A 141,206-nucleotide genomic window follows, 5' to 3' on the forward strand; every position below is an offset into this window, starting at 1 on the left:
GCTGATAATAACTGAGATGGCATCTCTCCCACCAGTTGGAGAGAGTGACCATGTGGTTTTGACTTGGAAGATGAATAGACATGCAATAGTATCAAAGAAAAGGGAATGTATATGGAATTATAAGGCAGATGATTATAACAGTCTTAGATATCAACTTGGGGCAGTTCCGTGGAGGGTGGAATTGGAAGGCCAGGAGATCATTAGTGCATGGGAAATTGTGAAGGAATATTTGTTAGCAGGAATAGTAAGCAGTATTCCACAAGTGAAGAAGAGGACACAATTTGGTGTAAAGTGAATGACAAACAATATCAAACAGGAACTACAGGTGAAAAAGAGGTTATGGAAGAGATATAAGGAGAGGGGTGGAAATCAGATGCATGAAGAATATAAGATTCAGGCCAGGAGAGTGACTAGTATGGTAAGGAAGGCAAAACTGGAATATGAGAAGAGATTGGCATTAAGATCCAAAGGAAATCATAGGGAATCTTTTTAGCCATGTGGCCAGTAGGAGGAGAAATGATTGTTGAAGAATGACATTGTGGGATAAAAACAGGAATAGAGTGACCGATGCAGAGGGCATAGTGGAGTTGTTCAATGAACACTTTATTGGAGTATGTCATCTTGGAGAAATAGGTTTTAATACTAAAGGGATAGGACAGGTTTGAGGTTTAGAGGTGCAAGCGGAGTGTGTGTTCCAAATACTGAGTATTCTGAATGTCAGTAAAGCTGTGGGACTGAATGGTATTTCATCATGGGTATGTCAGTTCTTTAGCACAGAACTGACATACCAGGTCAGTTCTGTGCTAAAGAACTGACCTGGCTTTTCAATGAAAGTCTGGCTACAGAAAAGGTACCCAAGGAATGGAAGGAAGGGGTAAGATAGTGCCATTGCATAAGGGCAATAGCAGACTGGATGAAGGAATATTATAGGCCAGTTTGTGTTTCATCAGTAGTTTTTCAGATCTTGGAGAAATTAGTGAGGGACCATATACAGTGTTGGGCAGATGAGGATAATGTTATCTGTGAGAGTCAACGTGGATATGTTAAGGGATGCTCTTGCTTTAGTAATATGATTGCCTTTTATAATAAAGTGACAAGGCAGTTGATGAGGGAAAGTCATATACTGCCATTTTTTTTTTGGATTTTGCAGAGGCATTTGACAGGGTGCCACATGCTAAGTTGATATTTAAGTTGCAGCACATAGGTTTAGATGTTGGGTTAGTCAACTGGATTCAGGATTGGCTGTCTGATAGGTATCAGAGAGTTGTGTATGGTGGGGGCAATATCAAGGAGGCACAAGGTTACAAGTGGGGTTCCATATCCCCCTGCAATTCAATGACATTGTCAATGAATTGCAGGGGGATATTCAGTTGTTTGCAGATGATGTGAAGCCTGGGAAGGGTTATTAGTAATGGTGCAGATGTGGCAGCCCTGCAAGAGGATTTGAATAAACTAGACAGATGGACAAATGAATGGGGGGGGGGGTTTAATGTAGCAAAATGTAAAGTTTGGGATACATCGATGGGAGGCTGCATACTCAATTAGAGGAGCTGTACTGGAGGAGGTAGGGGAGACAAGAGATCTGTGGGTGATGATTAATAGAAAACTGAAATTCAGGGAGCATGTTGCAAAGGTGGTGAAGGTAACCCACAGGATTGCTGCAATACTGAGAAGGATGCTGACCTGCAGAGATAAAAGAATTTTCATTCCATTGTATAAGACCCTGATCAGACCACACTTAGACTATTGTTCCTAAATTTGGTCCTCAGGATTTGAAGGGGATAAATTAACTGTGGAAAGGGGCAGAGGCAGATTACATTGTACAGTCCTGGTTTCAGGACTGTACAATGTAAGTTATGAGGATTGGCGGAGGGAATGTGGACTGCAGAGTTTGGTGGATAGAAGAAGGAGAGGTGATATGATTGAGACTTTGAAACTGTTGAGAGGTAGTTACAGGGTTGACACCGGGGAGTTCTTTTGCTTGGTGGAACATCTCTGGAAGTTGTGAGCAAGAGGGTGATGAGTGGTTTCTTTGCATGGAGGGTGGTTGAACCGTTGGTCAATGAGTGGTATGATAGACTTTGTGTTTCCCAGGAAAGACCTTCCATGATGAGTCTCTTGACTCCATGGAAGCCTGAATAATAATAATAATGATAATGATATCCTCATGACTGCTATAACAATTCAGTATAAAAGGAACTAATAGTTCAGCATAAAATTCTTGTCAAGCATTTATATATCTATATCAGCTCCACACATGAGGTCCAAAGACCTATGACATGACAGTGCCCATTTGTGTGTGCATGCACACACAGAAAATTTTTATGCACATTTTATTGTTATAGTTATTGTTTTAAATGCTATATAAAACTGGTAATTCTAGTGATTGACAAAACACAAAATATATTTGGAAACTTAATCAAATCTGCAAGTAAGTGTTTATTAATCTTAATTAAGAATATAAAAATTGATTGAATATAAATTATATGGTACACAACTTTCATTATGCCTGAGAAATATTAATGTACAGTACATATTGCTATTAAACACCACAGATGAATATGAGCTGATATTATAAATATATACTACAAAAATGATAACAATAATTCTTCTTATAAGGAACAAAATGTTTATATTTCTCTGTAGATGGTAAACCAACTGCAATAAACTTGATAATGTGACAACACATGGGAGATAAAAATTATGTCATGATACCTGAGGCCAGAGGAATAACAGCAATTATGTGAACTAGGGATGGTAGAAGTAATTTAACACTGGTAAAACAAAATAATTCAAACTAGGGACAATATGGGATTTCAAGTGCATGTATGAAATATTTCTTAAATTCATATTAACTTTGAAAAATCAAAAATATGAACAGAAAATTACATTTTTAATTCTTATATTTTTAAATAACAAAGTGCTAGTAGCTACATTTCACTTAATGATACTTTATAGCAAAATTAACTACAAATTACATTATAGGCAAGACTATTGCACTACTTTAATTTCAGTTTTCAAGACTATGGTGCATGCAATGACCAGTATTCAGTGAAAAAAAAAAAAAGTAATTTGTTTATAGAATTTAAGCTTGATGTATTTGTATTTCTGTATATATGTATTTGTATTTCTAATACAAATTAGAATCTTGATACACACATTATTTCAATATGCAAATTAGAATCTACCAGTAATGGTATAGTATTATGTTAAGAATAGATTTTTTTTTTTTACTGTCATCTGATAACAATAGAACACCTCTGATTTTATCAACTGATGCCTCAGTCGATTTTTAATTAATTTAAGTTCAAGTACTTTCACACTTCCAGTAAAATCTTTCAAAAACAAACATATTATAAAGTTCAAAAGCTACAAAGATTCATGGCTGCACTATCAGCAGTTTTCTCATGATAAATTAATACATAAGCAATGAGCTCTACAAAGGAGCTGAGTGCAGTGCTTTTACCCAGAACGCAGTGCAATAATCATATGTCCTTCATTATGAGCAACTGTGTTATAGAAATTAAATGTGTGCTAAAATGAAAACTGGAAAGAAATAAAGATAATGAAGAGAGAGAGGTACAATGAGAACAAGGAAAACTTGTGCACCTATTCAATTATCAGTATCACCACAAAGTACTTTCAAAAACTTGTATTTTTTTTTTAAATAGATTTAATGACTTAAAAACCGAGATTACTTATAAAGATTTAATAAGATTAATACAACTAGTTCGGCTTATAATAGCCTTCATCAGGTATTCTTAAAGGAATTGTTAGAATTCATTGTTAGAATGGCACGTCTGTTAGAACAACTTGAAAAAATACGTTTTTTATGTATCAATTATGTGTGGTGATATTTTACCTGTATTTTCAAGTTTTAGATACTTCAATGTTTATTACTATTCTCTTCCTTTAAGAATACCTGATGAAGGCTATTATAAGCCGAAACTAGTTGTATTAATCTTATTAAATCTTTATAAGTAATCTCGGTTTTTAGGTCATTAAATCTATTTTTAAAAATGTATCACAACAACCGAGTTGAAGCATATAATTACACACACATATATATATACAGGGTGTTCGGGATAAATTTGACATATTTATAATTAATTATATTTTTCCGTAAGTTACATGTATTAACACACACTTCTCTTCATTTAAAAGTTTGGACCCTTCTTCATTCATATACAAGATGTCAGAAAGGATGGATAGCTGGAACCCACCTGAATCATGGAAGAGAATAACTTGTATCATGATGATTCGTGCCCGCCATCAAAATAAGGATATTACGACTGCTGCCCAATGCTCCCTGAATACAGTAAAAACAATCAGGCATGAACTAGAGACTTGCAATGGTGACTACGAGGATGTAGCAAGAAGAAAGATCCCTAGCAGACGATCTGATTGCGTTCGTACAGCAGAATTCCTCGCAAATCTGCAGGAACAGGTGTTGAAGAACCCTGGCATTGGAATTCGGGCTTTGTTCGTGGAGTTGCTAACTGTAGTCAAGCCCTGGATAACAAGGGTAGCCAATGGTAGGCCGTATGTATGGCAGCAGGATTCGGCCCCTTGCCACACCTCTGGGAAAAGTCAAAAATGGTTGTCTGAAAATTTCTACGACTTCACCAGTCCAAATGTTTGGCCTCCAAACTCCCCAGACCTTAACCCCATGGATTATTTTGTATGGGGCGCAGTTGAAAAAGACACCAATCGCACTTCCAGTAATACAAAAGCCCAGTTAATGGATAAAATTAAAACAGTTTTTGCGGCCCTTCCCAGGGAGACTGTAGCATCAGCTTGTTCGAGGTTCCGAAGCAGAATTGAAGCTGTGATCAATGCTAATGGTGGTTATTTTGAGTAAATCTTGTTGATAGTATTGTAATTAACTCTGCCTGTAATGTTTTTTTGTCAATTCATTAAATTTAATAGATACAAAGAAGATTTTCTTTTTCCTTACGAAACTGTCAAATTTATCCCGAACACCCTGTATATATATATGTGTGTGTGTGTGTGTGTGTGTGTGTGATAAAAACAAATGCAAATTGCAATAAAATACTTAAAAATTACTTTTACTTGAAAGTAAATCCCATAGAGGTCTTTCACAATACAGTGAGTAAAAGGAAGAATGATTATGAACAATAACTAATAAATGCATATTGTGGTAGGGACAATCACATTACAAGTGATCACTTTATTAGGGTGTATATCATGCAGGTGGAGATAATGCTGTGACTGATGTAACAGGGATTGATATGAGAATAGAGGTAGATGAGCTGAAGGTGTTTAGGATATTTCAATGTTAATGTGAGCACCGCCATGGGATTGATTAATGCATGGAACTTGAATATTATGAGAAAAGTACAAGAAAAATGGCAGTGATCCTAATTAGGCTTTCGGTTTTTATTAATCCACAGCACTCCAGAGAGTGCTGGGGATTGCAGCACAGTGTAATGACAAAATTTCAAAACCTTCAAAATTTGCATATGCACACATGCACAAAAAAATAAAAGGCCTGCTGATAGGAATACAAGACTTACTCAAAGATTGGACAGCAGTGATAAGGCAAAATGGTGATCTATAAATGAAATCTGCTAAATAAATGTTTGGTTTAACAACAGGCATGCAGAATGAAAGAAGGCAAAATAGTTCCCTTATATAAAGGAAGCTCCAAGACACAGATGATAAATTATAGACCAATCAATATCTAAGGAGTGGCAGTTAAGGTATTTAGAAACTTGGTTAAAATTAGAATTCATTAATGGATGGAGAGGAAGAAATCATGATAATGCCAAAATTTGCAAAAGCATTTGACAGAATATTGCATGGAACCCTATTATGTAAATTGGAACAAATCGGAATGGGGATGGATATGAAGCTGATAACACTGACAAGAGGGTGGCTAATGGACAGACATCAACGAGTAGTATATGATGTAGCTGGTCAGTGGTATGCCACAGAACTCTGTAGCTGGAGTGCTGCTGTTTAATTTGTGCATTAATGATATTGGGAATGATTTGAGGGGGGGGGGGGAGAACATCCTGCTATTTGTTGATGATGCTATATTGAGGAAGGTAATATTTAAGAAAGGTGGCACAGAAATCCTGCAGGATGAACACAAGCTCTGTATTACACAATTCTTGAAAGATATTGATGGAGTCAAGTATTTCGGATTGATAACGGACACAGATTTGAAGTTCAGAGGACATGTTGCAAAAGATGGTAAAAACAGTTCAAAGGATCACTTGATTGTTAAAAAAAAAGTACACTGACAACCCCATCCATAGTACTGTTCACCATTATTGTTATTTTTTTTTAAAGACATGAAAGTGATGGAGCAGATCCAAAGGCAAATGACACAAAATGGTGTCTAGTCTGTAGAATGCACCTCCTTGAGGACAGAATGAAGATTTGAGTTACAAACTTAGGTTCACAGGTTGAAAAGAGGGGATACGTCAAACATATCCCCTCTTTTCAACTTTTACCATGCATACAAGGTAAAAGTTCTACCTTGTATGCATGGCCAACGGGATGACGTAACAGTCTCCACACTCATGTCAATTATAATCAAGATCTGGGTAAAAATGCTGCATGCTTATTTTACATTTCTAGTGTTCTTTTTTCTGCAAAATAAGGCTTCTGAATCAGAAGCCTTATTTTGCAGAAAACCACGTTTGCTGACAGGAATACAAGACAAGACTTATACATATTTTACAATTAACTACAAGTAGATTTGCTTGAATAACTACCAAGTTTTAACTTGTATTTTTATATTTATGCTAGACGTATTTCCTCTACATGTTTTGCTGTCTGTATCACTAACAGCATCAATCAGGAGATTGCTTAACATAAATAAGCAATATAGACAGTGAAACATGAAGAGGAAATACATCTAGCATAAATAACAAATAAATTTTAAAAAAACACAGAAATATTTAAAGTGCAAGATATGAAACAAGCATGAAAATGAAACTCAATGAAAAATTATCATGTAAAAACAAAGTAATATAGTTTATGCATCACAATATGCATATCTCCCTGCTTAATGTGACTTTTGTAATTGTTTTCCCTTAGCCAAATTATCTATATCCACTTTATAACCTGAGGTGCAAATTCAAATCGAAGTATGCAAATGTTCATCAGTCAGTCAAGAAGGAAATTTATTTTTTCTAAAACTAATGGCAGAAAATGCTTATTCGACAAAGGGGCTTATCCCCATTTTCGATAAAGAAGTACTTGCTGTTCCATTCATCATTAAACCTTCTTCCTTCATCTGCAATTTTAAGTTTTCTTGAACCCATTTTTGAAATTATTTTTAACAAATATATATCCTCTGAAAATAATAGTTGATGTTATTGAATTATATTAAAAGACGGACCAGGGAACACAATTGCAAAAGTAAGCCAAAATCTCGGTTGTCATCAGATTAAGTCGCCTTTGTTATCCCCACTCATGATGACTCACATGGTTGACTTGCACCAATTGCATGGTGATATCATGACGTATAAAATTATTTTTAATTTATTATTCATATCATAAAATGTATTATTTAAATAATTCAACATACAGGCCACATGCAGTGTAAGTATAGCTAACCTTTTATGGGCCACCAAAAATGCATGTTTGGGTTGCACGCGGCCTGCCAACCCCTGGCTTAGATAAGCAGTTAAATTTAAAATGTTTTGCCAATATCAATATGCAATAATGCTACATAGAATCTTAAAAAGGTTAAATTTCATTAATTCTTTCATTAACAAGAAATAAGGATTTATTAAATAAATTCAATCTGTATATCCATTTATAACGATAACCAGAGAAAAATCACCATTATTTGCATCTCTATATAAAAATATGTTAATGTATGGTGGCTAAAATAAGCAAGTAACTAACTTTTCACACTATATGTAGTAACAGTCTAAACTGATTTCAATGGAAGAAAAGTATTACTGGTTTTATTAATACACTGAGTACAAGAAATATATTATCTGAAAGTGAAATTTCCACACAACAGGAGATATTTATTTTATTGCAAGAGCTTCCACTGATATGTGTAATGGGATACAAGTGATTATAAGGATGGGATGATCGTGGGCAACTGCTTAGGGCTTCCTGCCAAAGATGTAAGCTATTTGTAATAAAAGGTAGGAATGTCATTGTGAGAGGATAAAAGGAATAAATGAATCACTAACTGCAGAATGGGGGACATGTCCACCCCAAATGACTTCATTGAGATCTCTTACTGATGATTAAATTTTAACAAATACCACAGAGATTTTGAGAGTGATGAATTATAAAGATATTAGGCTCTAGAAAATTATTGAAATAAGTCAAAAATGAAAAATTTTGCAACAATTCGTTTTATGTACAGTTTTTGGTTGTCCCTGTAAAGTTGGCAAAAATGGACATGTCCCCTTTTTGCAGTTAGTAATTCAAATATAATGACTGTGAGACGAGAACGATCAAAACCATTTTTAAAGGATGGGTATCAACATAAAATTAATTATTTTATTTTCTTTCTTAAGTTGGCACCTTTATATGAGAAAGAGAGAGTTCAGAGTTTCCACAGCTAATCAACATCACTGCTTATAATTTGCATTCATTCATGTCAACATCATCATCAAAATAATTTATAGAAACATGAGTACTAAAATATTACCACATTATCCTTTTTCCAATGCCAAGTAGAAATTGCTATGAAGGTAGTATGAATTATGATCTTTCAAAGGAACTTTCATGATAATACATTACAAACATTGTTGTTTTAGTGATACTTGTGCCATAAAGTTTCATTTAAATTAACAGTAAGTTTTATGGAAAGATCACCCAAGTTTTGAATTTCATGTAATCTTATTTTATTTAAAAGCCATATATTTCAACATGAAAATTATAGGTCATTATTAAGTGGTATCAGGAAGCTGAATACAAAGTTTTAAATAATCTGTTGTTTGTGTTCTACTTTGTATTCAACTGCCTGATGCTACTGATTGACCTGTAATTTTCAGGTTGATATATATGGCTTTTAAATAAAATATATTATTCAATCTTTATCTGGCGTATCAGGTTAATTTAAATGAAACATTACAGACACATTAATACTTTTTACATAGGATCATAAATTTTATGAACTTGACTATGGATATCTCAATATGAATAATTTAAGAAAAAGATTACACTTCAAATCTAGAACAAAACTGGCGGGCTAATTTTGTTATAACTTTGAAGGAAAATAAATACAATTTAAACACAAGTTCCTCTACCCCACCCTATTTTCAAGATATATGAAATAATAAAAATCTATTATAATCTTTGTTGTTGTTGTTATTATTCCATAGCAGACATGGAAGAAGGAGAATGTTGATATAGCTGTTGTTGTTGTCATGCAGGGTTCCCCCCCATTTTTTCTCCACTGTCCCTTAGGACTGGTTGAGCCTTCTTAATGAGGAATTTTAAGTAGGTATTTTATGACTATTTTATGACCTATCCTAGTGCAGATATTCCTTCTGATGACAGAGTTAAAACTTAGATTAAAAGCTATACTTAAGAAACATCGACAAAAAAGGTTTGATCTAGGAAAGTTAAAAAACCCAGAGATAAGAAAAAAACTGAATCAAGGTCTGAATCAAGAGATAGCACTTATCAAGAATGATGATATCATGGGATAAATTAAAACCTGTCTGCATAGAGCAATGTACCAATACTTTGTATCCTGATAGAGAAGTAAAAAAGGAAGATTGGATAACTGATGAAATTCTTTCTCTCATGGATCAACACAGATCATATAAAAATCATAGTCCAACAAAATACAAAGAGGTTTAGAAAATTATTAAAGACAAGATCAAAGAAGCAAAAGAAATCTGGATGAATGAAAAATGTAAAGAAACAGAAATCTACAGGAAAAGCATGACAGTTTTAATCTATACAAAAAGCTGAACGAGACCTCAGGTATATTTAAGAAAAAAAACAACTATGTATCCTTCAAAACAAAAAGGAAGAAATAATATCTGAAAAGGATGACAAAATACAAGAATGGGTTAAATATATAGAAGAACTCTTTACTGATAAACAGACAAAAATTCAGAAAATACTTATGAACAGATGGAAGGTCTATGCATTCTAAGATCAGAGGTAGAATGTGCACTGAATTCAGCTAAAAATGGTAAAGCCTTAGGATCTGATAGAATACCAGCAGAAATAGTAAAGTTATTAGAAGGCGACAACATTACTATATTAGTAAAGCTATTTAATAAGATCTACGATACAGGCATAATCCCTGAAGACTGGTTACAGTCGACCTTCATCATGCTACCTAAAAAAGCAAATGCGAAAACTTGTAATGACTATAGAGTGATCAGTCTAATGAGTCATGTTCTCGAAATGTTTCTGAAAATAATTCAAAAAAGAATATACAGAAAATGTGAAGACATCATCAGTGATACCAATTCGACTTTAGAAATGGTTTAGGAACAAGAGAGGCTCTTTTCTGTTCTCAAATCTTATTCCAAAAATGTAGTGACCAAAACAAGGAAGTATTCATTTGCTTCATCGACTTCGAGAAAGCATTCAACAAAGTCCAACATACTGTATTTTTTGGACCATAAGACGCACCTTTTTACATAGAGAAATTGACTTTGAATTTGAGTGCATCTTATGGTTCGAAGCTAGGTGATACCAAGTAAGTCTTGAGTTCCCACGTTTTCGATGCGAGCCAAACACGTGTCTTGCGGCATATGTGGGAATTCCCGATTTACATATGAAAACTTTACCGGTGTCAACAATAGTTAGTTGGAGAGCATATGCAGTTTTGAATGGACAAGTGTTTAGTGTTTAATGAATTAAGTATTTTAAAAAATGTGGAATAAGTAACGTGATGGATGGTACTGAAGAAGGCTTACTTTTTGAAGAAAGTGATAACAATAGTTCAGACAATAATATGAAAAGTGACAGTAATTTAGTGAAGACGAACTGAATGCTGCTGGTACAAGTTATGGTAATAATAAATGAAATTTAAGGTTTGTGAATATTTTTATATAATAATATATTTTTTCTAAAAATTGTCTCATAAATTTGGGGTGTGTCTTATAGTCCAAAAAATACTAACAAAAAGTTTATGGTACTAAAATGATTGAATTATTAAAAAGAATTGGATTAGATGGTAAAGACATCAGGATCATTGAAAACTTATATTGGAACCAAAAGGCATCTGTTCAAATTGATGACATTCTTACAGACTCCATTAACATTAAACGAGGAGTAAGGCAAGGAGGTGAACTGTCACCTTTTATTTTTAACATATACTCAGAAGCCATATTTCAAAAAATATTAAAAGGAAGAGAGAAAGGGATTAATGCAAATGGTGAAATCATTAGTAACATCCGATATGCTGATGACACAGTTCTCCTGGCTGACAATATTCAGTCTTCAAAATCTCTGGAACTAGTGAACAAAGAGAGTGAAAAAATGGGATTAAGAATAAACATCACCAAAACTAAATTCATGGTCATAAGCAAGAAACGAATTCTTAATTCAGCACTTTCTTTAAACAGGAAACAAACAGAAAGAATGACAAAGCTTAAATATCTTGGATGCTAGTTAAATGAAGTTTTTTTTTTCCCCCCCTCTTGGGACATTTGTAAACAGATTTGTTACATCCACGGCTTGTTTGAAGGGTCTGGAGGTTCATTTTTTAATTTTTTTTTTACTTAAGTGATAATTTCATACATGTATAGTATGTTAGCACCATGGATGGTACTAACATACTGTACATGGCAATGCCATGGACAAGCAAGAAGGAACTTGTTCATATTCAGTTTGAAGAGCTATGTACTGTATGTACAATAAAAGGATATGCCTCCATAGTGCAATTGGAATGATGGTGCTAACTTTGATTGAAAAAGGCCTGAGGTTAGGCCTTTTTCTCGCATAAAGGCAAATTGGCCATCAGAATACATGCAATTTACAGACAAAAAAATACTGTTAGTGGTGGAGATGGGTGGTAGGTGGTGGTTGTGTGTAGTGGGAGAAGTAGGGGAGATGATGTGTAGTGGAGTGCCCTCCCGCGATGAGTCCTTGGAGGTTTCAGGTAATAACAATGATAATATAATATATATACACATAACATGGGACAGTGTTCCAGAGTCTAGCAGTAGAAGGGATAAATGAGGAGGAGGAGGAATTTGTTCTGTGGGTTTGGAGTTTAACCATCAGGGAGAATTGAGTAGTTTCAATGGACTTAACAGAAGGAAGAAAAAATTGATGACAGAAGAGAAAAGAAGCTTGGTCAGACTGGAGGTAGGAAAATCCCTAGTATCCACAAAAGGTCTTAAAGGCACTCCCATTTTATGTATCTTCAGCTCCAGAGGTTCTTGGAACAAGTGGGCATTTAGGAGCGAGTTTTTTTTATTTTATTTTTTGGTTTCTTCCAGCCAGTTGTTGATGTTTTGCAAAAGAATGATCATCTTATTACACATCTGAGCAGTGAAGGTCTGATTCTAGTGAACTGTAGTGCTGCTACTATCATCTAGTAGGTTATTTATTTTTGAGATGTATTCTTTAGCATTCATGGCATTCTTTTTGTAGCTTCAATAACAATGATGTCATTGTTTTTGTGATATAATTTCCAGAGAACTAGAATTTGTGTTAGTTCTATACTGGAGATATTTCTGTATAGCTTTTCTGCCTGAAGTAATAAGAAATACAGATAAGGTCTGCAGAGTCTTTCAGCAATCTATCCAATCCTTTTTCTACATTGGATTATGTTAATTTTGGGGATACTGTTGGGGATAAAAGTAAAATTAAATACCTTGGCATGAAAAATCTCAGTTCTTTAATTTACAGATGATGTTATACCATCATTTTATAATGTGTTAGCAGAGATAATCTCAGGTGGTATGGTCACTTAAACAGAATGGAATAGCAAAGATTAGCAAAACAAGTGTTCTCTGCCAGGTTGGCAGGAAAAAGACCCAGAGGAAGACCAAGATATAGGTGGATTGATACAATAAAAAGTGCCTTAGAAGATAATACAAGATCTGATAATGTTGGAGTCTTGACAGGTAACAGATTTATTTGGAGAAAAATTGTAGTAGGAAGTTAGTAATGATATAAGTTTTTCATGTAGTACTATCATATCCTGTACACCCTTTAGGGGACATGTCAGGAATTTGATGATGATGTTATACTCTTAAATAAATCTAGTCCAATCTGGAGGATTCCCTAACTAAAATGAATTACTGCTATAACAAATTTGGTATGAAAATCAGCAATAAAAGGACACAGACTATGAAATTAGTAACACTGAAAACATCAGATGAATTCTGAATTTTGAACCTATAGAACAAATAAAACATTTCAGCTATTTATACACAATTTTTATTGAAGATGGCAAATTACATATGAAAATAGACAACAGAATAAGCAAAGCTGCTACTGTAGGAAGTAAATTGAATCAATTTATATGGAATAAGAGAAATTAGTCAAAATGCTAAACTAGCTGTATACAAGGAAATCACAGTGGTATTCAAAACAATTTTAATTTTATGAATCTGATAAATGCGTTAGAAATTAAACACCTGATCAAAGTCTAGAGATACAGATATTGAGAGTTCTGATAAAAATTAGGAATCGTACAGATGAAATCATTGACAAAATCATATTAAAAATAAAATTATTAGGAAGAACTTGACATTGTAAGCATTTAGGAATGCATAAGAACTAATTTTAGGTGGTATGGCTAATCTCACTTAAACAGGATGGGAGAGGAAAACTTAGAAAAAAAAAAATCAGGTATCTGATGCCAAAACAGCTGGTAAAAGAACCCACAGGAAGATGATCTAGATGAACTGATTCAGATAGAAGTGCCTGAGAAGACCAAAATACAAGATCTGACAATACTAAAGCCCTGACAAATAAGAATATAGAGCAAAATTGGAAAGGAAATTAGTAATGCACAGGGCCGTCACCAGATTTGATTGCACCCTGAGGCAAACAATTAAATATCGCCAATGATGGATTATAAGACAAAAATATAAGAAAATCTCCAATTGCTATTTTGTTTTTATTACAAGAGAAACATTAATGCAAAACGATTACGTAATAATGATATAAATTAAATGTTTGCTCTACAGGGATATCACATAATAAAACTGTTTATAAGCTCTTCTAAATTTAAATTATAATCTATATCCGCCTCTATCGATATAGTTGCTAGACCAGCTATATAACTAATCAGTGGCATAGCTGAGGGGGGGGGGGGGGCACTTTTTTGGCATTTAAGAAATCTTGCTATACTGTGTATAAAACTGACTGAGTGATGAAATCGACGATTTTGCTAATAGAAAAGCAAGAAAAATAACATTTTAGAATGTTGGAATTAAAGTTTTACTTCAAAAATAAACATAGTGTTTTTAATTTATTTCCCTATACGTCCTTTTGACTTTTTGTAGTATTTTGGTGTGTATTGAAAGAGGTGGCAAAAGTTCTAGCTACAACACTGCAGCTAATCTTTCTTGAATCATTGCTGTTCGCAAATAATTTTTAATCAGTTTAATCTTGGAAAAACTTCTTTCTGCACTTGCTACGCTAACAACGCCGCTGCATACCACAATATGACTGAACGAGCACCATATTAAGCCGCGCCGTGAGGCTGGCTGCCTCTATGCTACACCCTGTTGAAGGTACTGGTAATGCAAATGTACTTTTGAGGATACATGGGAATTTGATGATGATGATGAAAAGATTGAATGTATCCTTCATTTTTTTTCTATATAAACGTAGCTGGCTGGATGGAAAATCTTATCTCTTATTTATTATTGTTCACCATGCAGCAAGGTGGTTAATCACTGTAAAGTGACCCATGCATACAAGGAGGAAAGGAAATTAACAAACAATATAATTTTTTTGATTTACTTTAGATCTTAAGAATATCTTCTAGAAACTAAAAAATCTAGTAAAAATTTCAGAAACAGATGTAATACAGATGGAGAAATAATGTTTATGGTTTATAATTGAAGACACAAAATTAAAGGAAACGAGTTTAAAAACAAAAAGAAACCATGAAATGATTAGATGGCAAAAGTTTAAATGCAGATGTCAGTTTACATAAAATTCTTTCAGGACTTCTTTTCAAAAGAGGCATTCTGCTGAAAATTGCATCCTAAGAATTATTTTGTAAAAGATCTTGGGGATGCTTATTAATGTTATAATGAAAGCATTTAATCATTTCTCAATAAACAGTTCATTAAAAAAAAAAAACATAGCACTAACTTTAAAAATAGCACTCTTTTCTTCATATTACTCTGGATAGCTAAATTCATATTTATAAGTTGTGCAAATGTACACATGTACAAGGCAATATATTTTACAAACTAATTATTCTAAATTACAAATAAGTGAAATGGCAGTGGCCACAAAGTTTCATACTATTTACAAGGAAGACCTTCTGGCACAATATATTGGTAATACATACAAATATATTAGAACATATTTAATATTTTTTGAGTTAATAAGGTGCCAAGCTTTTCTTTTCTTTTAAAATTTATTTCTTCTTTAAAAAAGAGTGATAATATTGCATTTATAACAAATTTATTTGGACTTTTAAGAAATACCAACACTGGAACTTGGAATACTATCAGCATTTCATTTTAACATTTCTTCTACTTTTTATGGACGCATTCGTTGAATAGGAACAAGCTTTGTACTATAATTATTCAGAGCTGAAAAAGAATAAAGCAAGAAATTAACAGTTGGTATTGCAAATATTTGGTATTGTCACAATATAATATATTAATATACAATCAATTATGCACTAATATCAACATTTTATGAACTATTCAAAAATAAAAAAAGTGAAAGGCCGTTGAAAGTTGCTGATTTTAAATGATGATGGCGTAAGGACAGCAAAGGTCATACTGAGCCATAATCAATGATTATAGCAGTACACAAGGTAAAACAATCATAAACATCCATGCTTGCAGCAAAATTTGAACCTGCAACCTGTTTGGGTGGAGAGTGGGTACACTAACCACTCAGCCCACTAGGCTGGTGATGCTGTTGAAAAGCTAAGGATTTTTTTGTTTGTTTTAAGATTTGTGTACTATTTTTGAAGCTTGCAGTAAACAATGACAAAATGGTGGTATGAACTAGAGTAGTGAATCATGCAGTGTGAAAATCGAACATAATTAACTGTGTGGACTTTTTTTGAGAATGATACATTGCCATGTATGCAACATGTATATGTGGCAAAATGTGAAGAGTATGTTTGTGGGGAGATTGAAAGGAGACACGAGAGGATATGTCAAAAGTGTGATATTCTGTTGGACTACGAGATATCAATAAATGTGAAATCGGCAGATGGAATGAAAAAGTGCATAATTTCAGAAGAAAATGACCATGTGAATCATAGAATGGAAGCAGTTGCAGGAGCAAATGACTGTATAATTTATGGAAAATAGAAGCAAGCAGGACTATAGAAGTGAAACAAATTATAGCTGAAGAAATGAAAGTGAGTGCCACTGTGGAAGTGAACGAAAGTCGGAATGAGGAAACGAAAGAAATGAATACTAGACTGACAGACAGCATAATTTCCAGGATGCAAGACTTGGAAAAATAAGTTGATCAGAATGGGAAGTGAAATGAAAAATATGCATAGTGAGATGAGAAATTTGGTGGATAAGAATGGATGAGTACAAAAGGTTAGGATGAAGCAAAGCAGAGAAAAAGAGGTGACGAATGATTCAAGAATAGTGATGTATGGAGATTCCATTATTAGAGGTGTAGTAAATGAGAGATTCCATAAGGTGTGTTTTCCAGGAGGGAGAATTATCCTGCAGCAGTAACCATTCTACCATTCTACATAACTAATGTGTTAAATGAGAGAAGCAGATGGGCAAGTGAGGTGGTGATTGTTGGAACAAATGACTTAGTTGGACATAAAGCACATGTAAGAATGGATAACAGGAGGTTGTTGAGGAGAATGAAAGATAACAGTGTTGTTGGAAGGGTGGTCGGTGTGCTGCCTAGGAATCCTAATGAGTTGAAATGGAAAGCAGGGTTCATAAATGGTATGTTGACAAAGCTGTGTGCAGAGAGAGTGGAGTTTGTGAATGTGTGGGATGCATTTGAGGGAAGAGTAGAAATGTAGAAAAGCGATGGGTTGCATTTGAATGGATTTGGTGTGAGTTAGAGAGACTATTGCTGCAAGGAGGAACAAGTGATGTAAGAAGGCAGAGGAAATAAAAGGTGAAGCAAAAGATCAAGAGAGAGAGAGGAACTAGTGAGACTGAAGTGATTGTAAATGAGAATAGCAGTACTGTAAGTGATGGTGATAAAATGAGAATGCAAGATGGACAAGGAAAGGAAAACAGGGAGTTGAGGTGGACAGGGAGACACAGTATAAGGAGAATGGATGTTGGAAGTAGATGAATGTGTGTATGAGGATGGTCAGTATGGGAATGGGATGGCCTGGGATGTAGTTGAGTCTGAAGAGATAGATAGGGTAAGTGGTGATAAAGGCAATTAGGAATGGTTAGATGAGGTGCAATCACAACCTACAAGTGGAATGGGCAGGGCTGGTTATAGACCTATAAACAAGTTGCTGTGTTTATTTACGAATGCCAAGAGCATCAGAAATAAGACAGATAAAAATATTGATTGAGTTTATAACCCCAAAATTGCTGAAATAAGTGAAACATTGTTGGATAAGGATGATATCCTAACAGAAATGGAAGGTATGATGTTTTCTGTGAGGATAGACAGGACAAGAAGGGGGTGAGTGGGTGTGCTGTTAATGATAGCAAGCAAATTATGTTCACACAAAGTGGAGATACAAGATGTAAATAGTGGGAATGGTTTTGAGTCAATATGGTGTGAGGTGGAGGCTGACAGGAAGAGATATTTAGTCATATGCTACTAGTGACCAAGGAATGTGGAGGGTAGTGATGAAGAAATATATCAGCAACTTCAGTTAGTGAACAAGGGAAGAGTGATTATTATAGGTGATTTGAATTATGGCAGTATGGATTGCAATGAAGAGATAGCAATTGGGAATAAGGAAAACAAATTTCTCGATTCTCATGTGTCCTACTTTACTTACTACCTAAAATGGGAGAGCACATGAAAATCAAGTTTTAGATCTGATAATTTCATCAGAGGATGTGATTGTAAGTGGGGTTCTGCACTTTCCTCCAGTTGATGAGAGTGATCACCTAGCCATATGAAGACTTCTGTGAGGAAAGGATATATGTGGAATTACAAGGCTGGTGGTTATGAAAAGCTTAGGAGACGGCTTAGAATGAGGTGTTAAGCAAGAAAAGGATTAAGCATGAAATTTGGAAATTTGGGAGAAGAGGATATTGTGGAGGCAGCACAAGATGAATAATGGTAGCAATAATTGCATGAGAAGTATAAAGAGAAGGTCAGGAAGATGATTCGGTTGGTAAGAATAGTAAAACTAGTAAAATAGAAAAAAGAATAGAACAGTATGGGCAAAAATTTGCAAATCATGCCAAGAAAGCCCTAGAGAGTTTTTCAGATATGTGGCAAGTAGAAGGAAGAATAATTATGATATGATGATGTTAATGGATGAAAATGTTAGAATAGTAACTGCTCCAGAAGACATTGTTAAAGTATTCAATTTGTTACACTCTGAGCTCTCAACAATTTTCAACACAGAACTGTATACTATTCTTTTTAATATTTCAGATGCATCAGTTCAAAGAGAATTCCTGCAGCAGTATCATTCTACAAAGAGATACAGTCTCCCTGTAGAATGGTGACCCCTTCCCCCCTCCAGACATATGGTTTGCCTAAGATTCATAAACCCAATTCCCTCTTACGACCCATAGTAGATACCACTGCTGCTCCCTGGTATAAATTATCCAAACAGTTAGTGAAATCTCTTGCCCCACCCCCTTTACTGGTCATACCACATACGCTCCATTGAAAATATAATAGTGATATCCTAGTGAGTTTTGACATCATCTCATTTTTCACTGACATGCCCTTAAATGACACCTTATTGCTTTTTAAAAAAAGGTTTTCCCCCTTGATATCATTAAAACTTATTTTCCTTTGCTATCCATTCATTATTTCTCTTTGAAGGACAAAATTTATAAACAGATAAATTTTGGGGGATTTCCTCTGTCATCCCCCTCTTGCCAATTTTTTATGGTATACATTTCAGTATATATGAAACCCACCTACACAGGCAGATACATTCACAAACTTTTCCATCGCCCTCCTCTCAACAATATGGTTTCATAAAAACACTAACCCATACAGCTTATAACCTTTGTTACAATGAGACATCTCTTACAACAGAAACACAATCATATACACCACACATTTCTGTTAATGGTTACCATTCTGACAATATCAAAAAAATTATCTATCCTTCTCTGCCAATCCATGACCTTCTCTTCAGAAAGATTTTAGTAATGCTATCAACGTCTCCTATATCCAAGCCACATCAGAAAAAATATCCAGAATTGTAAAGAAATACAATCTTTGTACCACTTTCAAGCCATTTTCAATACTATTCCATAACAGCTTCAGCTTTGTAGCATGGGGCATTGTCATATGGATTCATTCCATATAAACTCTGAAGTGTAGACAGCTTATCCAGAATATCAAAGTACTGAGCTGTCTTCATGGAATCATGAACAACGACCAGTGGTTCCACTCCAAACCAGCTGAATGCACCCACACTATCACTCCTCGACCACCAAACTTTACTGTGGGTACAACACACTGTGGTAACAAGCATTCACTACCATCAGACTGGAAACAGGTGAACTTTGATTCATTGCTCCAGAGTACTGTTTTCCAGTCAATTGTCCAGTTCACATGTTCTTTGCACCAGGCCTTGTCATTGTCGTGATGTTCAGCTTGTGTGCCGCTGCTCTTCTGTGGAAACCCAGTAAATGGAGTTCTTCTCATAGAGTATTAGTGCTCACCACGGCGTTACTGGTGCTATGAAACTCACCACGGATGGTCTGTGCCAACTGTAGCCAGTTTTTGCATGCCACCTGTTTTAACACTCTCCTGTCCTTCCTTCAACATTTTCGGCAGCCACCCTGGGTGTTTTCCTGCACTAGTGATGCCAGAACATATCCATTTGTTGATCACATTGCCAACTGCTGATTTTGGATGCTCCAGTTGAGCAGCAATTGCACGTATGGACATGCCACCAATGAGACAGCCCACAATTACACCTCTTTCAAAGTCACTAAGTTTACATCGTGTTGCCATATCATCTGTATTCAACTGCTATGATGAAATACTGCTTCCTACTATCTGTACACCGGTTTTTATGTTACTAACAAACCTGAAATGTTCCATAACTTCAAATAACAGAGGTGTCCAGACAATTATTGGTAGACAGTGTGTATATATATATATAAGTCTATCCATAAATACTGTTACAACTTGAAGAGCACATAAACCTGTACTTTATCAGTAAATCATTTACAGTTTTCAGCATATACATACCACATGTATAACGTGCATATAGAAGCACTCAATATGAATACTTTCCTACCTAGTATTCTTATAATATTGGACAAGTCTTGAGGAGTGGCTGTGTGATTGTTGCTCTGTGGGAAAAGAGATCAGTATTAGGCTGTAGTGTGCATTACCTAACATAACATTCACAGTGTAATTGGAAGGATCACTAGTGGGGAAGAAATCTAGGGTGTTTGAGGAATGGTTGGGACTATCTTGTAGGCATATTGAACAATTTGGATAAGATTAGTGGTGATAAGAAATGTGTCAACATCTCTACCTGATGAAAGCTAGTTGGTGTTGTGAACATTAAAATCTTCAAGGAGGATAACTGCACTGTTAGGCAAGTTAGACTGAAGCAAATCACCATTCTGGAGAGGAAGTAAAAAAAGTTCAGAATGGATGGGAGACAGCAAATCGATTTGCTATCTCAAGTGCAGCAGAGGGATTTTCAGCCAAATGCCAAAAAAACAGAAGATTCTAAGCTGGATCCTCTTGGGCATGGTATATCAGAGCCAGCATGTGCACAATCTTCACCTCTGAGACAAAAAGGAGGCAAGGAGCATGTAATTATCAAAAAAAAGTACGTGGGATTTTGATGGAAATAAACACTGACATTGGAAATGAGACCATATATATACAGTCTCATTTCTGACCACATGGATCATGCACGTTCCCTAAGGAATTTGTATTCCTATCAGAAGCACTTGATTTCTGCATTAGCATTCCCTTTTTTATAGTCAGTGTTCCATATTTCATCACCACTTAATTAACTATTTTGCTCAGTGTAAAATTAAAGTAATTATTCTTAACATGGCTATAGTCTCCATAATTTATCGAAATGAAAAAAAAAATATCAGTTGCATTCAAAGCTTTTTTAAACAATTGTTTATACTTAAAATGACTACATGATCCTTTCAAAATATCAGAAATTATAAATTTTTAAAGCATTATTTGCAGTGATTTATTCATATTTATAATTCATCCCCTATTAGTTATGGTATATTTCCTCTGAACTACAGTCTCTTGTGCCTTTCATTCTTTAATGTAACTGCCCTTTTTTTCCACTCTGATGATGCTTAAGATACCTAGAACAAGCATTACATTGTTTTCATAAACTTGATTTACAAAGAACCTGTGTTATTCATGTTTAATACTTTCAACTCTCTCTCTCTCTCTAACACATGAAATTAAAAGTCCAAATTCAATGGCTATTCACTAGAATAGCCTCTGAAATAAATTCTGTCACTCCCTAAATCTCTAAAAATGTGGGCAGCAATTAATTGCAACCATTTGCAGCATCTTTCTTCACTATAGTCAACTCCTCTTCATTTATTCCAACTTAATCTGTTACATGGAAGAAGCATCTTCCTTTAATATTTCCAAAATCTGCATTTATTTAAGACAAACACATTGACAATTTCCTCTCTATCAACCTATCATCCACTCCAAATACTAATATACTAGAGAGTTTTTATCTTCTGTGTGAAGAATTGTTATATATTTAAAAAAAAAAAACTTACCATACCAGCCACTTCAGGATCAGCATGAAGTGCTTCTAATTGGTATGCATGTACCCTCCGATGACCAGAACGTAGTGAATGAAGAGACTTTCCTGACCAGGCAGATTCTGATGATCGTGCAGACCACTGACTAGCTGTACATTTGATGCTTGGAGTGGTGGATCGAACAGATATGGGCTTCTTAAGTGAAGGTGCTTCCTGTAGCCATAAATGTTGCAAAGCTTGTGCAGCTGTCAGCCTTTGCTGAGGTTCTCGTTGCAGAAGTGCACAAACAAAAGTTCTTGCATTCTTAGAAATTTCTTGCCATAACTGTAAGAAGTAAAGAAACAAGCATGAAAATCTTTGACTGAAACTTACATCTATGTTGATCAGTATTATACAAATAAATTTCCAATAGTTATTAATGAACACTTTTTAATGATTCAACATTCCTATTACCAATAGGAATGGTGAATTTCAAGAATGTAATATTCAAGAATGTTATATTTAAAGAGTACACAGATATTTCATTATAGATTGTGCACAATCAGTATGCAGCTTACTAAGATGCTGTATTATATGAATTCAGTTTAAACCTAAGAACCTGTTGTTGTTAGGTTTAAACTGCAGGTAACAATTTCTTAGCATCTTAACACAGGAGAGTACAATATTTTGAAGTATTGTACTCTCCTGTGTTAAAATGCTAACACAGTCACTTTTTTTTTAAAAATGTTTCATTGATTAGGAGGCTTCAGATGATGTTATGAAAATATATTGAAATTTATATTTTTGAATATATTTCCATTGAATAATAGAATAGTGCATTTTGAAAAATTATTTCCCACCCTAAACCATAAATTTCTACTGAACATTGTATATTTGTGTAAGTCCCATTTATTAAATGAGATTATATAAATTTAATATAATATAAATTTATTAACTGTGGTGCATTAGTATTAATACTATGGATGAGTTAAGGGCTAGGATAATCAGAAATCTTGCTCTAGGACCAAACATGGAACCCCCCCCCTCCCCCCCAAGCTACTTCATGCCTACAATAAGCAGGATAGTGGTCTGACCTTCAGAGATTCACAAGACTTAGGAAATTCACAAAGATCTGTGCTTGTGTGTGTGTGGGGGGGGATCTGAACTCACAACTTGTTAGTTGGAGAGCAGCAAATATACTATCACTCGACCCGACCAAACAGGACATCATATACCAATTTAATCTCATTCTCAGTTTTAACTACTTCTAAGGGCAAAATAAATTTTACCTAAAAAAATTAAGGCACATAAACAATCCCAAATGCTGTTTAGCCATTTCTCTAGGAAATTTCTGTATGCTGACATTTCCCTGATACTGCTTGGCCATATCTACATAAAAAGTTTGTCTAAAAATATGATATCATCAGAATCATAGCAGGCAGAGCAGTAACACTTGCTTTAATGACAAACTGCAGAGGATTTATTTTGCTACAATTGCTATATGTACAGAGTCATTAAACTGAATAAGAATTCAGCAATAGGGACTGATGGGATATCAGCACAGATGCTAAAAGAGTTTGAGCTGAACTGGCTTTTTCTTTATCAAGCTATATAATTTTAGTCTCCGAACACGAATGATTCCACAGGACTGGAAAGAATGTAAGGTAAACAAGGGTGATGCAAAGACTCATGTATCTATATCACTATCCATCTATTAGTATTAGTATTTCTAGAGCAAACCCTAACCAATTTTGGAAAAGTTGGTTAGGGTTTGCATTCAGAAATGGGTTGACAGAGAACTTTGAAATGAACAGCAGGGCTTTACTAAGGGAAGGTCATGTTTTGGCAACTTCTTACATTTCATATTAATAATGTTACCAGTGAGTTAGACAAGGGATACTTTTGGATTTTGCTAAGGCTTTTGAAAGAATACAGCATGGTAGACTGTCGAATAAATTTGAGAATATGGGTTTGGGTTATAGAATATTAGCATGATAGGTGGTTTTTTCGCTTGGTTGAACAGCGGGAAGAAGTGATGACAAGAGGCCATCCCTGGAAGTTATAAAAGGAAACTGTTTGCAAGAGGGTGTGGAGTGGTCTCTTTGCATGGAGGGTAGTTGAACCATGGAATGCATTGCCTGATGGAGTGGTGAGAGTGAGAACGGTCAATGAGTTTAAGGAGTGGTATGATAGACTTTGTGTTTCTTAGGAAGGATCTCCCACGATGAGTCTTTTGACTCCATGGAGGCCTGAATAATAATAATAATAATAAGAGGATGGCTGACTGATAGATATCAAAAAGTGGTATATGGGAGGATGTTAGTCTGCAAGATTTAAGGTAACCAGTGGTGTATCATAAGGATCAATCCTTGGTCCACTGTTATTCAATCTGTGCATTAATGACATTGTGAAGGATTTGAATAAGCTGGAATTGTGGGCATGGGAAATGGCTGTCAGTTAAATGTTAGTAAATATAAAGTCATGCCTTTCAGTTATATTAGATATCCAATGTCATAATATATTAATGGAATTATGCTGGAAGAAAGTCAAGGTAGGGATCTGGAAGTTTTAGTAGATAGGAGGTTGAAGGGCAATATACAAAGACTGCAAATAAACTCAAAGGATAATCGCAATGCTAAAATGAACTTTGGCATAAAGATAAGGATGTCATTTTGCTGCTTTACAGGGCCTTGATAAGACCTCAATTGGACTACTGTGCACAGATATTATGAAGACAAAGTGAGAATCTGTAGACTGCAGACACTAAAAACAGGAGAAGGGGGGGGGGGGGGAGACAATACGATTGAAATTTATAAACTTCTGAAAAGATCATACAGTATTGTTATACAAGTTAATCAACAGTGGTCCAAGTACAAACTCCTATAGTACTCCACTGTTTACCCTTCTTTTCTTAAATCAGCATTTAAATACATAACTCCTTGATACCTGTTAATGAGCCACTCACCTATCCATATCACAAGCTTATTTTGCATGAATATCCCCTTAAGTTTGTATAATAACAACCTATGTGGAATTCAATCCAATTTTTGAGGTCCAGTACACAGTATTGTGGCATATCTATTCCCCTTATCCAACTCTATTCTTCTCACTCTACTGTAAAACGTGAGTAGACTGCTAAAGAAAGACTTAATTTAATAAACTCATGATGTCCTCTGTATGAATCCAAGAGCTATCTACTCAGTTCTGAATGGAAATCCTAATCAATATAGATATTAATATAGATATGAATGTCTTTGACTATTCCAAAGAGTTTATTGCAATTGTTCCCTTAACCTCTAATAGTGTAATATCATATACTTCAGCTGCAACTGAGACACAAGCAAATATATGCATGATTTATGACTCATTATTTTGATTCATCTTTTGAATGTAAATGTAGTTAACAATATCTCCCTGACGATGTCCACATAATGTTGCATGAAATATATTGGGGTTTTTGAATAAAAACCCCAATATATTTCATGTAAATTCCAGCACTTTCTTTTAAAGCACATTCAAATAATTTGTAGGTACTTCTATGTAGAAGCTTAGTATTATTCAAAAGGAACCTGTGGTTAGTGTTATCAATTCCATATTATGAAGGTCAGATTTATTATGTATATTTAGCTCAATATAGGAGTATTATTCAGAAATATTTTTTGTGACAGAATGGCCAGTTTCTCTAAAAGAGGATAAGTTGTAATTACAAAAAATTTGATAGACTCCAGATAGCAACAGTAGTTGTACTTTATCTTTTGGAGAAAGTAAAAAGAACTTAATTTGGATCTGAAGGTGACTAAAAGATGGAATTTAATTTCTTTAGGATATAAACAAAACATGTTCAGAGGTTTCCTGAATATAAAGAACAAGCACAGTGGTGAGCTATAAGACAAACTCATACGGTAACCTAACAACAAATTAGTCTATTTGGCAGTGTATAGATTATTTGGAATTATTGTGTCAACTCCTCTATAACGGATGCGCCCAAGTTTGAAAATAAAATAAGCCCATGCGCTATCTTTACCCTTCTACCTTCTGGTAGCCAATCAAATGTTTTATAAAAGATTATAAAATATTTCATTCTTATTATATTTTGAGAGCAAAAAAATGTTTTTCTTATGTAAGATAAATTAACACAGTTGATTGTGTGCAAATATTTCATGTTTAGATCATGAAATATTTGTTTAAAAATGATAGCCTTTAGAGACTGATTGTCCTCTCATAATTTTTGATTGGAAGTTGTATACAAGCTGTATTAATAAAAGTTTTTTAACGCAAGCTGTATTAATAAAAAACTTTATTAATAGCTTGTGTATTAATAAAAAAGTGTGAAATACCACTTTTTTTTGCTCGACAATGCGAGCCCTTTGTTATAATTTCCACAGCTCACCACTGGATATGCTATCACAGTCATCTCTTCTTGTATATTGAAAAAAAAAAAAAAAAAACACAGTTGTAAGCACACGAAACACGGTATGACAGGTACTGCGTGGATAGGCTGGGCCTCTCAATGTAAGTCTTTGGATTCCAAGGAGATTCGCACGTAATAATAATAATAAGATGATGATGAAGAAGAAGAATACTATTATGAAAGGCCCGGCTAATTTTAACATATTAATCTGAGACTTTAGTCAAAAATGAAACAGGTGTTCAAAGATTAGAGACAAAGATATGGGAGGTCTTAGGAAAGTCTGAGCAGTGAACAAGTGAAAAAAAAACAGAAGTAAAATAACCAAAAATAAAGATGTTTGAAAGGAATGTTATTGGTGTCCAATAATGTGCAAGTAAAACTAATCTAATGCACAATTGCAACTAACATTATGAAAACAGATGTTAAAAGGAAAAATGATATGAAGATCCAAAATTTGATTACCTGTATGGCAGCATTTCTGTTGTTACCACATACTGTTCAAAATCTTACTATTACATGGATAATTTTGAAAGTGTCTAGTTACCAGGATTTTCACTGTTTCAGAATAACACTACTACTCTTGCTTGTTGAAAAACAAAATGGCAATGTTTAGTCTGTAGATTAAGGTTCACAGTCTATAAGACCTCTTAACCCATGCAAATTATTAGTACACTACAAGTTACTAAGTTTTTGTAGATTTCATTGTTAAAATAATAACAATAATAAACAAGGAAGATCAAAATCTAGACAGGGGTGATATTAAGGATACTCTAGAAACAAATGTAAGCACTCCACACACACACACACACACACATATATATATATATATATATATATATTAAGGATACCAAGTAATTTTATAAACTTGGTTTTTTTTACTCTTTCTCCCAAGTAAGCAAAACAGTTAGGTTTGCACCGTAACATAGTTCAAGTCTAAAAGGTAGTGCAACACCAGGGCAACTCGTTGTAAAGGTGGGTAAAGCTCTGATCACTATTCTTAGTATTTCCCATAGTGTAAAACACATCTCACTAGAAGATGTATACTGTTATACATTATGGGTGTGTGTGTGGGGGGGGGGATGGTCACTACCCAGACCAGTTTCAACCTTTTTTGAGGTCTCCTCAGTGAGTAGCTAGACTCTGAAATACCAAGGTTTTTAGTAATACAGAGCCTTATCAACTTTACCTATACAAGTTGCTACAAGGTGCTTTTACTTTGAATAAGAAACTCTGGATGAGATAAAAATGTAAAAATTTTTTTTACCTTGGGGATAATATATATTAAGGATACCAAGTAATTTTATAAACTTGGTTTTTTTTTTACTCCTTCTCCCAAGTAAGCAAAACAGTTAAGTTTGCACCTGAACGTAGTTCAACTCTAAAAGGTAGTGCAACACCAGGGCAACTCGTTGTGAAGGTGGATAAAGCTCTACTTTTTTAGACTTGAACTACATTCAGGTGCAAACTTAACTGTTTTGCTTACTTGGGAGAAGGAGTAAAAAAAAAAAAACAAGTTTATAAAATTACTTGGTATCCTTAATATATATTATCCCCAAGGTAAAAAAAAAAAATTTCACATCTTTATCTCATCCAGAGTTTCTTATTCAAAGTAAAAGCAACTTGTATAGGTAAAGTTGATAAGGCTCTGTATTACTAAAAACCTTGGTATTTCAGGGTCTAGCTACTCCCTGATAAAGCCTCAATAAAGGCTGAAACTGGTGGGGGGCTCCGTGAGGCTCTGCTTGGGGATAGGTTTTTGCCTGTCTCTGAGTGGAGCCACCATTGAGATTATGGCTCTGCTTGGTGGTGGGGTGAGCCTGCCACTGGGTAGAGCCAATACTGAGAAGTTCTTCTCGCTGACGGGGTGAGCCTGTCATTGAGTGGAACAATGCAGAGTTGGGCGATCTTTCGGGATTGTCTTATTTTTAGAGCCCGTTTCACTTTTACATTCAAAAAAGGTTGAAACCAGTCTGGGTAGTGACCCCCCCCCACACACACACACCCATAATGTATAACAGTATACATCTTCTAGTGAGATGTGTTTTACATTATGGGAAATACTAAGAATAGTGATCAGAGCTTTACAATGAGTTGCCCTGGTGTTGCACTACCTTTTAGACTAGAACTACATTCAGGTGCAAACTTAACTGTTTTGCTTACTTGGGAGAAGGAGTAAAAAAAACCAAGTTTATAAAATTACTTGGTATCCTTAATATATATTATCCCCAAGGTAAAAAAAAATTTCACATATATATATGGACGTGATCAGACAAAAGACCAATTCAAATAAAAATTATTTATGAGAAAAGATAATCTTAATTGTGTTGGATTTTCCTTTCTTAGTATGCTGTGCATCCCTTCAGAGCATCAAAAATTAATTTTGTCATTGGTAAACATAAGGAGAATAAATATATGCAACTATATCTTGTTATTTTAATTACTTAAAATTAGTCATTTTTTGGAAGAAGATAAAAATACTGATGCAAATCTCAACATCCACAATACAATAATACCAACTTGTAATATAGATAGTATTTTGGAAAAAGAAAAATAAATGTGTGTGGGGGGGGATTTATTGCAAGAGTACAATCATCCTTTTGTACTGCAATCAAACAACTATTACATTAAAATACAATACATAAATCTTGATTTATTAACATGAAAATTATAGAAATTTATTTTTCAATTACTTATTAAACTTGAAGGCTTACTTGTCCTGTTTATCCCCCACCCCCAGTCCCAACCAAACACACATTTACCACCATATGATCATATATCACATACAATGTTTATTTAGAAAGGTCCAGGTCATAGATCCACTCTCTGCTGTCAGCTTTCAGAGGGTGGAGCTAAGAAGGAGTTGACCTAATGACATTTAGTATATCAATTTCTTAACTCCTTGGACTTTGTCACAATGGGAAAATAAACTATCAATTCATTAGATCACATGGGGTATCTGAAAAAATTACTGCTTGGCTATCATCTAATAATAACAATAATAATAATAACTACACAGTCTTATAGTGATAAAAAAGTCTCATAATGACTGAGAAAATGAACCACTAAAAGATAACCAAAAACATTTTATATTGCATTAAATGTTACAAAAGTATCAAATCAACAGTAGAAAAATTACATATATTTTATTCCTTCATTTAAAATGTAAGCTACATTTTTTTATAATAATCAAGTAGACAGTAACACTGCTTCCCACGTGTTAAACCAAACATATAAGCTGTCACTGTGGTATTATAACTTAAAAGATGCAGAGGGCTTACCTTTCAAAATCTCCCTCTACACATTTTTAATACCACATCAAGAATCAGAATAATAAAATAGCTTTGTGTGTGTGTGTGAAGATTTTTATAATTTTAAGATTTATTCTCTCTGTATAAAAAAATAGTGTTGTTTATTTATTGGGTAAGAGAGAGAGACAGAGGGATGTGTTATCAGGAATTAATGGCAAAATGGATTCTGCTTATGTAAATGGATGCCTGTTTTTGTAGTTGTCCTTAAAGATATGTCCATAATTTTTTTTTTTTTTAGTTGTATGCAACAGGAAGTTTGCCAACTAGTAACAAGCAGATAAAGTAATTATGTGTGCTCTTTGTTTCCACAAAATATATAAATAAATTATGCCATGAAAAATAATGGACTCATTCCATTTCAGGTCTATAAAGTAAATATATATTAAAATGATTATATTTTTGAAATATAAAGGCAAGCGCAACATTTACACAAAAATGCTATATGTAAGTAACAATGTTTCTTTTCTTTTTTTGAAAGGATAAGATTTTTAGGTTTCTGTAATTATGGTTTATATATTACCCCTGTTTACCAGGCTCTGGAAAGTACACGAGAAAACACATTCCATCAACATATTCTCACAGCCAACATTCCACAGACCTAATACCTTCTATTACCCTACTTATGAACCTCTTCTAAGATTTGCTCATCTGTGTACGCCTTGAAAGAATGTAGGCAACCAAATCTATATTTATCAACATTAATAAATTTAGTTTAATCCTTTATCCAAGTGTGAGCAAACAAAGTTTGCCCCTGAAAGTATCTTCAGGACTGGGGTAAGGTGGTACAACACCGGGCAACTCATTGCAAAGATGGAGCAAGCTAACCCTACCCCAGTCCTGAAGATACTTTCAGACGCAAACTTTGTTTGCTCACACTTGGATAAAGGATTAAACTAAATTTATTATAGTCTAACCAAGTGAAAAATAAACTTTCAACATCTTTCTCTAAATCCAGAGCAATTTAATAAAAGGGTGGCACACCGTTTGGCAACTCCTATAGGTAGAGATGACCTTGCTAATGCTTCTGCCTTGTATCTCCACTTGGGCCTGGCTTCCACTGAAGAGACCTCAATAAAGATTGAAACTAGTCTGGGTAGTGGCCCTTCTCTTAATGCATAACATTATACATATCCACAAGGAGATGTGTTTTGCATTATGGGAGATACTGAGATAGGAGTGATGTTAGCTTGCTCCACCTTTGCAATGAGTTGCCTGGTGTTGTACCACCTTACCCCAGTCCTGAAGATACTTTCAGGCACAAAGTTTGTTTGCTCACACTTGGATAAAGGATTAATCTAAATTTATTATAGTCTAACCAAGTGAAAAATAAACTTTCAAAAACTTTCAATATATTTATCAACATGTTCAAATACATTTATAATTTATAAGTCAACTTAAAAAAAATCAAAAACTTTTAAGATCAATAAAACTAGACAGATAATTACTCAATTTAAGGCAAGACAACATACTGTGCCTGTTAAGATTGCTTCCTTCTCTAGTTACCATCTTTCATTAGTTCTGGACTCTATGAAGTATTTGTTATAATAATACATAGAAATTTGACATGGCAGAACTTCCAAGAAATGTTTCTTTCCTTTTTTTTATATCAACTTTATTAAAATTAATAGAGAATGAACACGAAAATAATTTGGCACAGTTTTTTTTTTTAAACTTCATCAATGAATAACACCGAGTTAAGCATAATAATTTTTAAAAAGTGAGAATATTAAGAATAAGTGGGCTGTGTGGTATTCTGTATGCAAGCAGGCTGTATCTAGCTTGTCAACAAAAAGCAGCATATCACAGAAAGAGAAGTTATATATACTACCAGCGTTTGGAAAATTATAGTCTGTGCATGAAACTTACATTCTTCCTGAAATAACTTGGCTTTCAAAGTTAGGGCTTCAGTTATAAAATACATATATTATAGTCAGATCACAGCAATCTTGAACTTAAACGCATCAGAAGAATTTGGGTGCAGACTAAATATTTCACCATATATGGACTTTTAAGGCTGAGAGCAGAATCTATCCTACTCCATTGAAGGTACTATATTTCATTATAAAATAAATTCAGATCTTAACTATAAATAAATATAAGGAGAGTTGCAATGCCCAGTACATATACTATGCTGAATACACACAAAAAATTGCTTGAGTGTTTCATAAAGTTTGTGGCAAAAATCTTAATATATGTTGATAATGATTGCTGCCACTCTGTTAAACAGATTTTCCACTAAATTATTATAGAGTAACTCCATGCAAATAGGGAGACCAAAACTAACTATTATACACAAAATAACTATCTATCATAAACCTCCTTAAACTCATTCACAACTAATTCTGGCAATCGATTCCACACATTCACCACTTTCCATGCAAAAAATATAGTCAGAACACCCTACTAACCACACTCTCACACAATTTCCAGATTACCCCTAGTTCTCTGACTATTGTCATATATTGAAAAATTTTCTTTGCATCAATTTTATAAAACCCCTTTAATATCTTAAAAGTTTCTGTCATGTCTCCTCTTTTCTGCCTATCGACTCAACTTTGTAACCCACACACCTTTACTCTATCCTCGTAGACAGCATTCCACAGACCTGTCACCAGCTTAGTCAGTCATCTCTGAATTTTCTCTACTACCTCCTGGCTGCAAGAAACCCAGGTGATCAAATCTGTGCACAGTACTTAAGATATGGCTGAATCATAGCTTAATAAAGAGGGATAATAACATCCCTATCTTTATGTGTCAGTGTGTTTTTCAACATCTAAGTAATCCTTTGAGCTATTTTACCAGCTTTTGCAATATGTCCTCTGAACATGAACTTTCTGTCCACCATTATTCCCAAGTCTCTAGCTTTATCAATTTCTTGCAATCCAATACCATCAATATGATACACTGTATGCAACCTTTTCAACCTGAAGTGCATAACCTTACATTTTGTAACATTAAATTGATAATCATTATCCTTTTCCCATAATGCCAATTTATTTAAACCATCCTGCAGGATAACTACATCACCTTTATCAATTATTGTTGTCCCCAGTTTTGTGTCATTAGTGAACAACTAAATATCCGCTTTTAAATCTTTTAGTATATTATTATTATTATTTCAGGCAACTCCAAGGAGTCAACAGACTCATCAAGGGAGGCCCTAACATCATGTCAAGAACAACTATTCGACATTCACACAGTATCTATCATACCTCACCTTGAACTCATCACAGTCATAGCACCCACAACAGACTCTGGCAGCTTATTCCACTCATTCACCACTCTCCAAGTAAAAAACCTAGCTCTAACACCCTTGCTAACCACATTCTTGCCCAGCCTCCATGTATGGCCCCTAGTCCTCCCACCACCAGTCCTATTCACAAAAATATCTTCTGAATTAATCTTATAGAAACCCTTCAGTAATTTCAACCTATCAACCAATTTCTGTAGCCAACAGATCTTCAACCTGCTCACAAGGTTCATTCCGCAGACCAGCTACCATCTTGGTCACTTGCCTCTGGATTCTCTCTACCCCCCCCCCCTCCTCTCATCAAGAAGAAACCCCGGCACCTAGATCTGGGCAGAGTAGGCAAGATGGGGTCTTATCAAGGCTCGATGCAGAGGAACAATAACTTGTTTGTCTCTGCTTGTTAAAGTATTTTTCAGCAACCAAGTGATTTGATGAGCAGATTTAGCCACTTTTGCGATGTGCTCCCTAAACTTCAACTCCCTATCCACCAACATTCCCAAATTCCTGGCCTTATCAATCTCCTGGAGTATGGTTCCACCAATGTCAAATACTGCTGTTAATCTTTTCACTCCAAAATGCATAACCTTACACTTTGCCACATTAAATCACCATCCATTTTCCTTAGCCTAGTCCTCCAAATCATCTTGCAAAATTTTGACATCCTGTGCACTCACTATTGCTCTACCCAACTTTGCATCATCAGCAAACAAATGAACACTTCCTCTCATAATCCTTTCCTATATCGTTAATGAACAAATTGAAAAGTAGTGGTCCAGGAACAGAACCCTGCAAGCACACCACTAGTCATAACCCGTCTTTTGGACTCTACTCCTGAATAAACCACTCTCTGATATCTCTCCATCAACCATCCTCCTATCCATCCCCATATGCTGCAGTTTACTGATTAGAATTCCATGTGGTATCCTGTCAAAGGCCTTAGCAAGGTCCAGTAGAATCACTGTAGGCCCATTATCCTTATCCAGTTCAGCTGTCACTGTGTTATAAAATGTGAGCAAGTTACTGAGGCATGATCTACCCTTCACAAAACCATGTTGTCCCCCATACAGTATCCCATTTCATCTATGCAGTCCGGTATTTTTTTCTTGACTAATTTCTCCAAGACCTTGACAACAATTCCTCATATGCTAATCGGTCGGTAATTTACAATAGCAGTCTTGGAACCTCTTTAATGCAGTGGAACTATTTTCACCTCTTTCCATCCCCTTGGGACTAACCCAGACCCGAGACTCAAATTAAACAAAATGGTCAAGGGCACTGACAATTCTTTAGCCCCTTCACGTATGACACGAGCTGGTATACCACAGATGTATTGACATTGAAGTTTTGTAATAACTACTCACCTCCACTTCATTCACCAAAATTCCCGTATAATCTATTGGTTCATTCATTCCTGCAATGTCACCACCTGGATGATATATTCTTGCAAAGTGCTTGCTCAGTAATTTAACTATATCAACTGATTCGGTTACCTCCCTACCATCGGCATTCTTTAAAATCATTCTGCCATATACGTTTTTTCTTTTACTTGCAACATATCGAAAAAATTGTTTGGGATTCTCTTTAGCCTGCATGGCTAATGTTCTTTCATAATCCGTTTTTGCTTTTCTTACCACACTCGTTACCCTTCTGGCCTGCGCTTTATACTTTTCATGTGCCTGCCGGTCACCTTTCTCCTTAAATTCCCTCCATAGTTGTTTCTTTTCTTGCAGTTCAAGCTTAATGGTGTTATTCATCCATTTAACCCCTATTTGATTTATTATTCGGACTGTAGGTATACATTAAACCACCACTGCTTCATGCAAACACTTCCTAACCGCCTCCCATGCACTATCAACATCTAGCCCTTGCAGTTTTACATGCCATGGCACTGATCCAATCAAACTCCTAAGCTTGTCATACTTACCAGCCTGATAATGTATTCTGTTTTAATTGTAAATTCCACACCTTTAGCCACCTCCCAAGTCAAGACCCTATGATCACTCTCACCAATTGGTGGCAACGTGATTATATTCATTACAGCCAAATTCTCAGATGCAATTACTAGGTCAAGCACTCTCTGACCCCTAGTATTTTCCATTACATGCTGTCGCAGATAGTTATCCCTTAATAACCGCATAAAATCCAATTCCTTCCTCCCATGTGTCTTCTCCTCCTTCCAATCAATGTTACCATAGTTGAAATCTCCCATAATAATTACTCTCCTTCCACTCATTTCTTCTATTTGCTTATGCATACTATCTCCACCATCTATTCCATCGCCTGGTCTATAGCAGCACCCAACTGTATATTGTGTTCTGCTAGTTTCAATCTGACACCAAATAGCCTCAAAATGTGCCCTTTTCTCTATCCTGCAGTTCCACTTCTATTCTCCTTGGCTGTAGCTCATCATCTATCATCAATAACACTTCTCCTCCCATTTTATTCTCCATGTCACTCCTGAACACACCATACCCCTCACATTCAATCCCACTAGCTATATCATCTTCTGTCAGCCATGTTTCACTAATGCTAATAACCTGTGGCCTGGAAGTGCCAACCAAGGCCAAAAATTCTTCCTTCTTGTTCCTAATACTTCTGGCATTAGTATACATGAATTGCATAAGCTCATTTGTCCCCTCCCTATTTTGATGCCTTATACTAACTATCCCATTCTGATTCGTAGTCTTTCGTACTCGCTTGGGCATATTACACATATTCTTACACTCAACTGTCTCCCTAAAGTCTGCATATCTACTTCACCCCCCCCTTAATAACTCTAGTTTCCCTGATTCTGGACATCCACTTCCACTACATTCAACAACACCATTTCGAGTCTCCGTACACCAAATCCATTCAAATGTAAATAATCCATCTTATATAAATCCTTTCACCCATCGAACTCACTCCACACATCCACAAATTCCATACCACTCCTCCTGCATAATCCACGCATAAAGTCATTAGCAATTTTGGCCCTCCTTCTATACTCTGCACTATCATATCACGGCAACAGACTCACCATCGTAACTCTCTCACTCTTCTCTTTTGCTACCTCAAGCAATTCCTTCACATTCTCACTCATAGCCATTTTGTCTCCTTTCAAATCATTTGTACCTGCTACCACTATCAATTCTTTCACCCACTACTTTTGCATTCTAATTGATTCGCTTACATCCTTAACGTTCGTACCAACCTGGTGCGAAAGTTAAGAATGTAAGCGAGTTTGTTATATATTTGTTATATGTTTGGTATACGATTTTGTTAAACTCTTAACTAACACACCTCTTACTAAGGAATCTCCATACAATACTCGCTCCTTCATTTTGTTTACACTCACTATCATACGCTTATTTTTTCTATCATACTCTGTCGTTTATCAGTCGCCATGCTCGGTAAACATTTTTGCCAATGCTCCAGCTGCCAATTTGCCCTGTGTATCGCTCCGCGTAACCGAACTATCTCACTCATTGCATCAGTCTCATCATTTTTATTCTCCGATAATTCATTCATTCGTTCTGTATGTTTACCTTCATTCTCACTTTCAATGCCACTCTCACAGCTATCTGGTACTACCTCGCAGATATCACTATTTTCACGATTCTCACTTTCAACAACGATATCACTCTCACGACCTGATACACTCTTTAAATCCTCACATTCTTTAAACTTTCTGTACACATTCACTCCAATATCGTTGTTTAACCAGACTCCAACCACTCTCCTCAATGCATACATTTCGCAAACGGTACACTGAATCAAATCCTTTAAATTAAAATTTTTAGACAAACATGGCAACATGGACACCATCTTTGTTGTATTCCTCTTTATGTGCACGATAATCGTATCTATCAATTTTCTATTTAAAATACTCAAAAAAATTACCCAGAAATGCTAAAGTATGAAAAGTAAACAATACTAATGTAAATACTAAGCAAATTCACCAATTATTACTCAAAATGACATCTGTTCAGGAGCTCCACAAATACTACACACCATGTAGCCCTCTAGTGGCTCTCTTCGGGCAACTCCAAGGAGTCGACAGACTCATCGAGGGAGGCCTTAACATCATGTCAAGAACTATTTGATATTATCACTGATATACAAATCAAAGAGTAGTATTTCCTTTCTCCAACATTTCTTTCACCATCTGACATTGTTTTTTATAATGTCAGCTGAAATTGATTATGGCTGCTTGAATTGCTGTATAGCCACATAAACTAATATTATTAATATAGCATATGATGATGCCATGGTGCAAGGCCCATATGAGTAAGCAGGTACAGCACTATCCTTTTAAACCAAGATATTGGTTGAATAAGATCAGGCTCGGCACGAGGCAGGGACAGAATGAGCGAATGCCGCAGGTGGAAAAGTAAAAGGGCAGAAAACTTACAGTTTATGTTACAATTCTACTGGGGACAGAAAAAATTTTAAGAAAAAAATGAAATTGGATATATCATATATTTAAAAAAAATATTATATTTATATATACATATTTATAAAGATAATTATATTTTATTCTAATTATATAAGCTCCAAATAATTATTTTTATTTTGATAATCCCTGAGACCAGTACCGTCAACAGGGTGTAGCATAGAGACAGCCTGCCTCGTGGCGCTGCTTAATAAGGGCGCTCGTTCAGCTGTATTACGGCAACAAGATATTTTACAAAAAAAAAAAAATACGGCGTTTAGTTTACCAAATAAAAAAGGTGCCATTTCCCATTGACAGTTAAATATGTGCTTGTTATATTTTAATAATAAAAAAATTATAGTTATACATACTAAAACTAAACATTTTAGAACCTTAAAGAAACAACCCATAAAGTATCATACAATGTGAATTTCATAAACTTTTATAGTCTATATATATATATATATATATATATATTAAATTATATTATGCATGAATTCTCCTACTCAAATTGCGAGTCACTATCGCCCCGACTTTCATGTTGGAGCGATAACTCGCTCCTTGCAGTAAATGATACGCCCTCCGCAACAGCAACTATACTGCAGAAACACGAAAAACAATTAGTTTTATCATGTCACTGAATAAGGTTCACAGACATTTGCAGACTGTGTAATATATTTCTCAACAAATAGTGCAGTTAGAGACAACTGGGAATATAAACACTAAGTAATGAATCACATCTCCACTCCAACAGAAACTGCTGTATAGACTCAAGCAAAAACACGTTGCCGGTGCAACATATGGTTTTGCTTGACACTATCCCCGTCATGAACGTGTTAAAACTAAGAAATATATAGTGAATGTATTTCAGATATTATGGAAATCGATTTAAGAGAATTAGCATTTCCATTCAATTGTCAGCTTGCTTTTTGTTTGGGTCGAATACCACACCAATCATATGCAGTTCTAAATAGCTGCTCTTCCTCTACTGGCCTACAATCACGCACATCTTTCACTTCTCATTAGTAATTTGTCAAGGATTGTTCCTTACGTATCTCAAGTCTTAAATTACTGGTAATTTTCGCTTGATATAATGGAAAAGAAGATGACTCTATTGGGGTAGATAACTTTGACGTTGCACACAAGGAAACCGCTCTCGAGGATAGAAGTGATGGGGAATAGAAGTTTCTTGGTTTTAGTTATTTTTTTAGCTTTCAAATTCTTAAGTATGGATCATTGGTTAAAGACTGGAGTTATAAAACGCACAAAACAGAGCAATATAGCAGATATAGAAATAAGCAATTTCACTCCTCTCATTGATGATAAATTATTTATATTAAGTAAAAATGTATAGTATCTTTATAAATTTGGTTCTATTAAAAATAAATCATATTTTTTTTGTTTCAATGTACAGGCGCATTAATTGAAAACACATTAATTGAATATAATAACCTATGGGAAAAAGTATAATTCGTTCCTCAAATTTCTTTTTTGACCCTTGATTTTTTTATAAGAGAATTAGGGTATGTTTCAGGGCCTAGTTAAAGGAAAACCATGAAGCTGAAAGACAATAAAACATATTCAGAATATAAATTTATCATTCTACTTCTTAATAAAAAATTGAGCTAACATAATTTGGCAGGTATTCTGTTTCTTTTTTCCATACAACTCACAGTATAGCCCTATTGCCTCTTCTACTCTTTGCAAATGTTACTCTTCTCTCTTCACCAGGGTCAGTTTCTAGGCATTGCTGCTTAAAAACTTCGATTGTACGAAAAATATTTTCAAATTGTTTCTGTGAAACCTCTTTGGGCTTGTCAGTATTAAATTTTCTTCATATTCTTCAGGATCTTCCTAATGTGTATCTAAATTTAGCAGGTCAGAATCACTCAACTTCTCAGAATGAGATTTAATTAACTTAGATTCATTTGAAAAGCCTCTAAAATCATTTGCACAATGTGGAAGAATGTGCTTCCAAACAGCTTGCATATTGCTAGCAGTAATTTCATTCGACTTTGTGACTTTATAACCAGGCTGAGATTTCTCTGATTTGGCCAGAAAAGTCTTGGAAAGCATTCGCTTCCAAAAAAAAGGCCGGTTTCATCGACATTAAATGTTTGTTGATTACAATAGTCTCCTTCTTATACAATTTTCTTCAAAATCTCTGGATATCTCCTTATCTGCACTTGTAGCTTCTCCTGTGATTAGAACATTATATAGGCTATTTCTCTTTTTGAAACGCTCAAATCACCCAGCACAAACGTGGAATTCTTCTTCTTTTCCATCATTGATAGCCCTTTCTTTCCAGGCTACAAAGAGACAATGCTTTTGATTTAATGAGGCCAGTGTTTAGCAGGATTCGGTTTTGGTTACAATCTTCGATTCATGTAAAAAGAAGTCTCTCTAATTCAATCATTATAATACTTTGATTTCGAGTACATGCATGATGAACTTGAAGCAGCCTTACCTTTCTCTTTGTATTCAGCAGGTGATTCACCCAATTTTGTGTTCTTGTCATATCTTTGCTCTGGACTCGCCTTGTTCATTTTTCTTTATTAAGTTTTTCTTCCAGTGAGATTACTTTTCGAATAATTTTCACACTTCTATTTTTTGTTCACTAATTCTTTTACTCATGATTTAGGAAAATAATTTAAAATAGAAAAATAAGGAAAACAATTGCACGTGATATGATCAGCAAAATGCTATATAAAGCAGACAACATAAATTTTGGCGGTAAATTTGGAACATAGCGTACATGGAAATAGTGTAGTGTGCCATTAAAAAATAACTTTATAATGAAGATTTATTTTCTTGATCATATGAATTAGTGAAATAATATTTGGTTTACAGATCAAGTATTGATAAAATTTATTAGGCGAAACTAGTATACCAACTAGTTTCCCCACTTTAACTGTTGGCATCTTCAGGGCACTGACATATTGGCTTAAAACAATCTCACAATATTGTCAAAATTTTATCAATACTTGATCTGTAAACCAAATATTATTTCACTAAAAAATAACTTTGTAAAATGTTTCAAATCAGTAACTAAATTATTTCATCCTGGTGAGTGATTTTTTAAATAGTTAGCCATAAAAAATATATAGATCGAAAATTTTTAAAAGTTGTAACATTTACTTTTAAGATGTATATAGGCACACTAATCGGGGGCGCATTAATCGAGGGATTGCTGCACATCTAAATTCAAATAAAACAGACATTTACAATGAAATATATTTTTATTTATTATTATTATTATTTTGATAAGGGTAATTTGATAAGGTACTTGGTAATAATGGAAATTAAAGAATAAAAATAAAATTAAATTAAATTAAAATAAAATTATTATAAATTTTAGTGTTCTGACTGTACAAGGATATCTGAAGTTTCAGAAACACTGATCTAATCAAATATTGAGTCTGAAACGAACAGTGTAATAGGTGTATATTATGCTGTTCGTTTTCTTAAATCCGCTTTGAATTTGGATAGACGAAACAATGTGATATGCACTTCTTACATTTTTTACTTACATACTTTAGATCTTACATTGCCCTCAATAATTATAGTTTACTTTTAATTACCAAATTTTAAATTTTCAAATTATTGTTAAATTATTTATTTATAGTAAAAATCCATTGAAGGCAACTGTTTTAAATCGATTTTTTTAAAAATAAGATTTAACTGTTTTAAAACTCTTAAAATAATAAATAAATTAACTCAAAATTAATAATTAATAGAAAAAAAATAATTTATCAATACGAAATTTATTGTCATTTAGATTAGTAATTTGAAAGAAAAAGTTATCGGGAGCTGCTTTTCTCAAAAGGAAAAGAGAAATAGAAGAGCAAGTAAAGAAAGCAACAAGAGATATAAGGAGATTTGGAATTTGTGTGAGCAAGGGAGTGAGGAGGTTTTTTGCATGGAGTGGTGAGTGCAGAGATAGTAAATAGATTTAAGGCATGGTATGATAAATTATGTGTAAAATAGTGGACCTCCCACAATGAGTCTTTGACTCCATGGAGGTTTTTATAATAATTATTATTATTATTATTATTGAGCCTGTGTAGCTCAGCGGATGTGGTGTTTGCCCACCGCCGCGCTTGGCCGCACGAAGGAAGGGTTGGTTTCGAGTCTAGTCGGCGACTAGAGGAAATTTTTCTAATCCTTTTTTCGACCGGTTCCCGAGTTAGTCGATCTCTGGCACGGGCAAGCAGGTTTTTCCTCCCGGAAACTCGGGTTTTTCATCCTGTAAACTCAAGAAAATCGACCGTAGAACCCACATTATTTCAGACATTAAATATATTGTGTTAGGGTTAGGAACCACGAGATGGCGGCACATTTGAGCCGTCTCTCTTCACTGCGTACCGCTTAATTAGTGATAGCCTTGGGCCATCTGTCTCTGATTGGGTACCAGTGGAGATTGAACTGCCCACTCAGTCTCCAAAAGTTAGATAGGGCTAAATGGCCTTGCCTACTCCCGTATACGAGAATAAAATGGCGTTAGCTGATTTTTTTTTTTTTAAATTATTATTATTATAAATCGTTCACATATCCGCAAAATTTTCTTACATGCCAGTTCACTATCCCTGTATTAATCATCATCATCATCAAATTCCTGACATGTACCCTCAATGGGGTGTACAGGATATGACAGTACTAGATGAAAAATTTACATCATTACTAACTTCCTATCTACAATTTTCCTCCAAATCAGTCTGTTACTTGTTAAGACTCCAACATTATCAGATCTTATATTTCTATCGTCTAAGGCACTTTGTACTGTATCAATCCACCTATATCTAGGTCTTCCTCTGGGTCGTTTTTCCTGCCAACCTGGCAGAAAACATTTGTTTTGCTAATTTTTCCTTGCCCATTCTGTTTAAGTGACCATACTACCTGAGATTAGCTCTGCTAATGCATTCCTGGATGCTGACAATATCAAATTATTTCCTAATATCCTCGTTTTTAATATGATATTGCCATTGTCATGGAAAGGCTTAGACATTGGTTATACATTCTTATTAAATAGCTTAAGGAAATTGCAACGTACAATAGAATATACATTAAAATAAATTTTAATACACTTCCAATATTTCGGCAACATCACGTTGCCATTAACACAGGAACTGAAATACAACACATGTGCACGCAAGCACAACACACAGTAAATGAGGAACGAAGCAGGAAGATAGTCTTTCTCCTAAAAGTCCTGATGGTGCCCCCTAGCGGGCAGTGTTGGTATTCTTGGCCAATTGGGCTGAAGGTCTTCTGATGTAGGTTTTCCAAATTTGGGACAGTCTCGTGCAACCAAATTTGTGTAGGTTTGGATTGTTTTTCTTAGGGGTGAGGCTGATTCCATGAATAGCCTTTTGTATTTGAATTTACTACGGTGTATTATCGTGGCTTTCTTCCACTGTATTCTATGGCAGGAATCCAGCACATGGTCTGCAAGACTAGAGTGGCTGTATTGGTGAAACCGGATGTAGTCCTTGTGTTCTGAAATTCTGATATTAGCTGTTCTGCCTGTTTGGCCAAAGTAGGATTCAAATACGAAAGGCTATTCATGGAATCAGCCTCAGCCTTAAGAAACAATCCAAACCTAAACAAATTTGGTTGTATGAGACTGCCCCAAATTTGGGAAACCTACATCAGAAGACCTTCAGCCCAATCGGCCAAGAATACCAACATTGCCTGCTAGGGGACACCATCAGGAATTTTAGGAGAAAGAATAACTTCCTGCTTCGTTCCTCATTTACTGTGTGTTGTGCTTGCATGCACGTGTTTTGTATTTAAGTTCCTGTGATAATGGCAACGTGACATTGCCGAAATATTGGAAGTGTATTAAAATATACTTTAATGTATATTCTATTGTACGTTGCAATTTCCTTAAGCTATTTAGTAAGAAGATATTGCCATTGATGTGATCTGTTCACGCCTCTAATATTTCTCAGGACTCTCATATCTGCGGTCTCTAGTCTTTGGTCAAGTGTTTTACTTCTGACCCAGCTCTCAGATCCATAAGTTAAAACTGGTTTGAACACTGTCTTGTATACAGCTAATTTAGTGTTGTGACTAAATTCTCTATCATTCCATATAAATTTTTTCAGTTGACTTCCTACCATACCAGCTTTATTGATTCTGTTGTCTATTTCCATATTTAATTTACCATCTTCACTAAAAATCGTGCCTAAGTAGCTGAAATGTTTTACTCGTTCCACATGTTCTCCGTTTGCAACAAAGTTGACATTTTCAATGATTCTACCTATTTTCATTGTCTTTGTCTTTTTAGTGCTGACCTTCATATCATATCTATTACAACAGTTATTCAATTTAGTCGGGGAATCTTGCAAACTTGTAACGGATTTATTTAGAAGTATAACATCGTCCGCATAAAGCAAAGAGCTCACATTAACATCTCCAATTCTGATATCATGTTTAATACCACTTTCCTTCATAATGTGATCCATATAGATCATGAATAACAGAGGGGATAATGTACATCCTTGTCTCACACCAGATTTAACATTAAACCATCTTCCTGTACTTCCTTCAATTCTAACTGCTGACTTACAACTCAAATAAAGACTAAGTATTGCTTGATATAATGCCCCATTGACACATATAACTGTAGCATATTGAATAGCTTCTCTCTTGTCACCTCATCATATGCCTTTTCCAGATAGACAAAACTTAAATACAGATCTTTGTTATATTCCCATGCTTTCTCAACTATTTGTCGTAAAGTGAAGATCTGATCCTGACAGCCTCTATTTGGCCTGAATTCAGGTTGTTCTTCACCAAGCTTTTCTTCCACAATTCTTCTCAACCGTTTCTCCAGTATACTTGCATAGATCTTGCCAAGGAATACTCAGTAGGAAAATACCTCTGTAATTCTCACATTCATTTTTATTTCCCTTTTTATATATGGGTACTATGAGAGCTCTACTCCAATCATCGGGAATTCGTCCCTCTGTCCAAGCTTTCTGAACTATGCAGTGCAGACACTGCAAGACTTTTATACCACCATACTTCAGCATTTCTGGTCGAATATCATCTACTCCTGCTGCCTTTTCACATTTCAAGCCTTTGATGGCTTTTTCTACTTCAAGTATGGATATGTATTCCTGACTGGATGCCTGTTGAGTGTTTTTTTACCACTGTGTTATCACTGCTTGTTTCATTTAGCAATTTTTCGAAATAATTACTTCATACTTCAAGGATATCTTTTTCTCCCGTTTTCATGTCATGTTTATCATCTCTAACTCCTTTTACAGCACTCTTTGCTCCATTTCTAAGCTTCTTCAACAACCTCCAGAATATTTTGCCACCTTCTTGATATTTATTTTCTATGTTCTTATTAATGTGTATTATATTATTAGCTTGCTGAATGAATTTTGTTATCTCGTATTTATGAAGGTAAGTTTGTAGTTAAATATGTGATTTATCTTAGTAATGATTTTTTAAATAAATTATTCATTTCATTTTCTTTGTAGCTATAGCCGTGTTGTTTTTAACTTTTTTTTTATTTTATGAATTCTTGCATATATTTGAAATTGCACCCATTAACTATTATATGGAGTTTTACGTTAATATTAAACAAGGTAATTTTTAATTTAATTTTGCTAATTTGTTTTCTTAATGCAGCAAAATCAGATAAAAATGATTGTATAAAGGAGCAAAACTTGGCAAATGATGATTCAATTCTAAATTTTTTACTTTGTTTTGGGCCCATATTTTATGAAAAAAAATTAATTTTTTTTATGATTTCAGAAACACAAAAATGGCAGACCAGAGAAACAAAATGAAAACTCTTTCTGGTCATCAATACAGAAAAAGACTAGCAGAACGAGAAGTTATTTGAGCTCAGCAAGAAAATCAATTGTGGAAATTTTTGAAATTATCAGAAACAAGAGTTAGTGAAAGTGATGTTCCTGTGGAGTCCCCCACTGACAATGAGTCTGAAAATTCGAACGTGTGTTTAGATGATAATCAGGCTCTTGAGAAACATCCAATAGCTTCAACTTCAAATACAAATACCTCAACACTAAATTACGAGCTTTTTGACGATCCAGCTTTGTGGCTAAACTTGTCCAATTAAATAATTGATATATTAGTAATACACGGTCCTCTGCTGAATCAAAAGAGACTTTTTTTCCATGCGATGAGCATAATAGAAGTTTTCATGTATCGCATTATAATAGGATTTTGAGTAACAGAGAAACCATTAAAAGATCTTGGTTAATTTACTCAAGTTCAAAAAAATGTAGTATTTTGTTTCTGCTGCAAATTATTTTCTAATATTCGAACTATGAACTTAATTTCGGAAGGAAATAACGATTGGAAACATCCCAAGTTCTTCAGCGCCACAAAAATCTCAAGACCATTTTAATAATTTTGAAAAATGGATTGATTTGGAAAAGTGAAAAAATGAAACTACAATTGATCAACATCAGCTAAATTTACTCAAAAAAGAACAAGAACACTGGATGCATGTTTTAAAATGCATATCGGTTATTAGATTTCTTGCAAAAGAAAACCTAGCATTCAGAGGAAGTTAAGATACTCTATACACAAATACTGTAATGGAAAATTTTTGAAATTGACTGAATTATTCGCCAAATTTGACAGCATATTACAAAAACATGTAGAATGCATAAAAACAATGAAATTCACGTTCGTTATTTAGGGAAATGTATACAAAACGAAATCATTAATATATTGAGTAATGAAATTAAAAAAATAATTGTATCTAAAATAATGAATGCTAAGTATTTTTCGATAATTGTTGATTGCACCACTGATATTTCGCTGCAGGAGGTCCTTAATTGTAATATATGTTTCTATAAAAGAAAAAATGAAGAAACCCAAGACATTATACAAATAGAGGAAAGATTTCTAGATTTTATTAAAATTAATAATACAACAGGAAGTGGTATGGCTGAAGTAATTTTAAAATTATTAGACGAGAAAAACTAAAATATTCAAAATATCTGTGGTCAGGGATATGACAGCGGGTCAAATATGAAAGGGAAGAATGCAGGGGTACAAGCACTTTTAAGGAACAAAAATCCTAGAGCATTTTTTGTTCTGTGTGGTACGCATTCCTCGAACTTGGTAATGAGCGGAGCAGCAAGCTGCAATGTAGATATGGTTTTATTTTGTGACATTATTCAGTCAATCTATAATTTCTTTTCTTCATCGAGTCATCGATGGAAAGTTCTAAACCACATCCAAAATTTTACTTTAAAACCTTCATGCACGACGAGATGAGAAAGTCACATTGCAGCTGTAAAAGCAATACCAAATCAAGTAAACGAAATACATGAAGCTTTAATTTTCATCACAGAAGATGACAGTTTAATTGGGCAACAAGGCATTGAAACAAAATTGGAAGCTAGTTCGTTAGCAAAAAAAATTAATTCTTTCAAGTTTATATTTGGAACATTTGTTTGGTATGACATTCTAAGTGAAGTCAATGTATCTAGAAAACAATTGCAAAATATCTCTTGCAATATTATGGAAGCCTTGAAATCATTAGGGGTGCATAAGGGTCAAAGCTGTATAACTGAGAGGAGACCTCCACATAGCCTTTAAAGGAATGCAGAGAACCAACCAGGGCTTCTGACCTAATGTCCAATATTCACCTTCTCGTGGTGCATGAGAAGGTGAGGATTGGGCATCTTTTAATCTACCTGGATACTGAATGAACGAGGATAGGCAGACAATTTGGGATTTAGCCGACCAAATTGTATTCTTATCGGTTAAACCAAAATACAAAATAATGGTACAACATGACAAAATTTCATGCCGGCTGGGGCATTGCCCAGTTAAACAAGGCCCGTTGTTTTTGCCAGGGAACCAGGGCAAACAGCGAAAAGTCAGCTACTGGAACAAATCTGAAAACAAACCCCAACTTAACATCACCAGAGTTAAAGATCAGTACTATCAACATAAGAAACCTGAATGGCAAAGAAATGGAGCTAGCTGAGAAATTAGATAAGTACCAGATCGACATAATAGGGGTTGACTGAAACAAAAAAGACCAAAACTGGTGAGATTGTTCTGAGCAATAAATACAAAATGTTCAAAATATTCAGGCAATGACAATCAATCAAGGAAAAGAAGGAGTAGCCATAGTATTCAACACTAAATACGAGGCTAATCTTCTTGAATGGCAGGCAGTCTCAAATAGAGTGATGATGTGGGCAAATATCAGAATGGGGAACTGGACAATGAGACTTATGTGTGCCTATGGTTCCACAGAAGGTTCTACTAAGGTAGAAGTGGAGGAATTTTTTCAGGCTTTAGAGAAAGCAGCTGACATAATGAAAAAGGAAAAGTTGGTCCTTGTTGGGGATCTAAATAGCAGAGTAGAAATGATTGTCAGACATACAAAAATATTTTGGGAAAATTTGGAGAAAAGAGCAAAGCTAATAATAATTAGCTTTGCTTGTTGGATTTCTGCTCAGGACATGGACTGGTTATTACTAACACCATGTTCCAACATAAAAATGTGCACAAATTCACATGGAGAAAAGAGGCAAGAAATAAGAAAAGTCTCATTGACTATGTTATTGTTGATAGTGATGTTTTTTCCCTGGTGCAGGACACCAGAGTGTACAGAGGATTTGAAATTGGAAGTGATCACTATTTAGTCTAGAGCAAGATAAAACTGAATTTCATATCGAAATGAATAACATGTAAGAAAGTTTTAAAGAGAATAAAAGTTGAGCAGCTCTCAGATGTGAACTGTAGACTAAAATACACAAAGAATATTGAAGAAAAAAATGAAAGAGTTTGAGAACAGGAACCAAACCTTGGAGATTCAGTGGCAAGTCTTGAAGGAAACTCTGATTGATTCAGCCAGAGAGGCATGTGGTCAGATTGTCTGCAAGGATAGAAAAATCAGAACTCCATGGTGGACACAGGAAGTCAAAGAGGCAGTGAAGGAAAAGAAGAAAGCATATCAAAAGTTCCTGGAAAATAAGTCAGCATGTGCTCTTAGAGAATACAGAGACAAATAAAAGAAAGCTAAACAGTGTGTAAAACTGGCTAAACAAAAGTCATGGGAGGACTTTGGCAAGAACATAGAAAATAAATATTAAGAAGGTGGCAAAATATTCTGGAGGATGTTGAAGAAGCTTAGAAATGGAAGAAAGAGTGCTGTAAAAGGACTTAGAGATGATAAAGGTGACATGAAAACGGGAGAAAAAGATATCTTTGAAGTATGGAGTAATTACTACGAAAAATTGCTAAATGAAACAAGCAGTGATAGCACAGTGGTAAAAAAACACTCAACAGGCATCCAGTCAGGAATACATATCCATCCTTGAAGTAGAAAAAGCTATCAAAGGCTTGAAATGTGGAAAGGCAACAAGAGTAGAAGACTGATTTGGAGGAAAATTGTACATAGGAAGTTAGTAATGATGTAAATTTTTCATGTAGTACTATCATATCCTGTATACCCCTTGAGGGTATATGGCAGGAATTTGATGATGATGATGATGAAATCATTAGATATCACAAAAAAATTCTTGACGTCATACAGAAGCAAAAATAATTTTTTATAAGTTAACCACCAAGCCCATAACTTTGCTCTAAATATTGGGTTAAATGCTGATTTCCCATCTAACGACAGCACACGAGCTCGACATGTAAAAACTCAATTCGATTATGAATGTCCTGACAAATCAATTACTAATTTTGAGCAACAGTTTCAAATTAATTTTTTTAACGTAATTCTTGATTCTGAAATAACATCGATTATTGAGAGATTTGAACAGCTAAATAAATATAATCAATTTTTGGGTTTCTCTTTAACATTGGTAACTTAAAATTTGATAATGATAGTTAAAAAAGCTTGTTTAGACTTAGAAATTGTTATGTCTGATGGTGATTGATCAAAAAGATATTTCAACAATAGATTTATTACATGAATTAAAAATATTGTCCCAGAGGATATCAAATATTTATTCTCCCAAAGAAGTATTAAATGATATTTATGCAAATAACTGCATAAGTCTTTTTCCTAATGTGTGCGCATCACTATGAATTCTTTTAACAATCCCAACTACAGCTGCAAGTGTAGAGCATAGTTTTTCTAAATTAAGACTTATTAAAAATTATTTAAGGTCCATAATGTCCCAAGAGAGATTAGATGGCTTAGCCACTTTATCTTGAAAATGACATAGCCGAGACATTAGATCTAGAAGAAGTAGTAAAGTGTTTTGCCAAAATTAAGACTAGAAAGGTTTATTTTTTTAAAAAAATTAAAATTGTTAATTCTTAATTTTGATTTTTTCATATTTAATGTGATTTATATAATATTTATAAATTGTGTTAAAATTATGTACTCATTATTAATAAACCCAAAATTATTTCATTTATTTATTATTATTATTTATTTATTCACTCTTATATATACAATTTTTATATATACATATACAATTTTGACCGAAAGGCGGAAAAAAAAAATCTTGCCCACACTCAAAAATTTGCTCGGGTCAGTGCTGAATAAGATGATGATGATGTTAAGACATGAGATGCTATGCCTTTTCTACACATCTTGTTTGCAACATGCTTAACATGAAAAACACAAGCAGTTCCTGGTTAATATACAGTTCTACTTCAACCTTGATGAATCAAGTTTTCATCCTCCTTTTTCATTCTTCCATGTACTGCTGTCACCATACCTCACAATGTTTTCCCCAAAGAATATACAACCTTTAGCTCAAGAAACACATCAACAGGCTGCTTTCTTCATTATTTGTTCCCCCACCCCTCTATCTCAGACACACACACACACCACCACCCTTAACCTTGATTGACATTAAAAAGCATACAACAGTTCAATTTAAGAATGTAATCAACAAGAGTGTGAGGACTAGATTTTTTGGTTGGAGTGGTAAACAAGTGAATCGAGTTGCTTGAGTGAGTTGTGAGTGCTTCATCTGTCAATCAGTTCAAGGAGAAGAAGTCTTCGGACTCCACAGAGGTGTCCATATAATAATGATAATAATAAACTTTAATAAAATTACTGAATGACTGTTTGGCCAAAACTAGAAATTTTAGTACCAACCTATTTTTCAGGAGTATATTCCTGATCCTGGTTCTATAATATCAAGTTAACACAGGCTTGCCAAGATAGAAAAAACCACAACCAAACCACTTGCTTCACTCCATCATGGTTAAGTGTCTTAAAATCAGTTTTAAACAGATCCATGGTTGATTCACATATTAATTTTATGGTCATAAATATGGCAGACATTAATTTTAAATTACTAGGTACTGTCCTTAAAAATAATGTAACTCTGGGGAAATAAATAAAATGCTTTATTTGATGTACACGTATTGATTTTTTTAAACATTTTGTTTTGATTATTTTAAAGGTTTAACTGCTTAACTCTTCTCTCAAATAATTTTTCTTCTGGAACTGAATTTTTCCAGAGATCATGATAGTGATTTATTAATCACATACTCTTTAATATTATACATACATACTCTAGAAAAAGGATGGAACAGAAAGCTAAATGATTGTAATAATGAACAAAAACTGTTGCAGACGCTAGAAAGCAAATATTATTAAGGGAAAAGAGTGAGAGAAAAGTAGGTTCGTGCTTCACAAACTGCATGAACCAGCTTTAATATAATGATCGTTAGCTATGAGGTCGTGACCAGCTGTAGAATGTACTATTATATAAATCACGTTATGGATTGATTGCAAGAGCATAGAAAAAAAAAAAAAAGTGTAAGACGTCAATTTTTCGAAAGTAATACAATCGCTCACTTTACTGTTTTAAAAAAGATCTTTTGTCAAACCGCACTCGATCGTTCCGAAACTTAAGAAGCACAAAAGATTACTGTTCTTCGCGGTCACTGACTGCAAGACGTTAGTAAAACGTCCACTCATACCCTTAGCGGGCCCCATTCGGAAATAAAGATTACGATGAACGATACCGACGCAGCCATTAGCGCTCAAAGATCTACAATACAAAGGAAGTTAAGGACAAATGACTGACTGAAAATATTATCTGTGATGAATTAAAGTAATGTTGCTGAAACAAATTTCATTACTATTCTTTTTACATCAGTGCTATTGTATTTTGCAGAATATTTATGCCTTTGCCATGTGCATATACGACTGTATCTTAACAAAATAAAAGTAATAAATAATAGAGTTTGCATAAATAATTTTGCAAACGCTAATCTGTGAAACAAGAAATTATCAGTTCAGTTACATATACAATATTTTGTTATAAATTAATCTTCTTTAATAAAAGTTATTACTACTACTATTACTCTACATTCTCTATAAATAATTTTGAAAACGCTAATCTGTGAAGTAAGAAATTATCAGTTGCATATAATATTTTGTTTGTTATAAATTAATCTTTATTTCCTACTTACGTGTTAGGCTAGCCTGTCACAGTCCAAGTAACTTGGCTTCACAGAAATTTATGCTATGACGGAATGGTTAATATCTGCATGTCTGTCAACTGCGTGTATTCTCTGCCGAGTTTGTGCGTCTTGCGGAATGAAAAACCCGGTTACTTTCTTAATCATCACTACTTTGTGATTAACGGATAAAGCTAAAACCAGTTCGATACAGGCGGATCAAAAATATAAAGTTTTCTAAAAAATAAATTGCTATGAAAGAAGTGTGGAAAATAAATGAAGATAACCTTCAAAGGAACAGAATAAGTCAGGGACTAAAATGACAAAGAATATTTAGAACGTTTGCTCTTATCAAAGTACTGGCATACGTAGAGATAGAGTATGGAAACAATAACAATAACGTTCGTGAAGAAAATTTTCGGCAGTTCTATTGAGTTTTAACGCACACACAATGAAGGAAAAGAAGCAGTAAACAGTTTTTCATGGAATGGAAGGAAATGGAAGACGATATTTTTGACTAGCTTAAAGTTGTGGTGTAGGCTGCAATTCTTAAGAGTATGGCTATGTTTTTTGATATACTTTTAATACACGATTCTTCACTCATTTTCATTTCAGTCACATTAGTCTGACTAAAAATGACTGTATATCCATTTTAAAGAGTAGCAAACAGTTCTTAATAATTTACTGGTGCTGAAGTTTTTTGTAATAGCTACTAAGTAGAGCAGAAATGAAAATAATTTACTAACTAAAATAAATATTTACATGCCAACGTTTCACCAACTCAAGCTAATATTATCTAGGCACTCGAATGTACAAAGACAAAGTGCAATTTTGACTTTAAAAAAAAAATCGTAAAAATTTGTTTTTATTGATGGTGTATTTAAAAATAAAATGCTTACTTAGTTAGTAGATTATTTTAGTTCATATTCTACGTAGCTATTTTTCCAAAACACTTCCACACAAGTGAATTCAAGAGCTACGAAAACTTGAATATTCTCAATAATGTTCCCTTTCCGAATAACTCCTCCCAATTTTACTAGCTGTAAGGTCGCTAAGTGAGTTAATTATTTATTTATTTAGTTATCACTCCCCTCCCCCCTTCTCTCCCCAATGCAAATGAAATTTGTGGTGTAAACTGAACTCGAAGGCTGGCATGCACCTTATCGTTCAACTACTAAAAATCAAACTAATAGTTGCAATGAAAACATTAAACATCAGTCGATGTCAAACGAAATTGCACACGTTCAAGTTAATCATGACCATCTCTTATCGTCAACCTTCTTAGAAACTGTTTTTTTTCATTATCTTTCAGCTAATTTTTTACAATTCTACTAAAATTAATGCTAGTTTGTTTTAATTTACTGAAGCTTGTTCCTGTTTAAACTGCGTAGTTTACTTTCTTCCTAATGCCATACTCTTACATCTTGCTGCCGTTCTCGGATGTTGCTGAGAAGATGATGTCGTTACCTTGCTACAAGAACGAAAGATACCATGCCTGTAGTGGTTCCCGGTTTATTTATTTATTTGCCCATGGTAGCAATGTAGAATTAGTATTTCAAACTTTCGTAGATGGGATTACGATAAAAAATTAATTAAAAAAAGTTTTTATAACTGTACTCCACTATTCATTTGGACTAAAGTAAATCTCTTTGCTTTTAGTGCTTAGATAGTTATTTTTCATAGCGCTGAACACTGCTTGTTTACATCACGAAGACGGATGAGACGTTATACGTCCACGTTTCTTCGTTTCTTTCATGCCAACAATCAATAACTTCAACAATGTGGCATCAATTGACACATGCCGTAATTCTTAGCAGTACAGTAACGAGGGTATGAAGTGCCTGTGGCAAGTGTGTCTAACTTGCGCCCCCTAACCCAAAAATTAAAAAAAATTTAAATGTAACAAGTTAAATTTTACTAAATGCAATATGTTAAATACTTACTATTAATCCCACCAAAATGAGTTGCAGAATCTAAAGCGGCGTATTGCCGAAATTTAAAAATACAATATAAAATAGTGGACTTTTATATATATTTAATTATTTTTATTTTTTACGTTTTGCGCCCCAAACCTAGTTACGCCCGTGGCGGGCGCCTCTTTCACCACGCCCTCGTTACGGCACTGATTCTTAGTTCTCTGGGATGACGCTTGCCACTATTTTAAAACGTTTTGCATTCAAGTCCAATATACTCCACAAATGTCAAGATCTGGTAGTAGAAAAGTTGACAACCTATTTAGTACAAACGGAGGTAAGGTTAATCGAAATTCCTTTTGTTCAATAAAGAATACAAAATCTATGAATATTTTTATGCCTACATTCCAAATAGGAGATTCCTAGACTTTTCAAATAAAGGAACATCCATTTATTTCGTTTCGAAATTTTCTAATAAAATTTTAAAAACATATGGCATGTGCAGAGTTTCTATTCATTTTTTAACAATGTAAGCCCTATCGTGATATCTTTGGGTCAGGGCCGCCCCTAGGAATTTTGTCACCCCATACAGTAGCATATTTTGCCGCCCCTTCTCCCTTATTTTTCGTATAGTCGCCCGGTACAGTAGCATATTTTGCCGCCCTTTCTTCCTTATTTTTCGTATAGTTTATGCCAACTTTGCCTCCCCAAAAAAACTTGTCGTCCCGTGCAAATGCACGTCTTGCACCGTCGGTAGAGCCGGCCCTGCTTTGGGCAGTTCAAAAACAGTCCTGGGCAGTTTACATTTCAAATTTTCCTTTTCGAATTTTTTGTCTAGTGCATACCAAAAGCTATCTTCGGCTTACTATCTTCACGAGAAATAGATCAACACGATCTGTCAGAAAGTCAGTCTGCAGAGTACAAATATATGTGACGAGTGTATTTCTCAAGCCTCCATAACTCAGGCGGTGTAGACGAAGCCCTTTAGTTAGAAAGACCTGGGTTCGATTCCCTTCCCAGACGTGAAAACTCTTTCGACTAAAGGTGAGTTAGCCAGTCTCATACAGAGGTTTTATATATATATATATATATATATATATATATATATATATATATATATATATATATATTATTTTACCCGTAAACTCGGGTTATTCGTCTCCCAGAACAGGCAAACCGGCCCCGTGAACACACGCTTCTACAGACATAGGACACACCGGAAGGCATAGGGCTTACCACCTTATTCTCGAGGTGGTCGCGGTTACGAATCGTAATAGGCCATGCCTATTACTACTAGGATCTAATATACGAAAGAGGCAATTCTCCACGAAAGGTTGGCAACTTATTAACACATTAGTACCACGATGTGTGTGAAGTTAATCAAGAATCTTAATCAGGAAATCAAAAATCTTTTTTTTTTTCTTCTTCAGATAACTCCAGGTCTCCAATTGTCACACTAGCCAATGAAAATCAAATGCGGCCAAAAGAGATCTGTGCCATAGTGAGATCTGAATTCACAGTCTTCGACTTCATCTACTCGATCATTAAAAATAAATAAATAAATAAATGGAGACTTTGTGACCGGAAGAAAGATGAAATGATGTAGCAATCTTATCTTAGATATGTGTTAAACATATTTAAAATATATTATATTTGATGCAGTGAAATAACCTTGAATGAATACAGAGGTGAGAGATAATAGATAAATACCAAAAGCTATCTCGGCCAAAATTTCGGCTTCCTATCCTCACGAGATGTAGATCAACAAGATCTGTCAGAAAGTCAGTCATTTTGCAGAGTATATACATTCAGAAGAGAATGGAACAGTGTGACACAGAACTATGGGTCACATATTAATATCAAGAAGAGTGAGAGCACATGGCTTTAAATTATAGAGAAAATGTACAAGTTAATGATGTTAAACTTAATGGAAAAGTCTTGAAAGGAATAAAAGCTCCAAATATTTCATAAGCGTACCTGTACTTTATATACAGGTACTTTATATATATAGCAGTGTAAGTAATCTGCTTTAGGACAGTGAGGTTCCACTGAAGTGTAAGCTTCTGATTTTGTGTTATACAACAGAGACATAGAGACAACAAAAAGAGATATAAGTAGAATACAAGCAATGGACAGGACAACGTTGTCAAAATTAAGGAAGGATAAAATAAGAAATAGGGGTATTAGAAATGTTTTGGAACCGAAATGTGTTAAAGAAATTCCTGTGCACTCCCACTTGAAGTGTTTTGGACATATAACGATATAATTTAGAATATCAAGAATGTATGAAATGAAACTTGAAAGGAAAAAGCTATGAGGAAGACCAAAGAAAAAGGCGGAGAGACCAGAGAAGATTTAGAAAAAAGAAACTTGAGCTGCAACAGCGTTCATGAAGAAAGAACATGGTAAGACAAAGGCATGCAGAGCTTTGATCTGCCTGACAGAAAAATATTTATTAGTAATACATCGGCCTATATATCTGCTGCTACTAATATATCGATAAAAAGATTGCTAACAAATAAATAAATAAAAATCCAATAAAACACAGATTGAACTAAAGCTTGAACAATAATCTACGATTAAGAAAAGATTGAGAATAATCGCTTTATTGATAAATTCACAAATGGTATTAATTTACAAGAAAAAAAAACTGATATACATTTTTACAATCCTAACACTCCCAAGTTTTGTATAGCAATCATGATAAAATGAGCACGCTTCATAAATAATGATACGTCTTGGCAGTGTAACTAATAAAAACTCGACGCCTATAGAATGAAAAAAAGTTGACGACAGTTTCTCCCTCATTCTACGAAGCGAACCGTAAGGAAAAATACAGTAATTTCGAAATCGCCGAAGCCAGCAATTGGCGCCAGTTTTTTTCCACATAACGTCATCACTACAGAGACGAAACAAAGAATGCTTGGTCAGTTAAGTATTTTATCGCACAACAAGTGGATAAGAAGCCGGAGTAAAGGAGAGGGAAGAAGAAAAAAAAATTCCATAATTGTCGATAGCCACTCTTCTTACATTCAAGAAATACATTGACGCAATCAGACACACGAACACATTCTTAGATAGCCGAGTGCCTTAAAGAAGAAGGAACGAAGGATGTATATATATCATTAGACGCCATTATATCCTTAAACAGCCACAGTCAGCTCTATCATGCGCCTCCACACCCAGCAACATATACGTGAATTACTGGACATACCAATGCTCTCGAAGAATACTTGTTCATACAGATGTTGAGGAAAACTAGATATCTGAAATGTTCATTTTTAAAACAGCTTTTTTGCTAAGATTATCAGATATGGACATTTGTCCCATCTATAAAACAATAATTTTTTTTTGCTACTAATTGGTAATTAAATATATAAGTTTCAAAATGTATAAACCCTGAAATATATATATGGTGAGAAATCTAGAGTTCCTTGTTACTGTCCGCAAGATCTCCAATGAATTAAAACTGCTCATCGCAGACTTTCTAAATTCATACATCCCATATATCAAAATGTCCAATACCATATCTTCATATATTCGGTCCAGGAACTCAATAATCAGTAAGACAATATATTCCACCTGTTCATTAACTTCTACACAAAATATCAATGCCCATACTTACCACCATTATACATTTTCCAAGGATGACTTTTTGTTCTTGTCCTCCTTTGAAAAATCCCTTCAGTACAAGTCCCAACACCTGGAGTGCAACATCTTTCTTCTCATCAGTGAATATCTCCCGCATTTTCCAGGTTAATGGAAAACACTGACCTGGAAATTACATTCACTGAAAACTCCATCCTGAGTTGGGAGTGTGCCATATTGCTTGCCCGACGACATAATTCCTAGCTCCGAAACTTACTCTCGAATGATTTTATTATGTCAAACATTTCAGTAATGATGATTCATACTTGAAAAGATGACGTTCACATATTTATTTGAATTACGGCCGAAGCAACTAAAACTACGAGGTCAGTATATTTTGCTGGCACAGTACTTCAGCTCTAAAGCCAGGATGATAAGTTAGACGCAATAACTACTTATGAAAGTCCTCCAGACCGGTGACAGAGTTTGATATGAGGAAGTGATGGAGAGGATCCAGAGGCGAGTGACCAAGATGTTGAGTAGTCCGTGGAATGCTCCCTATGGGGTTTGTGGTTTGGTTGATAGAAAAAAGGGGGTTATGATAGAAACATTTCAATTATTTAAAGGAGTTTATAGAATTGATACAGGGGAAATGTTCCAACACTTAGAGGGAGCAGAACAAGAGGTCATCGCTGGAAATTGGGTAAGAGCGTGAGGACTGGATTTTTCGCTTGGAGTGCGGTGAATGAATGGAATAGGTTGCCTGAGTCACTTGTAGGAAAAGGATATTATGTTGATAGTTTGGGTCTCTCACGATGAGTTTTAGGACTCCGTGGAGGCACCCATACAATAATAACAATATTCGTAGAGTACCAGGGTTTTTTTTTTCTCGGTGAACTAGGGTTTTTCATCCCCCATACAAGCAAAAAAAAAAAAGTACTATTTTTGGTGGTAGATAATGGATTGCGGCAAAGGGGGGTTGTGAGTGTGTTGAAGAATTAAGCAGTGCAGACGGTAGTATGGAGTGGAGCGCCTTCAACGATAAGTCCTTGGAGATCTCACGTAATAATAATATTTGCCTCGAGAGACATAATGTATAACTGTGGCTTTAGTAAAACTGTAAAGTCCCTTGGAAAAAAGGTTCATTTCATATCTGAAAAAAATTCAATTTTCAACTTTAAATCATACTCACCGGGAAGGGGAAAGAACAGCAAGAAAATTTGGTATGATGGTCCAACCTTTTTTTTTTTTTTTTTTTTTCAAGGACGAGAAGAATAGCTCAAAATTTCAGAGTGGCCCAGGCTCTACACTTTTTTCACGATTCGGTCAAGAGATTTCTACATAGCAGAAGGACGTTCATATTCAAATTCAATGTCACTCAAGTGAACTTAAAACTGTGATCTCAACTGTTCATGGAGAACCATGAAACTATCCTCAGGGTCTTAGGGGAGAGCTGGTACAAATTACGGGCATCTGCGTTCTGGAGGAGATAAAGGGAACTGGCAATGATGTTGTATCATTATAAGCCGTTTTGCCCTTGCTAGGAAGATTTTTTTTTTTTTTTCTCTCACTCTCTCTCTTCTCACCGAGGCTCGAATACCTTCTCGACGGCTCTGGATATCCTATAACTCAATGCAATGTCATCCCTGTTTTTGAAATTATGTTATTTAATTCATACTTTATAAAAATATACACGTGTAAATAAATTTTATTTTAATGCTTTGTAATTTTTTTTTCTTCGGTGGATATATATGCATATTTTTTTTTTTTTCCCAATGTCATTCACACCTTCTACTAGTGTAGATGGTGCGAAATTTTATGCATTCACGCATTTTGTGAAATGAACCCCTAATAAAGATGTCTGTGTGGTTAAAGACTGGTGTCAATCAACAGCATAATTCGAATTAATAATAATAATAATTCCGCACTGGTTAAATCAAATTTAACCAGTGCGGAACTTTTCAAACTTTTAAATTTGTCTTATCATTTCAATCGGATTATTTGATGGGGGGGGGGGACAAAATTATATAGAGAGAGTAATACGTGTACTTGTAGACATAATTCTCAGTCGAGTCGGTTTTTTTACGAACATTATCTCGGTATTTTCGCAAAAACAACGGAAATACTGAGAAAACTACTAATAATTACACTGTATTGTATGTAATCATACAATTATAAGCATGAGCTGCGCCCAATATCTATTTAGTCATAAATTCTAGTCCAATAATCATAAGACTTCTTATGGCTTAGCAGCCCAAATCGAACCTTGGCCTGTTGGATTTGTTGCCTCCGACCCTGTATGTCCAAAACTTTACTTCTCCAGTTTGAACACTGTAATATGATGTTACTATTAGTTTAAGTTTAAGACTACATGACAAATGATCTTTACCTCCATTTATAATTCCGTTTTTATTAGCAAAATCTTTTCAAATTAAAACATAGACTGCATCTTGCTATTGCCTCCATAAGTCTTGACTATAATAGGAGGTGTCTATGTATAATAATAATAATAATAAGTTCCCCCCCCTGTAAACTCGTCTTCTGAATCACGCATACAGGCAAATCGACCAAGAGAGCACACGCAATTTACAGACAAAAAATACTGTTCGTGGTGATGGTAGTAAAAGGTAAGCGTTATGTGTTGATGACGTTGTGGTAGATAGTAGTTAGAAGATCAAGTAAGAGAGATGGTGAGTTGAATATAGTAGATTAGAGTGCCCTTCCGCGATGAGTCCATGGAGGTATCATGCAATAATAAAAATATATTCCGCCCCTAGCTACAGATGGACGGCTTTTACTGACGATTCGAAAGGATGCTAACAATAATTCTTGCCTACCTTGATAGAATTTAACGAACACGTGTTTAGCATCGCTATTAAAATTTGTCTCCCCAGAACAGGCAAACCTGCCCCGTGAACACACAAGGATTTCAGCCAGAAATATTGCCTTTAATTAAGATGCAGCAAGAAGTGACGACCCGGCTGCAATAACTAGTCGTAATCCTCATTGGAGGGGGGGGGGGGGGAGAACTCAACCCGTCCTAGGATAGGACAGGATACGATCACTATTCAAGATATACAAGAATAATATTAGAAAACAAGCATTAAAAAAATACTATCTACAATCATTTTCTTGCTTATTTTATTATAAAGCAAACATTAGTTGTTACGAAGGGAATTTTAATCATTTAACCAAGCAGCCTATGCAAATCACGCAATGTTCGCATATTAAACAAACGAATAACGTTGATCGTAGCCTATATTGATATAATCCACAAATTCTGATACCTGTTACTACACCATGTAAGTAGAGTAATACATAAATAGCAGAATACGTGTTGCTCCGTTTTATAACTAGATTTAATGACAAGCTTATAATGGATGCAGCTATTCAATTAAAAAAAAAAAAAACACGGCGAAGATACTGCTCGATTCATCACAGAATATGCATTTATCTAAAGATCATAAGTTTTTCACACAACTCATTACAGAGTAATACACAAGCGTGTTTTACATATACTTTCTTTTTGCACAAATTCATTAAGGCGAGTTTACCAGTAAAATCTGTTCACTGCAAAAACGCAGCACATAGGCCACTTATGAATTTTATTTGTACTTCATTGATATTATTTAATTGCACCACTCCAATTTTTATCCCCCCCCCCCATTTTAGTGGCATTAAGTCTACTGCCCACTACTGTAGGCAGTACATAGTACTACTCACGCTTTTTATTTATTTTTTTAATAATTATATGAAAGGTTGTAAGTTGTTAATCGACAACTTACAGGAAATTTAACTGGAACTCACACTATCTTCCTACCACCTATCGCTATGATAGAAGACATCACTTTATTAAATTAACCGCTTAAAGAATTTCTTACGGTTTTGGAAATTAGGAAAGGCTGCAGTTGGGCTACTTCTAAAAAAACACCACGAACAAGCTAATAGAGGATCTGTTTTGTTCGGTTCTAAGACACGCTAGGACCTTGGCACTGTGTATGTAGCTGCGTTGACTTAGCGTTCAAAAATAAATCGACTCGATTTACTTCACGCAAAACAAGATTATTATTGAGATTTTGTATGAATATGTTTCATTCGTTTATTTTTTAAAAGTTCTCAATAATTAAAAAAAAAATTTTTTTACAGAAAGCGATGACTTTCATATTAATTTTTTTGAGTTATGCATAGCAATGTTTAAAATCTGCCATTTTATATTATTATTATACAAGTACAGTTATATCTTCTAAATGCACTAAAACTTCTTTTATGATTTCATGAGGGATTGGGTCTAATTCGCTAGTGGTATGAAAACTCCAATTAATCTGATATGGCAGTGATATTGAAAAACAATTTTATATAATTTTTATGACTAATCAACCCGAAGGAAATAAAATTTTCATTATTAGAAAATACAACTAGTTCCATCCTACTCTCGAGGACTTCATTTCATGCACAAAAAAAAAAAAAACCCATTTAGATGCACAATAAGCAAACATTAGAAAGGTTTTAAAATTTTGCGAAGCAAAGATGAGATGCAAAGTTTACAACTGGTGGAAACTGCATAAGTTATATATATATATATATACAGGGTGTTCGGGATAAATTTGACATATTTATAATTAATTATATTTTTCCGTAAGTTACATGTATTAACACACACTTCTCTTCATTTAAAAGTTTGGACCCTTCTTCATTCACATACAAGATGTCAGAAAGGATGGATAGCTGGAACCCACCTGAATCATGGAAGAGAATAACTTGTATCATGATGATTCGTGCCCGCCATCAAAATAAGGATATTACGACTGCTGCCCAATGCTCCCTGAATACAGTAAAAAACAATCAGGCATGAACTAGAGACTTGCAATGGTGACTACGAGGATGTAGCAAGAAGAAAGATCCCTAGCAGACGATCTGATTGCGTTCGTACAGCAGAATTCCTCGCAAATCTGCAGGAACAGGTGTTGAAGAACCCTGGCATTGGAATTCGGGCTTTGTTCGTGGAGTTGCTAACTGTAGTCAAGCCCTGGATAACAAGGGTAGCCAATGGTAGGCCGTATGTATGGCAGCAGGATTCGGCCCCTTGCCACACCTCTGGGAAAAGTCAAAAATGGTTGTCTGAAAATTTCTACGACTTCACCAGTCCAAATGTTTGGCCTCCAAACTCCCCAGACCTTAACCCCATGGATTATTTTGTATGGGGCGCAGTTGAAAAAGACACCAATCGCACTTCCAGTAATACAAAAGCCCAGTTAATGGATAAAATTAAAACAGTTTTTGCGGCCCTTCCCAGGGAGACTGTAGCATCAGCTTGTTCGAGGTTCCGAAGCAGAATTGAAGCTGTGATCGATGCTAATGGTGGTTATTTTGAGTAAATCTTGTTGATAGTATTGTAATTAACTCTGCCTGTAATGTTTTTTTGTCAATTCATTAAATTTAATAGATACAAAGAAGATTTTCTTTTTCCTTACGAAACTGTCAAATTTATCCCGAACACCCTGTATATATATATAGAGAGAGAGAGAGAGAGAGAGAGAGAGAGAGATTTGAGCACTCAAATTTCTTTAAAACAGGTACAAAAAGTCACTCTTAGTCATAAAGGAGTGCGACTAATTTCTACCTGTAGGAAAAATCCAATTAATTATCACCAATATGGAGTCTGCAAACGCCCACTTCACCGACCTTACCATCTTTGGAGATGGAAAAACTATGTAGCTGTTTTTAACGCTTCCAAGTCGCTTGATCAAATTTGCACGCAGGTCTTCTTAACAAGCTATAATTTTATCGTCTCCCTCTTGCTCTTTGGGCTTGGACTGTTCACTGGAATTGTGTTCTCTGTGTCACACTGAGCAAGTATTTCTTTAGTCAATACCAGGGTACGAGGCCTGTGTGATTTCATCCACCCTCTTCATCTTATTTATTAAAGATTTCTCATTAAACCCATTTTAAGAGCTAGTTTGGGTTTAATATTTTTATTAATCAAAGGTTCAAAAAAAAAAATTAAACCCCAACTCTATCTATAATTTTGCTGATGATAATACATACGTCTATTTTTCTTCATTCTAGAAAACTTACAGTGAGAAAAAAAAAAAAAAAATCTACCGAATGTCAATGCCACAATCCTGTCTTATTTTTCGGAGAGATCTAGCTTCACTCTCCCTGTCTTTTAATAATACAGTATTCTAATCTCTAAACTGAATCGTTTTTTTCTCTTATCCTGGTATCCGTCTAACTCTTAAAATATTTGGTGTTTCTTTCTTTCAAAACATTACTTCAAGACTGAAGCTTCTAACGCTTTATAAATCTTAAATTGGCCGGACTTTAGAATAATGTTCTCATAATTGAGGTGATAGACCAAAATTCTCCCTGTGAATGCTCAATACTATCCAGAAGGGGACAACTCACTTTATAGATGACGCCTCTCTGACAACCTCCTTCCAAACGCCCTTCTAACAAGTGATTTCTGGATTACGCGTTTTCATAAATATTTTCATGGGAGCTGCTCTACGGAATCAGTCACTGCCATTCCTCTAATCCAGTGCTTCCCAAACTTCTGGATGTCAGGGCCCCCTTTGCAAAAATTAAAATATTTCACGGCCCCCCTCGAAAAAATATCGTAATAGAGAGATATATTATTATAATATTTATATTCAATACAAAACATACACAGCGAATATTGCAAACATCAAATGCATATATTACATATTTTGCCTCTTACCGAAGTTCTGAAGACGATGCGGGCTGTTCTGGTAAAATATGAAATACTGTTTTTTTTTTTTAGTCTGTTTCTGCTTCTTCTGATTGTTCGCGGGATTTTTTTTTTATTTTTTATCAACCACTTATCCATCTCATGGTTAAATTTTTTAACGTAGAATAGATCAAATAATATCACCACTTACCGATACTGGCACACCAGACTGATAACATGAAATTAGTGAATATTACCTGAATAAGGGAATCCCCGGACCAAGAACATTTTTCTCTTTTGTGACTTTTCTCCCTTTACGGTAATTAAGCCTAACGCGAAACAGACAGCAAACGCAAGTTATTAAAACGTGCATATGATTGGTGCGGTATTAACAAAATATCGCGCAACTGAAAGATAAAAGCATAGCTGACAATTGAGTTGAAATGCTAATTCTCTTCAACCGAATTCCATATGTGAAACTGCCATAACATTCATTTTATATATATATATATATTCGGTTCGGTTGAATTTTATTGCTGCCTTGGGAAATCGAACTCACACACATCTAATTAATAATAATAGTTTTTAGTTAGATACTGTGTTTGCCCATGCAACATATGAATAAGCAATATTTACTAATATTCATTAAGCGCCGAAATACGCAGGAAGCAAAGTTTGTGAACCAACACCAATGTGTGAATTTTTCCATTAAAATATAAAAAATAACAAAAAAGAAATTATAAATAATAAAAGTTAAATACGTTTCTTTTAAAATAAAAAAAAATCTACTTCGTCTTACAACATTTTAAATTTGTTTTCATTATTTCACGGCCCCCCTCAACAAACCTACGGCCCCCAAGGGGGCCGCGGCCCACAGTTTGGGAAGCGCTGCTCTAATCATAGCAACATAAGCAGCTGCTAATCAACATCCGTATACCGTTCGACTACAGACTTATCGTCCAAACTTCTCATCCTCTTCTTTCATTTCATCTGTATGTTCTCAGGAATGGCCTTCCCCATACTGTTTCTTCCATAGAATACAACATCGAACTCTTCAAGAAATTCATTAACCTTCTTTCTCCATATTTACTTTCTATCACACTCACAAACCCCATAATTAGTTGGCAGTATTGTGTTAGATTTTTGTAATTCATTTGTGTGGCTTTGACGATAAACCGCTATAATTTCGTTACAAGGGGAGATAGCACACTTAAAATATTATTTTAACTATGCGACTCTTAATTTGGGAACCTGTTGCATTCATATGAAAGGAATAAATTAAATTTGCTTTGCGTTATTAACTACTCTTTTTCACTAACAAGGGAAAGCAGTAAGAGAGTGCGGAACAGCGAGAATAGCTTTTACTATCTAATGACATCGTGATTTTGAATTCTTGCTTTTAGTATTCCCTAAAGTAAAATTACGTTTGTGCAAAGTAACGCACACATGCATTTCGAAGAAAAATAGTGCTGAAACACGCCTTACTTATTTTTATTCTGGATCAAATATCCTCACGAGAGACCTTTTTAATTCAGTCGGTATCGACGGTGTTCTTCGACTGGAAAGATTTGAATTCGAATCCTATCTAGACACGAGGAATCTTTATAAGTGTTTTTCATTTATCTGGAGGATAAGTTGGTCTCAATAAAGTAGATGCGTTGTCACAACACATTTGCCTGACTGCTTTTCATTAAATAAAAATAAATAAATAAAAAACCACGAAATTTTTCTTTTCTTTTTTTTAACTCAGTGTGACCTAATGAGTGTCATGTTAATTCTTTCAATTTTTTATGCCAAAATGAAATGTGTCATGCCAAATTTCCAATAAAATTATCTTATCTGCTGAAATCGGAAATTCATCCATTCCTCGCAAAAGTTTTACTAAGAAAAATGTTTTATTCATCACCCTCTATAATTATATTCATTATAGTGTGTCGTAAATTAATCCGTAGACCTCGTCACTACAGACTTAACTCTCCAGGCAAATTTACTCAATTCCCATGTTCCTAACGCCTTTATGTAATCATCAGGGTCAACCTGGTGTTCCTACCTCGCCTCTACTTTTTATTTTATTTTTTATGTTGAGTCCATACGGGAGGTTGGTTGGTCAACGTATAGTACATTAGTACTGTCTATGGGAAAAGAGTACGTCCACGAAACCTGCAATCTTCTGATCCTTATCCATTAGGCAACACGGACTCACCTGCAAATAATTCCATCACAGTCACCAAATCGTACACTAAGTTATGTAATTCACATCCCCCTCAATCTATCATACCAACCAATATTTGGTAGCATTTAGTCAGTTATCACCTGATCAATGCTTTAGTGACACAGCAACTCCCTTGTCTCTGCTCGTAGTATTCTCATCATTATAGGTAATTTTTGTGTTTTGTCTCAAACTTCAAAGCACCTCCGAAGCAGTCATTTAGATGGATGGATGACGCGACATACACTCTCTGGTTGGAAAAGACCTGGTGTCGATTCATTCTTGTTGCTGACATGAGGAAGCTCCTCCAAATAAAAAAGTATTTCAACTAAAAGTGAGTTACCTAGTCTCATTACGATGGCCTTATAGTTTACTCAGATTTTTTATCCCACATATAACAGACAAACCGACTTGAGAATACAGTCAGCCATCAACATCAGTGCATACATAATGGGTCCTCTGAATGCAGTGTCTAAAGAATAGGACAGATTAGTGTTAGGGAGTACTTGGGTAGGACATGGTCAAAGAGGAGAAAAGTCCGGACTGCCTACATCACTAACTGTGAATAATAAAAACTTGACATAGGAAGGTGCCTAAGTAATTAACAGATCAAGGGGACACTGTGGGACTAATAACTCTAGAAAACCAACTAACCCTTAAATTTGTCAAGTATTATCCCAAAATCTTGTACTTCCCTAACTTTATTATTATTGTTATCACTACTACCTGAGACCTCCAGGGTGTCAAGGACTCATGCATACATCACACAAGCCAGCTGTCGTATCTTCCCTTAAATTCATTCCCATTAGATACTCACTACCCCTAGGGATAGGAAATTGGAAACATGGTCCAAAGGGAGAAAAATCCGGACTGCCTATATCACTGACTGTGAGTCAAACTATTCAACTCACTCACTACTCTGTGAGAGAAAAACCTAGCTCTTAGCCCTTTCTTGAGTAAGAAAACAAACTTAACTTCCATGGATTTCCCTGTGTTCTCACCTTACCTTCCATATATAACGAAAAATTTCATCAGACAATATCCTATAACACCTTTTTGAAGGAACGATTTGTATGCCATTTGTTTTTCTTTTATTGCATTTTCTAAATCTGTGTTCCAAATTTTTAATGTTTTTCTTTTTAAATTATTTTTCTTTTCAAGTACTTCACACGCTGCTTTATGAATTATCTTTATTAAAGTTTTCTATTCTTCTTCTATATCTTCATTCATTTTGCCTTTTTTTTAAGTAATCTGTTAATCGTGGTTGATATAGTATTTTAATGCTTTCTTCTTTTCTTGTTTTTTCTTATTTACTTCCTTTCACCATTTTGTTAGTAGTTCTATTTTGGAAACTACCATGTAATGATCGGAAAAAAATTCATTGCCTCTGTAAACATGTACATATAACATATATGTACATGTTTACAGAGGCAATGAATATATATAACATATTAAACCCATGTATATCTTTTGTTCCCTCATATTCCTGCTTTTTGTTTGTTATGATATTTCAGGTTTTTTTTTTTTTTGATAATTCTAATTCCTTTGTTGTTATTCCACGTGGCTGCTTTTAAAATGTCCAAGATTCCTAATCGTTTACCTTTATCCTTTCTTGGTCGTTTTCCACTGTTTGTCAGATGAATTTACCAATTGAAACGTCCGAGTTGTAGAAATATTTTACTTGGTATAATAACCAGCCTTATGCAAAACCTCCAACCAGGATGACTATGGTTTCTCTCTTAATAACACGTTCTTAGGATTAGTTTCGTTGGAATTATGGTGAGAAGAGAAGAGAAAACCCTTCTACCTCTGCATGAGCCTTCCAGGCAGGAAAAACTTCTTCCGAAACCCTACGAGACCTATTATCTCACTTTTAGCTGAAAAGAGCAGTTATAAGTATTCATCTCGTACTACAATCGGAATTGAACCAGGTCGTCAACACCGACTATAGTATGCCATTTAAAAATTACGAAATGTATTATGGATGGCCTGCGTAGCGTGTGGAAACGTTACTTGTTCATAACTTACGAGGTTCGGTTTGGTTCTGGCATTTTCTTTTTGGGATTTGATTATCCCCCAACTCCAGCATTAAGTATAATCTCCTGCTATTAACGTATAGTTATTTTTATTACATTTAATTAACTACTCTTGCTACGTTCATGTATTTGGTGCAGGCATGTATGGGTTTTAAGCCTCAACTAACTGAAGAATTCATACTATTTAGCGTTCCGACATGGTGACAGCTGTCTCCATACTCTCGTCTTATGTCAAACAGAAGTCTTACGAATCACCGATTGCTGAACTCAGATATCGGTGATTTTCTGGAAAGTGGATCTAATTTTCTGGAAAGCAGTTGGTCTGCTAACTGCTTTCCAGAAAATTAGTTCTAGAAGAGCTCCGCCTACTCCTTTCGTGAAACAAAAATCCGTCCGTGGATTTTTTATTTTTTTTTTTAAATGTATTATGGGATCATCAAGTAAGCATTAATTATTTATTGACTAGTTTGCACAATATAATTATAAGCATTTACCGACGTGGTTGGCATAGTGGATAGTGCAGCTGGTGTCTACCACGGGCTGTGGGATTTGAATTCGACTGTGGCAAGAATATTTCTAAATGTCTCGGCGGGAGACTACCATTCTGCTAATATACTGGACGCACGAAGTGGCTTCGATCGAGCAGGATTTTCGGATTATCTTACCCTTAGTCAATTCGTGGTATTAGTGCGATACAATTTTGCAACCTTTCGTGAGGAATTTGTGAAAAAAATAAAAATAAACAAAAAACTGAAATTTCTGTAATTTCAGTTTTTGTCAGGATTTAAAATAAGAATAAACTAATTTCTCAGTTTAATGACTTGTGTTTACAGTTCTGTAACGTTTATTTTCACTGCCCAGTTTTTCGCTAGTGCCCATTTATTAATAGAAGGATATAACAGTTTGCAAATTGTTAGGACTGAATTCACGGTGGATGAGTTCAAATATCAATGGCATCCAAAAACAAAAGTTCACGTTCTTCGTCAATATCAGTTAAATATATATTGAAGTTTTTTTTTATGATTATTTTATGAGGTTACACTCTAAAGAAGATAAACTAATTAAAACCAAATTGAGTGTGGACTTAAATCGCTCGTCCAAGTGCTTTCCTGATTCACAGTAGGTCAACTAACAAAAGAAAAGTTATTATGCCACTTTATTTTCATACTCGATCATAATCTAAAACAGGGTTTCCCAAACTGTGTTCAGCGGAAGGTGAATAAGTGTTCCGCGAGAAGTTCTCATGGAATTTGTCATTTTAGTTTCCTAAGCATTTTTCATGAATAAATATTTTATAGTGGAAATATTCTGAGGAGAATAATATTCATGAATATGTCGAAAAGCTCACACCAAGAACGCCTAATAACATCTGTGTAGCAAATGTTAGTGACCAAGCCGTGTATTTTTAAACGTGGAAGTATTAATGAATTATCCTTAATTTTCACACATCGAAACCTTTCAACATTTGGGAAAGGGAATACCGCTGTTTATGACCGGTCATAAAAATTGCCTACAAGCGGATTATAACAATGGGCGGCGTATCCTCTGTCCTCAAAACTGAAAGAAATAACATCTGTATTGAAATGTTAGTGACCAATCAGCAAGGAAGTATAAAGAAAAATTTTCCACTAAAATTGAAGATCAAGGTAGTCTGTATCCGGTTCTCAAATCTAGTAATACTGAATACTTTCTTCGCAAGTTCGTATTGTAGGATGAAAGTTTCGAAACCGTAGTGCCGTGATTTTTTTTAAAGTAATAGGCCTGCAGATTTAAATTTTAATATGAATAAGAGACAAGGGACTTTGTTTAATTTTGGTATTAAGAAATCTCAGAATAAGGATTAAGAATCCTTATTCTGAGCATTCACTTGTAAGTAATTAATGATCAATTATTAATTAATAATAAAAAATCAGCTAAATTTACGATTAATTAATACATTACTAAATAACCAAGGTTCCGTGAAATTTTCAGGATTTGTGAAGTGTTCCGTCGTCGGAAAAGCTGATCTAAAACATCCCTAAAAATTATTGATGCTGTCCAGAGGAGACAATCTGGCTGAGAGATGAACCTCTCAATGATTCGCTTCGACCACTATCTGAGAGGTGTACTGTTTCTGTTTTTTTCTACAGGTACTCGCATGACCCTGCTCCAATAACCAATTTCTCTGCGTCTGTATGGCCTGTTAACAAAAGCAACTGCTACCTAACATCCGTCGCCAGTCTGCAAACTGAATCTGTTTTTCTTTCTTATTTATTCCATCTACTTGTTTTCTGAAAAAACAGCTCTCATGAAATGTTCTGTAACAACCACAATCTCCAGTACTTGAAGAAAAACGCCAAAAGATTTATTCTTTCTTAATCTTCACCTGCACCCCCCCCCCCCCCACACACACATAATACAGCACTTGATGTGCTATAGATTATTCTTGTGTATGGATATCGATATATTAAAAAAAAAAAAAAAAAAAATTGATGAGCTTTCTGCGTGTACCGATTTCGAGATTTGTAAAATGACAGTTTGGCTTTCTAATATTATTATTTCGCACTTCCATGAAATCTCAGGAGTCAATCCGGAGTGTGGGAGGGGGGGGGGGGAGCTTACCAGAATACAATCTTCATGAGAGTTGAATGTACTGCACTAATTACACAGTTGTAGATGTCCTCCCGCGATGAGTCTTCGGACTCCTTGGAGGTGTCACGAATAATAATAATAATTACAGTTAAAATTACTGAATGATTATAAACTATTCGATTATTTAATTTTTAATCAATCTGTTTTTGATCATAATAAGCTTAATGTCATTGTTTATAAGTTGAAGACAAACGATACTGTTTTTTTTGCGAGACTTGCCTAAAAAAACAATAATAAATATTTATAATATCTTCTTTAATTTGGTTGCTATATATATTAGTATTCTTTTTTTGTATGCTGTAAGAATGCGTTCAGTGAGCTTAATAACCTTCCTCCCCCACATAGCCTTCGCCTTTCAGCTTCAAGAATTTAAGATATCAAGTACAATGCCACGGATAGGACTAAACGATGCACTACGTACGTAGATGGGAAGAGGTTCATAATTCACTTCAAACAATTTCCCCTTACCACAACCCCCAAACAACGGATGTCTTTCTACAACCTAAAAATCCCTCATGCGCTGGCTCGATTTCCTGGTGAAATCTTCAGCATCCAGTTGCTATCAACGTCAGCATGTAGCCACTTTAGTCACTTCCTGTGTCTGCCCCACCCTATCCCTGGTGGCGGGCCACATGGCTCCGCCTAGTCTATATACAGCCATTGTTCCTTCATATTGTATGCTTTTAGAAGGACGTCTGGTCAACGTCACTGATAGCTGAAGGGCTGCCTAGATACGGCGGTACCCATGAGAAGCACTCGAAAGTGCAGCACTCTAGCGGAGAACGACAGTAGCCCTCTTATCTGTTATGGGTTTAACAGTGTACTGTAACAATCACGGCTAAGTGAAGCACTCTGTAAATACATAACTTGTTTCAGAGAGCTTCAAATATCGTATAAACAGTCTTCCTCAAGTAATGCTGATTTTTTTTTATTTTATAAAATGAAATAGGAACAGAAAGCTGTTACCTCCCTCCACCCAATTCGTCAAAACTTCCTCTACTGCTTCGCAATCTTTTTAACTCATGCACAGATGCTTCTATGCATGAAAAGAAACAAAAAACAAGTTTCAGAAAAAATAAAATATTAAATCATTGCTTCTTTTTTTTTACAAAAAATATATTTCAATCAAGGCGCAGTGTGATAATGGGAGATGGCCAATACTCTTATCCATACGCCAGAGTTTGCATGTCTATAAGAATGGGCAGGTTAATCAAAATGAATTATACATTAATTATATTTCCCAGACAAGAGTGAGGGCTGTGACTCTTAAGCCAAGTACTGACAGGCTGCTAATTTTATTACAAGGATCACTGGGAGTTCCAATTCAACCTGCTGTAAGTCTGGATCCAGATGTTATTAATTTGCCAGCCTATTTGACAGAGGTATTCATTCACTTACCTAAATTTCAGACATGTCCCTTCACTAATCTCAAAGTTTTAAATCCAATTAATAAAATAACTGAAACAGCAAAGAGGGGAGAAACCTCATTTTTTCCCTCTCACTTTAGAAATCTCTTAAGTTTAAATCATTCAACAAATTTTGACAAAATATGGAACATATATTATTTTTTTTTTACAATGTTTAAGTTTCCCTGCCCAAAATGAGAATTTTAGTAAATCATAAGAGTGGGGAGTAACAATTCCAAACTTTGCTGCCCCCCTCCTTCCCCCCCATGCTCATAAGTTCCACAAAATTTCGCTATTATTTTAATACTCAGCTAAAAAAATAAAATAACATAAATAAAAAAAAAAAAACAGAGTAATCTAAAAACATGACAGTGATAAAACTTATGTAATAACTACAAACAAATTTTATCAGTCATTTTTACAAAATTGTGTAGATACTTACTATTTTTATCTGTCAATGTCTGCGAAATAATTTTCAAGTGAAAACATTTTATACAAATTAAATATTCTTGGAAACAAAAACTAAATTTTGTGTTCATATTCCAAATGTTAACAGGTACGATTTAAAGTAATATTTTAATTAAAGTATATAAAAATATTAAATTAAAAGTAATATATTAATGAAGCAACAAACTGCATTAATGTATTACTTTTAAATCAACTGATTTTCAGTTATATTTTTCCTATGTGCATTTTTTTTTATAGAAAGGGGATGATCTTTCTAGAAAGTCAAAAATTTTAAAATTATATTCAGTATGTTTATTTTCCCATATCTACTCACTATCACCTTTCCTTGCATAAGCCATTAATGGTGTATTAGCAGTGCTTCTCAGTTCCTAACTGACCACTTGCAGTAAAAGCAAAAGCCAATTAACATTCCATCACATGAGCAGTATTAAAAGTGTTTTAGTTTCTAGGGTTTCTTCATATCAAATTACACAACATAGGGGCTATAGTACAGAAATAACACATGCCAAAAAATATGAAAGAAGTGAAGAGAAAAATAATCATTGGTAACAAACTTACTTTAAAAAAAAAAAAAAAGACGAAAACTCATTCCTATGTGATAATGCCCCCCCCCACAAATATATATATATATATATATATATATATATATAATGCCTGGAATAAAAGCAATTTTTGATGCTTGTAGGGAGTAGAAACTTCAGATGATAGGTAATGTGATTTGGCAGACTATGAAAGTGTTCAGATGAGTGGATGCTCTTAAATAGTTTTAGAGAAGAAGGGGGAAAATGGTATCATTTTGTCGGTGATATTTGGAATTTTTAAAACTTTGTAACTTTTGAAGGGGAAAGGATTTTTTAATATTCAAATTTCTGTATTGGTTGCTATGATTCATGTTGAAGTTTCTGGAACCAAAAAATTGGAATGCAAATAAATAATTTACTGACTGAAATTAATTATTTACAAGCCAATGGTTGGCTAACATTGCATTATCAGAGACACTTTAACAATACACAGGCAGTAAAGACTGTAATATTGTTAAAGAAGATGGGGAATGAAATGACCTCAAGAATAACAGTCAGGTGCATGGAGGACAAGTGGCAGTCTATGTGGTAATTTCTGTTATTAATGATAACACGTAGATAGGGTTGTGTGCCACAATCTATGCAAAAATCATACTATCAGTCCCGTTGGAGTTAACTGGGTTCTGCAGGATATGTGCCACTTCCAGGAACAGTCTCTTTCATTAGCCTGGCTTTCTTCCATCTGAAGAAATGGTCTTCCTTCAAAGCATGTTGTGTCCATCTGCTTTTCTGGGTGTCAGTACCAAATGTATTTTTATGTTCTGTAAACTGAGCTCCCTCCTGAAATAACACTGAATCAGAACCATATACAAACCTCTAAATAGTTTCCTCCTTCCTGAGACAAATCAAGGGTCACCAGAATCCTCTCTCTTCCAAGGTGCCCACAGCATTCTCCTGCTGCCAGTATGGAACTCAATATTTTGGAAAGACAAGATGGATTATTTTAGTCAGAGAAAAAGAGAACATAAAAACTACATCTGGTATCAGGACTATCAACGATTTTAAATGGAATCTGGTAAGAGAGTACAGCAGACCACTGCTGCTATCTCATGGTGCCTAACACTCTATATTATTGACTGAAGTAGTGTGAGTTCTAAAGTAAATTTTCTTAAGTTATGGGACTAAAAACTCGAATTTCCAGGAGAAAATAAACCTTATTAATAGAGATATGTGAAAAATTAAAGCCAGAGACCATGACAAAAGTAGTATTCCAAAGTCTGGTGGATTTGGATTTATATAGTGTTATTAGTTACTATCATTTATTATTAGCTACACAAGTGAGAGATGCAAGTCAGTCCAAGAACAGAAAAAAATGCAATTTTTTTTTGAAGACGTGGGTATTATCAAAAGCAATTAAGGGAAGTAAAACATTTCTTGCAAGGAATAAGAAAGGCCATAATATTTTAGGAATACCATAAAGTTGAACCCACTGGAGAATGGCAAGATCAAAACACACTACAGACTTAGTGAAGTAAAGATGAGGAATGATATATACTGTAATCAACAAAAATTGGATTTGTGGTCAATGAGAGAAGGTCATTTATGCAAGGAAGTGCATAAATGACCCTAGTGTACCCCAGGTGGGTGAAAGTGCATAACCCTAGTGTACCCCAGCACACAGCTACAGAAATCCAAGGCAATAAAGCCATGTACCATAACACATGTAGTACATGACCAAAGGGCAATTCATAACATGATCTGCTGAGACAGCCTCTATGCCAGACCTGACATCGAATGCACTGAATTTAATGTAAAGAGCAACCACATGAGTTTCTCTAATCTTTCTATGGCTTGAGTCCAAAAGTGAGTAGTGATGGCTATATCTGCTGTGGATTGAGAATGGCAGAAACCATAGTGCAGGTCACTAATAAGCTGGCAGATCAGAAGGTGAAGAAAGTGGACTTAATTTTTGAGAGAAGTGAAATGAGAGCAATGAGATAATTTGTATTCTTTTTGATGGAGGTACGAAGTGAGCTGTGATTAGGACTGTGGAAGAGAGATGTGTATAGAAATGAAAAGTAAATTAATACTTATAGAGAAGGTTGGCTGATACATATCAGAAAGTGACCCAAAGTAGAACAAGACCTGTACGTTATTTTTGGCCATTTAATTTATATAAATGGCCAAAAATACACACAAGTCCTATACATAGTATACATTAGTACTGCAGGAGAGCTAAGACTTCTTTTTTTTAATTATTTTATTATATTTATTTCTTACATATTCCAGAAATCCTGTGCTAGAGACCAAAAATGTAACTTTTTTTTTCAACCCATTTCAGATCCAATTAGTTGATTAACACAAATTTTGTATGGTATGTATGTATTATATGCTATATTCTTACAATAAAGTAAGCTAGAGAAAAGAAAATCGTAACGAAATGAAAATACATTTACTGTACTGTACTGTACTGTATTTATCGATGTTATAAGTTTACTGGAAATTTTTTCACTTGGTTAGACTATAAGTTATATATTTAGTTTAATCTTTTATCCAAGTGTAAGCAAACAAAGTTTGAGCATGAAGTATCTTCAAGACTGGGGCAACTCGTGACAAAAGTGGACTGACTTCACATCACTTGTCTTAGTATCCCATAATGCAAAGCACATCTCCTTGCAGAGTCTGCAAGGACATGTGCTTTGCAGCTGCCCCAGTCCTGAAGATACTTCAGGTGCAAAGTTTGTTTGCTTACATTTGGATAAAGGAGTAAACTAAATATATCAGTGTAAGTTTAGGTTGTCTGTTTACAAGATGAATCGTATATCTGTCAGCGCCTACATCAATAATGTCTTAATAGATACAAAACACTGTAGATCTTATACATATTACTAACACTAGACATCAAAAATGAAAAGATAATGTGAAAAAGAAATTCATATTTATTTACAGGTATAACAATTCATACATTGATAATGAAGAATCAGCAATATGATTACCTTATGGTAGCCTAGTGCAATCGATATGATTGCTTTGCAGTAGTCTAGCCTATACACTAATGAATGAATTGTTATAAAATTTTTATTTTATGCTAATTAATTTAACTAATTAATAACAGTTAATTTTATGCAGTTATGAATTAATACTGCATCTTTACGTTTGTTTACATTCTCTCGACTGAAAATATCATGTACGATCTGTAAGTGTTGATAAATTTAATTTTTTATAATAGATTTGTGCATACTTTATGATAGTAAATGATAAAATAAACTAGTGTCTACATATATTTTATGGCTTTCATGACATACTGAACTTTTTCTTAATTTGTTCAATATTTCTAGGCTAAGCGGTTGGTCTGCGAGTTGCAAATCTCCAAAAAATTTTCCAATATATTTATTTAAAAAAAATTGTGTATAAGTGGAACTGCACAGTTCAAACCTGCATTCTTCAAGGGTCAACTGTATTTAGACATAATATCAAAAATAATTTGTTTCCTTTATCATTATTATATAATATAATAATTTAAGATTAGAAAATTTTAAATTATATGAAATTAAAGTATACAAATTTTAATTATATAACATTTCAATCATAATTTTGCACTGTAGGCAGTGCCTCTGTACAAATAGGATGCAATGCTCAAGGAGGTATGAAATTTGAGGATGTTGGAGGGTGACACAACAGTGAGGCTGAAGATGATACAATAGTCTGAAGATCATCCATGGAATTTCAACCATTTTGAGAAGACTGATGACAAAGCAGGATTAAAAGGTGATCACGAATGAAATCGCATCTGAATTGCTGGGTGCAAATGTCTCTTAGATATCTGCAAGAGACACATGAACCTTTTCTATTATTATCCTATCTAAGAGATATGGTAATAATAGAGAAGGTACAAGTGCATGTAACTTAGATTGCATGGACTATGGGATGTTAAGTATGAGGAATGCCTGAGGTAACATGGTTTGTAGGGATTGGCAAATAGGAGAGGTGACACAACTGATACAAGTTATTACTTATATGTTGGTGAGAGTATCATATCAGATAAATGGTAATGACTGGAAGTTGTATAAAGCTTCCAGAGATCTTGTTCTTCTTCTTCTTCCTAACATGGATTTTAGGCTGTTCCGGTCTCATGCCATCTCTTTCTTGATCATCTGATTCTTCTTTTTCCACTTATTTGTATAATATTTTTGGTAGTCTACTGTTGTCCATTCAATTTAAATGTTTTATCCGTTTTTGTTTTTACTGTCTTATGTAGTAATTAATTTGTTTCATTGCTATTAAAAATTATTACTATATTATGAAACATTTATTAACAAAAAATTGAAAGAACTGTCAGTTTTAATTACAAGTGGTGATGCTATGCAGTGGCCATAATGACAAATAATTTCTTCCCACAGTGCAAAATTAGGGGAACCAATTGCAAGACCAGGTTTTCCCAGATATAAAAAAAATACCTTGTTTTTAGCAGAAATGTGTTGCCAAGTTCTTCAAGTGTGGCAGTAACAATATATGGAGTATATTATGAGTCCATCCATATTTTATTGCCAATATAGAAATAAACTTAACAGTTTCTAAATTTACCAGAGAGCTGATGAGCATATAACCTTCGGCATCAGAGTTGTCTTGGTTTGCACTACCTAAAAGATACACACTCTACCCAGGAGCCTTATATGCCTTTTATGTGCTTAGATTAAGTTTCATTGGCCCAAAAGCTGTTTCTGCTGGTTCTCATCAGAGACCATGCAGAAGCCTTAAAAGGGCAAAAGCCCTCTGTGATGAATTTAACTTTCTGACATAGGATTGATATGGTACTGAACAGAATTTGTCCTCCTAAGGTTTTGGCCTGGTTCAAAACAGCTCTCAAGCTAGCAAAAGCAAAACCTAATCTAAGTAATAATAAAAGATGAGCATACAGGCTCCTAGGCAGAGTCTGTATCTTTCAAGTAGTGCAAACGAAGGCAACTCTGATGCCAAAGGTTATATTCACATAAAGTTCTCTAGTAAATTTTGAAACCTTTTACGTTTCTTTCTTATTTGATTATAAAATATGGATGGATCCATAATATACTCCATTTTAATATCTTATTTATGCTAAACTAAAGTCTTTCAGCTCTATACTTTAGCATCCTGTTATTGTTTATTAGCAAAAAAAAAAAAAAAAGAAAAAAAAAAAAAGAGATATAAGTATAACTTGTTTACAGATAATGAACAAAAAATGCATATGGTAGACAGGGTAAAGAAGTTATATTAACTCTCATGGCAGATGATTACTTAGACCCTCAGCATCCATAAAAATTCATTTTTCTTCTTTAATTCCTCGAATATATCATCTCTGAAACACCAATCTGTTCTCTACCAAGATATGTCAAATTCACTTATTCCCAAGTGTCACCTTTATTAAATGATGGATAATCAGATAACTAATATTATACAAAATGCACTTAATCCCAATTAGCACATAACTAGAGAAATGATATTTTGCAACACTAAACTCACTTCCATCTTCCAATGGTACTGTACAACAAAGAATTCATTAACTCCATGTACACTTCCAATACTTAACAATATCTCATCTTTTTTTAAATCACATGGATGTTGGCAAAATACATTTACATGCCACAAAAGGGCAGCTGGTAAATCTTTACCTGCTGAAAATTTCATATAACACTAATCTAGCATACTGCATCCAGATACAATACAAAAATACCAGATTGTTCACTGGATTCACTCAGCAAAATCTATTCAACTCATTCACCACATGAATAATCAAGTCCTTATTACACCTTGCTAACTGAAATTTCCATGAGATATGCAATAATTTTCATAGACAAGTGGCAGGAAAAAAAACTACCAGTCCTCCATATGAGACTTGGTTCACCTTCAGTAGAAAAGTAAACCTCAAAGAGGGACTATTTATATCCTTCTCTTCTTGAAATAGCCAAGATAAAACACTAGATTTTAAGTGCCTCACTAGACCGTTTTTATAATGTGAACTCCACTCATAAAAGATTGTAAACTAAATATACATTAATACTGTAGGTGAAACAAGGGTCAGATAATTCAGGAATCCTGCTAATTTAAGGACCAGCATGGAATATTTTTTTAAAACCACTGAGTGGTGAATTTCATCTATTTCTTCTTGTGGCACTGATAAGCTATAGTTCTTGAAACCATGTGTGAGGAATTATATATGCAAAGATCAAATTTTTTTTTGAGCCGACCTGGCTGACCAAGTGGTCAGTGTATCCGCTCTCCAGCCGTGGGTTTGAATTCCACATAGGCATGGATGTTTGTTATGTCCTCTCCCAATATGAACTGGGTCACCATGAGAGTAGCAGATCCAAAACCTCCCACAATGGGAGAGACCTTCACTCTGTGGTGGGTAGGAAAATAGGCTGAAAATTTATTTTTTATTTATTTTTAATACCAAATTGAAATTTCAGAAGTCCTTTATGCCAACATGACCTCTGAACTTCAGTCTAGTCAGATTTGCAGTAATTCTGCCAACACCATCATGGTGTTGGGACTGTTAGTAGCCCCCCCCAGATATATCCTCCAACTAACAGGAATTAAACCATCTGAATGGAGGTAACTATCTATGAGAAGGTCAAAACATGCACACCTCCGAGGGAAACTCAAGTCTCTGTGGTACTAGGCACACCACATCACAAACCAGATTCTCTATCATCAACCAATGTAAATGTAATACCAAATTTCATCGCCATCTGTAATATCACCACTTTGTAGTGATAGCAAGTGATAATCTCATGCAGTCTCACTACATGAGACCAAAGCAAAGAAAGCAAACAAGGCCTAAACTGTACTACCGAGTAGTATTTTTCTTTGACTACAGCCCATGCTGCAAATAACTGCTATGTGGAAGCTGCTGAGAAAAGGCCACCTTACTTCACAGAAATAAACTTTATGTCAATAAGGCTGTAGACTTGATGGTATATGACCACATGTCTTGAGGGAATGTTCCAGAAAGTTAACAGCTTTAATTTACCTCTTTAATATGAGTCTTAGATTTTCCCAAGTTCCAAAGGAGTGGAAGAAGGGCAAAATTGTTTGACTTCATAAAGGAGGTGAGGCTTCAAATAAGGCCAATCTGTATGTCTGGAGTAAAGGTGTCAGAGAGGCTAGCAAAAACCAGGATTCAGAAGTTGGTTGACAACAACATTCTTTTTTGATGGACAACATGGGTTTGCTAAAGGAAGATCGTGTTTTAGCAATCTGATTATTACTTACTATAACAAGGTGACAGATGTGATGGATAATGGGAATGCATACAAAGTGGTATTTTGGATTTTGCTAAAGCCTTTGATAGATTGCTACATGATAAGCTGGTCATCAAATTGGAGCAAGGGTTGGATAGTAAATTAGTACATTGGATTGGAGAGTGGCTGTATGATAGGCATCAACAAGCTGTATATGGGGGAAGTGATATCCCAGAAGAAGAAAGTAACTAGTGGTGTGCCCCAAGGGTCATTTTCAGGCATTGCTGTTTAACTTGTATGTAAATGATATTAGGAAGGGCTTGAATGGTGATATACAGTTGTTTGCAGATGATGCAAAGTTGGGAAGAATGATGAAGTGTAGAACGAATGATGTAACCTTGCAAGTGGACTTGAATAGACTTTGTGAATAGGTGAATGAATGGGGCTACTAGTTCAATGTAGCAAAGTGTAAGGTTTTAAAGTTTGGGAAACACAAATCGGATGTAGAGTATAAAATTGGTGAGAATATTTTAGAGGTGAGGGATCTGGGATGTTGGCAGATATGGACCTGAAATTTTGGAGACATCTTGCTAAAATTGTAAGGACAACACAGCACATTATGGCAATGATGTGAAGAAAATAGTGGGTGTGGAGACAGTGAATACATTCAAGTCACAGTATGATGGGCTGTGTGTGATGGAGAACCTCCTGTGATGAGTTGACTCAATGGAGGTCTGATAAAGTTTTTTTTCTTGAATCTGCTTCTATGTTGAAAAAAAAAAATCTTAATATAAGTAAATTTAGATATATAAAACTGCTTCACATATGGGAAACATTCATCCTTAGACCATTAGCTCAGTTCAATAGCCAAAGCACCCAATCAAGCACACTAGGTAATGAAATTTAGGACTTCCTTTGACTTTAGTCTCACCTACTCATGCAATGCCCATGTGGGCATTTCTTGATGCAAATTTGATTTGGAAAAAATATAAAAAATAGTAATTAATTTAGTGCTTATATTGTCTACATTATCATCATCTTTCTAAAGAAAGCAACATGAGTAACAAATGTATATGCTTGAACACAATAAGGTAAGATATGTGTAAAAGTAGTTAAGAAGTTAAAAATGGTTAGAAACAGAAGAAAGAGAACTAATTCTGAACGGAATCAGAAATCATAAAGGTAATATAAAAACTAAAGATGTAGGCATTCTTGATGTCTGAAGTAATTACTTCAAAAAACTATTAAACATGATGTGCAATGACAGACAATGATAGAAAATCTTCAACAGAAGTGCAATCAAGATACATATCAACTCTTGAGGTAGAAAAAGCCATCAGAAACCTAAATGTGGAAAGATAGCTAAAGTAAATGATATTCACCTAGAAATGCTCACATACACAGTGAAGAAAAGTTCAGAGTGGCTACAATTCTAAATAATCCACATACCCTAATCACATGGTTGAATTCCAGATGATTGGAGCACAGTTCTCATAGCATCAGTGTATAAAAGAGAAATAAAAGCAAATGTGAGAATTACAGAGGAGTAGCCATACTGAGTGTTCCAAATAAGATTTATGGCTGCATACTTTGGAAGATGTAAGAAACTGGAAAAGAGAAATGGGAAAACACGTACTGGTTTCAGACCAGTGTGGTGAATGAGTGGAATAAGCTGCCAGAATCTGTTGTGGGTGCTATGACAGTGAATGAGTTCAAGGCAAAGTATGATAGATACTGTGTGAATGTCGAACAGTTGTGATGGACATGATGTTTAGGGCCTCCCTCAACGAGTCTAAGGACTCCTTGGAGTCGCCTATAATAATAATAATAATAATATTCACAAACATCCATGCTGAAGTAGAAAAATCTGCAGTGCCTATTGAATGTAAAGTGTATGTACTATTTGCTTACTCAATTTACAAAATTCCCTTACTCAGCCAACCATGATACTCTATAGGCACTAGATAACTCCATTATAACTTTCTGATTTCATTAATTTATTTTTTTTATTTTCATGATGTGTGTTAATTTCAATTTATATCTGTGTAATTATTTCAGTTGTATATTTTAACATTTTCCAAAGTGCCAAACGAAAATTCTGCTCATTACTTCGTTGCTAATTACAATATTACTCAACTTCCCAGGATAAACTCTCATACTTAAAAATCTCTTTATACTCTAAAATCTCTTCACCAAATTCTACAGCATTTTCATTTCCTCTCTTTTCCAATAATTTACCTATCTCTACAATCTGTATTCCTCACTCCATATCAACATCCATTCCTGCTACCATTTTAACCATCCATCCATCTATGCATTATCATCTCTGGAAAACCAGGACACTACATCTACATATAACAGACCAATACTTTATAAAGAAGATAGCTTCCTTATTTCTAATCACCAGTATCATGAATATAATAGTTATCTTTTACATTATCTCTATTTTTGCCATATATTTCATGAACTTCAACACCCTATTTATCTTGCTATTCTGAAGTGCAATTTCTCCAGTATAACATAGAGCCTTTAGTTCAAAATGCAAAACACTTGGCAACCATTCTCCTCTATCAGCATCACTAATCTCTTCAAATTGTCAGTCATTTCTAACCATTCATATGCCTTTCCTTAAATCTTTAGAAAACCTACTGTGTTCAAAATGTCCACGATATCACATCAACATTATTACATGACACCTGCAAGAACTCACTGGGGGGGGCACTCTCTTCCACCATACACAACTCACCGTCTCCCTTACTACCACATCTTGGATTCTGCGATTATCAAGGGGATGAGGACTAGATTTTTCACTTGGCAAACAATGAATGGATGGGATGAGTTACCACTCATCAGCCAATGTGTTTAAGGAGAGGTAGACCAATATTACGTGGACAGTCTGTCCCCTATGATGAGTCTTTGGACCAGGGGCAAATTCTGCATGCTTGCTGCGCAAGCTCATTAATTGAAAAAGAAGTAATATTTTTTTTAATAAATGCATACATTTATAAGCATTCCATTTAGGCTTTTATTTTTGTAGACAGAAGACATCTTAAGCTTGCGCGGCAATAATTGAGCTTTGCATTGTGTATCGAAGGCCTATGCTTGCTCGTCTAGTCAAAGCCACCTTGGCCTGCTCGGTTGTAGGAGCTTCCAAGTCCTCGCTGCAACACTGTGATTTCATGCACACGCATAGCCATTTCCACTTCCTTCACGTTGTCTTAAACACAAGGCCATACGCAGTCGAAGCAGCTCTAGCCAGTGAGCTTCAGCCAGCCTTTACAAGTGTGCGTGTTGCTTGGGAAAATTAAATTACAATTAACTTTTTATGACGATGTTATTGACCAGTTCACAAAGAAGAACCGTAGGGTAGAATTTGTATTCAAGTAGCTAAACTGAAAAAGATAGAATATCATTTGTGAAATAAATGTTGTATTTGTATGATTAAATGTACATAAATTTCTAAATATATAATTTTAAATGGTCAGTAATTCATTATTCTGCTAATCAGACTTCAATTTTACCTCTCACTCTCTGAATGATAACAAGAGCAAGCGTGAATTTCAAGACCAGCATTCGCCCCTGCTTTGCACTCATTGGAGGTTCTGTGCAATAATATGAAGGTTGTAAATAGAGTGGTGGCAACATGTGCACAGAATGTAAAATAGTTTATTTATCAAGTATAAATAATTACACCCCTTCAATGTAATCTCCTGCCATGTTCTGCACCTGTTTCCAAATGTGTGGGGGCCAGAGGATACTATTAAGCAATGTTGCCTGTTGATATCAGTGAGTGCGACCTACTGCTTAAAGAACCTCTTGCACATCATAAAACTGCAGACGTCTGATGGATTCCATCATTTTGGGGAACAAGTCAGAATCACATCATATCCAGTGAATACAGAGGATGTTCTAATACTTCCCATTGCCACCTGTCCATCATCTCTATCACCAATTGTGACCCATGAAATCGTGCATTGTGCAACAAACATGGTGGAGAACATGCAAAAAAATGGTCACTTTCTCCTTAAAGCCAGATTCAAATGGTGCTCTAGAAATCATCGATAGTCGTGTGCATTAATAGTTTCCCTTGGGACACAGCACGATGAAGAATGACACCTTAAACGTTGTAAGCCACTATCAACATGACTTTCACTTTGCTGGGTTCCTGGAGAAGTTTTTTTCAGACAGGATGATCCTGAATGGCACCATTTGTTGGATTGTCTCTTCAGTTCAGTCTCATAAGCCTACAATACTATTTAGGAATGCATTCCCCCCCCCCCCTTCATTTTTGTATTATTCCAGATGGAGGCCAACAACCATGTACCTGTACCATTTTTGCATCTCATCCAAGTGATGTGGAACCCAATAAACTGAAATTTTGTGCATACTGAGCCTCTCTCTCTCTCTTTTAGGATGTGCCAAACACTTTGTTGGTTTATCCCAGTTTCCTGGGCCAATTTGGCATACAGTCCATTGCCAATGAACTGTGAAGAGTCCCCGAACAAGTTCAACATGCTCATCTAAAATGGAGGTCATGGGTCATTCCTGTATGACAATTATCATCTGGGTGATCTCGCCCCATATGAAATGCACTGACCCATCTTGTGAAAGTCTGGTATGGTAGAGCAGTGTTACTACCTTGCGCAACCTAGACCTTGATCCAGGATTATTGTTCTAATCTTGTGAACATACTTTAGAGCATTGCACACATAGATGCTGATTTCAACCACTTCTCCACACAAGGACACTTGTTAGAATGGGCTGTGTTGCCTTGTGCATATGTACAATGCATACAACTTGCACCTCTATCTGTTAAGAATAACATTTGAGTTACCAACTACAACTCTTGACAGTACTCTCACTACTTTACTTACAACCCTTGTATTAATAACACACACTACTCTCCTTTGTCTGTTAAGGGCATCTCCTGATTTCGTCAAGCACCTTGATCTTGCCATCTGTTTATCAAACTACTGACATATATATATGGCACAGTGGAGAGGTGCATTGTCCTGAAAGTAGCCATTACTTCAGGACAGAAATGTAACAACTGTAGAACCTATGTAATCTGACATAATACTCGTATACACAGTAGTATTTTCTCATCACCTTCAGAGGTATTAATACAGCAAATGTTGCAAAAATATTCATACCATGTGAACATTCACATTATTCTCCTGAAGCTTGTATAGTATGGATACGACAAGTGATTGCAAGGCAGACCCTATGTACTAAATGCAGTTAAAATTGCATTTTGGAAACAGGATCTGCCTTGCAGAAAAGAAGGGAAAGATCACTTCAATCACTCTACCAAGTCATCTAAAAATGAATTTTATGAATGGCTGTAAAATAATATATAATCACAATGTTTGAATATTTCAAAACCACTTATATTGAAATTACTTGGTATATTATTCTCAATCTTTTAGCAAATTAATCTGGATGACAGCACGATGTTTCAACCTCGAGGCAGGTTCCCATTGACACCTATATTGTGGTCTTGTTTTTATCACAACTGCTACCATAAGGTTGATAAATAAATAAATTCTGTGTGATGTTACAGTGTTCCCCCCTTTTTACAGGAGTTCATGGTACCATCTAGTTCCCCCAAATTTTATTCGGGCTCCGGAACCAGCATAGGCTGACGAATCAGACCTATGGCTGGGTCAGTATTCCTGAACTGTAATCCATGTGTGTCCTTGGACCGGTTTGCCAGCTTGTGGGATTAAATGTGGGAAAAAATGTCATCCAGATTAATTGTGGGATGAAAAACACCAGATAAACTGGCGGAAAACCCCTGCTGTCCACACCCAAGACCGGTAAAACTTGGCTATGGCTGAGGAAGATCTTTGAGCTCCTCACATCGTTGACTGGAATCGAACCTATGACACTCCTTCCCCAGGCATATGCCACTAGGCTAACCGCGCAGACATAAGGTTGATGGTTTACCTTGATTGAATTTTATGTTGGTCTGCACTGTTGATCATCAGTGGTTTCCCTTACCATTTGTCAAGCACTAACAAGGAGGTATTCCTGAAAGCCAATTATATCACATTTTCTTCTTATTCAAAATGGAGAATTTGTTTCTGCTTCTGTAGACTATTTAAAACCTATAAGATAAATATGTGGCTATTTCAGCTGATCCAATAATTTGCTTATGTTTTTGGACCACACCGATCTGAAAGAGACAGCATTTTAACTTTCTGTCCAGACAGTGTGCATACATACATACCATTATCTTTATTTTAAAAAGTACAGTATCAGTTTTTTATTTTCCTCATACTTTTATGCAGATACAAGCAATGATGTTTCATTTGGCTTTATATAATAAAATATATATTATAAAACAGAGCTTACCCTACGATTAAGTATAAAACTGAAAAGTATGGTTTTTTCCCCCCAACATTAAAAATTAATAACTGACGTGATCCTAATTAGCTGTTACATAACTGAACTTTTCATTTTCATAGGGGCTAAACCTGAGGAAGAAAACAGATGCTTAAAAAAATAGAACTTACCTGGGCAGACATGGTAAACTTTCCTCGAAGAATAAGTTTAAAAATCACAGCATCTTGTTCTGCATCAAAAGGGAATGTACCAGTCAGCAAAATGTAAGTGATAATTCCGACAGCCCACATATCCACGGCACACGTGTAGGGCCGCCGAGCAACAATTTCTGGTGCGATGTATTGCGGAGTTCCACAAACTGTGTGCATATAAGGGTTTCCATTTGGCTTCCTTGTACTAGCAAATCCAAAATCCGTAATCATGATTTTTGAATCAGTGCCTGGATGATAATACAGCAAATTATCAGGTTTCATATCGCGATGAGTAATGCCTAAATTATGTAAGTAGTTCACTCCACTTAACACCATCTGAAGAACTCGGATTGCATCTGCTTCTGTGAAATAACCATGGGATTCTAACCGATCAAGTAAATTACCACCAGTTGCTAGTTCCATCACCATGAAAATTTTATTGTTCGATTCAAACACTTCAATTAATCGAATAACATTTGGATGATTAACTCTCCTCAAAACAGATAATTCTGCTTCAAAAACATCTCGACCTTCAGGAGCTTCAATCATCTTTAGGGCATACGGTTGTTTGGTAATTCGATTCTCAACTCTCACCACTCTACTGAAAGTTCCCTTTCCAATTACCGCTTTTACATCATATTTTGCTGTAATTCGAGGATCATACACATTTTTACGATTATATTCCAAAATGACATGTTTTTCTGGCACATTTTTTGGTTTATTCCTCCTTGTATTTGGCCTTCCTCTGCCAGACTTAGGCTTACCGCTTCTCCGAGACTCACTGCCGTCTCCTCCGCGGTTCCTTCGCGTTCGTTCTCTACCACCTTTAGTGGATCGTCCTCTAACACTAGATTTTGATGATGCGGACGGTTTTGAATGTCGATTACTAGGAAGGCCTAAAACTGGTTGGATTTTCATTTCTAATTCTTTCAAATCAGTTTCGCTACCTTTTGAAATTTTACTGTCTTTACAACCCATTACTTTAACATTACTGGACTAAACCTTTTCTCGGTAACGACGGAGACCAGCAATTGAATAAGTTATATAAACTGTATCCATATAAACACACACACATTGACATGGCCACATGAGAGAGTTCATAAATGAGCATCTCTAAATATTTCCAGTTCACATTTTTGTTGGAGTATGCATTACAATACTTGCAGTGATTTTACATGTCTTTTTATTCTCCATCTTCTGCATGTACGACAGCTACACATCATCCAAATGAAAGATATACACACTTTCGAATGTCTACTACCTTACTATGCGGGCTTCCATACGGATTATCGAAATAATTCATGATTCAGTTTCCCGCGCTCTGTGAAAAAGTGCGCGCGCTCACACACACGTCTTATCACATGTAATGGTCGATAATCAACCATTAAAAATGAACTGCGATCCTTCAATTTATAATACCCATGTTTGGAGCGCTCTCAGCAGAGACAAAATATATATGCAGAAATAAATAAATAAATTTCACAGAATTTTACTCCATTTCACAATACCGTATCCCCAAACTTACTCTCAATTTTAGGCAAGGCTAAAAAGTTTATTTAGTTCAACATACCCACCAAACGCAAGCACACAGCACCTAGCACGACATTCCCACGAACTGACGCGTAAACGGCGCAACCTTGCTTATCCAAACTTGGACCATGAACTCGTTGGTTCGAGAGTATGTGCATTAGTCGATTTAATCACAAAACGTTCAACTACTTCTTAGGGCAAAACAAATTTTCGTTCTAGTTGTGTGAAGTTGTCACAACAAGAAGGTACACCTGCTTTAAAATCAACAATACATAGCATTTCGTGTAATACATATATTTAAAAAAAGGTTATTTTCACAGCGGCTTGTTGTACATACAAGCAAATTAAGGCTGCTGAACCAAATGGAAATAAAATTCGCTTATTTCTCCTATTATTTCTTTTTATCTTGCATGAATTTCAGAAAGATCGAGATATCACTACTATTAATGCACAAAAGTTTTTTTGTTGTTTTTTTTAAAGTAAACATCTTTACCTTGGACATCTCAAAACGATATGACATAAGCAATACTAAATTAAAATAATATAGGCCGACATCGAAGATGAGTCAGTGGAGATCCAGAATAGTTTTATAAGAAACATGTAACAAATATTAGGAAAAAGAGTAGGTTGAAAAACTACATATTAAGCTCTTAACACTTTTTTACTCATTAAATTTATGTTTTATGTGCATTCATATATATTAGAAGAATGGTATGATCACTGTTTTTTCTTAATCAGTATCTCAATGGGGAGAGAGAATTTTTCAGCTGAAACATCATTTTCCAGAAAAGCAGTATTTTTTGTTCTGTTTCTACATATAATATTTATAAATTGCGTATGGACAGAAAATATTAATTTGCAAAAGAAAATTGCACTGAGGGTTTGTTGCTGAATATGAAGTTTTATTATTATTTTTAAATAACATTAACACGAAACAAAAGCTGTTGTTTTATTCCTACATTAGCAAATAATATTAATAATCTGCTGCGAGTCTATTTTTCGTGAAGCAAAAGACATTTGCCTGCTTTATGCAAATAAAATTAGTAAACAATCTTATCACAGTCTTCAACTGTGTATTTTTAGAGAAGAAAAATCCTTTAACTGCCATGTAAGAACGGACTGACTACTCACCTTCATGTCTTCCAGAACAACACTGCTGACAAGAAGTTATGGCTACTGTGTGATTTCTCCTCTCTCTCTCTCTCTCTCTCTCTCTCTCTCTCTCTCTCTCTCTGTGTGTGTGTGTGTGTGTGTGTGTGCATTGTTGTATACGAGCCTGTATTGGCATATACTCGTACCTGCCAATACAGCAATTTGATTTCGGTTTCACTTTCGATATTTTGGTTGACTGATAGCTTGCTTGACTAAGTAAAATAATCTGTATGCATTAGGCAAAATTTTCTTTAGAAAACATAGAAACATGGAAATATATACGGAATCAGAAAGCACTGTTGGAAAAAGGAAATAAGTAAAATGAAATAATGAAAAATGTGCACGCACGCACACACAGCTGACAAAAGGGGATCCGACTCAAAGGAATTTTTTTTTTCATCCTTCTTCTTCCAAACAAATGCGGACTAGTTAGTAACGATACTACCGAAAAAGACAAAAATATATCTAAGATATAAATTGTTTATGGTTAATTTGCCTGTTTTTCTTTAAGAATACCATTTTTATGATGTCATTGGCTTTTTACTCAATTTTTAGGGCATTACTGGTGCTTTAAAGACATAGATACATGAAGAATATACGGAAGGAATAATTTTGGATACCTTTCTGGGATGTTCCTAGTTGTCTTCTTTTGGAGCAGCATCAGGCGTATAGCGCTAAACAGTTATATACTACTACTACTGCTGAAGTATGACAGAAAGGAAGCGGGGGGGGGAGGGAATGTGGAGATAGATGTGGTAGAATTGCGGATAAGACAAAGTATATGAATTTAAAACTCGGGTTTCAAGTGTGGGCTGTGAATTCTTTAGAAAGAAGGTGAAAGACAGAACATTTTGGGGGGAAAGGTAGAATATGATGAATCAAGATTAGGGGTGTGAATGACGGGGTGTGAGTCGTTTCGACTGGGTGTCGTCTCTAAGATAGTGAAAATCCGGTAATTTGTACTGCTCTCCTCCACTCTTGTCGTCCCTGAATATGCACACACACACACACACACACACACGGAGCATTTTTTTTGTTTGTTTGTTTTTGTTTTGTAAAACAATAAGTGCCGTTATTCATTGTTTGCTAGCAGAAAAAATTTGCAAATTTTAGAAATTTGCTTTGTACTATAATAAGGTGACGAATGCATTCCACAGGGACGATGCATTGATATATTACAATGGTGTACTTTGCAAAAGCCTTTTCATAGATTGCCACACAACAAGCTGGTAACTAATTGAAACGGATGAGATTTGATAACAGACTGCTGAGTTTGGATAGGCGACTGACTGTCAGATAGGTATCAGCAAGTTACTGAATCACAACTGGTCTATTTTAGGGGCATTTTTGGTGAACTTATATATCAATGATACTCGGACGGATTTAATTGGTGATATGCAGCTATTTGCAAATGATACAAAACTGGGGAGAACGATGAGGAATCAAGCAGAGTTGTGGCCTTACCGGAGGACTTGAATAGATTGTATGAGTGGGCACATAGTTCAATGTCGCAAAATTTAAAGTCTGAAATCTGGTAAGCAACACTATGATGCAAAGTATATACTTGGCAGGGAAGAGGAGATGAGATATATGTGGGAGTGGTGGTGAACATGGACCCGAAGTTCAGAGGTCACATTACACAAGTTGTGAAATCTTCGTCGTCGTGAAGATCATGTGACATGCAGAAATAAAAAGGTTCTGGTTTTATTGTATAAGACCTTAATCAGGCTTCATATGGATTATCGCACAGACTTGTTCATCTGGTTTCATGGTGATGAGGATATGTCAGAAAGGGTACAGAAAAGATTCACGAAGATAACTGATCTTTGGGATATGAAGACGGATGAAGGGAATGAAAGTTGCAAAGCTTTGTGAATAGAAAGAGGAAGGAAGATATGATTTAAGTTGGTCTGGGGTTGTTACCAAGTTAACATGAAAAATGTTTTCACAGAATGGGAGAGACGTTGGGGGGGGGGGGGATAGGTCAATAGGCAACCCTTGGAAACTGTTAAGGAGGGTGTCAGCAAAGGAGTGAGGAGTAGATTACTGTGAGGAGTCAGGAGTAGATTACTCCTGACTCCTCATTCCTACTCCTCACCAAGTAATTGGTGATTGGAATGCATTGCTTGAAAGTGTGTTGGATGCAGACACATTGAATGAGTTCAAGACATGGTTTGATGGTCTTCGTGTGTGTGTGTGTGTGTGCTCCGACGATGAATCTTTGACTTCATGGAGGTCTGATTAATAATAATAATAATTTTTAACCAACATCAGCCTGACATCAAAATGGAACTTTTTAAATATTTTGAAGAAAGATGCGAGAATCTCTAATAGGCGAAACCTTGCATGCTTCTTTCCACACTCACCCATTCGGCCCGTTAGGAAGCGCCAGCAACGTATTCGTAAGCAGTGGTGTAGCTGGGGGGGGGGGAGTCCGCCTCGGGCGGCACTTTTAACCTTTTTGAAGTTTTGCAGTTAATTCTAAAATACAGTCTCGAGAACTCGTTTCCAAATATTGTAATCTTCTTCTTTCACTATGCCTTATCCCATGTTAGACGGAGCGGCGCACCGATCTTTAACCTTCCTCTTCCAAGTTCTCCGGTCCAGGGCGTCCTTCGGACTCCATCCTTTCTCCCTAAGATCCTCTGTCACCTTATCCCTCCACCTGAGCTTGGGCCTGCCTCTTTTCCTCCTTCCCTCCAACTCCATATACTCCACTCGTTTACCAATACTCCTCATCCTTCCTCTCTACATGTCCAAATCACCTCAGCCTACTTTCTTGTATCGTCTTGCCAATTGGTCCCACCTTAACCGTCCCTCTGATGTAGTCATTCCTTATCCTGTCCTTCTTTGTCACACCACTCATCCATCTCAACATCCGCATCTCCGCTACCTCCATCTTCCTCTCCTGTGCCTTTGTTATAGGCCACGTCTCCGCGCCATGAAGCATCGCCGGCCTCACCACCATCTTATACAGCTTTCCTTTCCTCTTACAACTCACTCTCTTGTCGCACAGGACCCCGCTCATCTTCCTCCAGTTCATCCAGCCGCATGTTATTCGGTGCTGTATTTCCTCATCCAGGTTGAATTTCTTCCCTGAAATTCGCCTTTCACCCTGAAGTCGTATGATCATATCCTCGTCACTCCCCGTTGACATATATTCAGTCTTCTCCCGGTTAATTTTCATGCCTCTCTCCTCCAATACCTTTCTCCACTCTTCCAGGGTATTTTCAAGCTTCTCTCGGGATGATTCGCATAGAACAATGTCGTCGGCAAACAGCATGCTCCATGGTGCCTCCTTCTTGACATCCTCCACTAGTACATCCATTAAATATTGTAATACTACTGTGAATTTTCCTCACAATTGCTGTAAGTGTTGCTAGTTGTGAGAGGAGTTTTTCTAAATAAAATTGATTAAGAATTACCTACATTAACGATGAAATGGACTTCGCCAATGTCATCGACGATTTTACTAACAGAAAAGCAAGAAAAATAACATTTTAGAATGTTGAAATTAAAGTTTTACTTCAAAAATAAACATAGTGTTTTAATTTATTTCCCAATACGTCGTTTTGACTTTTTGTAGTATTTTTTGGTGTGTATTGAGAGGGGCGGTAAACTCAGGGATCTCCCTGGGCGGCAAAAGCTCTAGCTACGCCACTATTTGTAAGCGTGATGTCCATTATTGTTTTATGGTTAGATTTGAACACTTGTACAAAATCAAATCAGTGTTTTAAAGCTGCGAAACATGTGAGATTCGCTCTGATATTTTCTATTCTATTTCACTAAAAAAAAAAGAAAAAAAAATCGGGTAACGACCCACTAAATTAATTTCACTATAAGGATCGTAACCACCAGTTTGAAAAACACTGTCTTAAAGAATATATAATTAAATAATAATTTTAAAAATATCCGCATTTGGATGATTATTAATTTACAAAAGTGGAATAATTGCAATGAACGCTAATGGATTATGTGTATAAGAATGGCAAATTAAATGTGAAAAAAAAATGTTATAAAAGAAATATTTCAATACGGAAAGATAAATACCAATAATTCAGAGGATTTTTCTATGTGGGTGGTACAGTAAACAACTAAGGGATAAATTGTATGTGAGCCGATAATCTGTAGCTATGAAATCACTTGAATTTAATATGATGTGAAGGAACAGAACTAAAAAATAAAAAATAAAATTGATAATAAACAGTTTCTTGACAATTTGCTGGATGAAGCATGCGGGAGGAAAAACCCTCCTATCCCAGTAGGAGTCGGCTAACCTTCAGTGGTGCACAAAGTCCACATAAAATTTCTCTTAAGACGAATTAATCTCACTTAATTATCAGCAGAGCCTGTTTTAGAGCAAACGTCCTTCCATCGCTCTGGAAGGAGAACTGCGAGATGAAATTACAATTGAGACAACCAGTAGCGCACTGAGGATTTAATCTTGGGGGGGGGGGGAGTAGTCAATTTGAGAATACACACCACGCATCGCATACGACCTATCACTGATCATTTGCAATGATCGCTAATTCATAAGTAGTATAGAAATAGAAGAAACGACACAACATAAATAAAAAAATGAATTTTAATTAGGAAAAGATTTTTGGAAATATTTCTAGTGTTTTTTTTTTCTTTTTCTTTGGGGGGTCCTGCCCCTCCCCCCCCCTCTGGGTGCCCCACTGGAAACAGCTAATCAGAAGTCAATATATTATGTCTATTATTGAAAATTCTCCTTTTGTTTTCCTGCAAGATCGCACAAACACTCATGAATAGAAACTCCCGTGACTGCTTCGCATTTCTCCACCGGTCGGAAAGCTACGTACATTCTTAAAAGAGCATATCTACTTTCATTTCAAAAAATTTTCTTCCCTCCGTTTAATGTTTCCATCATTTATTCAACCCTTTCCCTCTTTAGTATAAAACAATGATTTTGAACAGTATACTTTCGACCTCATACATCGCTCATAAACCAAAACCTCATTTTCTTATAATACTACACCCTTCGTCCAAAAAGAAACCGAACTCTTCGAAAATAGAAGGAACTAGTTGCGCCACCTGTTGCATCTTTTTTGTTGTCGAAAGCGGCAACCTTCATTAGTGTTGTGTTAACTGTTTATGACATTGTTTCAGTAGAAGCCGAGTTATAGTACCAAGAGTGACAGTGTGTTTTGACGAACGGTCGGAAAATGAGTTTCAAACAGAAAGCTGCGATTGACTTTTGTGTTAAACTTGGTAAAAGTTTTACCGAAACGCATCAAATGCTTCAAAAAGCATACGGTGATGAATGCTTATCCCGTACTCAAGTTTATGAGTGGTTTAAGTGATTTCAAAGTGGTCGTGAGACGCTTGAGGAGAGAAAAAAAAAAAAAAAAAAGCCGGGCCGTCCAAAAACTGGACTGAGCGAAGTTAACATCCAAAAAGTGAGTGATTTCATCAAAGAAAACTCGAAATCGTTAATGAGATTGATTGAAGATGAATTGGGGATTCCAAAATCAACTGTGCATAGCATTTTGACCAAGAGTTTGGGCCTTCGTAAATTGAATTCGCGATTTGTTCCCCACAAGTTGACCGACGACCAAAAATGTATCGAACTGAATACTGCAAGGGCCTCATTAAAACCGCTCATAAGGACTCAGACTTCCTTGAAACGATCGTTACTGGTGATGAAACGTGGTGTTTTGAGTATGAGTCCGAACCAAAGCTCCAGAGTGCTGAGTGGAGACCAGCAGAAGAGGGGCATCCGAAAAAAAAGTCGCTTGGAGAGGTCAAAAGTAAAGACAATGCCGATTTGTTTCTACGATTCCAAGGGCATTATCCACAAAGAATTCGTTCCGCCTGGCCAAACGGTCAATGGTGAGTTTTATCTCGAAGTTTTGAAGCGATTGATAGCGAGAATTCGTCGCGTACTTCATGAATATCATGACGACCGACCGTTCGTTAAAACACTGTCCCTCTTGGCACTATAACTCGGCTTCTAATGAAACAAATGTCATAAACAGTTGATACAACACTAATGAAGGTTGCCGCTTTCGACAACAAAAAGATACAAGAGGTGGCGCCACTAGTTTCTAAAGGATGTACTTCTTTAGCCAAGCAGTCTAAAACTATAATACTTTGTTACTCCTAAAAAATTTTTCTCTGATCATGTTGGCCTGAGCAACATCTTCCATAAAGCAATATTTTCATAGTATTAGTATAATAAAAAAAACGCATTTTATTAGCCGGCAAAGATTGGTCGATTGGTAGAGCCTCTGCTACTAATGGTTCAGTTAAGTAAGTTTGAGTGCGGTAGTAGTTGGAAGGGAACCAATCGTTCGATGCTGTTGGCACACTTTCCCTCGATGAGTCTTTGGATTCCCTGGAGGTGTCAAATCATAATAATAATAATAATAATAATAATGTCTATTATTAATGCTGAGTTGTTAAAAACAACCGCAATGACAGTCCTTATGTTTGTTCTGTGGTATTTGCATTTTCCCCCAGAAAATATTCCAGAATATCGTAGCAGAATACAGATCTACGATATTGGTTTATTGCTTTGCTAAATGTTTGTTATCTTGGAAGAAAATTTATGATAGGAAACTAGTAATGAAACATCATTTTTATTAGCCAATCAGAGTATCCTATGCTTCTCTTGATAGTGGTGCCAGAAAATGATGATGTATCATGAGCCCAAAGCATTCAAATACTGGAAGTAGCTTGAAAAAGTTCCATGTTTGGTCTTTCGAGCAGGTTTCTTGGTTATGCAAAAAAAAAAAAAAATAAAAAAAAAAATAAAAAAAAAAAAAAAAATATATATATATATATATATATATATATATATATATATATATATATATATATATATATATATATATATATATAATCCCAGGTGGTATGGTCACTTAAATAGAATGGGAGAGGAAAGATTAGCAAAACAAGTGTTCTCTGCCAGGTTGGCAGGAAAACGACCAAGATATAGGTGGATTGATACGGTACAAAGTGCCTTAGACGATAGAAATATAAAGATCTGATAATGTTGGAGTCTTGACAAGTAACAGACTGATTTGGAGGAAAATTGTAGATAGGAAGTTAGTAATGATGTAATTTTTCCATGTAGTACTGTCATATCCTGTACACCCCTTGAGGGTACATGGCAGGAATTTGATGATGATGATGATGATGATGATGATGATGATATATATATATATCAGTAGCGCACTCATTGTTTAATCTTGGGGGGGGGGAGAGTTGAGTAGACGATTTGACAATACACAATACAACCTATGACTGATCATCTGCAATGATCGCTAATTCATAGATAGTATAGAAATAGAAGACACAACACGACATAAATAAAAAAATGAATTTTATTAATTAGGAAAAGATTTTTGAAAATATTTCTTTGGGGGGGGAACAGGGCCCCTTGTCCCACCTATCTGAATGCGCCACTGATATATATATATTCCCAAGGTGAAGTGAGATACCTGAAGTAAAAATTGCAAGCCTATAACTAAAGCAAATCCAATCTCCTCTCCTCCAAAATGCATCTATAATCTGCTCATTTCCATGTTAAAAATGAATCAAACAGTCTGGTCCGCTGTCGGCAGTAAGGATGGCATCGAGAGCCTCTTAAGAAAGGGAGTGCTGATTATATTGCCATTGACAGAGGAGGCTACTTCTTATTATCGTCGTTATTATTACGAATACTTCCTGTAGTCCAAACTCATTATCTCAAATGTAATTAAAGGAAGATAGAATATCGACAATACATAGTTTTAAACTTATCCACTACTTGCTAATATTCGTAATGCATTTCATTCACTTATGACTCACCATGTAATATACATATATATATATATATATATATATATATACTTCTTTGCTCACCACTCCATTATACAATTTTCAGTATTTTCAACCCCAAAGCCCCCCTCCAAATCCTTTTAAAAATATCTCGAATGTCTATGTGGTGACTCACAGCAAAAGTTTATGTATCGATCGTATTACTTCTTCCTCTTCCCTATTCACTGGGCTCTGCAATAGCTTGACCCTCCCCAAAGCTATCCTTATAGCTAAATTCCAGAGCCTCGGCATTGCTATTGTAATTCTCGTTTGAACCTATTTCAAGGCTTGCTCGTCTCTTGTAATATACGCCCGTATCTGTTCACAATAGCCTAAATGTAGCTTAATCCATGTGTCATATAGCGGAACAACCACTTCCTTATCTGTCTTTCTCAATGTTTTCCCCGTTAATAATGCTTACCTCGGATAGCCAACCCGGAACGTTCTGTTCATTTTTAACGTGAACATTTCAGATGCATTTTGGAGAGTAATTTGGACAAAACTTTCAGTTACATTACAACAGTATCATAAGTTTTCTGGGACCATGTGTTTGGAGAAATAGCAATCTTTCCTAAATAGTTTATTAGAGGGTGATAATAATTTAAAAATAAAAATACGGAACATCAACTGTCGCGGTGAAAGTTCGGGATTTCTTCAAAAAATTTCGAAATTATTTTCAACGACTACGATTCACATACATTGACTATAAAAATTGTTAATGAAAATTGCAACAAAATTAGTTATTTAAAATGATCTCCCTTTTCATCTTACGATATTTTAAGGTCAAGTAGTTGCCCATTTGTTGCAGCTAATGAAATCATTAAATAGTAATAAATAATAAAGGATTAAATTGGTAAATTGTAAATAAAAAAAAATACACAGCAGTAATATTTTTATATTTTTCTGTATGCAACTGGTGTGCTCTTGTTTCTACTTTTCAGTATAATATACGGTTTTTTATTTGTTATTTATTTATTTTTTTTAACGCATAAGCTGGTGAAAATTGTCACACTTTTTCTTTGAAATGAGTTTTTACATCGGTTATTTTACTGTGTAGATATCCAATCGATTTTTCTTCTTCCTCCATAATAAATTTCGCTAAAGAGAAAAACTCTCTCTACTGAAGCAGTAGAACTATGTTGTCAAAGTACTGTCAAATAAATTCCATAGTCGTTTGCGCGGTTAGCCTAGTGTTGTGCGCCTAGCAACCATATGCCTGGGGAAGAAGTGTCCTAGGTTCGATTCCCGTTGGTGACGTGAGGAGTTGAAGGATCTTCCTCAGCCATAGCCAAGTTAGCTGGTCTCGGGATAGTAGGTAGATCGTGGTATAGTAGGGTTTTTCCCCCAATTCATCCTGAGGGTTTTCATTCCCCAAACTGGCTTTGAGAACTCAACACTACAGGACATGGGATACACCGGCGCGTGGGGCTGACCACCTTATCCTGTGAACGGCTTGAGGTCCGGTGATTAATAAACCCTCGACACCGCAAGGTAAACGAGGGTAAAAAGAAGGAAGATGAGATCGTTTTCATATTCCAAAAAGAAACGTTTTCATTATTGAAAATGTTAGAAAAATTCTTTCCATCTAACACTAAGAGAAGCCTGACGATTGTACTAAAATGCGATATTTCCATCAGTATATTTTATGATTCGTTGATTAATCTTGATCCATAACAGCTAATTGTGGACATTGAATTTGCAGCTGCCAGGCTAGTGATAACGTTTTTCTATTCTACAGTTTTATTTAGTATTGTCCAAGATACAAAATTAAATAGTTCGAAAGGAAAAACTATGCCATGTTTTTAACAGTGGCAGGTAAATATTCTTCATTTTGTTTTATTTTAATTTTGTCAATAAAGATATCAATCTCAGCTTTGACTTCAAACACTGATGCATCTTGTCTTTCAGTTCTCTAAATTGAAGATAAAAAAAAAAAGGTATTTACATTGACAGTGTAAGAAATGCATTAAGAAAGTGGATTTTTTTAAAAAAAATATTAATATTTTTGGGCATTCATCGATGAAAGAAAATATGATTTAAGTCCTTCAAAAAAAAAAAAAAAAAAAAAAAGAGAGTCTATTACAGTACTCTTAACTTTGACTGATTGGTTCTTACTCCGGAAAAAAAAGCATTTTACTAATAGAAATAAATCCATATATGACTTACAACTTATCAGAATATAATAATATTCTTTATTTATGCAACAGTTGTTTGTTTCATGAATGTTACATGAAAACATTTCATCTTGAAATCGGATATTGAAAAATGGGACATATTGGCCCCTAAAACATGTCTGGGGACATTTTTGTGAACAGGACAGTCCCGTTGGGCACCTTACTGCATTAAGATATTTAATTAATTAATTACGTTAGTTCAGTTATATATATATATATATATATATGCGCAGATTGCAAAATCTTGAAATATAATCAATTTCATCAAGCAATCACTTTCATCTATTGAAATGAAATGATGAAAACAGATAATAACAAATAAATAATAAGTTTTACGCAACAAAGAATTACAGTAATTTGCCATTCGAAACTTACACGAAACAATTCTTTCATTTTTTCTCCCTTCTCCCTTCCCCGTTTATTTCAATTATTAGTAGATTAATTGCAAAAAAGAAATTGGTAGAGAATTTAAAATGCTGGTGTTTGTTTTTCATTCTTTCATCCCGCCCCCCCCCCCCTTTTTTTTTTTACTACGAGATTAATTACGAAAAGAGATCGGTAGAGAATTTAAAATCTTGTTTTTGTTTTCCATAGCATAGCATAGAAGTAACGACCCCGGCGAAATTAGAAACTCCACTTGTCAGATAAAGTGACCATAGTGAATGAAGTACATTCATAGCAGTTAAGACACGACCTATCAACAACTGTATTATTCTGTGCCCTTAACTTGTGACCTTCAAGTACATAGTTCCGCGGAAAGGTTTCGAAGAAACATCCACGGTCTGAAAGGAGATCTCGCTTGCCATTTAACCTTTTACTGTTAACTGTTTATTTTGTTAGACTTTATCCTTACGGAGGAACTGCCCTTTCGGAATGTAGCCGACTTTAACAAGAATTATAGCAACAAAGAGAAACGAAACGCATCAAAAATCCCGTAACTTCATTTATAAAAATATTCATGAAATTTTAATACTTTTATTTTCAACATACTTCCCTTATAAATCCACATACTTAGTCCAGCATTCTTTACGCAAGATATACATCTTTCTTTTATTTAACTTTGTCAAAATCACTCACAAACTTTTCAAGAGTTTGCTTGACATCAAATTACTGTCCTTTCAGGTAATTTTTTTTTTAATTTACAGAAAAAAAAAAATTAGTAAAGGTCTAAATCTTTTTAAAAGGGCTGTTCACCTGAAGATGAGTTAGCCAATTCATAGATGATAACTCTAGTCCCCCCCCCCTCCCATATCGCAGTTGCGAGGATAACACTGCATTTATTCTTCGGCTATTGAATTGAAAGACCTATGTTTGAATCCGGCGAAGAATCATCAAGAAAAGTTTTTCAATTGAAGGTGAATTAACCAGTCACAACATATGGAGGCAGCAGTATTTTTCTTCCGGAAACTTGGGTCCCCCCCCCCCCAAAAAAAAGGCTGAAAAACATAACGCAGCTATACATGACAACAACGTAATCACACGTAGGATAAACAGGCATAAATAAGATGCTTTATCCGCTTCTATTATTCATTTTAATATGCTGGCTTCATAGATAGCTTTAGTGTTTCGGGCATAATTCCAATGAAATCGAACTAATCCCCATCCCTTATAATAGATAAACGAGCTTTAGAACAAATGTATTTGTGTAAGACAAAACATACTGCAGAGATATTATTAAACGTCCTGTTCATGGAAAAATTAAGGTTAGGAAGACCTGGTTACTTTGCTATAATAGAATTACAATTCATTCTTAAAGCTGATTATAATTTCATTATCATCTCAAAATATGGAAAATAGGCCTTTATATGTCTGTCTAGTTGTGGTAACTTCCATAACGTTATATTGGCAGAAGAAGGGCCAATATGAGCCTCGATTCTATTTTCCCCCTAGAACAGTGGTGTGTCAAATTCACCACAATAGTTTCTGGTATAAAATATATTCTCCACATGTAATTAAATATCATATTATTTCTTTTTTATATAGTGAATATCAAAGATAGTAATTGTTGCAATAAAAATTAAATTATATTTGCATGCATAAATATAAAAGCTACATATATTTTAATTTTCAATACTTTACTAACACGTATTAAGCTAATTCGTTTATCTATCTGGGCTCATTGCTCTCTGCTAATATTAGTCATTTGAAGGAAGGAAGGAAGGAAGAAGACGGATTACAATGGAAGATCCACAATGACTCAGCTCATCAACATCTGAAAAAATATAAAAACATTTATCAACACAAATATCAGACTGGTCAGATCCTTAGTCATCTCTGAGGTTCTCTACGGCTCAGAGTCTTGGACACTGAACAAGGCATTTAAGATCAGCGCTTTTGAAGTGTGGGCCTAAAAAAATGTTTCGAGTTTCTTAGGCAGAGAAAAGAATCAACCTGAGCTTCAGAGATCAACTGAATCTTGAAATGTGGCTCTGCAACATAGTAGAGAGAAGAATCCTCAGATATTTTGGACACATCTCAAGAAGAAAATGAGAGAGTATTGAAAAACACTATTCATGTAGAGTAAGATGTTAAAAGCTAAAAAAAAATGGGAGATGGCTAAATCAAATTCCTGCTCTTATTCAGCTAAGGTTGGAGAATGCATTTAGAATGACAGAAGACAGAGAATGGAGAATGAAATGGACAGAGACAAATGGAAAATACATCTATTAGATCTAAATATCGACATAAAAGCAACGCTTCTATTGCAAGCACGTGACAATTTAAATGTTCTTACTGCGTTTATCGTTTTCAACTATACTAGTAATGACTAGGAAATTTAGTCGAAAATTCTATAAGTATTAAATACTTTTTTTTTTTTCCCGTAGCGTGTCATCCAAGTACTCTATAACTGTATCATTAGGAGAGTACATTGGTTCACAGGTCCTCAACTATGGGAAGATTGACTAAGAGAGAAACTTTATTTTATTTTATTTTTTTTAAACAAGTAATATTATACACGTACCTGACTTATTCAGCCTATATTCGAATTAGTCAATCATTAACGTAGGAAAATAAAATTCTCTTCACTAGGAGATAAAGTAACTACCAGTGATGACTAGGAGGTTTACTTACTTATTTCCAAAAGTCAGAGATAAAAGAGTTCTGCTTATTGCTGGATGGGGAATGCAAAGGATCATTATTTTTATTTTAAAGTGGTTCATGCCGAATAGTTTTACTGAATGGTAAGAGAGTGGAACTTGGTTCTCTCTCTCTTCTTAAATAATAATAATAATAATAATAATAATAATAATAATAATAATAATAATAATAAAAGCAAAAAACAGGTGAAACCGTATCAAAATATCACCTAAGATTAATTAATTAAACAAACATATTGAAAATGTTACGGAAAACTGAGTAGAATATATTACTGCATGTATAACATAAAACTGTATAGTTAATCAATTATGAAATCATGATTCTTGCTTTTGAAACAACACAAATAATGTGTAATTTTTTTCCCTTCGTGATTTTCAATGTATTCTGCTTTAATTATCTTCATTTTCACTTCAGAAGGATCGTAAATTAATCCCTTGAGTGGACAGAGTAGATCACGTATGCCAAACCTCAGACCAGTCGCCACTCCCGCTGAAGCAGTGCGTAGGCCATCTAGAAGGAAACTGTGATCAGTTCACAGCAATGAAAAAAAAAAAAAAAGTGAACGTCATAAATAGGTTTCCCACCCTAATTTTCAGTGAAATTTCTGATAATATATTAATAATAATAATAGGCTAACGCCTTTTATTCCCTTATAAGGTGAAATTTCTCCAAAAAAAAAAAAAAAAAAGTACGTGAGTTATTGGTCTGAAGAAGAGAGTGAGGAATTCTATGAAAACTTACAAACTGTTTTGGACCGCCTAACAAGGAGAGACATACTGTACATCTTAGGGGACTTAAATGCAAAAGTGGGAAAGAGTATGAGAGTCAGACCGGAGTGTGGCATGTTTGGTCTGGGTGTATGTAACACTCATGGCGAAAGACTGTTGGAATTTGCCCGTGCTAACAAATTAGTTATTAGCAATACCCGCTTCCACAAACATCCACGACGGACCTATACTTGGACATCTAACATTAATAGGTCAAGGCACCAGATTGATTACATCCTGGCTCTCCAGCGGTGGAAGACAAGCATCTCTGATGTGCATACTTGTCCTGGAGCAGACTGCGGAACAAACCATCAGCTAGTAAGAGCCAAAGTAAGACTAAGACTACGAAAACTTCCAGGTCAGGCCCATCCCACTAGACTGGATGTTAGAGTAATTCCTAGTGAGTTCACACAAGAAACATCAACTCGGTTGGATGATTTTTTGGAGACCAATGAGGAGAACTCACCAGAAATGCTTTGGGAAGGAGTCAAGGTGATAATACAGAATACAGCGCAGAAGTATCTCAGCCCAATAAGAAGACCAAGAGACCCATGGATATCAGATTCAACATGGGAACTAATCAAAAGAAGGCGATTGGAAAAACAAAGAGACACGGGGACTGAAGAATAGAAGGGATTACACAGAAAAGTCAGAAGAGCCATCAAGCAGTATAAGGAAAAGTTCTATGCTAACAAATATGAAGAAATAGAGTTCCAGATGAGAAGGCACAATTATAAGAGGATGTTTCATTTAGTTCGTGACTTAAAGCACAAGTTTAAGCCTAAATTGAATGTCATCAAAGACAGGAATGGATCATTACTAACAGAAGAGTTGGAAATCAAAAACAGATGGAGAGAATACTGTGAGGAACTGTAAAGCAGAGTGAATAAAGAAAATGTGGAGCCCTCTCACCAGGAAAATTTTGATTTTGATTTGGAATCTCCTCCACTTAGGCATGAAGTTGAAAGAACAGTTAAGCAGCTCAACAGCAATAATGCCCCAGGTGCAGATGAAATCCTAGCAGAGTTAATTAAGGCCACAGGGGATGGAGGGATAAGAGTGTTTCATAGATTGATTACAAGGATATGGGAGACAGGATCATGGCCTAGAGACTGGAAGAAGTCAGTTTTTATACCGCTACATAAGAAAGGTGATATGAAGGCATATAAGAATTATAGAACTATTAGTTTGATATCTCATGGAAGCAAAATTTTATTGAAGATCATGCTAAATAGGATTGGAACCAAAGTTGAGGCAGAGATGCCCGAGGTACAAGCTGGTTTTAGGAAAGGTAAGGATACCAGATATCAGATCCTTTGCCTTAGACAGATCATAGAAAAATATAAAGAGTTCAGACGCCCTTTGGTAATGTGTTTCTTAGACTACTCTAAAGCTTTTGACTGTATTGAGGATGTGAAACTGTGGGAAGTAATGAAAAGAATGGGTTTTCTTCAACATACTATCAGGTTGATAGCCAACTTGTATAAGGAGCAACAAGCCACAGTAAGAACAGGTGTTGGATTAACTGACTGGCTTCAAGTTGGAAAAGGAGTTAAGCAAGGATATTTAGTATATATGTGGAGGACATCATGCGTGAAGCATTGGATGAGCTCAGGACAGGAATTAGGATAGGAGGTAGATTGATCAGTAATCTGAGGTATGCTGATGATACAGTACTCATTTGTAATGACTTGGAAGAACTAGGACTAATTCTTGACAAGGTTAACAAGGTCAATAATAACAGAGGACTTCAACTCAATCCTAGCAAGACAAAGATTCTGGTTTCTCAAAGGCAATACAAACAGAGAAGCTCTTGAGAAACAAGTGTACCTTAATGGAGAAAGAATTGAGGAAGTCAGCAAGTTTGAGTATTTCTGAACAGCAATTCTTCACATTAATAATGTGAAGAATTGCTGTTCAGAAGACGTCAGAAAAAGATTAGGAATGGCTAAAACAACAGTCAGAGACCTGTCTAAAATTCGGAAGGATAAATCTATCTCCATGGGAACAAAGTTGAGGATTTTGGATGCAGTTGTTTTTCCAAAAGCGACTTATGGATGTGAGACCTGGAACCTAATGAAGTCAGATAAGAAACGGATATCTGCTTTTGAGATGTGGTGTTAGAGAAGGCTGTTGAGGATATCATATACTGAAAGGCATATAAATGAATGGATTTTAGAAAAGATCAGCAGAACTTTAAGGCTTCTTAAGGATATTGATAGAAGAAAGTTAAAATATTTTAGACACATAGAAAGGATGAAAGGGGGACTTCTCAGAACAGTAATAGAAGGTAAAGTTCCTGGAAAAAGAGGCAGGGGTAGACCATCAATGAGATAGATGGATGGCGTGTGTGGAGTAACTGATCTTCAGAGAGTTGAGGCCGCCAGAAAGGCAAACAACAGGACTACATGGAGAGGTCTGGTGTGGCACATCACCGAGCATCGGAGTGACCAGACGGTATCTGTAGATGCCCAGTGAAGATAGTACTAGCAGTAGTAGAGCTAATGGGTGAAAATAAGATATATGTGTCCCGTAACTTTTTTTTTTTTTTGTGAAATTTTGAAATTTTCCAAAAAAAACTTTTGGAGCACAAAATCACTCGTTTCAAAATGTAACAAGCGAATGAAATACTTAAATGCTTAAAATTTTACAACTGTTCTCTAATATTTGAAACAAATAAATTCTGAAAATTTAAAAGTATAAAAACGCAAAATTATATTTAATATGCGACGGAGGTTGACCAAGTGGACAGCGTTTTTAATAACAGGTGGTCGGTTCGCATCTCACTACGAACATGTTTCATCTCTAAAGTAGGGTTTCCGGATTATGTAAGAAATAAATAAAACTATTTTGAAAATAATTTCAGAAAAAAAAAGAAAAACCGTAGACCCACTCTAAAACAAACATTTCTAGATAACGAGTGAGAAACAACTTGTTCGCTATTGGTTTTACCCAAAATGTCCATAGTATTATCATTATTTCAACTCTTCTGGAGTCCGAGACTCTCGTGGAAGAATTTTTTATGACAATGATTACAGCAACAACCTCCATGGAGTATCATCAGAAAAGATCTGTTCAGCTTTAAACTTATTCACACTTAGCATTCATAATACATTCCATTAATACGTACATTCTAATCACTGCTAGTCTCCACATTAAAAAAAAAATTTCGCAGTTTCACTCTCCACTTATTTGAGAACTTCCAGGAATGTCTCTAGTGTTTGTTCTTTCTCCTTGTTCTACCGTTTGAAAAATCTCTCCTACATTCGTCGGTAAACTCTCCAAATGTCTCAATTATATCATCCTTTCGTTTTCATCCATCAAACTCAGCTGTTTGCAGCTCTTTTTACACTATTAGCTAACGTTCCATAGTCCTGAAATGATTTCTGTTACTCATCTGTATACTGTCTTGAGGATTTCTTCATTCCCTTCAAATCGTGGTGAGTAGATCTAAGCGCAATGTTCAGATGTGGTCTGATCAGAGCTATATACTATAGAACCATTACTGATTTATCTTTGCTGATCAATATCTTTCTTAGTATTGCAGCTGTTTTGAGTGAATTTCAGCACTTTTCCAATATATTGCCTGAATTTTGAAATTTTATCCGTCATTACCTCAAAATCTTGTGCCTTTCAAAAAATAGAGAATGCAACCGCCTAATCTATGGCCAAAGTCACAATACTTACAACCAGTGACATTAAACCGCCATCTCAATTTATTTGTCCACCATTCCAGCTTACTGAGATCTTTTAGAAGCTCCACAACATTACTACTAATAAACTTCCCTAGAGTGTTGAGAACTTGTTTAGAATTACGGCCAAAGCAGTTAAGGCTCTATGAGACCATAGTGTTCTATCTGCAAATTAAATATTCAGTTGGCCAGTTTGCCTATTTTGCAGAACAATATATATATATTATTAAAACGTTTTAATGACTGATACCGAGAGATAAAGAGATGACATGGTATATTTGAAAAGATGCTACTAATTTACTAGTTTCGTTGAATTGGTCAACATATTCAGGTATCACAATAAAAAAAAATATAAAAAATTACAGAGACTTAAAATTGCATTAACAGAACAAGTACAAAAGACAGTAGCGTGTTTGAAAACAAAATGCGAGCTTGAGTTCCAAATAAACGTAGACTACGCGCTATCACGAGTGCGCCAATAATGAACAGAGGCAACATGTGCGTCAGAGAGATTGAACTTAGGCTGTTGTTGATATGTGAAGAATCTAGAGAAATTTCTCTAGATTCGACAATCTTTCTCTCGAGCTCATCATAGCACACATGGATGTTAGAATTTTGAGTCCAGTTCACAATGTGTTGGCGGCCTTCGTCTGAGTTAACTGAAAAGAGAACATGGCTAGAGAGAGTACTGGCTCTAGTCCTGTTGTAGGACTATGGCAGAACTGCTAAATCCATCTTTCTACGTTTGGAAGAATGGATTTACCAGTCTGGCCATAGTATGACTATCCACAATCACATGAAATCTTGTACACTCCTGGAAACTGAGTTGGAAGATGTTTCTCTTTAGGTTTATTAAGTATTGAACGAAGTTTTGGGAGCATAGTAAAGCAAGTTCTGAAGTTAAACTTCTTGAGAATTTTTGCCAGTTTTGGTGAAAGAGAGCTGATGTAAGACAAAGAGATGAAGGCTCTGGGGGAAGAGGGATCTTCAGAAATAGTTGAGTGACAGGGGGGAAAGAAATTTGTCAATTTTATTAGGAGAGAAACCATTATTAATAAAAGACGTTTTTAAGAAAAAAGAGTTCATTTTCGATTTCTGCTTCTTCTGTAAGTAAACACTTGGCTCGGTGAGCTAAGGTGGAAATAATACCAAATTTTTGTGGGGGTTAGTGATGGAAGGAAGCATGAAGATATCTATCAGTATGAGTAGGTTTTCTAAAAATTGAAATTTTAAGACTCTCAGCACATCTGGTAAGTTTCAGGTATAGAAAGGGCAGGCAGTCATCGGATTCCAGTTCGAAGGTAAAAGAGATTTTTCCATGACACTTGTTTAGGTGGTCTAAAAATAAATTTTCCTTATCTGGGAAGATGTTGACACCATCTTCCCAGATGAGGAAAATATCATCAATATAACGATACCAAAATTTTGGTTTAAGGGGGAAGGAGTTAATAGCTTTTTCTTCAAAATCGTTGAGAAATATATCTGCGAGAATCGGAGAGAGCGGGATGCCCATGGCCAGACCTGAGTTTAGTAAGTAGATTTCATTGTCATATTTGAAGTATCCTGACTCTATGCAATGGGAGAGTAAAGTAAAGAGTTTTTTGGATAATTTCTTCTTGAGAAGATCCAGGACTTCTTGAGCAGGCACATATGTAATGAGAGAAACAATGTCGAAACTGGCCATTAAATCTGTTTTTTTTCCAGAAAGATTTCTTAAAAAGATTTCATATACATATATATATATATATATATATATATATATATATATATATATATATATATATATATATATATATATATATATATATATATATATATATATATATATATATATATATATATATATATATATATATATATATATATATATATATAATATTCATCAAAGCATGATTTGCTTCATCAGTCTTAAGTAAAAGACTTGTTATATTCCACTAATTAGAGCCCTACCCAAGAGCTTATGAGTTGTGGAAATACTTTCTGAAAACGAAAGCTGTGCCAAACAAAGCGGCCTTTTGCGGCTTCCCAATTTTTAATCCATCTAACGCGAGTGCTTCTAGATGTTTTTTCAATGTTTTAGGGATGGCGCCTAAAGCACCTATTATTATGGGAACAACTTTCGTTTTCTTTTGCCAGATTCGTTCAACTTCGACTTGCAGATCGCTATACTTTTTAATTTTTTCATTTTCTTTTGTCGTCAATCCGACTATCTCCTGGTACTGATATTTCGATAAACTTAACACCCTTGTTATCGCTTTTTTCTACCACTGTTACATCGGGTGTATTACATTCCAAGCTTTTGTCAGACTGCATTTTGAAATCCCAGAGTATTTTATCTTTTTCATTCTCAACCACTTTCTGGTGAACTTTATGCTTCCAATAGTCTTTAGATACTTTAAACCCAAACTTTTTACATAAATGCCAGTGAATTACCTTAGCTACGTTATCATGCCTTTTACGGTACTCAATTTGTGCGATTTTGCTGCATCCACTTATTATGTGGTCTACTGTTTCTTCCTTTTCTTTGCACAATCTACATTTACTGTCTTCTTGAATTTTTTGTATTTTTGCCTTCATAACATTGGTTTTAATGGCCTATTCTTGCACTGAAAAAAATTACCGATTCTGTTTCTTTCTTTAGTGCTCCATTTCTCAACCTTTGCCAGGTCAAGTTGCTATCAGCGCTGTCCTGTATGCTGTAAAGGTATTTTCCATGGAATGCCTTATTTTTCCATCTTTCAATTCTCGCTTTTACTTGGTTGGTTTTGTATTCCAATTTTGACTCCATGGGTTTAAATAAACCCTCTTTCCTTACCTCCATTAGAAAATTTTTCATTGTTTTCTGCAGATAATCATTCAAATTTCGTTTTTCTTCTTCAATAACTTGCTTGTAATAATCCTTTACCTCTTTTTTTTGCGTGATAGATAGAGCCTATCAAAGTCACTGCGAGGATTGAGGGCATGGTACATTGTCATTAATTTTCAAGTTTTTCGGTCTAAATCTTCCACCTCTAGCTGGGTCCATTCAACAATGCCTGCTGAATATCTCAGGACAGGTATGGCCCAGGTATTAATTGCTTTTATCAAATTTCCAGCATTAAGCATTGACTTAAGGACTTTTCTTAGTCGGCTTATGTATTCTGCTCTAGTTCTTTCTTTGATTTTATTGTGTAGAATTTCTGATGCTTCTAAAATTCCCAAATATTTGTAGCTATCTTCGAATTTTATTGCCTTGATTATTTCACCATTGAGCAGCTCAATTTCGTTCATATCTTCTAACTTTCCTCTTGTTATTCCAGCAACTGTACATTTGTGTAAGCCAAAATCCATTGATATATCTTGACTGAATATGTGCACAGTACTAAGAAATGATTCGAGTTCATTCTCTGATTTTGCATACAACTTCAGATCGTCCATGTATAAAATGTGAGATATCCTTGCACTTTTTTGCACAGTTTGATACCCGTGATCAGTTTTATTTAAAATTCTAGTTAAGGGGATCATTAACAAGATAAGCATTAGAGGAGATAATAAGTCTCCTTGAAAGATACCCTTTTTTATGTTTACCTCTCCAATTTCTTCTCTATTCAGAACCAACGTTGTTTTCCAGTTTTTCATGCTGAATTGCAAAACTTTCTATACGTTTTCGCTAATGCCGAATAGTTCTGCGCATTTTAAAATCCAACTATGCGGCACCAAATTAAATGTTCTTTTATAATCTATCCAAGCCACATGAAGGTTGGTTTTTCTACGTTTGCAATTTTTCAGAATCATTTTATCAATCAGCAATTGCTCTTTTGTGCCTCTTGAATTTTTGCTGTTACCTTTTTTGGTCAATTGGGAAAATAGAATTTGCTTTAAGATAACTGTATATTTTATCAGCTAGTATGCCTGTGAGTAGCTTAAAAGTTGTTGTCAGCCAGGTTATTGGTCAGAAGTTTTCTTGGTTTGGACCTTTTTCTTTATCCTTTGTGATCCAAGACGTTTTCTCTGCTGTGAGTCACTCTTTGCTTTTTCCTTCTAAAACATCATAAAATTAGTTATCAAGTCTTTCGTGTAAGGCTGTTAGATATTTCAACCAGTAGCCATGTAATTCATCCTTCCCGGGTGTTGACCAATTTTTTATCTTTTTAGCTTGCTTTTGAACCATTTCAATCGTATTTTCAATTGGTCCATTTTTCGTTCTAGAGAATCGTTCGTAATTTGTTCAATTCATTTTGCCTTATTATTGTGCCTCTTAGGGGGTTATCCCATAGGTTGTTCCAAAACTTTAGTGTATTTTCTTTGTCTCTGGTATTTATATTTATATTTTCTTTAAGGTTATCATTCCTGCAACAATCAATTTTCTTGTAAAACTGGTGCTGATTTGCGCGAAACATCGAATTTTGCTTGTACTTTTCAATGCGCGTACTGTGTCCTCTTATTTTAGCTGCAGCTACAACTATTTTTTGCTTCACTTCCTCTAATACTTCATCAATAGGTCGTGTTCCAGTATTATATCTCTTTATGAGGTTATTTCGGATTTTTGTGTTTTTCAGCTTCTTTTCCTTTAGGTTTTTCAAATTGCTCACATCTGCTCTGAGTTCAAGAATTTTATTCTCCAGTCGATGCTTCCATTTTGGTTCCTGAGCCTTACTGCTTTTGGGCTCAATAATCTTATATCCTAATTCAAATGTTACGACGTAGGCTATTGAGTACATAAGTTGATTCGTTTGCCCAATAGTTCCAGTAGGAATATCCCTTGCAGCTTTATTGGCCTCTTGTAGGAGTTCCTTCAGTTTTTGTTGCGGTACTTGTTTCAGTACTGGAGGGACACGGTCAACTGGGCGACAGCCAAGTGGGCGATGGACAATTGGGCGACGGAATAAAAGATGAAATATGCAATTCTATTCTGTTGATCGATTATGAGGTAAAAATGAGTTAAAAGAACGGTATAAGCAAAAAATTGAAAAATCTTGCTTATAATTAAGTTTATTTAAGTTTATTTTTATTGTGTAGAATCACGAATTGTATTGAAGTTATATTGAAATTTCCCATAGAATTACGGTATAAACATAAAATTTGAAAAATCTCGCTTATAATTAAGTATATTTTTATTGTCTGAAGAAGTATTTCTGAGCTTCACTGCATAAGGTATCTTGTTTGGCAATTTATCATTTGGGCGTTTTGTGTGCGATTATTTAGTTTAATACGCATTTGCAAGATATTTTGACTTCTATTAAACAGTAAGACTAGTTTGTTTGTTTATTACATCGTTTCAGATATTTGTGTCAACATTACGGTTACCATGTGCAAAGAACAAGTTTCAGTAAATAAAAGGTATGCATTCAAAATTTATAATCTTAATCGTATACTAACTTGTATACTTGACATCTAAATTAATTTATTGATTAATTGTTTAACTAACTCTTGATTATCTCACAAATGAAACAAATTGCTAAGTACAATTATATAGAAGCATAGAAATATTTCACTATTGATATAATTAAGAATTTTTTCAGTACTATTTTTCAAATAGTATTGAAAAAATTCTTAATTATATCAATAGTGAAAACTTTTTTAATTTTATTTTTATATTTATATTTCTTGTTTCTGTTCTTCAGAAATGGATAATTCACGAATATTAAGTCAAAGAGACAAGGAAATATATGCTTGGAATGGGTATCTCTATGTTAAAGACAAGATTGATAAGAAAGGTTCAATTCAATTTTGACGATGTGAAAATAAAAACAAAGGATGCAAAGGTAGAATCTGGACAAGTGTCAGTGATGGATCACTAATTTCTGAAAAACAGGAACACACATGTAGCAGTTCTGGAAATGCGGCCAAAGTAATAACGCAAGAAGTTAGTACAACAGCCAAAAAATTAGCGGATACGACAATGAGCAACCCATCACAAATCAGAACTCAAGCTCTACAAAATGTTTCTTCTGCGGTAGAAGGAATGCTTTCAAATCATAACAGTGTGCAGAAATATTCAAAGAAGAAGATTAAAAAAATTTAAAAGCCCCAATTAATCCTGATTCTAGGGAAACAATAATTATTCGTGAAAAATACTTAAATTATGAATTCAGTCCATCACAATTTGAACGTTTGTTATTGGCTGATTCTGGATCAGAACAGGTCGACCCATGAGAATATTAATTTTTGGTCATGAAAGCCATGCAGTGTGGAGCCAAAGCATGAATGAATTATTTATGGATGGCACATTTTTAGTTTCTCCCCCTCTTTTTGCTCAAATTTTTGTTATTTTGGCTAGAAAGGATGGAGGTCCTGTTTTCCCTGTTTTATATTGTTTATTACCTAATAAGACTCTTGAAATTCCTGCCATGTACCCTGTACACCCCTTGAGGGTACATGGCAGGAATTTGATGATGATGATGATGATGACTCTTGAAACATACACAAAATTATTTTATATGATACATGAAATGTGGCCATTACTAGATCCCGAAAATATAAATGTTGATTTTGAAATTGCCATTTATCAAGCGTTACGTATAGTATTTCCACAAGCTAACATAATTGGTTGCTTTTTTTCATCTCATACAAAATCTTCGTAAACATTTAGCTTCATGCAGTCTTTTTAACCAAATATAATTCTGATGCGCAATTCGCTTTAAATTCAAAAATGATCACTTCGTTTGCTTTCGTTCCAGAACAAGATATTATTTACGCTATTTCTGAACTTGAGAAACATTTAGCCAATGAATTTGAACCAATTTTAGAATGGTTCACGAACACACACATAGGTCGTCTAAGGATTAACAGAACCAGGGCTCCATCGATTTTTCCCTCGAACGTTTGGTCTGTGTACCAAAGAACAATAAATGGAACCGATAGGACAAATCATTTTGCGGAAGCCTGACATCGAAAACTGCAATTGAGCTTTGGCAGCAGCGCAAGTCATCCAAATTTATGGATTTTTATAAATGGACTACAAAAAATTCAAAAAACATATGATGTTGATTATGAAAGAGCAGTTGCAGGTTTTCAACATGAGCACAAACGTAGACGTTACGATGAAGCTGACCAAAGAATTTTGAAAAAAGTTATTAATTACGATAGGGAAAATATAATAGAATATTTACGGGGTATTGCATATAACTACAATATGAATTAATAAATTCAAAAAATTGTTTTGTGTTTCATATACTTTTTTGTTTTAGTGTATATATGTAACATTTCTAAATATGTTTGTTATACAAAATAATATTAATAAATGAATTAAAAAAAATTTTTTTTTTCTTTATTTTAATACTGTGCAATTATACCTTTTCATTTTGAAATCATTTTCGAACCACTCTTTTTAACCATCTCTTTCTTAAACGATCCTACAAATTTTCATATATGATATAAACGAAAATATATGATATAAATATTTACTAACTAGCTCACTCTTTTTTTTTTTTTGTAAGGGAAATTTCAATATAACTTTTATACAATTCGTAAAGGCTTGTGTAGCTCAGTGGAAGTGGCGTTTGCGTCCTCTGTGCTTGGTCACTCGAAGTTAGACTTAAGTTCAAGTGTGTCGCTGACTGGAGGAACTTTTTCTAAGCCTTTCTTCGACCGGTTCCCGAGTTAGTCGATCTCTGGCACAGGCAAGCGGGTTTTTCCTCCCAGAAACTCGGGTTTTTCGTCCCGTGAACTAAAAATAGACCGTAGCACTCACATTATTCCAGGCAGTAACATATCTTGTTAGATTTAGGTACCGAGAGATGGCAGCACTTGTTTGCCAACCTTTCATCGGTGGCTGCTATAATTAGTGATAGACATCGGCCAGCTATCTCTGATTGGCTACCGGTGGAGATTGAACTGCCCATTCAGTCTCCAAAAGCTAGATACGGTATAGAGACCTCATCCACTCCCTATAAGGGAATAAAAGGCGTTAGCTGATTTTTTTACAATTCGTAATTCTACACAATAAAAATAAACTTAATTACAAGTGAGATTTTTCAAATTTTATGTTTATACCGTTTTTTTAACTAATTTCTCAAAAAAAATTATTTAAATTTACCTGGTAATAGATCAACAGAATAGAATTGCATATTTGATCTTTTATTCCATCGCCCATTTGGCCATCGCCTAGTTGACCGTCTCCCAGTTGTCCGTCACCCAGTTGTCGTGTACCCGTACTAGAAGCCTAACTCGTTCCTGGTTGCTGTTCATTTGCTCGCTAATTTTTCTTGTGAGTTCTTGTTCCTTATCTGATAGCTTCCTTTCAACTATTTGTATATTTTCAAGATTTTCAGCATTCTGCACGTTGGAATATGGTTCTGCTCCATTCATTTTCTTGGTCACTTCAGGATCAGTACAGTCTCCTTTTACAGCTTGAGGTTTCAGTGCTTCCAGCTGAAGTTCACTAAATATCTTGCTTTTGATAATGAAGCTGCATTGCTGCATCAGCCTTTCGAATGAAATTTCCGAATTTGAGTGGCGCTCAAGCCAAAGTTGGAGCATTCGTTCCTGAAATCCCCTAACTGAGAGGTTTGAACTGTAGAAGCACTGCATGACTTGTCGATTTTCAGCCATGCTCCACTTTTTCCTAGTAATTACTTTCGAGTTCTGTGGATCTTGCTCCTGTAGCCCACTTGTCACTGGCTGTCCAGGAAGCCTAACATCCAGTGCGGTCCTATATATATACTGTATATATATATATATATATATATATATATATATATATATATATATATATATATATATATATATACATATATATATATGTATGTGTGTGTGTAATAAATTTTTTAACTTGGGGATATTGTATATTAGGATAACCAAGTTACTTTATAAACTTGGTTAAAATAACGAAGTTTATAAAATAACTTGGTTATCCTAATATACAATATCACCAAGTTAAAAAATTTATTACAGCTATATCTCCTCCAGAGATTTTTATTAAAAATAAAAACACCTTGTTGCAACTTCTATAGGTAAAGGTGATAAGGCTCCGTATTACTATAACCTTGGTATTTAGGGTCTAGCTACTCACTGAAACCTCAAAAAAAGATTGAAACCGGTCTGGGTAGTGACCCCACCCATAATGCATTGCAGTATACATCTTCTAGTGAGATGTGCTTTACATTATGGAAAAATACTAAGAATAGTGATCAGAGCTTTACCCGCCTTTACATTGAGTTGCCTTGGTGTTGTATCATCTTTAGACTTGAACTTTGTTTCAGGTGCAAACTTAATTTTTTGCATACTTGGGGTTAGGAGTTAAAATAACCAAGTTTATGAAATAACTTGGTTATCCTAATATATATATATATATATATATATATATATATATATATATATATATATATATATATATATATATATATATATATATATATATATATATATATATATATATATTATTGAGATTATAAATAAGAATAACTGAATTAAGTTCACATCTTTTTAAACTTTGGCATGATTCGCCTTTGTTCTTCCCATTCAGTTTTTGTCTACAGTTTAGCACTATCAATAGTGCTACAGGCAGAAGCGCAAATTCGACAAACAACATGGAAACAACAGTTTAGTCCCTAAGTCTAGGGCACTTTAAAGATTCTTGCCATCCTGGAGAGATTTGAATTCAGGTTTTCCAAATAAAGGACATCAGTTTAATGACAAATATCAATAACTTAACGATTGAACAATAATGGCTGGACCTAGGACTGAGCCCTGTGGAACCAATTCGTAACTTTCCTTTCTCTTTCATTGCCTCCTCAGAGCAACTGTATAAACTGTGAATTTTCAGTGCTCTTATTTGTCTAACATTGGACGAAAACGATATTGTTAAGTATTACTTAATATAATTGACGAGTGGTACTGTTAAACTGTAGAGAATCAAGGGGAAATGGCAATAATACTCTACTTAGGAAATGTATGGTTTGAGATAGAAGGGGGGGGATGGGCTAATTATTTTGCACGATGTTATTATAGCCCAGGAAGTGTAGATGGTGATAGGGAGGAATGTTTAGGCAAATTAGCCCTCAAAGTGAAAAACAATAATTATTATGAGAGATTGAACTATGGTAAATAGACTGGATGGAGGAAGTATCGTATGGTAAAGGAAACCCAGGTTCTGAGATTTTTGAGGGAGAAATGTCATAAGAGGCATGTGATGAAAGTAACCGAGAATCAAAAGTTTTTGATTTGATCATAGCATGAGGTAATTTGATTGTGACTGAAATATGGTCCTTGCCATTGAATGATCACAGTGGTCATGTGGCTTTAAGTTGGGGAAATATAAGGAGGAAGGAGATTATATGAAATAAGAAGGCAAACGATTATAACAGTCGCAAAAATCAAAATGAAACACAACTATGAATGGAGGAAATTGAAGATAAAGGTCATGGATGGTAGCTAGCTAAGGCTTATTTGTTGACAGCAATAGTAAATTGAAAATGGTATAAGATAAGAAAATTTGGTGAAATCAAACAGAAATAGCACACGAGAAAGAAGTTATGAAAACCTTATAATGGAGAAGTAGAGAACAGACATCACTGATAACTGGCCCAAATAAAGAAATCATTTTCATAGACATCTGGGAGATGGTATGGTAGTCAAGTGCAGTCACCCCTTGCTGGCTAATCTTAACACTATATATTATAGTCTGAAATGGAGTGAGTTCTTCTGTTGAATTTCTTGAGCTGTGGGGGTTGAAAAGTCAGTTTTCAGGAACGAAAACCTTATTTGCCGACCCCAGACATCAATTAATTCGTGAACCGGCTTAAAAAAAATTCCAGCAGCTGATGACTAGAATCGAACTTTTAACGGCCTTTCTTTTCGAGGTCTATGAAATGAAATTTTTATTTTTTATTAGAATATAAAATTAGAACGTAAAGAATATAGATCTAATTTTTATATACGAGGAAGAGTCTGGAAAGTTCTGATAAACACCTAGACAAAAATGATATCAAAGTAACTGATATAATCACAAGAAAGAACATACTAGTAGCAGAGTTATGAAGGTAACTTATGTTCTTATATTCTTGTATGTTCTTTCTTGTGTCATATCAGTTGCTTTAATATAATTTTTGTTTTCTGAGTATTTACAACTTTCCAGACCCTCCCTCATATAATATAAAATTAGAAATTAGAATATAAGAGTAAAATCCCAAGGAATTATTTTATTATGTGACCACTAAAAGAACAAACCACTGTAGATAAGTAACCTTGCTAGATGGAATATCTGGCTAGTTAATAAATGACACAGTACAACAGTTTAATGAATATTTTAAGGTATGGCTTTCATTCTTAAATTACAGGGAAATGTGTATTTAAGTGGATGTGTTTAGAATATGGATGTACTGGGTGTCAGCAAAGCAGTGGGATTAACTCAGAATTCACAAGCTTTATAAAGAGATTTATTAAAGAACTAAGGATGTCGTGATTATTTGAATTTGAATTTGAGTGAAAGCAAGGTAAGACAGTGCCATCACATAAAATTGGGACAGTAGTTAACCAGCCTATAAAAACCAGATTGTTAAGATTTTGGCGAATTTAAATAAAACCCTTATTCAAATTTGGACAAATAAGTAATATTATTGGGAGGGGTGAATAATACATTTCAGTAATGCAGTAGTAATAAAGTCGTAACAGAGGTTGATGAAAGAAAAGCTACTGTAATTTTTCGGAATTTTACAACACCATTTAAAACAGATTATTTCTGCTGCCTTACTGCATAATTTTCATGGAAGATGAAAATTATGCACCCAAGAATCATCCACGTGAATTACCTTAACAAAGATCATTATGATCTTAAAATATATCTACTGATATTGAGTTTATGATCATTAGAGATATTTACAAAAACTATGTTTTGTTTTTTACGAACAGTAGGCCATGATCAGTACACAATACACACTTCTGTTTCAAAGGATGAATCAAGAATAAAAAATAAATAAATTCTCTAATGCCAACGATAGCTGAGTTTATGGTAACTGAGCATTCTGGAGGAGTGGTAGATGATGCCAATAAATGCCACCATTTCAGATAGTAGGCAATTTTTATTGCCCAATGTGAAACCATCACCTTGCTTATTGGATGTCTGAAACGACTAGAAAAAAATTTTCATGTTTCATTTATAGAATAGGAAAAGTGGATTATACAACCCTTAGTCCATATACATTTCCTTATCTGAGATTGGTTTGAAGTATTTTTATGTACTGCAAGATTAAAAATCTGAGTTTCTGGAAGGAAAAAAAATCCCACTTGCTGAAGCTGGTATAGGAAAAGAAAACGTTTCTATATTCAGTGACTGTAAGAGAATCTGTAATGGTCTTTCTTCTGGCTGCATCGCATTTTGAAGTAGAAACGATACTGCAGAAATATATTTCAGGATATATTGAATTTGACAATCAAAAGTGACCTATACACGGTACCTCGAAAAAATTTTTCGTTTAATTTTCCCCTTTTTTCACACATAGTTCAAGGATATGTACTATTACTGTAGTCTAAAATGTTTCTCCTTCGTTTGAAATCTTCATGTTTCTTTTGAAGGATCAGTGAAAGAAGTACGAAGTGGTAAGCGGCTATAATTGCTTTTAATAGCCAAATATTTACCTTTCTGCTTATCATGCCTTCACCAGATATAAAAAAATCAGCTAATGCCTTTTATTCCTTTATAGGGAGTAAGCAAGGCCGTTTTATTTAGATTTATCTAAACTTTTGGAGACAGAGAGCAGTTCAATATGCACTAATGGCCAATCAGAAATAGCTAGCCAAAGACTATCACTAATTTTCAGAGGCATTCGATGAAGAGGACTGACATATATCGAAAACTCGCAGTCTCTAACCATTACACAATATGTTATTGTCTGAAATCGCGTGGATTCTATGGTTGATTTTCTTGAGTTTATGGGATGAAACCAAGTTTCTAGGAGAATAAATCTGCTTATTGGTGCCAGAGATTGATTAACTGGGGAACCGGTCAAAGAAAGGCTTAGAAAAAGTTCCTCTAGTCTGTGACTAGAATCGACTTATAAATTTGACGATATCGACAAAAATAAATCATTAATATTATTGAATTATGAATTGCAAAAGATAAATAATGTTTAGAATGAAAAATAATATTAAGCTTTTTTGGTGGCTACAGAGGCTATTTCTATTTCAGGATATATTGAATTTGACAATAAAAAATTACCTTAGTTGGTAAATAGAATATTGTGAAAATGTGGGGAAGTGAGGTAAAATCCTTCTGATGGAAATAAGGCAGAATTTTTTTTTTTTTTTGTAAAATCAGAATTTACTAAATTATCTTTACCTCCCTTGGGAAGGCTAGAATATTGGTATTTAAAATATCGGCCAAAAATTATCTTGAAGCTAGAGTCATCTGAGTACTATAAGGTTTTGTGAATGGCAAATCGAATAGAGTGAACTCTAATCAGTAAAGATATGTCTAGGATCTGACATTAGTGAGAGATGATCATTGATAATAGGAGAAAGAGTGCAGGTGATAATGATGATGATGATGATGATGATAATGATGATGATAATGCTTTTCAAGGATTTCTGCCTAGGGTGGCTTGTTCTGGCCTTAACATCATTGAATCTCTTTAGAGGATGCCATGGTTTTCTTTTGTCTAATGGTTTGTAATTGAAGATTTGTTTAGGTAATGTTTCTATTTTTGTTCTTTCAACGTGTTCCATCCATTTATGTGTATGTTTTAATAATAATAATAATAATAATAATAATTTGACAAAGTTTATTATCATCTTCACATAAACAGATTATTGATAAATATACAATTGAAGCATTACTATTATATTTTTGTTCACTACAAATATTCAGTACATAATGATAAGTGAATATCTTATTTAAATGTGTATAAATAAGATACATGCCCTTTGCTATGCCCTTTGCAACCAGGTATATGGTTGCAAAGGGCATAGCGACTAGGCTAACTGTGTGGGGACAAATTATATTTAAAGTTCGTTTATTTATTTATTTTTGTTATCAGTAAGGAATACTGCATGGATTCATTTCACTTTTTAACATTGCTATTTTTTGAATCAATAATAATAACAATAATTTTGTTTGTTTGGAAGGCAGTTCTGCTTTCTTCCTCAAAGCTTATGCAGAGCTTACTGAGGAAGATAACAGATAGCAGTGGTTTCATGGTTTTGTTTCAATACACGTCGCAAGCTAGGTGTTAATATAACTGTTTATATAAATGTGTTTGGAAACACACACACACGCAGGCACGCACGCACGCTCTCTCTCTCTCTCTCTCTCTCTCTCTCTTTCTCTCTCTCTCTCTCTCTCTCTCACACACACACACACACACACACACACACACACACACACACACACACACACACACACACACACACACACACACACACACACACACACACACACACACACACACAGAGCATATATATATATGTATATATATATATATTTATGAAAAAATTGAATGACTAGAACCGAGATTTAATTGAAAAGGTTTTAATATAAACACACTACTGGTTTCGGCCTGTAACAGCCTTCTTCAGGTGACATTATAAAAGAAAAAACACTAAACATTGAGGGTTAAAAGACTATGAACAACATAGACAGTCTTTATACATAATTAGCATGAAACCGTTGTAGTTGTATTTGAAGCTGTTCTTTCATTTGTTGCATTGTTGGGAGAGTGCGTGCTTGCCGCATCACGTGAACGCCAGTACATGATTACAGCTAAATGACTATCTGGGAGGTTGTAGCTTAAGTTGTTATTTAGATGAACAGGATTGAAGATGATTTCTCTCGATTCCACAATTTTTCTCTCTATTTCGTCACTGCAACGGAAGATGTTTGTAGATTTTTCCCAGCAGACTTTGTGACTTTGGTTATCATCATTAGGATTAGCCGAGAAAAGGATATGACTTGATAATGCACTCGCTCGCTGTCTCTTGTAAGTAATGTCTCTCATGTGTTCTTCCATACGCATTTCGACAGATTTGTCTGTCTGCCCGAAATAAGGAATATCGCAGTCACATAATATTTTATATACGCCAGGGTATTTGAGTTGATGATGACAAGGTTTTGGGTGGCTAATTAAGGAATGGATCTTTGGAAGTGGAGTGAACAAGGTTCTGATATTGTATTTTTTTAGAACTTTTGCTAATTTATGTGAAACAGTACTTATGTAAGGAATAGATATATTGCTTTTGAATCTATTTGTTTCTTCTGAGTGATGTCTAGGAGGATTAAGAAGGAATTTGTTAATGATTTTCTTGGAATATCCATTAACTTCGAAAGAAGTTTTCAGATGGTTTGTTTCTGTAAGCAGTTCATTTGGATCATCAAGAAGAGAACGGGCTCTATGTCCCAAGGTGGAAATTATTCCAAGCTTATGAGGAGGGAAATGATGGGACTGACTGTGCAGATATCTGTTGGTATGTGTGGGCTTTCTGTATATCGATATTTTTAGTTTACCAGAAGAGCGAGTCAGTTTGACATCAAGAAAAGGCAAGGAATTATCCGTTTCAAGCTCAGCAGTAAACTTAATACTTTGATGTCGGCTATTGAGATGTTCGAGGAAAACCATAAGGGATTCATGTCCATGGCTCCAAACAATGAAGACATCATCCACATAACGTTTCCAAACTTTAGGTGTTAAAATAAAGGAAGAGATAGCCTTGGTTTCAAAATCTTCTAAGTAAATATTTGCAAGAACCGGAGATAAAGGATTACCCATAGCCAGTCCGTGATTTTGTTTGTATATATTATCTTGAAATTTGAAGTAACCGTACTTGATGCAATGTGTAAGCAAGGCTAACATTTTTTTGGATAACTTGTCCATGAGTAATGTTAGGACTTCATCTGTCGGGACATTAGTGAACAAAGACGTTATGTCTAAGCTAGCCATGATGTCATTTTCATCAACTGTAATATCAAGGACAAGTTATCCAAAAAAATGTTAGCCTTGCTTACACATTGCATCAAGTCCGGTTACTTCAAATTTCAAGATAATATATACAAACAAAATCATGGACTGGCTATGGGTAATCCTTTATCTCCGGTTCTTGCAAATATTTACTTAGAAGATTTTGAAACCAAGGCTATCTCTTCCTTTATTTTAACACCTAAAGTTTGGAAACGTTATGTGGATGATGTCTTCATTGTTTGGAGCCATGGACATGAATCCCTTATGGTTTTCCTCGAACATCTCAATAGCCGACATCAAAGTATTAAGTTTACTGCTGAGCTTGAAACGGATAATTCCTTGCCTTTTCTTGATGTCAAACTGACTCGCTCTTCTGGTAAACTAAAAATATCGATATATAGAAAGCCCACACATACCAACAGATATCTGCACAGTCAGTCCCATCATTTCCCTCCTCATAAGCTTGGAATAATTTCCACCTTGGGACATAGAGCCCGTTCTCTTCTTGATGATCCAAATGAAATGCTTACAGAAATAAACCATCTGAAAACTTCTTTCGAAGTTAATGGATATTCCAAGAAAATCATTAACAAATTCCTTCTTAATCCTCCTAGACATCACTCAGAAGAAACAAATAGATTCAAAAGCAATATATCTATTTCTTACATAAGTACTGTTTCACATAAATTAGCAAAAGTTCTAAAAAAATACAATATCAGAACCTTGTTCACTCCACTTCCAAAGATCCGTTCCTTAATTAGCTACCCAAAACCTTGTCATCATCAACTCAAATACCCTGGCGTATATAAAATATTATGTGACTGCGATATTCCTTATTTCGGGCAGACAGACAAATCTGTCGAAATGCGTATGGAAGAACACATGAGAGACATTACTTACAAGAGACAGCGAGCGAGTGCATTATCAAGTCATATCCTTTTCTCGGCTAATCCTAATGATGATAACCAAAGTCACAAAGTCTGCTGGGAAAAATCTACAAACATCTTCCGTTGCAGTGACGAAATAGAGAGAAAAATTGTGGAATCGAGAGAAATCATCTTTAATCCTGTTCATCTAAATAACAACTTAAGCTACAACCTCCCAGATAGTCATTTAGATGTAATCATGTACTAGCGTTCACGTGATGCGGCAAGCACGCACTCTCCCAACAATGCAACAAATGAAAGAACAGCTTCAAATACAACTACAACGTTTTCATGCTAATTATGTATAAAGACTGTCTATGTTGTTCATAGTCTTTTAACCCTCAATGTTTAGTGTTTTTTCTTTTATAATGTCACCTGAAGAAGGCTGTTACAGGCCGAAACTAGTAGTGTGTTTATATTAAAACCTTTTCAATTAAATCTCAGTTCTAGTCATTCAATTTTTCATAAAACTATGTATGTTAATCATCATGTCAATGATCATTCTGTCATATATATGTATATATATATATATAAATGTGTTTGGAAACACACACACACACACACACACACACACACACACACACACACACACACACACACACACACACACACACACACACACACACACACACACACACACACACACACACACACACACACACACACACACACACACACAGAGCATATATATATATATATACATATATATATATGTGTGTGTGTGAGAGAGAGAGAGAGAGAGAGTGCGTGCGTGTGTGTGTGTGAGAGAGAGAGAGAATGAGAGAGTGCGTGCGTGCGTGTCTTTCCAAACACATTTATATAAACAGTTATATTAACACCTAGCTTGCGACGTGTATTGAAACAAAACCATGAAACCACTGCTATCTATTATCTTCCTCAATAAGCTCTGCATAAGCTTTGAGGAAGAAAACAGAACTGCCTTCCAAACAAACAAAATTATTGTTATTATTATTGATTCAAAAAATAGCAATGTTAAAAAGTGAAATGAATCCATGCAGTATTCCTTACTGATAACAAAAATAAATAAATAAATAAATGAACTTTAAATATAATTTGTCCCCACACAGTTAGCCTAGTGGCTATGCCCTTTGCAACCATATACCTGGTTGCAAAGGGCATGTATCTTATTTATACACATTTAAATAAGATATTCACTTGACATTATGTACTGAATGCAAAGTTTATCGCAATTTGGTATTTCAAGTCTATACAATAAATGTGCATTGGCTCTCATTGAAAGTAAAACACGTCTCAGAAAAGGTTTGCTGCTTTCCATTATCGTTATTTAGATATTTACTGCTTATTTTCCGAAATGTGATTTAATTTTTTTTTCTGTGAAGAGGATATTATTGTTATTATTATTATAATGTGAGCAAACCAATAAATAATAACTAACTGGTGTCATCCTCAGATGAGCTTACAAATAAGCTTCGAGGATGAAAGCTGAGAAATTACATCTCATCCAAGATTTAAAAAAAAGAAAAATCCAAACCCATATATCACATTTCAGTGCTGTAGTTGTGGAGGGAATTTAAAGAAAGGGGTGACCTGCAGGCACACAAACGGTATAAAGTGCAGGCCAGAAAGGTAACGAGTGTGGTAAAAAAAAGAAAAAGCGGATTATGAAAGGAAAGTAGCTATGCAAGCAAAAGAGAATCCCAAACAGTTCTTTCAATATTCTGCAAGTAAGGAAAAAACTGTACACGGCAAAATTATTTTAAGGAATGACGATGGTAAGGAGGTCACTGAATCAGTCGATATAGTGGAGTTACTGAGCGCGCACTTTGCAAAAGCATATCATCCAGGTGGTGACATTGAAAAAATGAAGGAACCATTAGTTTATACGGGAATAGTGAGAATGAAGTGGAGGTGACTAGTCTGTTACAGAACCTTAATGTGAATACATCTGTGGGATTGGATGGTGTACCGGCACGGGTCTTGCGTGAAGCGGCTAAGGAATTATCAGTGCCCTTGACCATGTTGTTTAATCTGAGGCTCAGGTCTGGTTTAGTCCCGAAGGAGTGAAAAGAGGGGAAAATAGTTTCACTGCATAAAGGAGGATCCAAGACTACGGTTGCAAATTACCGACCGATCAGCATATCAGGAGTCGTTGTCAAGGTCTTGGAGAAAGTAGTCAAGGGAAAAATACAGGAATGGATTGATGAAAATGAGATACTGTACAGGGGACAGCATGGATTTGTGAAGGGTAGATCATGCTTCTGTAACTTGCTCAAGTTTTATAACAAGGTGATGGCTGAACTGGATAAGGGAAATGGGTTTACAGTGATACTACTGGACCTGGCAAAGGCGTTTGACAGGATACCACATGGAATACTAATCCGTAAACTACAACATATGGGAATGGATATAGGATTGGCGAGATGGATAGGTGGTTGGTTGATGGAGAGATATCAAAGAGTAGTTTATTCAGGAATAGAGTCCAAAAGACGGCCTGTGACTAATGGTGTGCCGCAGGGTTCTGTTCTTGGACCACTGCTGTTTAATTTGTTCATTAACGATATAGGGAAGGATCTAAGTGGAACAATTCATTTGTTCGCTGATGATGCAAAGTTGGGTAGGGCAATAGTGAATGCAGAAGATGTCAAAGTTTTGCAGGATGACTTAGATAGATTGGAGTTCTGGGCTAAGGAGAATGGATGTCAATTTAATGTAACAAAATGTAAGGTTATGCATTTTGGGGTGAAAAGATTAGCAGCAGTATACCACATTGGTGGAACTATACTCCAAGAGATTGATGAGGCCAGGGACTTGGGAGTGTTGGTGGATAGGGAGATGAAGTTTAGGGGGCACATTGCAAAAGTAGCTAAATCAGCTCATCAACTCACTTGGTTGTTGAAAAATACCTTGACGAGCAGAGACAAGCAAGTTATTGTACCTCTGTACCGAGCCTTGATAAGACCTCATCTCGACTACTGTGCCCAGATTTGGTCACCTCGGTTCCTTCTTGATGGGGAGGAGGTGGAGAGGATCCAGAGGCGAGTGACTAAGATGATAACAGGTCTATGGAATGAACCATATGAGAACAGGTTGAAGATTTGTGGGTTGCAGAAACTAGTTGATAGGCGGAAAAGGGGAGATATGATTGAGACATTCAAATTGCTAAAGGGATTCTATAGGATTAATTCAGAGGATATTTTTGAGATCAGGACTGGTGGTTGGAGAACTAGGGGACACCTATGGAAGCTCGGCAAGAGTGTAGTTAGCAGGGGTGTTAGATCTGGGTTCTTTACTTTTAGAGTGGTAAATGAGTGGAATAAGCTGCCAGAGTCTGTTGTGGGTGTTATGACAGTAAACGAGTTCAAGGCAAGGTATGATAGATACTGTGAGAATGTAATCGCATAGTTGTGTGGACATGATGTTTAGGGCCTCCGTCGATGAGTCCAAGGACTCCTGGAGTCGCCCGAAATAATAATAATAATAATAATAAAGTAGTTGCAGCACTTAATACTAAAAAAAAATCAAAATTTTAAATATATATAATAACTTATTGTTACGGTTAGCGACCACGAGATGGAGGCACATTTGAGCCGTCTCTCTTCACTGTGTACTGCTTAATTAGATAGCCTTGGGCCATCTATCTCTGATTGGTACCAGTGGAGATTGAACTGCCCACTCAGTCTCCAAACGTTAGATCGGGCTACATGGCCTCGCCTTCTCCTCGTATACGGGAATAAAAAGGCGTTAGCTGATTTTTTTTTTAAACTTATTGTTAAATGAATAAATGCTGTATTATTATTATTATTATTATTATTATTATTATTATTATTATTATTATTATTATTATTATTATTATTATTATTATTATTATTATTATTATTATTATTATTATTATTATTATTATTATTATTATTATTATTATTATTATTATATGTGTAGCTCAGCGGATGTGGCGTTGGCACACCGTCGCGCTTGGCCGCACGAAGGAAGACTTGGTTTCGAGTCTAGTCGGCGACTAGAGGAAATTTTTCTAAGCCTTTTTTCGACCGGTTCCCGAGTTAGTCGATCTCTGGCACGGGCAAGCAGGTTTTTCCTCCCGGAAACTCGGGTTTTTCGTCCTGTAAACTCAAGAAAATCGACCGTAGAACCCACATTATTTCAGACATTAAATATATTGTGTTAGGGTTAGTGACCACGAGATGGCGGCACATTTGAGCCGTCTCTCTTCACTGCGTACCGCTTAATTAGTGATAGCCTTGGGCCATCTGTCTCTGATTGGGTACCAGTGGAGATTGAACTGCCCACTCAGTCTCCAAAAAAAGTTAGATAGGGCTAAATGGCCTCGCCTACTCCCGTATACGGGAATAAAAAGGCGTTAGCTGATGAGCTGATATATATAATTTACATATTTAAATTTAAAAAATTATTATTATGTAAACTGCAACATAAGTAATATTGTTTAACTTACTTGTAAAGTATTACTATGATTATCACTAATGGTAATAATACACACTTTTTACTCTTGTGTCAATGAGAAATTCTGCAAATGATAATGATATTACGAGTAATTATCATTTTTACTGAACCATTTTGCAAGAAAATGTTGCACTGTTGCCTAAATTTTAGTATATTCATGTAATTATTTGAGAGATAATAAACTATTATTATTAAAAGAAAAAAATTAATATTATTATCCGAACTATATAATTGTAAATTATTGTTATTTTAGAAGATAGCAAAAAAACTATGTTATCATCATTATTACGGAAATTTCATTATATGCAGCACTTCGTGCTGAACCTTGTAAAATAATATACTGAACGTTACTCAAGATGATAATTGTATATATGTAAATATTTGAGAGATCAATAAAAAAATTATTATTATTATTATTATTATTATTATTATTATTATTATTATTATTGAATAATAATAATAATAACCAGAATAATAAGAACCATCAAGACAGATGCAATAACACAGGATATATCGGCAATTTCACTTTGATCAGACCTTTCTGATCATATGATGATATATATATATATATATATATATATATATATATATATAACCAGTATCACCCTCAGATAAGCTAATTACAAAGCTTCGAGGGTGCAGTTGAGTTACATCCCAGTAGTAGTATTTATCAAACATTATTTACTTAACATTCTGTAATGAATACTTGTAGTAAACAGAAAATGTGATAGTAATACTTCAGTTATATATTTAATTTACATATTTAAATTTAAAAAATTATTATTATGTAAACTGCAATATAAGTAATATTGTTTAACTTGTGAGTTATTAAGTGTAAAGTATTACTATGATTATCACTAATGGTAATAATACACACTTTTTACTCTTGTGTCAATGAGAAATTCTGCAAATGATAATGATATTACGAGTAATTATAATTTTTACTGAACCATTTTGCAAGAAAAAGTTGCACTGCTGCCTAAATTTTAGTATATTCATGTAATTATTTGAGAGATAATAAACTATTAATATTAAAAGAAAAAAAATATTATTATTATATATCGTGTTATGGTTAGAGACTACGAGATGGCGGCATTAGCTTGCCGCCTTCTTCACTGCGTATCGATGAATCAGTGATAGCCTTGGGCCAGCTATCTCTCTGAGTGGCTACCAGTGGGGATTGAACTGCCCACTCAGTCTCCAATAGTTAGATAGGGTAAACGGCCTCGCCTACTCCCTATACGGGAACAACATAGGCGTTAGCTGATATATTTATATATTTATTATTATTATTAATACATTATACAGAGAAAAAAAAAGAAAAGAAAGAAAAAAACTGTATGAATTTCATTGTTACAAAAAAAAAACAATTAAACCTGTTGTGAATAGGTAATCTTATGTTATAAATATGTAATCACAATATTAATCATAATTTTAATTGAAAAAAAAGGATTGAATTTTTTTTAAACGAAAAATATGTAATCAAGTATGTATCACATGTAATCAAATGCATGTAATGTTGTATCATATGTAATCAAATGCATGTAATGTTGTATCATATGTAATCAAATGCATGTAATGTATGCGTCATATGTAATAATAATAATAATAATAATTATTATTATTATTACATTAAGAAAATCAATGAGTGAATTAAATAAAGTGAAAATTAAACCACACACACAAAAAAAATCTTCTTCCAAGAACTGCGTAGAAATATTTCCCCAATCACAAAACGTGATCCTCCACTTGGACCACAATCAAAACAGACATTATGGTTCCCAACCATAAAAGAAGCAGAACTTCTCTCTGTAATACATCAAATCAAACCAAACAAAGGCCCAGGAATTGATGGTATAAGACTTAAGGATATCAAGCAACATGCCACTAGTTTAAGTCCTATCCTACTAAAAACTAATAAATAAAATATTTAAAACAGGACAGATACCAAGTATGCTAAAGGCCGCCATAATCACACCCATATACAAACAAGGAAAAAGAAATTTAATCAGCAATTACAGACCCATTGCAACATTACCGATTATCAATCAAATTATGGAGCAGATCGTACTAAAGAAACTCACAGCATATACAGAGAACTTTCATATTATCCCCAACAATACAGTTTTCAGAAAAATAAGAGAACAACATCTCTCTTGGAAGACTTTACAGACGTAATTAATACTGCCTTAGATAAAAACAAAATTGCCATGGTAGTCTTTATTGATCTAACTAAAGTATTTGATACACTCACACATCAAACCTTGTTAGAAAAGCTGAGGCAAGTTGGAATGGGCCTCTGCACAGGTGGCTTTCAAAACAGAAAGCATATCACACGTATCGGGTCAAACCGAAGTAGAGAGCTACCAGTAACCTGTCCTCTCCCCAACTCTATATCAACATTTACACGGAGGATATTAATCAGCTACCTCTCAAAGGTAAGATCTTCTAATACTCAGATGATACAGCAATAATATCCATCCATAATAACGCAAGCATAGCCCAGACGAATATGCAACATGACATAAATCTGCTCATAGACTGGCTCACCAAAAACTCCATACACCTAAGCTCAGATAAGACAAAATTAATGCTATTCAGAAATCCACTGACTCGACCAGTTGATAACAAATATATAACCATCCAACATCCACTCTCTAACATAAAAAACACACGGAATAGTAAAACCACTACAATCACTCAGTTTGAAACAATGCGATACCTTGGAATTTACTTCGATGCAGATATGAACTGGAATAGCCACATAAACCACCTACACAACAAACTCCGAACAACTGGCAAATACTACAGATTAAAAGACATAGTGTTCCCACATATCTAAAAACGCTAATATATAAAGCACTATGTGCCAAAATATGCTAAAAAATCACTTAATGCCTTTTTTATTCCTGTATAGGGAGTAGGGCGGGGCCGTTTAACCCTATCTAACTTTTGGAGACTGAGGGCGGGGCCGTTTAACCCTATCTAACTTTTGGAGACTGAGTGTACAGTTCAATCTCCACTGGTACCCAATCAGAGATAGCTGGACCAAGACTATAACTAATTAAGCGGCAGGCAGTGAAGAGGCGGCTGAACAAGTGCCACCAACTAGTGGTCCCTAGTTGGTGCCACACTGATATAGTGTGGGATCAACGGTCAATTTTATTTTGTTTACGGGACGAAAAAAACAAAATATACTAAGATATGCTATAACAAAATATGCTTTCTGTGCACCCTACAAACTAAATAGATTAATGTCGTTACAGTACAAAATGATAAAACTGATCTTTGGGAACAAAGAGACAATAACGGCTTTATATACACTGCACTGCAGTGTCAGAACACAAAATACTACAGTAAAACACTTATGTCACTATGCAGCTTTACTAAAACATTATTTCGATGCCAACTACAGAACAGTCAGAAATACATGCCGTATAACAAGACCTCATACAACTAATTATATCTCATATAAATACAATAATCACTTCGGAAAGGCCACACGAAACTTCTACATCCCAGATATGATAAACCAGTGGTGTAGCTAGGGGAGTGCAGAGGGGGTAGTCTACCCCGGGCGGTACTCTGAACCTTTTCGAACTTTTGCAGCTAATTCTAAAATACAGTCTCGAGAACTCAGTTCCAAATTCTGTATCGTAATACTACTGCGAATTTTCCTCACAATTGTTGTAAGTGTTGCTAGTTGTGAGAGGAGTTTTTCTAAATAAAATTGATTAAGAATTACCTACATTGTTATGAAATAGACCTTGCCAATGTCATCGACGATTTTCCTAACAGAAAACGAGAAAAATAACATTTTAGAATGTTGAAATTAAAGTTTTACTTCAAAAATAAACATAGTGTTTTAATTTATTTCCCTAAACGTCGTTTTGACTTTTTGTAGTATTTTTGGTATGTATTGAGAAGGGCGGAAAAATCAGGGATTGCCCCGGGCAGCAAAAGCTCTAGCTACACCACTGTGATAAACAAATTACCTTTTTAATACAGAAACCTTACAAACTACAATAACCTGAAAAGAGCTCTAAGGACATACTATGAACAAGAAACACGCACCCCAAATACCACGAACTTAATGAAGCACAATATATTCGTTCAGGCTTCCAGTTCAGCGATGCAGCAAGACATTCCAAGTTATCGTGTGTGTGCGTGTGTGTGCGTGTGTGTGTGTGCGGCGTGCGCGAATTTCTCAATCAACGGCTGCAGTGAAAATCAAACCCATTAAACATAGGTTTGATTTCATAACTTCTCAACACAATAAACAAACCAATAAATAATAACTAACTGTTGTCATTCTCAGATAAGCTTACAAATAAGCTTCGAGGATTGAAGCTGATAAATTACATCTCATCCAAGATTTAAAAAAAAAGAAAAAGAAAAATCCAAACCCATATATCACATTTCAGTGCTGTAGTTACAGCGCTTAAATATACTAAAAAAATCAAAATTGTAAATATATATAACTCATTGTTAAATGAATAAATGCTATATGATTATTATTATTATTATTAAAAATTATTATCATTATTAAAAAACAAAAATCAGCTAACGCCTTTTTATTCCTGTATATGGGAGTAGGCGAGGCCATTTAGCGCTATCTAACTTTTGGAGACTGAGTGGCAGTTCACTGGTACCCAATCAGAGATAGATGGCCGAAGGCTATCACTAATTAAGCGGTACGCAGTGAAGAGAGACGGCTCAAATGTGCTGCCATCTCGTGGTCCCTAACCATAACACAATATATTTAATATCTGAAATATTGTGGGTTCTACGGTCGATTTTCTTGAGTTTACAGGACGAAAAACCCGAGTTTCCGGAAGGAAAAACCCTCTTGCCCGTGCCAGAGATCGACTAACTCGGAAACCGGTCGAAAAACGGCGTAGAAAAATTTCCTCTAGTCGCCGACTAGACTCGAAACGAAGTCTTCCTTCGTGTGGCCAAGTGCCGTGGTGTGCAAACGCTACATCTACACAGGCTCTATAAGGAATAAAAAACCAGAATTAAACCTGTTGTAAATAGGTAATCTTATGTGTTGGAAATATGTAATCACAATATTAATCATAATTTTAATAATAAAAAAGGATTGAATTTTTTTTAAAATAAAAATATATAATCAAGTATGTATCATATATAATCAAATGCATGTAATGTAGGCATCATATGTAAACAAATGCATATAATGCTATATCATATGTAATCAAATGTATGTAATGTATGTATCATATGTAATAATAATAATAATAATAATAATAATAATAATAATAATAATAATAATAATAATAATAATAATAATAAAAATTATTATTATTATTATTATTATTATTATTATTATTATTATTATTATTATTATTAGAGTCTGTGTAGCTCAGTGGATGTGGCGTTTGCACACCACCGCACTTGGCCGCACGAAGGAAGACTTCGTTTCGAGTCTAGTCAGCGACTAGAGGAAATTTTTCTAAGCCTTTTTTCGACCGGTTCCCGAGTTAGTCGATCTCTGGCACGGGCAAGCAGGTTTTTCCTCCCGGAAACTCGGGTTTTTCGTCCTGTAAACTCAAGAAAATCGACCGTAAACCCACATTATTTCAGACATTAAATATATTGTGTTAGGGTTAGGGACTACGAGATGGCGGCACATTTGAGCCGTCTCTCTTCACTGCGTACCGCTTAAGTAGTGATAGCTTTGGGCCATCTGTCTCTGATTGGGTACCAGTGGAGATTGAACTGCCCACTCAGTCTCCAAAAGTTAGATAGGGCTAAATGGCCTCGCCTACTCCCCGTATACGGGAATAAAAAGGCGTTAGCTGATTTTTTTTTATTATTGTTATTACATTAAGAAAATCAATGGGTAAATTAAATAAAGTGAATTAACCTCCCCAAAAAATTATTATTATTATTATTATTATATTTTGCTCTAAAGAAATTAACAAACTGACTTTCAAATTTAATAAGAACAGCAAAACAATGCCATCAAAGATGAAAATGGAAAATTACTAATAGAATCTGAGGATATGTTAATGGAATGGAAGAATTATCTTGAAAATCTCTATAATGGCGACGAACTTGATGTTGATATCAGCATAGAAAATCAAAATGAAGATAATCTAGAACCTCCAATAATGCGAGAAGAATTGGATAAAGCACTGTCCGAAATGAGTAAACGAAAAAGTCCAGGTGTAGACAATGTTCCTATAGAACTGCTACAATATCTAGGTGATGAGACAAAAACCTTACTCTATCAATTAATAGCCCAAATCTATGATAGAGGAGAAATACCAAAGGAGTTTATGAAATCAACCATAATATGAATACCAAAAAAGAATAATGCAAACAAATGCAGCCAATTTAGAACAATAGCTTTAATCCCATTGGATTAAATCCCATTGTCTATTGGATGAAGTCCAATTTGGATTCAGAAAGAATAAAGGAACAAAAGAGGCAATACTCTGTTTAAGAACAATAACAGAGAGAAGATTAGACCTTAGTCAAAATACTAACATTTGCTTCCTTGATTTAGAGAAAGCGTTTGATAAAGTAAACCAGCAAATATTCCTAAATTGTCTAACTAATATCGGCATAGATTTGAGGGATAGGAAAATAATTTATCAAATTTACAAAAATCAAAATGGACGGATTAAAATCAATGATAAGGAGAAAATAATAAATATAAGGAGTGGAGTAAGACAAGGATTACTTTCACCATTTTTATTTAATTTATATATTGAAAAGGCTATTCAGGAAACTAAAGATAAAATAAATATTGGCATAAATATAAATGGTGAGCAAGTCATGTGTATAAGATTTGCTGATGACATAGCCCTTGTAGCAGAAAACAGAAGAACGTTAAAAACAATGCTAGAATTACTAAATAATAACCTTAAAAAATATAAAATGAAAATCAACACAGATAAGAATAAAATGAATGTTACAGGCAAAATCCCTATCAATACAGAGCATATAGACATCAGCGGGGAACAAATAAAACAAGTGAAAAGCTTTAAATATTTAGGAAGCCTAATAACAGAAGATGGCAGAACAAGAGAAGACATAAGATCAAGAATAAACAACGCAAAAGCCCAATTCTCTAAGATGAAAAGCATTTTAACAGGAAACCTCAACCTATAATTGAAAAAATAAATTAGTAAAGAAATTGATATGGAGCATTGCACTGTATGGTTGTGAAACTGCATTCTAGGCAGAGAAGATGTAAGAAGATTGGAGGCTTTTGAAATATGGTGCTGGCGTCGCATGAACAAAATAAAATGGACAGAAAAGAAATCAAACCAACAAGTCCTGAGAGAAATAAACGAAACAAATACTCTAATAAAATCGATCAAAATTAGAAGGAATAGGTGGTTTGGACATATACTTCGACATGATGGACTTGTGAAAAGAATAACTGAAGGCAAAATAGAGGGGAAAAGAAGAAGAGGCAGACCAAGGAAAAGCTTTCTTGACCAAGTCAAAGACAGCACGGGTTTGAGGAGTTACCAGGAGGTTAAGAAGAAAGCCAATGACAGAGCGGAATGGAGGAAATTACTGTTGAACTACCAGTCCCAAGACTGATGCAACTGATGATGATGATGATGATATTTTGCTGATGATTTTGTTTTTGAAGGGAGGTGATGTGTTTTGATTTTATTTGACTGTTGGTCTTCAGAGAGTTGAAGCCTCCAGAAAAGCATACATCAGGACCACATGGAAGGATCAGTGTGGCACATCACTGAGCATCTGAGTGATCATACAGCATATGCTGTTTTTTTTTAATTTATTTGCGATCATGGTTTGTTAATTTTTATTATGCATATTGTTGTGCTTTTTCTTTCTTCTTTCTTTTATTTTCATTCTGTTCTCTTTCCTGTTTAAAAAAGTCTCTCTTTCTGACTTTTGTTTAGAAAGATTTGTTTTATTTTCTGATGGCAGTTTTTAATGCAAATTTTTAATGTTTATTTATTTATTTGTGGTGGTAGTGTTTTGGCAAATTTTGTTTCTCATATGGGTGATATTATTTTAATCAGTGTTAGGTTTCCTCTGTTAGTGATTAGTTCTTTGCAATAGTGATTCTGTTTTTTGACTTTTTGGTATTGGTGATTTACTATATCTGAAGGGGAATATGTTTGTTTCACTTACTTTAATAGAGCGATGTTTTGGGTTCACTAACTTTATTATTTTTTGGTATTGCTTTCTTGATATTATTATAGTTGTATCTATTTCTGAAGGGGGTATGTTGGTTTCACTGGTTTAGACGGTCAGCTTAGCTCTTTAGGGCTGCAAGCCAGAAATGTTTGGTTCGTGGTATCTGCTTTCTTCTTCTTCCTTGGTGTGGTTGTATCTTTCTGAGGAGATGATATGTTGGTTTCACTTCCTTTAAATGATCAGGTTATCTTTAGAGGGACAGAGGTGTGATGTGTTTAGTTCTTGGTATCTGCGATATTTTTAATGATCAGTGTAATGTAGACTGAAGAATGGAGCTCCATTCCTGGATTGTAAAGTAATACCCACGATGACATCATTAATGCTTTCCATGTTGAGTGTCATCATGATTACTGAAAATATTAAATGTCACAGAGCAGCAGAAACACTTCTGTGCACTGTAATATAACCGATTTCAGTTCATGAATTATATCGAATAGAATAATGATCACTTTTTCTGGCACGTTTTTCTTAGTAGAGGTTATATTGCACAGAGAAAAATGCTGAGAATGCTGTGGAATAACAGGTAATTAAGATAATTTACATATATAAAAAAAATCAGCTAACGCCTTTTTATTCCCCTATACGGGGAGTAGGCGAGGCCATTTAGCCCTATCTAACTTTTGGAGACTGAGTGGGCAGTTCAATCTCCACTGGGTACCAATCAGAGATAGATGGCCCAAGGCTATCACTAATTAAGCGGTACACAGTGAAGAGAGACGGCTCAAATGTGCCGCCATCTCGTGGTCCCTAACCCTACACAATATATTTAATGTCTGAAATAATGTGGGTCTACGGTCGATTTTCTTGAGTTTACGGGACGAAAAACCCGAGTTTCCGGGAGGAAAAACCTGCTTTCCCGTGCCCGAGATCGACTAACTCGGGAACCGGTCGAAAAAAGCTTAGAAAAATTTCCTCTAGTCGCCGACTAGACTCGAAACCAAGTCTTCCTTCGTGCGGCCAAGCGCCGTGGCGTGCAAACGCCATATCCACAGAGCTACACAGGCTCCTGCCGCAGAAAATAGCCTGACTTTTATGGCAGTGAGTAGGAGGGTGTCGCAGCGGCATGCATTGAAGGTGCCGGGCGTAAGCCCGCCTAGAGCCGCCGTTGGTACAGATCTTGGTGGTAGTAGCAAATACTCAAGTGAGAACCTTGAGGACTGAGGTGGAGAAGGGGTTTCATGTGAACAGCAGTTGAACATGGGTCAGTCTGTCCTAAGGGATAGGAGAAATCCGTTCCGAAGCGGGACATTGCGAAAAAGAAATTGCTGGTCCCGCTGGTAGACCGAAAGGGAATCAGGTTAATATTCCTGAACCCGGACACGGAGATCGACCCCTCTGGGGCCAAGTGCGGTAACGCAACCGAACTCGGAGAAGTCGACGGGAGTCCCGGGGAGAGTTGTCTTTTCTTTGTAAGGGTTTGGCTCCCTGGAATCGGTTTCGTCCGGAGATAGGGATGCTATCCCCGTAAAGCACCGCTCCTCCTGTGGTGTCTGGAGCGCTCCTGTCGGCCCTTGAAAATCCGAGGGAGAGTGTGATTTTCGTGCCAGACTGTACCCATATCCGCAGCAGGTCTCCAAGGTGAACAGCCTCTAGTCGATAGAATAATGTAGGTAAGGGAAGTCGGCAAGACGGATCCGTAACCTCGGGACAAGGATTGGCTCTGAGGACTGGGCCGGTCGGGCTGGGGTCCGAAGCGGGTATGGCACTGCACCAGGACTGGGCGAAACTGTCCAGTGATGGAACGGTTGAGCCCAGACCAGCGTCGGGGCCTTCTCGTGGAATGCCTCAGCTGCGCGGCGCGCCGGATGGCCCATCTGGCGCGACCGTTTCGGCCAGCAACTAACAGCCGACTCAGAACTGGCACGGACAAGGGGAATCCGACTGTCTAATTAAAACAAAGCATTACGGTGGCCGTTGAGAGGTGTTGACGCAATGTGATTTCTGCCCAGTGCTCTGAATGTCACACACACATATATATATATATATATATATATATATATATATATATATAATAACAATAATAAGCTAATGCCTTTAGCTTATTATTGTTATATAGTGTTTAGTTGTCTGCTTAGTGCATTATCATGGGATCGATATTACCAGATTTGAAGTTAATCATGTGACGGCTGTGTAGTACATGTGGATTCTGGATTTCTAGTCCGTTTCCTAGAATCGTGGCACAGTATGTAGTGTAAGCAACATGATTAAATTCATATCCACTGGCGAAAATCACGTGATGGTGAGCAAATGATAAACCACTATACACCAGTGGTGACCAAATCATGCATCCTTGGTGCCCTGAGGAGTCGCAGTGCATAGTTTGGAATTCTTTTTGTCAAACCGCTACTAAGTTGTTAGGAGACAAATACTTAGCAACTAGTTCGGACTTAAATTCTTAATAAACAGAACTATTAAGTATTTTATTAGCCTAGGAGCACCATGAAAACATTACTCAAACATTAAGGGTGTAATAAATCGAGAAAGTTTGGGAGACTGCTATGCAGTATATGCCAAACATCATATACTTATGACTTGCGGCCCTCGAAAGAAAAAAACTGATATTTTAACACGTTTAATATGTGGGTCTGTGTGTTGTGGCTTATGTTGCAATATATATATATATATATATATATATATATATATATATATATATATATATATATATATATATATATATATATATATATATATATATATATATATATATATATATATATATATATATATATATATATATATATATATAGCAGAGATCTATTTCTGAAAGAAACAGACATGGCGACACCAGTACCAAAAATAGCCGGAAACACTGGTACCAAAAACCAAACACCTCTGGCCTGCGGCTCTCTACAGCTAACGATCTTTTAAAACCTGTGAAACCAACATATTAACCTTACAAAACAGATACAGCCACATTAATATCAAAAAGTCCAAACCAGAAACACTAGTACCAAGAATCAATCATGGGCCGAGGAAACCCAATCACAGCTCAAAAAATCTGATTAGCAATAATATTACCCACATGAAAAACAAAACTATCTGAAACCATAAACACCACAAAACAATAAAAAAATACTACAAATTCACATACTGACACCAGAAAATAAATGTAAAACCTTAAAGAAAACAATAACCACTCCTTCACACAGCTAGTACAAGAGACAGCAGAACAAAAAGAGAAAGACGGGAAAAAAACACACACATTTTTCATCATATTATAATAATCCTAACATTTAACAGTCCTTGGGCCATTACTGTTCAATCTGTACATTACTGATATCATTCAGAGTCTAACATCATATGTGCAATTGTTTGCCGATGATGTGAAGATAGGATAGGCAGGGCAACCAGGGATGCTATAGTCCGAACACAGAAGCGAGAGTCTTCCTTGGCAGGCTGCCAAGAAGAGTCAATTCATGTTGAAGGGGAGAAAAAAATAAGGCGATGTACCAATTGGTCACCGACACGCGAAATCACGTGCTTTATACGTAAAATTTTCCAACTGTTATACAAGCAAAATAGTTACCACTTTAAAAATTACAATGATCATAAAAGAGAAGTTAATTTTCCGACATGTAATAATAAACAACTCATCCCACAATACGAGTTGATTACCCTATAATCGGAATGGATTCTCCTTCTTTTGACATGCTCAGAAGTGTCGAAGGGTCTCGCATCTGTGGGAATACCACCGTATACTGATATTCGGCACTTACAAAATGATTCGAATAGGCTGGATATTTGGGCAAACGAAAATGACTGTCAGTTTAATATTAGTAAGTGTAAAGTTATGCACTTTGGCATAATTAGTTCCATTGGCATATATTAGCGGGGTTATGCTACAAGAAAATGAGGAGGCAAAGGATCTTGACATATTGATGGATACGAATTTGGTCACATAACAAAAGTTACAAATACAACTCAGAGGATAATTGCGATGTTGAAGCAAACCTTGATATGTTAGGATAAGGAAGTCATTTTGCCTCTTTATAAGGCTTTGATAAGACCACACCTGGATTACTGTGCATAGATTTGATCTCCCTGGTTCCAAGGGGATAAAGAAGCTGTGGAAAGAGTGCAAAGAAGAGTTGCAAAGATTATATCCGGATTATGGGATTTAGATTATGAGGACAGATTACGAGTATGTGGATTGCAGACTCTGATTAACAGTAGAAAGAGGGGAGTGATATGTTAGAGGTCTATAAACTTTTGAATGCGTTTTATAGGATATCATCTGATTAAAATTTTCGTTATATGGAAGAGAACACGGGAAATCCATTGTAGTTAAATTTATTTTAAGTGAAGAAAGGGGTAGGAGCTGGTTTTTCTCCCAGAGAGCAGTGAGTGAGTGAGTGGAATAGTTTGCCTTTAGGGGGGTAGTGAGTGCAGAATAATAATAATAACAATAAATACTACTACTACTATTAATAATAATAATAATAATAATAATAATAATAATAATAATAATAATGAAAGAAAACAGCTACCGTAAAACTAATAAACAGAATAAAAACAAAGCATAATATCAGTCCCA

At 35.1% G+C, this 141,206-nt stretch overlaps 1 protein-coding gene across 1 annotated transcript; it reads right to left on the reverse strand.

Annotated features, from left to right (window-relative positions):
• Positions 1-14,265: 14,265 nt before the first annotated feature.
• On the reverse strand, positions 14,266-88,541 carry LOC150100887 (serine/threonine-protein kinase H1 homolog). Its single transcript, XM_090401601.1, has 3 exons — positions 86,956-88,541; positions 22,017-22,325; positions 14,266-15,707 (listed from the first exon to the last, which is right to left on the reverse strand). The coding sequence occupies exons 1-3, from the start codon at positions 87,952-87,954 to the stop codon at positions 15,702-15,704; spliced, it is 1,314 nt and encodes a 437-aa protein (XP_090257727.1). The 5' UTR covers positions 87,955-88,541; the 3' UTR covers positions 14,266-15,701.
• Between the last annotated feature and the right edge of the window lie 52,665 nt (positions 88,542-141,206).

Source organism: Typopeltis vanoorti, chromosome 12, assembly GCF_054136105.1.
Source record: "Typopeltis vanoorti isolate ZY-2024b chromosome 12, IOZ_Tvanoo_1.0, whole genome shotgun sequence".
Lineage (NCBI taxonomy): Eukaryota > Metazoa > Arthropoda > Arachnida > Uropygi > Thelyphonidae > Typopeltis > Typopeltis vanoorti.

Bases quoted from the DNA above. Each gene is read 5' to 3' on its own strand.
- LOC150100887 (XM_090401601.1), bottom strand. From the start codon at position 87,954: ATGGGTTGTAAAGACAGTAAAATTTCAAAAGGTAGCGAAACTGATTTG. The intron at 22,326-86,955 runs GTAAGTTCTATT...TACTTCTTACAG, and splicing joins AGTTTACCATGTCTGCCCAG to TTATGGCAAGAAATTTCTAA.